Source organism: Stomoxys calcitrans, chromosome 2, assembly GCF_963082655.1.
Source record: "Stomoxys calcitrans chromosome 2, idStoCalc2.1, whole genome shotgun sequence".
Taxonomy (NCBI): Eukaryota; Metazoa; Arthropoda; class Insecta; order Diptera; family Muscidae; genus Stomoxys; species Stomoxys calcitrans.
Genome location: NC_081553.1, coordinates 69,432,244 through 69,576,422, shown reverse-complemented (window position 1 = coordinate 69,576,422; position 144,179 = coordinate 69,432,244). Strand labels below are relative to the sequence as shown.

Sequence of the window (144,179 nt, the reverse complement as noted above, 5' to 3'; positions counted from 1 at the left end):
CATATGAACAAGAGAGTTGTGAGTTCCAATCCTGAAAATAACAACATATGGAGTACATAGTAGAAAACTGAAATAATTTAATTTACAGGGTTTTAAAAATTGAGATAAATAGCTGAAACTTGGCACAGCTTCTTTTTTTGTCCATTGGCAGGTCAAGTTCGAGGATGGGCTATATCTGACTATATCTTGATATAGCCCCCATATGGACCGATCTGCTGATTTAGGATCATAGTCTCATTAGTGCCTCATTTATTATCCGATTTCGCTGAAATTCGGCATAATGTGTAGCATTGGAATTTATAATTTTGCAGATATCTTGAATATAAAAAAATGTTCTGAACAATTTATGATGATTTCGTATTCTTCGTATATAAACCTGACCTTCTGATCTCATAAAATTAGATTTTAGCTATATATCGACCGATCTCCAGACTTAAAGTCTTGAGGCAATAAATTGGTAATTTTTAACTGATTTGGATGGAATTTGGCACTGTGTGTTCTGGTAGACCTCTATCCATTTCTGTAAAGTGCGGTTCAGATCGGACTATATTTGTATATAGCTGCCCTATAGACCTACCACCCGATCTCCCGATGTAGGGTATTGAGGCCATAAAAGATCCATATATTACCGGAATTCGATGAAATTTGGCACAGTGTCTTCTGGTAGACCCCTACTCATTCCTGTCAAATGTGGTCCAGGTCGGACTATATTTGGATATATCTGCCATATAGGCCGACCACCCGATAAAGAGTATTGAGCCCAAAATGGAGCATTTTTAATCCGATTTCAATGAAATTTGGCACATCGAGTTCTGGTACCCCTCTAAACTCTTTTGTTGAATATCGTCTAGTTCGGACCATATTTGGATTTAGCTGCCATATAGATCGATCTCCCGAAATAGAGTATTGAGCCGATAACAGGAGCATTTTTCATCCGATTTTAATGAAGCTGGAAACAGTGAGTTTTGAAAGAACTCTACACGTGTTTGTTGAATATCGTCCAGATCGAAACATATTTGGATATAGCTGCCATATATACCGATCACCCGACATAGTGTAATGAGCCTTTAAAAGGAGGGTTTTCATTCTATTTCGATGAAATTTGGCACAGCGAGTTCCGGTACCCCTCTCAACCATTTTGATGAATATCGTCCAGATCGGACTACATTTGGATATAGTTGCTATATAAACCGATCTCCTGATATAGAGTATTGAGTCCATAAAAGAAGCATTTTTCATCATATATGATGAAATTTGATCTTGGACAGGAAACTTCATTGGATGTGTTACATTCAGTAGAGTACCAAGAAGGCTCTACAGGAGCGTGATTAGACCAACACTTACTTATGCCTCAGTAGTTTGGTGGACTGCGATGCAGAAAAAGTGCAACGTTAGGATAATACAACAGGTTCAGAGAACATGTTATTTGGCTTGGGAGACCGATTAGGACCTCGCCCACTAGGGCACTGGAAACTTGTCTAGTATCCGAGCCATAGACATACAGATTAAGTGTGAGGCAGCCATTGAGGCTATGAGACTCAAGGCGATGGGAGAATGGATAGATGATGGGAGTAGGTTATACCATCGCGGTATATTCAAGGCGACGATAGGAAACCTGGAAGGAAGCGATGAGGTTTCCGATCGAATACCTGAGACGACGTTTGAAGTTGATTCCAAGGCACTGCTGCCAGCGGCACAGCGAATAGATCGAAGCAGAGAACAGAGTGGGCCTGGGGGGTCTTCATTGAGAAACCAGGGACTTAGATTTGTTTTAGACTGCCTGACCAAAATACGGTGCTGCCAGCGGAGATCCGTGCGATCACGGAATGTGTGAGGTGGTATGGTGCTAACGCGAGGACATCAAGTGTGAACACTTTATGGACAGTAAACTGGTCATAAGGACAATAACAACCAGGACGGTAAAATCACGACAATCTTGGAATGTAAGAAGGAGATTAACGCCTTCTTTGAGAATTTCACGATGCGCATCGTTCGAGTGCCTGGCCATAACGATGTAAGGTGGAATGAACAATTTGATGATTTGGCAGTGAAGGCTCGAGGACTGCCGTCAATAAACCAGGTTAACTTGAAGTCTTTCGGGTCGATGCAGTCCGATTTAAGGCGTGGGCTACAAAAGCGCATCTAACCCTGTGGAATAGCGAAACGGTCGGCAGGACAACGAAAATCCTATGAGGAGATCCGGATTTTGAAAAGGCGAGGCTATTACTGAAAGGGGGTAAGAAGGAGGTCAGTATAACTATTGGTATCATAATCGGTGCGGTAGGTGAAAGCATGTGTAGGGCATGCGGAGAAGATGATGAGACGTTCGAGCATTTTCTTTGTCATTGCCCGGCTTCCGCGGCTAACAGACACCGGCACTTAGGTGGGGACACAATACCAGACATAAACAAACTAAGGAGCGTGGTTTGGAAAACAATTAGGGATTTTGTAAGTAGCAAGGAATTTCTAACTTAAATTTTCTTTTTCGAGGTTACTTTTTAGCATTAAGAGCGCACATTTTGTTGTATGTCCATAGTGGCATGGGGCGGATTAACATCCGCACCCTCTTTTCAACTTAACCTTAAGCTCTAGGATCCGAACAAAGATGATGGAGAAACCGGTTTACATGGGAGCTTTATAGGCCGATTTGGACCATATTTTGCACAGTTGTTAAAAGTCGTAGTACAACACTACGTGTCCAATTTCAGCCAAATCGGACAAAAATTGCGGCTTGTAAGGGCTCAAGAAGTTAAATCGAGAGATCGGTTTGTATGGGAGCTATATCAGGTTATAGACCGATTTGGACCGTACTTGGCGCAGTTGTTTAAAATCATAATACAACGCTACATGCAAAATTTGAGCCAAATTGGACATAAATTGCGGCTTCCAGGGGCTCAAGAATCCAAATCGGGAGATCGGTTTATATGGGAGCTATATCCAAATCTGAACCGATATAACTCATTTGCAATCCCCAATGAACTAAATGAATATTAGTATCTGTTCAAAATTTCAAGCAGCTAGCTTTACGCTTTCGACGGCTATCGTGATTTCGATAGACGGATGGTCGAACGGACATTGCTAGATCTACTCAGAACGTCGAGAAGATCAAGAATATATATACTTTATGAGTTCTATTCGATTATTTCGAGGTGTTACAAACGGAATGACTAGATTAGTATACCCCCATCCCATTGTGGTGGGTTTAAAAATGATAGTATGACGAATGGAGGCCACCGTAGCGCAGAGGTTAGCATGTCCGCCTAAGACGCTGAACGTTAGGGTTCGAATCCTGGCGAAACCATCATAAAATTTTTTGCGTTGGTTATCCCCTCCTAATGCTGGCAACATTTGTGAGGTACTACGCCATGTAAAAATTTCTCCTCAAAAGGGGTGACGCACTGCGGCACGCCGTTCGGACTCTGCTATAAAAATGAGGTCCTTTATCATTGAGCTAAAAAAAAAAACTTCAATCGAACTGCACTCATTGATATGTGAGAAGTTTGCCCCTGTTCCTTAATGGAATGTTCATGGGCAAATTTGCAATTTGCAAGTATGTCGAATGACAAAAATCATTAGACCAACAGACAAATGGCTGCCAGGTACAAGAAAGCAAAACAAAAATTTCTGAGGCACATACATTGTTAATATTTACACGATAAAGAAGTAAATGTGCGAAAATACATTGCAAGAATTAATCTCATTAATCAAAGAAACATGTATTGTACTTTCATCTTAAACAAAGTCTTACGTTTTACACAAAAGAAGTTTATTTGTCGAAAATTTCTTTTATGTGTAACAAATTATATTTTTTTTTTGTCGGTTGCCAAAATTTGGCCCGGCCAAAATGGAGAAATAAATTTAATTTGAGGAAATGGAGAAAATTTTAATTTGAGGAATTCAAGAAATTATAGTAGTAATAGTACATTTGAGAAACTACTCTTATTGTGCAATGACCCATATGATTCTTCACATGAAATGTGTGGCATGTGACGCGTGTCTATGAAATGATTGTTCAAAAGTAGGGTGGAAATTTCATATTTCCATTAATGCATCTATTAAATGGTTGGTTTTGTTGTTACTGTTGCGGCTGGCAGTTAGTTACAAATTTGAAGTTATTGAAAAAGCCCTTTTCAAAATATCGTATCGAAATACAAATATAGAGAGAGGAAAATCAAACAGTGAGGGTTGTTTGTTATTTAATATCATGACAATTATAGATTTTGTAGTTGCTCTTAGCTTCTTATACGAGGACTATTGATTGGGGATTTGCAGAAATGAAACATTGTGTAAGCTGTTTTATGAGGGTTGTTAGGTTACAGTTTTATATTTATATCAGTGACTACAGAGGTACACCTAGTACTAAGAATGCCGAGACTCAAAATTTGGCGACTACATTAAAACACTTTTTTCAGACCTGTTTATATCTCCCATAAAATGTTAGTTTAAATCCGGTCTATGATCGCTCAGCTCTAAGGAAGAGTTTATCTAGTTGTTTTTGATATTTTAGTACATTTTCTTAAAATTTGTTACGCAATTTAAATTAAAGTAAATATCCCTTAAAATTGGCAAGACTACAACCATTTTTACCATTTTACTAAAAATCTTTAATCTTAAGTACAAAAGGAGTTTCATTTTGTTCCAGGAAAGTGTGTGTTGTTAGTGACTTATCCATTGTATAGATTTTTTCAAACTTCCTTTAATCTATGACATTATGTTATAGCTTAAAATTAGTTATTTTCACAAAGAAAAGTCGATGAAATAAAAAAATTTCGAATAATAATCTAATAACCTGTATATTTCAGCACCAAAACACATTGCTTTTACATTGCGTAGGTCGACCATTTTTAACCACCACTATTATCGCTCGATATTATAGGAGCGATGACGTGAAAAGTGGTTCACAACATTGAAAATACATTTTGTTACGTGACAGAGTTATTGGCGGTGATGCCCTAAGTAGGATACAAACATTAAGGTGGTTAATGAAATTTGGAACTATATTTCTTTATTTTACTGTATTTTCACATAGGATTGGATTTTTAATTAAAACAAGTAAAAAGGCGGTTTACATATATACGTAAACACCCTTTCGTCACAATTCGGTTAAAATTGGATAACTTATGCACCCAAATTCGGCACGGATATTGAGTGGACTAATAAATATAAGTCACTTGTGAATTTTGTATTTCAAATTTCAACAAAATAGGGTAATAAATAAAGCTTAATGAACTTCAGACTCTTAATCGGAATATTGGTCAATATGGCAGCTATATTTAAATACAGTCCGATCTTTACCATATTTGGGTCAGATGGCGAGTGGCCCAAAACTACTACTACGGATAAAAAATTTAAAAATTCTCACTGTTTCAAATTTCAGCGAAATCGGGTAATAAATAAAGGTTTTATGGACTTCAGACCATTTATCGGCAGATCGGTCTATATGGCAGCTATATCTAAATATTGTCCGATCTGAACTATATTTAGGTCCAATGTTGGGAGGCCTAAAGCTACATACTGCTTAAAAATTCAGCGAAATAGGTAAACAAATAATGATTTTATGGGCTTTAGACCCTTTATTTGGAGATCGGTTTATGTGGCAGCTATATCTAACTATATTGCCGATTTAATCTATATTTTGGTCAGATGTCGAGAGGCCTAAAACTACTTACTGTTTCAAATCTCAGCGAAATTGATTAAAAAATAAAGCTTTTATGGGCTTCAGACCCTTAATCGGGAGATCGGTCTATATGGCAGCTATATCTAGATATAGTCCGATCTGAACCATATTTAGATCAGATATCGGGGGATTTAAATTAACCCACTGTTTCAAGTTTCAGCAAAATCGGGTAATAAATAAAGCTTTTATGGGCTTCAGACCCTTTATCGTCAGATCGGTCTATATAGCAGCTATATCTAAATATGGTCCGATTTGGCCCGTTCAAGAACTTAACCAGCATGCATTAAAAAGATGTATCTATGCCAAATTTCAGCTCAACATCTCAATTTTTGAAGGCTGTAGAGTGATTACAACAGACGGACGGACTGACGCACGGACATCGTTAAATCGTTTTAGAATTTCACGACGATCCAAAATATATATATACTTTGAAGGCTCGGAAATTGATATTTCGATGTGTTGCTAATGGAATGACTAAATGAATATACTTCCTATTCTACGGTGGTGGGTATAAAAATGAAAAATATTGTTTTCCTTAAGTTTTCACGACAAAAGAAAAGTAGTTTTAATTCCCATGACATTAATTCGTACCCGTAGTCGTCCAAAATAGTGGGTCTCTTAATAGTCTCTCGCAAGACTTCCATATACTTGTTGACAACTAGAAAATAGAGCTCTTGTCAAGCGCCAATAATCTAGGCAAACCAAATAAACGCCGTCGTTGGACAGACCTATTTAAAACTTAGTCCCTTATGGGTAACGCATTCTCATACTCCTCTAAACATTCGTTGTCTGTTGGCAAAAACTTACTTGGTGCCAGGTTTATTGTACGGTTGCGAATTGTCCCAGCAGGCCGCGTCGTTAAGACGTCTTAAAAGGTGGGTGCATGACCTTTTTAAATCGTTGAATACATATAGCCGACAGCCCATACAATTCGTTGATGACATTTTTCATATAGTTGTCGCTTAAATCATGCATGACATTTTAAGCGACATTTCGAACGAACATGTCATCAATGAATATATAGATGACAGAGTCCCTCATATATTCGTTAATGGCAATATTGCAAAATTTCTGCAAGTTTGTCTTCGATATCAAAAAAGCAAAATTTAAAAATCACATAAATTCAAATCCGCATAAAACGCGACCCAAGTGTATTTATAGTTCTGTACTGTCATTTATAAGACTTGTTGTGCAGAAGAAACAAAAAAATATAAATAAATTATGGCAATAACCATTATTTTTAACTATAGAAACCATCAAATGCTGAAAGGCACCAACATGTTTTTTAAAATATATCTCTCCCAAATATTTCCAGGACAATTATTGTCGGATTTTTTGGATCTTTGTAAAATTATGAATTTTTGGCAAGCAAAATTTTCATCAAAACATGACATAATATTGCCAGACAATTTTCATTAAAATATTCTTCTTAGTTTCTATTGGTATTCCTGCATATAGTGTATCGCATATTGTTTTTTCTATTAGGTCCACCCACTCTAATGTATATACACTAGCATTTGTTTGTTTATTTAGTATTCTACACAGCGAAATTGACAATGTACCATTAATGTAAAGAAGAAAAAAAGGTCTCTGAACACTTAGGAGTAGGTAGAAGATAACCAGATATCATTTTCAAACAAACGTGGGTTTCTTGTAGATCTGTCAGATCGTTTTGTTAGATGGCTTTTGAATACTCGTATCTCTCGTTAGACTCTGTCTCTCTCAATGTAATGAGATTATACTTCTCTATTTGTTTTGGCTATTGTTTATGTTTTGACAATGGCCATTGCTCTCTTCTAATGTTTATGTTTGTATAAGAGACAAAAAACACAGGCAATGCTCCGCAAGGCCGTCTAATTCGTGTGTGCCTTGCGCTACATGTGGATGAGAATAAGTATGAAATATAAAATAGGGTTGCCTAAAGACGGAAAATGTTGTGAGAGCCTAAAGTGATCAAAAGATTAAAGAAACACAGTTTATTTTTGTATAGGGCGCTTAAACTGCCTTATTATAATTTTTCGCTTTTTGGGATGTGTAGCAGAGATAGACAAATCTGTACTATTGTACTTTTTCCATCCCAAGAGTAGAGTAGAACCCCCGCAATCGATTTAGTACTTTTTCGTGCACTAAGATTTTGTTTTCAGTTGTTTTTTTTTGTTTAGTTGTTAATTTAGGATATGCTTCACGATAAAATAGAGATATTTACTTGTTTGCCGATCGAATCATGTCCGTACGACTGTTGAATTTGCGGTATGCAGTTCGTTTTGAATTCTAATGGGGTAATAGTTGAAATTCAGATAAATAATCCTTAAAAATTTTTCCTACGAGAATCGTGTTCTACTCCTAAATACCTTTCATTTAGGCGCCATATTGTACCTATTGGTCTTTATGTCGGTTTGAGGGCTTTGGCTTGGGGCGTTTCCCCTAGGTACTTGACTCAAAATTTGAATATCTGATTTCCCATTTTCGGGTTACTATCAATGTACAATCAAAAATTCGAATAAATCGGTTCACCCAAAGCTGATGTATACCTCGGATATATCGCAAAAGATGGTAACCTTTCCTAATCGGTTAGGGTTTTTTGTACTATGTAGTCAGTAATCGTTAAGCAACAATTTTTATTTTTTTGCATTTTTTTATGTAAAAAACAAATAGGACTTTTGGTTAAAAAAGTAACTTTTAGTACTATTTAAAATTTTGTATTTTCCCATCTCGGATTTATAGTTCACCGTGTATAAATGTTGATCTAACGATAATGCACAATGTCGACTTTGGTACCTAGGCACGACCACGTTTCAGGGAACAAGAAATTGGACAAATATGCCAGGACAGGATAGGCTGGGTCTTGACGAGTGACAAGGTTCGCATTTTTCTTTTTTGTCGATATACTGAGTCTAGTACACGAGGTGTTTAGTGTGAAATGAGTTGATTTGTAAGACACCAGCTCATTGGTAGAGAGATAAAGCGACCTCATATTACATAAGATGCCTATAATAGGAAATTGAACATGAAGTGCCTGCTCTAAAGGAGCGTGACTACAACAATTACTTACGCTTCTGTAGTTGGTGGTCAGCGATGGAGAAAAACTGCAATCCAAGAACATTACAACAGGTTCTGAGAACATGTTGTCTTGGCTTAAGCGAGGTGATGAGTACCACGTCTACCAGGGCTCTGGAGATTATTTAAGATATCCGACCCATAGACTGACAAACCCCATTATGTATGAAACAGCCACTGCTAAGGCAATGGGAGTATGGATCGAGGATTGGAAGCCATACCATAGCAGAATTATCAAGGCGATGATAGGAAACCTGTATGGAATGAAAGGGGTTTCCAATCGAATACCTGATACAACATTTGAGGTCGAAAGCGAGGCATTTCTGCCAACCGCTACCTACGCCTCGATAGTTTGGTGGTCGGCGATGGAGAAAAAGTGCAACTGAAGGACATTATAATAGGTTCAGAGAACATGTTTTGTAGGCATAGATAAAGCGATGAGAACCACGCCCACTGGGGACTATGTTAGTATGAGGCAGCCACTATAGCTACGAGACTGAAGGCGGTGGGAGGCTAGAGAATGAGGGCAAGCCATACCATTGCGGTATAATCAGAACAACTATAAGAAATTAATGGAAGATGTTTCGGATCGGATATCTAAGACGACATTGGATTGGATTGGCGGAACTCCGATATTGTCATCTGAAAATTATGTATACACGGATGGATCATAGTTGGAGGACATAGTGGGCCTGGGGGTCAACATTGAGAACCCATTGACTGAGATCTGTTGACGACTGTCTGCCCATAATACCGTCCTGCAAGTTTAGATCCTCTTGAAGTGTCAGAAGGAGATTAACGCGGCAAGTGACAGCGTGTATTGGGCATTTGGAGAAGTGGATGGGACGTAGCTAGCAGACTACGGTACAATGCTGCGGACACGTAAACATTTAAATCAGCTTAGGCGCATGGAATGGTCAACGTCTAATGAATTTGTGAAAAGCAGCGAACTCTTGACACAGACATTTTTTCGAGGATATTTTTCGGATAAAGAGCGCAAATTTCAATTTTTCGTGCGCTGAATATTCAGCCAGTATTATTATAGTGAATATTCCATAGGCCAGTTCAGGTAAAAGGTTATCTCTCATTGGTTGCTTGACAAAATGTCTACCTAAATAGTCTGCGTTCTATATATATATCATTTAAAGTTATCCCCATTTCCTATGTCATTGCTCGGCTTTCGCGGCTAATAGACACCGTCACTTAGGTGGGAAAGAAAACCATACATGAACCAACATAGGGGCTTGGTAGAGAAAACAATAAGGATTTTGTAAGTAGCACGAAATTCCGAACATAGATTTTATTTTCGAAGTTACTTTTTAGTATTTTGAGCGCATAGCAAGGCGATTACCGGCTTAGGTTGTTGTTGTAGCAGCATGTTGTACACAGAGGCGGCAGCCATTGCCGATGAAGGACTCCATCGGGTCAATCCGGTACGTACAACCGGCTGCCGTGGGATTGACTGGCTTAGGTGTATGTCTATAGTGACATGGGGTGTATTAATATCCGCACCATCTCTTCAATCAAACCTAACCTAATGCCGACCACAGTTTGTTGGTGCCTGCGCCCATGTTGCAGCTTTCGATTACTCCAATAATTTTTTCATACTTCTGTTCACCGATCAAATGGCGAATCTCCTGGTTAAGTAGTTTTATCCACGTGCTGCCAGGACAGTTCAGCGAAGCTCATTACAATCATCTACTAATTTTACAGCTTCGTTTGGAAATTTGATCTCTTGAAAGGTACTCGAAGGCCTAGATGAACCGGGTGGCGGCTGCCGTGATGTTTGAGCGGAGAAACTTCTCTGCGCCGAGAATATCAGAAGGGGGTGGTTGTCATCGGAATGTGTTTACGATAAGGTTCCTATAGTTCAACCAGTACGCCTTTTTCTGGATTACGTACTTTTGGCGTTGAGAGACTATGAAGTCATGGGTCGATGGTATTTGAGGGATTTTCCTTTAGATGTATTGATGAGATGGATGTGTGGCGATCCTTTTGTCAGATTTTTAGCCACTTGTTGCTCGTTTTTGATACCATTTTAATGACATCGACCTATCCCAAGAGTTGTACCTGTCCCTCAAATTACTTGTCCGAGCGTTGTCCCCAACTATCGCCACATTAGTAGTCTTCCTGCTGTATCAAAAGTACGAACACTCATTATAAATGAGCAAACTTCAGAAAACATGTTGAACATTTGATTCACTAAGCGATGAAATTTTATTGATAATTTTTTTTTTTTGAAATTCAGGTTTTCTGTTGTCGCATTGGAGAACATGCACATTCCTATTGGGAAGAAGTAAATTTGTACACTACTCTTTTCCATTTACATAAATGATATTTTTGAAGGAATACGTTCTCTAAAAGGTCGTCTTTATGCCGATGATATACAATTGGTGGCTTCTGGTAGGGGAAGGACTGTAACAGCCTTCGTTAGTGATGTAAACGAGAAACTCGAGCGAATTAATGATTGGCGCCAAACCAATAGTATTGCAACTAATTCGACAAAGTCAAAGTCTCTTTTATTAAACGGCAATCTAGGTGGAGCGAATGGAGATGAACAGGAGTCTGTATGAAATCGGGAAATTCTACCAAAGAAGTAAACATGGCTTTGATGCAGGCAAATCCTCCTGCAGAGACAAAGAAGGAAACCTGGTAACTAACTAACAAATAGCATGCTGAGGATATGGAAAGAACACTTTACCCAACTGATAGTGCCCAACGATGACGGCGAATTGGATACCGCAGATCCAAACCCTGATGATGGTAAAGAATGATTACCTTCTAGTCCGAATGAGGTCCAAGTAGCAGTGACCCCACTGAAGAATAACAAAGCAGCAGAAGCCGATGGATTGCTCGCTGAACTATTAAAGATCGGAGGCACCACGCTAAAAAGGCGTATGCAGCAGCTTGTATGCGCAATTTGGTTAGAAAAACGCATACCCGATGATTGGAACATCAGCATGCTATGTACACAAGAAAGAAGACAAGACGGAATGTGCCAACTGCTGAGGAATAAGTATCCTCCCCATCCCTTACAAGATATTTTCAAGCGTACTGTGTGAAAGATTAAAACTTATCAATGAGATAATTGGTTTCTATCAATGCGGCTTTAGACCTGGTAAATCCACCCTAGACCAGATATTCACCCTGCGCCAAATCCTGGAAAAGACCCGAGAAGGACAAATCAACACCTGTCATCTATTTGTTGATTACAAGACCGCTTTCGATATTCCGATACGTTCAAAGATATTTCAAGCCATGTCTATATTTGGTATCCCTGCACAATGAATAAGGCTCTGCAGCATGACACTTGCTCATACACGTTCCTCGGTAAGAATAGGAAAGAATCTCTCGGAACCATTTAATACCAAACGAGGTTTCAGACAAGGAGGCAGCTTATCGTGTGATTTCTTTAATATCCTGCTGGAGAAGATAAAACGAGATGCAGAATTGAATAGATATGGCACACAACTCACAAGATAACAAATGTTACTCGCCTTTGCCGACGAAATCGTTATCATAGGTCGGTCACCGGAAGTAGTAACTGCAGGCTTTGAAAGAATCGAAAGGGAGTTGGTGAAAATTGGTCTGGCAGTAAATGGAGATAAGACGAAATGGATGGTTTCAAGCCCCAAAAAGCCTTGCACAACCGAGCAGATAAAGAATATGGAGAAAGTATGGAACAACAACTTTGAGACAGTCAGTAACTTTATCTACCTCGGCTCCGCCGTAACCGAAACGAATGACACCAGTTTTTAGATAAAGCAAAGAATAATACTGGCAAATAGATGCTACTTTGGACTAAGTAAGCAGTTTCGAAACAAGGCCACTTCTCGACAGACGAAAATTACACTATACAAGACACTGATACTACCCGTTCTTTACTTGTGAAAGCAGATGAAGCAGTGCTTGGAGTATTTGAGAGAAAGATTCTACGTAAAATTTGTGGACTAGTTTTCGATAATGGAGAATATAGGCGACGTATGAACCACGAGTTGTATGAGCTGTTTGACGACAATAGCTTAGTTACACATATCAAAATACAACGGCTGCGTTGGCTAGGCCATGTTGTCAGAATGGATGAAGAAGCTCCAGAAAAGAAGTCTTTTGAAGGCAAACACGGTGGTACACGCAAACCGGGAAGACCAAAAGCCCGATGGAAAGATCAAGTTGTGGGAGACACCTCGAAACTTGGTGTCAGAGATTTTAGAATGAGCGCAGAAGATGGAGGCGCTTGGTGGAACCATTATTCTGTCATAGCCAATTAAAGTAAGTAAAGTAAGAATATTCTGCACATCTCTAGAAAAATATCTTTCGATTGATGGCAATTTCATTAAAATCCATTCAGCCGTAATATGTACCACAAAATCGTCTTAATAAAACCTTGGCCGATGAATAATATATATAATTGTAATAATGTCTCATACAGATGAGCTATATAATCGAATTGGCCAATTTTATTTTGGCTTATAGATTATGAAATAAATTAAATGAAATGAGAATGGATGGAGATATTAGAATCCCATTTGGCCGAGCGCTATCATGATGGAAGATAATAGCCACCTGACTGGATATCAGCCACACATAATACAAAACATCCTTCTGATCTCACCAAATACAGAGCATTACCTTGGCACCTAGGATACGTGTTTTCGTTATTGAGTTGGTTGGTTAGCTCTGCTTAACAACCGGTTTCTTCAAACAGAGGAACATTTTTAGACCTCCCCGCAAAATTCGTTAAAAAAGTCGACATCAAAATTCAATATCATTATTAAGTCAAACAGACGTGCGCTACACTTTGGCCTCTATCGATGACTGAATTATAATGTTGGATGTATAGTATAGGATATATATAGATGTTTAGAAGGGTAAACATTGTATACACTCCAAAATAGCACATCTATTTATTATTATTGACATTAACCATATGTGATAGTTGTAACATATGTTGCCAAAAGCGCAATTATTAACTTCTCACTACAACCTTCCCTAACTGTAGATATTTCAATTGAGTAAACATATAAATTATTATTTCTATTAAAATTCATTAATAGTTAATATTTCGTCATAATAATAAGTGAATGGGTGGAAGCATGTAATAATTTGCTGGCATCGCAAGCTGATGAGGCCCCTGGTAAAGCCGAAATCACGATCCTTATAGACCGCCCCCAATACATTTAACACACCACAATTGCTGAGACTCTTTTAAGGGGTTTTGTTGTTTTGTTTTTCTATTCAAAATACGAGTAGAAGCAAGAAAAGCTGGTGTGATTCAACTACAAAAAGTTAACTTTTGCTTTAAGCCTATTCTTAATGAAAACTTTTTAGTTAATTATAAATTTAAATTTCATAAGTAAAACTATTGTATTTACTACTTTGCGTTCCCCTTTAACTAGTGTGAGATATATCTATATCATATCTATTTTCGCCCCACATTCCTATCTAGTAATTGAGACTGCCAAATCGAACGGATTTTCCAAGTTCAGCGAAAAAAACACGCATTCCCCCGATACAAACATGATTCAGCGGTGCCGAACAAACAAAAAACTGATGATGATGATGATGCTTTATCTTCTGCTGATGAGAATGCTGTTATGGTTGTTGTTTTTTGTTGCTGCAGTGGACAATTGTTATAAAGAATTTCTTAAGATCACAGTACTTACTATTTGATTTATTTGAACAGTGAGCGCTATGGTATGCTTGATGATATCGTATGTTTTTTTGTTGCGAATTGTTATTTTGTCTCTGGACCCTTGCCAATCTATATGTTTAACATTATATGTTGAAATATTTGCGATATCAAGCTTGAGCAATTTGTACCTTCTTGTCTGTCTTTTTTTAATTCGGACACGCATTTGATTTTTAATTCAATTGCGTTTCAAATTTGTTTTGATTACAAATAGTCGGTTCGATATAATTAGCAGATGACATACATTGATGGGAAGATCTTATTAGTCAAGTTTAATTGAAATTAAATTTTTAGAGACAATATATTTTCTGGGAATTTTTTTCTGCATAAAATGTTATGAAAACTCAATAAAAAATTTCAAATATCATATTTTTTATGAAAGTTTTATTTTCATAGAAATATTTTGTTTGCCATTTCCATTTAATACAGACGTAAGTAAGAAAAAAATAACCAAAGTAAAAAAGATACTAAAAGGAATTATATTAAAGCAATTTTTATATTAATGAATTGAATCTAGTAGTAGTAAGTAGTAGTAAGGTATCTTTATTCAGATAAATTCGAGAGCTTAATACAATTTACATTATTTTACATTTCTAAATTTTGTGAATATTAGTCTGAAAAAAGATTTTACGGCTGTGACAATGTTGTCGTGAGCCGGTGCTAGTAACATTACATAATTCATAATATTATCGATATTCATTTATTATAAGTTTACGATATTGAGTCGCAGACTTCAGGTATGAGATAAGTTTTGGCCAGTCATCTATTTGGTTTCCATCAAGTATTTCAATAATTTCGGTATGCGTTAGGAATGGTTTTCCAAACACTCGATCTCTGATTTCTCTCAGAATAGGACAGTTTCCAAGGAAGTGATTTAGGTTTTCCAGCTCCCGGAGATTGCAGAGTGTGCATAGTGCGTTTTCTTCAGTAGCTCCGTTTGTACTGCCGTTTAAATAAATCAAATCGCATCTCGCTTTTAAAATCCATGTTATCTCCGATTGAGTATAGCAGCCATTCATGTACGATAGGCAGCGTGTATAATCTAGATATTTGTATATCCTAGTGTCACTTTCTCTTGCCCTTTCAATATTACTGAGTTTACTTGCTTTCTTCAGTTTTAAAGTAAGGCGCATAAAGGTTGATAGCCAGGTGTGTTCCGGTGTGTCGTTGGTAATTGGAGTTTCCTCCATTTCCACCAATTGATCGTTAATTGACTTTGCCCAAAATATATTTTTTGATAATATTAATTTGGTTAGAAAATTTGGTAAACGATTACTATCGTATTTAAACATCGTGCTATATATATAGTTAAGATGCAATTGTAAGGTATACATATGGCCGCTTTCCACGTTCGTTTCAATGTCTATTGCATAATTTGGGGTGCTTTCTGGTAACTTCAGGATTCGCTTCAGGAAGTATCTTTGTAGCTTGTCCACTTCGTCAAAGCATCCAAATCCCCAAACTTGGGCTGCATATCCTTGAATTGACCGACAAACTGCTTGAAAAAGTTTCCATTTCATTTCAAGGTTTATATTATTTTTTTGAAGGAAGTTTTTCCACGTAGAATTTATCGCCGCTTTTGCTTGTGTAATTCGACTACTGACATGTCGCTTAAAGCTTAGTCTTGGGGTCAGTACAACTCCAAGGTATGTATATTCGGAGACAATCTCAATCTCTTGTCCTTTGTAGAACCATTTTTCCCTGTCTGACAATCGCCCTCCATTTCTGAAAACCATTATCTTTGACTTGGACATATTTAGTTCCATATTCCATAGTTTGCAGTATTCTTCCAGGTTGATGATCATGTTTTGAAGGGAATTTATGTCACCCGACAATATTACAATATCGTCCGCGTACATTAATACACGAACGTTTTTTCCTTCTACATCAATACCTCCTTCTAGATGTTCATGCAGGTCATTTAGGTATAAAGCAAAGAGAAGTGGCGAAAGAAGGCAGCCTTGTTTAACACCAGACACTGTTTCGAAATCCTGTGAGAGTTCTTCTCCGTTCCATATTGTGCATTTTGTGTTTTGGTAAATGGCTTCTATCATATTTATAAATTTGGATGAGACTCGGTTAAGATAAAGCTTGTATATCAATGATTTTCTGCAGACCTTGTCGAAAGCTGCTCGGAAGTCAACAAAAAATGCATAGACTTTCTTCTTTTCCGCTAATTTTAAACTTACTATTGCAACTATGTTGTACACATTGTCCGCTGTGCAGTAATTTTTCCGGAACCCTGCCTGATATTCTTCCATTATTTGGTTTTCTTCAACCCATGACGTGAGCCTATAATTCAGGATGCCCATCAGAATTTTTGCAGCTGTGTTCATAAACGATATAGCTCTATAATTACAAGGATCATTTATATTTCCTTTTTTATGAATTGGGTAAATTATAGATCTTATCAGCGACTCATCAATAATGCTGTTGTCATAGAAGTTTGTAAAAACTCGCGCCACTTCAACAAGGAATTGCTCTGATGCGTTCACATAGAACTCATATGGAATCCTGTCGTCACCAGGAGCTTTATGAGGTTTTACTCTACCTAAGACATGTTGTATATCTGTTACTGTGATTTCTCTATCTAGATATGCATCAAAAATTAGCGGTTTCGCGTACTGTATGTCTTGAGACATTTGAGTAGGATTCAGAAGGTCGCAGAAATAGTCTCTGAACATTTCTGGTGTTATAGCGTTTCCAATTCTATGTTCCTTGTTATTAATCTTTTTTGCTAAATTCCACCATTCCTTTGTGCAGTTTGTCCTTTGAATTTTGATAGACAAACGGTCATAATATGCATGCTTAGCCGATAGACAAACTTCTCTTAATTTTTTCTTAGCTTGTATATATTCATTTTTATGCTGTATTGTGTTTGACTTTCGGTATTTATTTAAGCATTTATATGCTTTTCTCTGGGCCCAATAACAACTAAGATTAAACCAAGGATTTTTTTTTAAGAGTGAATGCTTTGGGGGTTTTTTTTCTGATGACGCCTTGATAATGTTATTTAGGTCTTTGATACCAACCACAGTTTCTCGCTCATTAATTCTTTCCAAATTTGCGTTAAGCTTGTTTCGATATATGTTTTTGTTTTGCTGATTCCATATTAATTGCGGGAGTAGGCTTAGCTTGCAATAATTGTGTTGTAAGGAATGTATTTTTAGCTGTAGGGCGATAGGTAAGTGATCTGACCACGGCATTTCCTCTACTCGAAAACTATCAACATTTTCCAAAATGGCGCTGGAGACCGCACAGAGATCAATGACCGAAGAGCCTACCGAATTTATAAATGTGAAATTTCCTTGTTCATCGCCTTCAGTTCGCCCATTCAGAAGAAACAAACCAATGTCATTGCAGTACTCAATGTACGCCTTCCCTTTCCAATCAGCTAATTTGTCTTTAGATTTCCGGATTTCTTTCCCAGCTGAAAACCCGCTTTCGATCTCCATATGGTTGCTTTGCTGCAATTCTCCGATTCTGGCATTGATATCTCCAATTACGATTAGATTAGTATCTTCGAGTTCATGTATATATTTTTTTAAGTTTGCAAATTCATTTGCCCAATTCGCCCCTCTGAGGTAAACTGGAATAAGAGTGATTTCTTCTTGATACCAGCTGATTTTAATAGTTAGTAGTTCATCTTGGCGGTTAAAGGAATATTTCATGCCTTTCTGGATAATTGTCCTCTTAACTCCCAACATTAGACCCCCTATTGCTCGACCAAATCTGGTACATCTTTTTGCATATAACCAACTTATATCATATCCTGGGAAAAATTTTTCGGCATTTTTTGATTTTTCCTCTATGAGGTGTGTTTCTTGGAGCAAAATAACTTCAAAAGACATCAGGTAATTGAAAAATGTTGGATACAAATATTTATTTTCAAAACCGTGTATATTATAAGAAACTATTTTCAAATTATTTAAACAATTTATTTCTGCAGCTTCTTGTACTGTCCCAGAAGCTGGCGGACTTAGTTTTTTGATCTAGCTTGGTTTAGCATTTGCTCTATGATAGTGGTATTTATTTCATCTGCATAAAGATCAATTAGTATAGCTTCTGCGGGCTTGTTCCCGCTTACAAGAACGTTTTGAGAGTTCCACGAGAACCATTTGTCCATTATTTTCAATTTATCGTCTCTCACGATAACCTTGTGTTTTTTGCTCGCTTGTAATATTTGCTTCTTGAGAGCTAGCATTTTCATTTTGTTTCTGCGCCGACTGGGGTTTAAGTCTCTATAAACCGATACATCTGTGCCTATCAAGTTTCTAGTTGCTCCCAATACTTGCGCGACAGTCATATCCGAATCAAATTCTGCAATAATAGTTTGTTTGCCTTTATATTGGGCAACAGTATGCGCCGTAAGTATTTTTGGTGTTATATGTAGTTTTTCCGTACAGATCTTCAGAACAGAATCAATTGCCGTTTTTTCAAATGTTATACCTTTGAATAGCAATTTGGTGTTTTTAATTTGGTATTCCAGCCACCGTATTGTATTTGCATCTTCTTCTCTGCTGTTCCTTAACTCTTCTATTTCCTGTTTCAGTATGCTGTTTTCAGCTCTAAGGTCTGCCAATTCCGCGTTTGTTGAAGCTATGCCTGATTTGATATCTTCGATATCCTTTTTTGTTGGAAGACTTTCTAATTTTTCCTCTAACAAAGTATTCATGGTTGTTTTCATAATATACATTAGCTCTTCAACATCCATGTTACCTACGGGTTTCTTTGCCATTGTTTCAAATTCAGGAGATGTCTCAGCTAATTTTCTCTTTGTCTGTGGTGTCGAGTTTGCTGTGTATTTATTTTGCATACTCTTTTAAAGGAATAAGTTTAATCCGGCTTTTTCAAAAAACGATCACGTCTGGTAACGCCAATTTATTATTCACAATAATTAATTATCGTGGACATAAACCATAACCTATCTGTCATATAATGAATGCACAGGGTGGCAACACTTTGTTAAGATGACAGATGTCATTCGTTTGTATTGATTTGGTATTTGTTTACTTACTGCCTCGGATAATGTTGTGAAACGGTTAACATTAACAAAAAAAAAAAAAAAACAATATTTTACCACTTTCCAGGCAATTTGTGAAAAAAGATATGAATTTCGACTTTTAATTTGTGAAAAAAAACGGTCGTCGCTGGCTATACACACTCCGCACTTTCTCCAACAAGTTCCAGGATCGTAAGTGTTTCTATTGGTAGGATTCTCAGCCTTCAATTTTCCATGTGGACACCAATAATTGATGTAATACAGGAGCTGCCGCAAAACGTGTATGTACTATTTAACAGTGCGTTTCAAAGTACAAAATAGAGAATTTGAAGTACATATTTATAAAAGAAAGAAGAACAAGTAAAAACGTGCTAAGTTCGGTCGAGTCGAATCTTGGAAACCCATCATCATTGATTCTACTTAGAGCTGGCAAACTATCGATAATCGCAAAATTCGATATTTTCGAATATCTAATAATACATGTCGATAGTATCGATACTATTGTCAATTTCCCATTACCTATATTTCAAACTAAAATGAGAAGTTAAAATCAGGAGATCGATTTATATAGAAGCAAAATCAATGCACAGGCCGAATAAAACCAAATTTAATAAATGATTTCTTAAATGATACATTAAGTGTCGGATTGCTTATATTTGTTCAATTTTGCAAAACATTGGACTTTGCCGAAAATATCTATAACTATCGATATACAGACAAAAAATAAAATATCGACAGTGCCATCGATATTTTGCCAGCTCTAATTCTACTAGAAATTTGCACAAATGAACTTAGTTGAAGGGCATATGAGGGGATTTGAACCGTTTTTGGCATGATTGTTGGAAATCTTAACAGAACATTGTGTGCAATTTGCAACTCAATCGGAAGACAATTGCGGCTTCATGGGGCTGAAGAAGTCAAATAGAAGGACCAATTTATATACTCAGAAAAATGCTTATCATAAATGTGAGTTTACTACATAATACACTTTAGCTCATCATATTTAACCACGATCAGTTAAAAATTCTTAAAGAATTGGAAAATTAACTTGTGCAAGTAAAACCAACTTATCATGAGTAAAGATGAAATAGCTTAAAACTCAGGTAAAGTTGGAAGTTTGGGATAAGCAAATACTAAATATACTAAACATGTGTTAAAGAAAGAACCACTGAAGAATTTTGAAGTTTAAATTCAATTATACTAAATGTTTGATTCCATTTGTTTATTTCACAATAATATGCCCAGAATTAAGAACAATTTATTAACTGTTAGTTAGTTTTGAACTAAATTTAATTTAAGTATTAGGAGCATCCACTAAATAGTGGCATGGGGCGTATTAATATCCGCATCCTCTTTTCAACCTATCCTACACTCAACGAAATTAGGTCTAAAATGAATGGGAGCAGCAGTTTTTTTTAAGTTTCTTGGACATGAGATGTCACATAGGCTTATGTATGTGTATAGCGTTTTTCCGACGTTATTTAGGATCATGGAGGCCCTAAAGACGATGTCGCTGAAGAGCTGTTGTGTGATCTACCACTTGTTATATACAGCGGGCATCAAAATAAAGTGTACAAAAGCATTTGTTTTGAAAAGTTTTCAATTCACCCGTTAAATTGTCAATTTATGCAAAATACGACAATAAAGAAATTTTTCTCTGGAACAACCTTTTGCTTAGCGATGAAAGTACATTTGAGGTATTTGGTTAGAAAAAAACTGTAAAAGTGTGGCTTTTGTACAATGTATACTTTATCTTGATACTCACTGTGTGTGAACCACCTATCGGCGCTGAAGTCTGTGTGGGCGTAGTCGAGACTGGTTAGAAGATGCAGATTTGAACCATGGCAAGGCTATCAGGTGCTGGGTCCAGTCTTTAGCCTTTAAGTTGTGCCTGACGGCACAACAGAAATGAATCAAGAAGAAATGATTCAATGAAGAGCGCCTATATGGTGCTACTGCTTCAGTGATCCCACCCTTGTGCAAGTTTCTTGGTAGGGAGGACGCTTACTACAATAACCGCACAAACCTAGTGTCGCGCTGAAAGAAGATGACCTTGAACTGCTATTAGGAGGCCACCGTAGCGCAAAGGTTAGCATGTCCGCCTATGACGCTGAACGCCTGAGTTCGAATCCTGGCGAGACCATCAGAAAAAATTTTCAGCGGCGGTTTTCCCCTCCTAATGCTGGCAACATTTGTGAGGTACTATGCCATGTAAAACTTTTCTCCAAAAAGGCGGCACGCCGTTCGGACTCGGTTATAAAAAGGAGGCCCCTTATCATTGAGCTTAAACTAGAATCGGATTGCACTCATTGATATGTGAGAAGTTTGCCCCTGTTGCTTTGTGGAATGTTCATGGGCAAAATTTGCATTTTTTGCTATTAGGATTTCTGACTGGTGAAAGAAACGTCAGGACTTTTGGAGCGACTTTGGTGACGAACACCAATTAAGCTATGTCCGTCTGTCTATGTAATCTTGTAATCGGGATACCGGTAGCATTTATGATCTAGTTATGATTAAATTTTACTCATGTCACTTTTTTGCCCTTATTTGCCGCAATTGTTTGAAGCCAGAATAAAACACTACCTGCGGAACTCGAAAACTAATTACGCCACGCCCTCCAAGGAAGTCAAATTCGAAAATCAATTGATATGAGAGCTAGACCTATATACATGTGAACCGATTTGGCTAGTTACAATCCCAACCAAGCAAGCTAAACTCATTCAGATGAGAGCATGCTTTCGGCAGACTCCCCATTCCATAGCGTAGGGTAAAAAAGGAGAAATGTGCTAAGTTTGGCCGGAAAGAGTCATGGGAAGCCACCACCATGGATTTTTTTAAAAAAGTATTAAAAAAAAACTAAGTTGAATGGAATATGTGTATTTTACGTACAAAATTTCGCGAAATTGAAGCTTCTAGGAGCCGTTAAAGGCTAATTGGGAGATATGTTTATATGGGAGCTATATCAGGTTATAGACTGATTTGGAAAGTACTTCGGAAGAAATCGTCGGTTTATATGGACGCGAAATAAGGTTATAGACCGATTTGGACCGTATCATAACAAAACACTAAGTGCAAAATGTCAACCAAATCGGACAAAAATTTTAGCAGCTGGCCCAAGAAATGAAATCAATAGAACGCTTTATACGGGGTCTATATTCAAATCTGAGCCGATGGCCATTTGCAATCGCCAAGGACCCACATCAATCAGAAGTAAAGGTTTCCAATAGAGACTTGACAACTTTGAATTTAAATTGTGAACGCACTCTTAAGTTTCTATACGGCAACATCATGATTGTACTCATCGTGTGTACGAGTTGATTAGAGCTTTTGCCAGAAACGGTACGTCGATTGTTTTCTTTTCTTTAACTTTCCATACTTTTCTTCTCTTTTTATAACTTTATTTTGGACAGAACGTACTTTTCAATATCTGTCATATAATGATACAGATTTCTATGTAAACTTTGACCTTAAGCTGGTCACATGGCGGAATTAAGCTTGATTTATGGCGATGAGGAGAAGGAGTCGTAGACGGTTGAACACCTATTGTGAAACTGCCCTGAAATTGCGAGAGTAGGTGCAGGATTATGACTACACAAAAACCTATTTTCATGTAATAGTCCTTTTGCCATTTTGGACTACATTAGCTTTAAATTGCATATTGAAGGAATCTTCTGCAGATCTCCATACCGCCGAGGCCGTTTTGTCACCCATGTTGGCTCCTAATCTTCTTAATTTTAATGTCTGGCATTGTACTCGCGTAAATTTTATCAGTGTTTTCTACGCTTTTTGAATCTTTCAGGGGCGACACAATAGACCTAAGTTCCCTAAATGAAACTGATAGTGAATCAGGTTACTAGACGTATGCCATTATATACCCTAAGTTTAAAAACATAATTTATAAACTATTTATTTTGAAGTTTATATTTTTTTACGGCGAATTCAAAAATGAGTTGACATATCAAATTCTTGACATATGAACTATTTGCCACTAATTACAAATGAGTAAAGCTTTCTAAATACTTGTATATTTTCCTTGTTTTAATTAAAATTTAAGCAAATTACATTAAAGGTGGCTAACTTATTTGGAATAAGTGTTTTACTTTATTTTATGCGCATCATTTTTCTGAGTGTAGGAACTCTTTCTAAAAATTAGTAATAATATACATTTGCGCGAAAATTTATTTCTTCGAAAATGTTTTCCTCATTTTTTGACTCTTACTGCAATGAAAATGTCGTCGTAATTTATTCTTCATAGAACCCTATGTCGCATTTGGTACTTAGAATTTTGCTACGCAATTTAAATTAAGCAATTTTAAATATAGTTTAAAAAAAATTACGACTTATGAACTATATGACAATTTTTATAACTACCATTTCTAAAATAAAATTGTGTTACTATATACTTTATATTGGCAACCCTAAACTCATGTAAATCAATGAGAGACAAATTACTGTTTATGCTAGAGCTAAACATTACAATGAGAGCTAGAATGTTGTAATCAAATAGGGTGAGCACGAGAGAGAGAGCAAAATAAACAGAGAAAAAATGTGTCAGCAAAAAACGTAGAAAAGATATAAACACAACGAGGGTGAGTGGCATTCATGCTTGAATGCTCTCTGCTCTAATGGTTGTGGGACCATTCACAAAACATAGGCGAATAAACATAGATGTGCGTTCGTACAAATCGCACCGCAACCAACGGAACCGCCGTCGTTTAGCTTTCGTAAAGTACGTAGTGGTTAAGTGAGTGTGCTTCTGTATCCGCTAGAATCAACATCATAGCCATAGTCGGTCCGTCGCTAGGTAATAGATAAGTTGTAACCCAGAGCTCGTGTGCGTGAACGTAAAAACGTTGTAAGCAGCAACAACAACAACATCAACCAGAGCAGCAGCAAAAACAACATTGCTTGGAGTATTATGGTGTTCTTATTTACAATGAATATTATTGCGCAGGTTGTTGTTTTGCCATAGAGACGTAGAAAAAATCCCATAACAACGTCTCCCTATCGTCTTACAACAAACAATACATACCAACTTCCATGTGAATGGAAAGAAAAAAAGCAGTGAAAATATGAAAATAAAAATAAAATAAAAATATTCAAAAGAAAATCCTCATAAAAATTAAAAGCCTTCGCGCTAAAGTTCTTAGAATTTCAAAGTGAAAAAAAAGTTTTGGAAAATTAAAATTCTATGAATAAAATTTGAATAAAAAATTAAAAAAAACAACAGCCTAATTAAGAATTCAAATGGAATAAAAAGTAAATAGTCATAAAAACCCATCAAAACAGTGGAGGGAATGTCTAAAAGCCCTTTAGTGGGAAGTGAAAAATCAAAGCCACTACATTAAATTTATAAAAAAAAATAATTTGATTAAAGTTCCGTGTAGTTAAATAGAACAAGAAGCACCAGTGAGTTTGTTAACATCACCACTTCAACGTAATAGCCACAAAACGAAAAGATATCGAGACGGACGTCACAACGACATTGTATCAAAGGAGGAGGAGTAGTAGCAGTAGCAGTAACAAAGCCATCATCATGGATGTAAGAACAACAAACCGGGTTTACAAAGGGCCCAGAAACAAGCAGGTAAATAAGTGTGTGGAATAACCAGGAAACTATTGTTTTGTACCATCATGCCATGGTATAAATCAAATGTGTCAAAGCCAGAAAAAAGTAAGAACCTATTGTGTAAAGTGTAGAATTTGAAAAAGTGGGTTTTGTATGTATCTAAGGTCTAGCATGTGTTAATGTCTACTATGGTGTATCTGATATCTATGGGTCTTTCTCAGAAAAGTTGTTGTTTAACTTGTAACAAATGTGTTTGTTTAACTTGTTAAAGCTTTCAAAACAACATCTCCCTTTAATTAACACTCAGTACATAAAGAACCAAAACAAATGTATCACCCATCCCCCCATTCCATTATCATCCAAGGGGATACTCTTTGCGTACATAGGAATTGTTTTACACACAACCGACCGTTGCCCCAATGTTCTCAATGTTTTTACATTGGCAATGAATTCTGCTCAAAATTTTCTGTGTCTCTCAGCTGTAAACAACAACAACAAAAACACACAAGGCCAAAATGTACATAAACTCTGTAAAGTCTTTAGCACATTGCGAAAAGTGTTGTCAATATTTAAAAAAATATAGCGAAACGTTGAACATAATGTTTTTAACATTTACTGGAGAAATATCACTTATTTGTTTCTCGGCATCGTAGAAAGCCGGTATTAATTCTTATAAATCAAATTTTCCAGTTAAGATGTAGGTAAATAATTACTTCCAGAAAAAAGTATATAACAGAAGATTAACAAGTAAATATATATAAAGAAGAGTTATAGATTTATATGTTGATTTAAATGTGATGAGGATACTGGAACAGGCAGGATACAAGAGCAGATAGTACAAGAGCGAACAGAATATAGAAACACGGTGGGTACTTACTTTACTTTAATTGGCTACGACAGAACATTTGTTCCACTAGTCGAACGAAGAATAACGTCCCAAGCGCCTCGATCTTCTGCGCTCATTCTAAAATCTCCGACACAAAGTTTCGAAGTATCTTCCACCACTTGATCATTTCATAGGGCTTTTGGTCTTCCTGGTTTGCGAGTACCACCGTGTTTGCCTTTAAAACACTTCTTTGCTGGAGCTTCATCATCCATTCTGATAACATGACCTAGCCCACGCAGCCGTTGTATTTTGATACATGTAACTATGTTAGCGTCGTCATACAGCTCGTGGTTCATAGAACGCCTATATTCTCCATTAACGCACACTGATCCATATATTTTACGAAGAATCTTTCTCTCAAATACTCCAAGCACTGCCTCATCTACTTTCACAAGTACCCATGCCTCAGAACCATATAACAACACGGGTAGTATCAGTGCCTTGTTTAGTGCAATCTTCGTCTATCGAGAGGTGGCCTTGTTTCTAAACTGCTTACTGAATCCAAAGTAGCATCTCTTTTCCAGTATTATTCTTCGCTTTATCCCAAAACTGGTGTCATTCGTTTCGGTTACTGCGGTGCCGAGGTAGATAAAGTTACTGACTATCTTAAAGTTGTGGTTCCCAACTTTCTCCATTTCCTTTATCTGATCGGTTGTACAAGGCGTTTGGGGTGTTGAAACCATCCATTTCGTCTTATCTCCATTTATTGCCAGACCCATTTTCACTGACTCGATTCTTTCAAAGGCAGCAGTTATTACTTCCGGTGACCGACCTATGATGTCGAAGTCGTCGGCGTAGGCGAGTAGCATGTGTTCTCTTGTGAATAGTATGCCATATCTATTGATATCTGCTTCTCGTATAATCTTCTTCAGCATAATATCAAAGAGATCACATGATAGGCTGTCTCTTTGTCTGAAACCTCGTTAGGTATTAAATGGTTCCGAGAGATTCTTTCCTATTCTTACTGAGGAACGCGTATCAGCAAGTGTCAGGTTCGTATTAATTTTGCAGGGATACCAAACTCAGACATGGCTTGAAATACCTTTGACCGTAAAGATGTATCGAAAGCGGCTTTGTAGTCAACAAAAAGATGGTACTTGTGGATTTGTCCTTCTCGCGTCTTTTTTCAGGATTTGGCGCAGTGTGAATATCTGGTCTAGGGTTGATTTATCAGGTCTAAAGCCGCATTGATAGGGCCCAATTATCTCATTGACTTTAGGTTTTAATCTTTCACACAGTACGCTCGAGAGAATCTTGTATGCAAAGGGGAGGAGACTTATTCCTCTGTAGTTGGCACATTCTGTCTTGTCTCATTTCTTGTGTACGGGACGTAGTATGCTGAGGTCGCAATCATTGAGTATTCGTTCTTTTAAACAGATTGCGCAGACAAGCTGATGCATACGCCATATCAGTGTGTCACCTCCGGTCTTAAATAGCGGGTAACTCTCGGATCCTGCTGCCTTGTTGTTCTTCAGTCGAGTCACTGCTACTTGGACCTATTTCTAACTAGGAGGCAAACATTCTAAGCTATCATTAGGGATTGGTTCTTCGCCGCCGTCATCGGACACTAGCAGTTGGGTAAAATGTTATATCCATATCCTTAACATGCTATCTGTATCAGTTACCAGATTTCTTCCTTTGTCTCCGCAGGAGGATGTGCCTGCACCAAAGCCATCGGTTTGATGTTCAATTTTTTGGTAAAAGTTCCAGACTTCATTCTGATTCCTGTACATCTCAATTCGCTTACACTCACGTCTTTCCATTTCCCTTTTCTTTCTGCGGAACAGACGTTTCTCCTCTTTCCCTTTCTCCCGATACCTCTCCTTCATCTGGTACGTTGCAACTGATTGCCAAAGATATCTTCCTTCCCTATCTTAGCATTATTCTCTCTCTAGGCGCTTGTGGAAAATATCCTTGTTCTGCTCGTCCTTGTCTTCAATGGGCACAAATAAGGCTGATGTTCAAGAATTTGGGTTTTACGCGGATTGTGTCTAGCCTCTCATCCACCGAAGTAAAGCTTGAGACAAGATGTGTCAGTCTCCGACTAACCAAAAATCCACAGTCAAAATCATGACTCGTGTTGCCAAACGGTGCCGAACTATACTATAGCTGCCATATAGTATAGTTTGTCACCGTTTGTCGGACTTCCTGTAAGGCGGTAATATCTGCCATGTACTTCTTCAATACATCCGCCATCGCGTATACTGCACCTTTTCTATAGAGAGTGCGGACATTCCAGATGAAAATCCGTAAATCATGGTCCTTTTTTCGTTTGCGTGGATTTTCAACGTTTGGGGGGGGGAGGGTCCGTTTTGCTATTTCTTTGTTTCTCATAGTGATTCTTTTAGTTTTCCGGGGGTGGGTTACTGGCCCAGCGTCCCAACTGCTTGGGGTTTGTTATTTCTTTGTTTCTCATTGTGATTCTTTTAGTTTTCCGGGGGTGGGTTACTGGCCCAGCATCCCAACCGTATGGGGTTTGTGGGTTCGCACATGTGGCCTCGTTTTGGCGAGCCGCTAGCTCCAAGATCTGACGCTCGCCTCCAGCCTCCCTTAACCTGCGAACAGAAGCTGATGTTGGCCATTGGTTATTTGTAGGAGCCAATAACTCGCCTTGTAATCACGTGTATTATTGGCACCCATTCTTTAATTAAGAGCCATTTCGACGAAATGTGATATATATACGTATATCCGAAGGGGGGTCGCCTAAGTTCAGGCCGGACGAATTTAACGCCTTTTTACTTTTTTCATCTTCACAATTTTCTAATTATTTATTTTGTATTGTATATTTTGTTTCATTATTCTTAAATTTAAAATGGTGGTAATTACGTTGATGAGCATAGCAACAGATGAGCGCCATGTCGCGTGACGCTAAATTCCATGCCGGAACCACAGCACATTGGCATCACCCAGCACCATTGTGCGATAAATATTCAATACTGTTCTGGTTTTGAGATATGAAAAAATGTGGTCTTACTTACGTTGCGGTGCGTATGGCTGTTTTATGTACGCACACTCATTTCAATCTAAATGTTCGCAACAGCGACATGCAAACATATATTTAGGCATGTACATTTGATTAGATGATGTCATGTGTTTCGCATTTTTGTACTCACCACCATAGAGTGGAGATATATTAATCTAGTCATTCCGTTTGTAACACCTCGAAATATCTGTCGAAATCCCGATAGCGTTCGAACGCGTAAAGCTAGCAGCTTGAAATTTTGCTCAGATACTAACCATTAATGTAGGTCATTGGGGATTGCAAATTCGCTATATCGGTTCAGATTTGGATATAGCTCCCATATAAACCGATCTCCCGATTTGACAACTTGAGCCCCTGGAAGCTGCAATTTTTGTCCGATTTGGCTAAAATTTTGCATGCCATGTTCTGCTACGACTGTCAACAACTGTACTAAGTAAAGTCCAAATCGATCTACAACCTGATATAGCTCCCATATTAACCGATTTCCCGATATGACATCTTTAGACCCTGGAGCCGATTTAGCCTAAATTTTGCACATAGTGTTCTGTTATAACTTCCAATAACTGTGCCAAGTACGTTTCAAATCGGTTTATAACCTGATATAGCTCCCATATAAACCGATCTCCCCATGTGAATCCTTGAGCCCTTACAAGCTGCAATTTTTATCCGATTTGGCTACCCTTTTGCATGTAGTGTTCTGTTACAACTTCGAACAACTGTACTAAGTAAAGTCCAAATCGGTTTGTAACATGATATAGCACCCATATAAACCGATCTGCCGATTAGACTTCTTGAGTCCTTACAAGCCGCAATTTTGTCCGATTTGGCTTAAATTTTGCATGCGGTCTTCTGTTACAACTATCAAATACGGTCCAAATCGGCCGAGAACCTGATATAGCTTCCTTCTTCTAAATTTAGTTTGTATAAATTTTTAGTAGAATCCATGGTGTTGGGTTCTCAAGATTCGGCCCGGACGAACATAGCACACTTTTACTTGTTTACAACTGCCCAATACGTACAATACAATTTCTGTCTGTCCGCATTCTTCTGGTGCTAATTCCATTCAATAAAAAATAATTTAAAAATATTTTTTATGGGTTCGTATGTAAATTTAAAGTCGTTTTTTTTTTAAATTTTCTTTAAAATAGTTTATGGGCAATTTGCCTTTGGAAATTTATGATTGACAATGAGAAAATTGAAAAGCTTGTATGTGGATACACATACAAGCATTCCCACATAGACCAGATACAACCAATGTTATCAACATAAAATTCTTTGTCTCTAGTTTTTTACACTTTCTTGGTACAACAATTAAAAAAATGTAAACTATGCTAAAAATTAAATTTTTATAACATTTCTAAGAAAAAATAGATTAGGCAATTTTTTTATGAAAATCAAGTTTCTATCCATATTAAAAACAAATTTCATACAAAAAAATTTCGAAAAATTAAACAAACATTTTTGTGTGTGAAAGTCAAATTTTATCCTCATATTTTCTCAAAAATATTTTCACCAGTGGCAGCATTGTTTAGTTACACCTACACTTGAATGACACTTTTGTTATTATTATCGTTACTATTAATAATAACCTTGGCGCATAAATGCGGCATTTAACAAAAGCATACAGATAATACAATAGCAACAACTACAGCAATCACACAACAATAAGCAAAACGAGAATAAGAGCAGAAAATGCCGCCAGTTTTCATTTTTAAATTAATTGTTAGGGTCACTGCCTTGAGTGCCAGTGTCAGGTGTAAGTCGGCAGCAGACCATTTGCATTCCTCGTTTTTCTTGGCAGTGACCGATATGGAATGAATCGGCGATTGCGAATGAAATTTATTTCAATTGGGGTGAACGTCAGCAGTAGCCGCAGCGAAAGCGGCCGCTTACCAAATTATTATTTCCTTGTTTATTATCAGCTGTTTAACGGTTTCACCTCCTCTCTACGCTCTTAGCTGGTTGTCATGCGTAACATACTCAATGGCATGCCTGCAATGAGTTTAATCACTAACGCACCATGTTCGTGACCTATCCGAAATATATATAAGCCGTTTGACGCAGGGTGGTTGTTGTGGGTATCATTTTGAAAATGGACAATGGCATGAACGGTCATAATAAATTAATCACTACAACCGAAACAAAAACTGGGTTTGTTATATTGACTGCTCAATAATACTATGGGGGATCTCTCAATGACAAAGGTTTAACTACCCCCTGGTATTGATATTTCATGCTAGGTGATGGAAACGCAACTGCACTTTTTTACTATTAACCTATTAACGACGAATGGGTGGAAAAATATGCAAGAATAGAGCTGCCTAGAAAAATTCTAGCTCGAGTTAGGAAAGAAGTATCCTAGTGAAATTTGGATTGGCGTTAAGTAGACGAATGGAACTTGTTAAAAATTTTTTCCCGTCGTATTCGGTCATGTTTTGGTTGAAAATTGGCTTATCGAAAGTAGGCAATTTTTTATATCCAAAATAAAATCAAACAAAAAATGTTTCCAAAATTCTTACACTCAAAGAAAAAAGTTAGCTGAAAATAGCAAACACTGTCTGCTGAATATTAGTAGTTAATTTTGCTGCTGTAGTACTGCAAATTCAGAGTAGCAGGGTTACTGCTGAAAAGTCTGTTGTTTGCAGAAAATTACCGCTACTTAATTATGAATGGATGTTAGACGAAAAAATAGAACACATATGTAAATGTGAGCCTCAGTGTTTGGCTAAAATCACCACATAATGTATAATTTCCATAAACTTTTTTCTTTAAATTTAGATACAAAATATGAGAGCTAGCTCAGGACGGATTTGGTAACTTCTTTACAGTTATTTTCCACAAATTAAAATCGTCTCTTCCAACTAAATTTCTAAAAAAATCAAAGAAAATGCCTGATGTAATCAAAACATGCAACAGACCAACCTTAAAAGTAGCATAAAAATTTTTTTCAGCCGACTTGTGTACTCAAGACAGCAGATTTTGTTAGTCGAAATAGCAGTACGAAATGTTTGCTAATACAGCAGAACTATGTTTGCTGAAACAGCAGTAATGTCTGCTTCCCCATTTTCAGCAGACAAAAACTGCTGTTTTAGCAAATATTTTTGCTGTTTTGAATAACAAATTTGGAAATGGAAAGACGTGAGTGTGACCGAATAGAGTCAGAATGAAGTCCGGAAATTTTACCAAAGAATTGAACATTAAACCGATGGCTTTGGTGCAGGCACATCTTCCTGCAGAGACTAAGAAGGAAATGTGATAACTGACACAGATAGCATACTGAAGATATGGAAAAAACATTTTACCCAACTGCTAGTTCCTACGTTGGCTGCAAAGAGGATACGACGATTACTTATAATCCTTTCTTTTATACCCTCCACCATAGCATGGGGTATACTAATTTCGTTTTTAACACCTCGAAATATTCGTGTGAGACCCCATAAGGTACATATATTCTTGATCATCATGATCATCAATCTAGCCATGTCCGTCCGTCCATCCGTTCGTCCGTTTGTCTGTCGAAAGCATGCTAACTTTCGAAGGAGTAAAGCTACCCGCTTAAAATTTTGCACGAATACTTGTTATTAGTGTAAGTCGGTTGGGATTGTAAATGGGGCAAATCGGTCCATGTCATAAAAGCAGATATCGGATCCTGATTTCTTAAGCCTCTAGAGAGCTCAATTCTTATGCGATTTGGCGGAAATTTTGCATGACATATTTTGTTTAAACTCCCAGCAACTGTGTTAAGTATGGTTCAAATCGGTCTATTACCTGATATAGCTACCATTTAAACCAAACTTGGATCTTGACTTCTTGAGTCACTAGAAGGCGTAATTCCCATCCGATATGGATGAAATTATTCATGAAGTGTTTTGTTATGACTCCCAAAAACAGTGTAATGACAAGAAAGAAGCCATCAGAAGTTTGGTCTTTTTTTCTAATAGCCAAGTATGGAAAAAGCGCTAAATGCCGTATGTGTTCAAATATATATAAAACTAGTGGCAATACATCAAATCTGTATGACCATCTGAAAAGGTCTCACCCATCATTCTGGAATAATCTAAGGTGAGCCAAATGCGATAGACCCACTTCATAACCTTTGAAAAGTAAACAATTTAAGGTCTTTTTTTCCAGTATGCTTCCATACATGTAACTTTATAACACTCTAGTAAGCAAATGTCTGGAACAAATGTGAAAAGAGGCGTCCTGATGGTAGCTCATCAAGGCTGGTTCAACTGCAATTGCAAAAGGCATTAAAATATTATTGCGGACTCGTGTACTTGCGTGGACTTGCATGTAACCGAAGTCTTTCCTTGAGCGCAAGGGTTTTGAACACTCTTGCAAGCAAATTCATTGATCCTCTTTTGGGCCGATGTTATGAGGTACTTTAGGTCAACTTCCTGGCGATAGCAGTTGCCGCAAAAATCACGGCGTACCAGCAGTATGCATGAATTTGTGCCTAGTAAAGTTTGATTTGCCTCTGAGTTCCTTAAGGCAGACGGCCCACTTATAACTTTTCCTAGGACGCTTGCTTGGCGGTTCATCTGTTAACTTGTCTATATTTTTTCTAACTCCTTTTTTTTTGTTTTATTTTGCAAAAACTAGGAACTTGAGACAGAAATGTATTTATTTTTTGCTTTAAAGTTACTGAAATCAACGATAGTATCGATAGTTATCGATATTTTTTGAAAAATATCGATAGTTTGCCAGCTCTGCTATATGGGGGCTATACAAGATATAGTCCGATAAAGAGATTCTGCCTACGGACAAAAAAAATCTGTAGAAAAATGCAGCTCAATATCTTTACTTTTAAAGAATGTAGTGCAATTTCAACAGACAGACGGACATACATGGCTTGATCATCTGAAGGTAGGTTCAGATTAGTCAAATATTTGACCCAACTTGTTTTATAATTTTTGCCCAAAATATGTTAAATTCGAACATTCTTAATTTTGTACTCACATTAGACACATTTTTTTGACATATTTTATTTGTCAAAAAAAAAAAAAACTCAAACAGCGTTAAACATTAGATCGAAATAGGCAATTTATTTGCCCTACATTAGATAGCATATAAAATTTTTTCTTGTACAAATTTTTGAAGGTGTGTCAGTATTGCAAAGTTTGAATGCTTTTTTAGTATCAAATTTTAGATAAATAAGGCAATCATTAAGACTTCTATAAGTTCAGGAAGTCAAACTGGGAGATTGCTTTACAAAGGAGCTGTATCCGAATTAAAACATCAATAACAAGTATTTTCTCATAAGTTAAAGCGTATAGCTTTCATTCTTTTTAAAGCTGTATTTAATTCCACAGACAGACGGCTAGATCAGTTGAGAATGTCAAGACGACCAAGAACGTTATATAGGGCTGCAGATATAGTTGTGATTAGTATTTAGACACACGTGCACAAAAAATTTCTTAAAAGAGCAAATTTCTTCTGGCAAGCTTCCAACCTATGGACAGCCTCTCAAAATTTATGGTTATAGTCCATCGAAGTAATAATTATTTATTGACAGTTTGATCAACTGTGAACATAGAGCTAATAGTATGATGCCATAACAATAGTTGACACTATTAGACAGGTGCATTAGCGGATCTCTCAAATAAATTTGCGTACATAGTATCAACACAAAATCAATATAACATTAAAATTTTCAGCTGGATATAAATTTAGTGAAAACATAATCGTCTGTCATTTCCAAACATTACAGAGTGGCGCGATTTGAGTTTTTTCGTTGCAAAAATCATATCTTTTGAAGCGAATAAGATAATTGAATGATTTAAGCGGTATATGACAGATAAGTATTCAGCCTATAAAGTCAATGTTTGAAAAGGGTGCTGCGAGTTCAAGGTGCTTAGTTATGGCTTAACAAAGTCAAAATTTGTGGAAAAATTTTAGCTAAGTGGAGTAAAAATATTTTCTTTAATTTTTCTTCTTTTTTTAAAGCCTGAATATTATAAAATTATCAACCAAAACTTAATTTTATTTTTTAAATTTTCCGTAAAATTTTCATCTTTAATTGTAATTAAATTTTTTTTTTCGGATATTTTAGGTTGGGAAACGCATAATTTTTTTATAGGAAGGGGCAATCTTTATCAATTTTTAGTATTCGGAAAATTTTGTAACCTTTCCAATGGTATAATCATATAATGCAACTGGTAAAGAAATAGTGCCACAATTCCAAAAATACTGACGATAATAATTCCAATATCCAATAAAAGGTTATAGATATTCCAGTCATCTATGCATGAAGGATGTAGGATTTTCATCTTTTGCCTATAAATGCCTATTTGACAGCACTTCAAAATTTGAAATGCTAGAGGTGACCTACTAGGGTCACCAAACTCTGCATAGTTATTGGATACCATCTCCACATTCACTATGCAAAGTTTTGTGTAGATATTATTATACGTTCAAATGTTATAGAATTATTTCAAGAAATTTTCGACTGTGGGATGTGTTCTCCAAACACTTCTTGAAACATGTCTTTTTTAATTTTCTTTTTTGGAATTTGGCATAAAGGGAATTCGAAGAGCGTATTTTGAAAATATGGCGAGGATTATTTTGGGTATATATATTTTTTTAATTTCCATCAAAGTTGAAAAATAGTGAAATATGAGTACCTCTTAAATTGTGATTTACCCTCAGAAGCTTAAAGAAATAGAGGTGGCAAAATATCGATTGTACTGTCTACATTTAATTATTTGGCTAAATATCGATTGTTATTTATTTTCTATCAATATTTTGACAAAGATCGCCATTTGCAATATTAAAAAAAAAAAAACAAGTAAAGGCGTGCAAGTTCAGCCGGGGGAATCTTATAAAACCACCGCCATGGATTATGCTAAAAATGTATACAAAATAAATTTTGTTGAAGGGCATACTTTTATTCTACATACCAAACTTCTGTCAAACCAACAAAAATTAAAGCTTCTAGGAAACGAACAAGGATCATCGAGAAACCGGTTTACAGGGGAGCTATATCAGGTTATAGACCGATTGTGACCGTATTTGGCACTCCGAACACTATCTGTCAAATCTGAAAAAAATTGCGGCTTGTAAGGGCTCAGAAAGTCAAATCGAGAGATCACTTTATATGGGAGTTATATCATGTTATAGACCGATTTGAACCGTACTTGGCATATTTGTTAGAAGTCTTAACAGAACACTATGAGCAATATTTAAGCCAAATCGGAGAAGAATTGCGGCTAGTAAGGGCTTAAGAAGTCAAAACGGGAGATTGGTTTGTATGGGAGCTATATCAGGTTATAGACCGATTTAGACCGTAATAGACACAGTTGTTGGAAGCCATAAAAGTCAAATGGGGACAAGGGTTTTGGATACTCTTCTGAAGCAAACTCATTGATCCTCTTTTGGGCCAATGTTAGTATGTATGAACTTTTGTCTGGTAAAGTTTGATTTGCCTCTGAGTTCCTTCAGGCAGACGCCCCACTTATAACTTTATAACTTTACCTAGGACGCTTGCTTGGCGGTTCGTCGGTCAATTTGTCTATATTCCTTCGAACTCTTTTTCGTTTCTTGTTTTGAAAATTTGAAAATTTTTCCCATGAACATTCCACTAAGGAACAGGGGCAAACTTCTGACATATCAATGAGTGCAGTTCGATTCAAGCTTAAACTCAATGATAAGGGGCCTCCTTTTTATAGCCGAGTCCGAACGGCGTGCCGCAGTGCGACACCTCTTTGGAGAGAAGTTTTACATGGCATAGTACCTCACAAATGTTGCCAGCATTAGGAGGGGAAAACCACAGCTGAAATATTTTTCTGATGGTCTCGCCAGGATTCCAACCCACACGTTCAGCGTCATAAGCGGACATGCTAACCTCTGCGCTACGGTGGCCTTCTCGTTTTATTTTGCAAAAACTAGGAACTTGAGACTGAAATGTATTTTTTTTTTTGCTTTAAATTGACTGAAGTTAATTGAAAAAGATCAACTTTGAACGGCCGTATCAAAATAAAAATTGCAAATTTTGCCCATTAACATTCCACTAAGGAACAGGGGCCAACTTCTCAAATATCAATGAGTGCAGTCCAATTCAAGTTTAAGCTCAATGATAAGGGGTCTCCTTTTTATAACCGAATCCGAACGGCGTGCCGCAGTGCGACACCTCTTTGGAGAGAAGTTTTACATGCCATAGTACCTCACAAATGTTACCAGCATTACGTTACTGTCCGTAAAGATGTTCACACTCGTCGTCCTCGCGTTACCACCACACCACCTCCTGCATTCCGTGATCGCCCGGATCTCCACCTGCTGAGGTGCTTCCATCCCCAATCCATTCTCCCATTGCCTTAAATCTCATAGCCGCAATTGCTGCCTTACACTTAATCTGTATGTCAATGGGTCGGATATCTAGAATAGTCTCCAGTGCCCTAGTGGGCGTAGTCCTCATCGCTCCGCCTATTCCAAGACAACATGATTCTTATGTTGCACTTTGTCTTCATAGCAGTCAACCAAACTACTTGGGGTAAGTAAGTATTGCTTTAATCACGCTCCTGTAGAGCCAGTGGGCTATCCTCGGATTCAGGCCTCATTTCGAGCCTACGGCCCATTTATATAGTGCCCAACATCTGTGAATGTGACACTTCCAATTAAGTTTCCTATCCAAGATCACTTCTAAGTATATGATCTTGTCAGATATCGAAATCGTTTTATTGAGGAAACGTGGTGCGTCTAATTGACCCACCTTCGTTTTCCTCGTGAACAGGCATAATTCAGTCTTCTCTGGGTTAACATTGAGACCGCTGGGTGTAGCCCAGTTATATGGCATATGCAAGACCCTTTCGGCCCTTCTGCATAGATGGTTCGGATCCTTACCCCTAAGAAGTATTATAGCGTCGTCTGCATAGCAGACGGGTTCAAATCTGTTCTCAGTCAGCATCCGCAATAGCTTATTGATGGTGGTCAACCAAAGTAGTGGCGATAAAATACCCCACCTGTGCCACTTTCTCCCTTATATTTATGTAATGGGACCCGCAATTTATCCACCTGTTCCTTAGCATATGGTTTATCCAGTCTCTAAGGACTTAGTCCACCCGGTATTGGATTGGAGGATTGGATCAATGTGCCGGTCCGCACTTTGTTAAACGCCCCCTCGATGTCAATGCAATCCGCCGATGTGTACGTCTTGACATCGAAGGATTCTTCTATGATTTTTCTAAGCGCTTATGAAAATTTCGATTTTTGCCACCTGATTCTGTTTCCACTGGTTGCGCCATAGGTATTGGTTGATTTTCTTTATAGATGTTGTGAGTATGGTGCAACTAAGAAGAATATTTTTGTGGAATATTTTAATTTTTAACTCAAGCATTCCATTGAAGGCATCATCTTGTTCCTTTTTTCAATAAAGAGATAATTACTTCATTAAAAGTAGAATGCAGCATGTCCCAAAATATTCTTTGGACCTGACACAATAGGATTTTATGGAGTTTATAACCCTTGGGGAAGAAAGGGCGCCAACAATACCCCTTCAATGGGTTATTTGAGGTTTAAAATGTTCCACAAAATTATTTCTACCAGTGTTATCAGTAACAACAATTTAAGACAAAAATAAATTTCAAATTGTGAATTTGCCCCACACCCCTTTTACGTTATCTCATGCTGTAAACTTTTAAAAGGCTGATACACGTTTATCTATTTTTACCTTCTCTTTCATAATCCATTTAATTTTTCTTGTAATTGTGGGTTGTCTTCAAGAGTATTATTTTCATTTTCAATTTGCTAATGGCTTATGTTGCGGGACAAATATTTCGAAAATGCTTCCGTCTTACATGTCACTTAAGTAAGATATTTGCAAAGCATATGAGAACAATCAAAGTCTAATCATCATTTTCACATAAGCGCACATACTTTTCAAATAAGCGCACATACAACAAATAATGATATTTTTAACCAAAATGATTGTCGCATACCAAGACTGATGATGAGTCAGTCAGCCAGTCCATCCATCCATCCATCAGATGGCATTTGATTTTGACCACCGTTCTTGTACCATTAGACAATATTCGACAGCTGTCACTGATGTAGGCGTTTCATCTCAATATTTAAAATATGTATTTGCACATACACACCGTTGCGGAAAACAAAAACAATATGTAAAACACAATCAATTTTGTCTGATTAATTTGAAAATTCATATCACAACTGCTCTGTGAAAAAAGGGTTGTAATTAAAATTCTTATTTGGGCATAGAAATAAAAACATAATGTTCGAGAGCATATGAATCAATCACCAAAACAGATAAGATTCAAATTTCTGCTTGTAAAGCGGATGCAGGTGTTGTTTACTAACCAAAATAACATGATTGCAATAATTATACTGTACATGTTATAAATGAATTCTAATGAATAGTACATTCTAAATTTAACATGCTCTAATTGGAATGAAATTTAACAATTTATTATGTAATTAAAATAGGGAGCAATTTTAACTTTCTTTCACTTTAACTGACTATAGCCTAGTACTGGCTTGGACTTTTCGGTCGAACATTTGTCAAAACGCATTATAAACCAAGTAAGGACAGGCTAAAGTCGGGACAAGGTGACCTTTTGTTACCCTACATAGGGTATACTAAAAAAAATTAATCACAAATGAATGTGTTTACTTGTTGTACCCACCACCGTAGGATTGGGGGTATATTCATTTAGTCATTCTGTTTGCAACACATCGAAATATCAATTTCCGGATGATCGTAAAATTCTAAGACGATTTTACGATGTCCGTGTGTCTGTCCGTCTGTTGTAATCACTCTACAGCCTTCAAAAATTGAGATATTGAGCTGAAATTTGGCACAGATACGTCCTTTTGATGCACACTAGTTAAGTTTTTCAACGGGCCATATTTGGATATAGCTGCCATGTAAACCGATCTGCCGGTAAAGAGTCTGAAGTCCATAAAAGCTTTATTTACTCCCCGATTTCGCTGAAATTTGAAACAGTGAGTAGTTTAAAGCCGACATCTGACATAAATATTGTTCAGATCGGACTATATTTATATATAGACCGATTATTTCTTATACGATTCCACTAAAATTTGAAACAGTGAGTAGTTCTAGGCCTCCCATTATCCGACCTTAATTTGGTTCAGATCGGACTATATTTAGATATAGCCGCCATATAGACCGATCTGCCGATAAGGGGTCTGAAGCCCATAAAAGCTTTTCTTATTACCCGATTTTGTTGAAATTTGAAACAGAGGGTTATTTTAGCCTCCCGACATCTGACCTACATATGGATTACATCGGACTATATTTAGATATAGCCGCCATATAGACCGATCTGACGATAAGGGGTCTGAAGACCATAAAAGCTTTTCTTATTACCCGATTTCGATAAAATTTGAAACATTGAGTCGCTTTGAGCCTCCCAACATAGGACTTAAATGTGGTTCAGATCAGACTATATTTAGATATAGCTGTCATATAGACCGATCTGCCTATAAAGGGTCTGAAGCCCATAACAGTTTTGTTTGAAACAGAGGGTTATTTTAAGCCTCCCGACATCTGACCTACATATGGATTACATCGGACTATATTAAGACATAGCCGCCATATAGACCGTTCTGAAGATAAGGGGTCTAAAGCCCATAAAAGCTTTTCTTATTACCCGATTTCGATGAAATTTGAAACATTGAGTTGCTTTGAGCCTCCCAACATAGGACTTAAATATGGTTCAGATCAGACTATATTTAGATATAGCTGCCATATAGACCGATCTGCCGATAAAGGGTCTGAAGCGCATAAGAGCTTTATTTATCACCCGATTTCGCTAAAATTTGAAACAGAGGGTTTTTTAAGCCTCCCGACATCTGACCCACATATGGATTACATCGGACTATATTTAGATATATCTGCCATATAGACCGATCTCCCGTTAAAGGGTCTGAAGCCTATAAAAGCTTTATTTATTATCCGATTTCGCCTCCCGACATCTGACCTTAATATGGTTAAAATCGGTCTATATTTAGATATAGCTGCCATATGCACCGATCTGTCGATAAGGGGTCTGAAGCCCATAAAACCTTTCTTTATTTCCCGATTTCGCTGAAATTTGAAACAGTGAGTTGCTTTAAGCCTCCCGACATCTGACCTTAATATGTTTCAGATCGGACTATATTTAGATATAGCTGCCATATAGACCGATCTTCCAATTTAGATCATAATCCCATAAAATGTAGATTTATTGTCTGAAAATGTTACTGGTATATGTTACTCGGCTCCTAAATAAAATATGATAGAGACCAGCCACTATTAAGATATAACTACGGATATAGTAGTGGAGTTGATTATTATATCCTTGTTTAATTTGGTCCAGATCGGTCCAGATTCGGTTATAGGTGCCATATGGAACGATCTCTCGATTTAAAGTCTTGGCCCTATAAAAAGCGCATTTATTATCCGATTTCGTTGAAATTTGACGCAGTGAATTATGTTAGGCTTTTCGATATCCGTGTCCTATATAGTTCAGATCGGTATATTTTTGGATATAGCTGCCAAAAAGACCAATATTTTGTTCCAAAAAATCGAACAGTGACTTATATTTATTAGACCACTCAATGTACGTGCCGAATTTGGGTGCTTAAGTTATCTAAGTTACACCGGATTGTAACGGTTTACATAAATAACCGAGGTGGTGTGTATCCAAATTTCGGCCCGGCCGAACTTAATGCCTTTTTACTTGTTTTGTTTTATTTTAAATTAGCTGTGTCAGTGCGTCCCGTTACACCCTAAACCCCATTTTTGTATCCTCCACCATAGGATGGAGATATACTAATTTCGTCACACCGTTTGTAGCACATCGTAATATTGATCTGCAACCCAAAAAGTGCATATATTCTTGATTGTCTTGGCATTCCAAGTAGATTAAGCCTTGTCCTTTCGTTTATCGAAAACACGCTACCTTTTGAAGCAATAAAGCTAGGCACTTGAAAATTAGCACAAATACTTCCTTTTAGTATAGTTTGGTTGGGATTGTAAATGCGCCATATCAGTCCCTGTTTTAATAAAGCTGCCCTATAAACCGATCTCGGATCTTGACTTGAGGTTTTTCTTTGACTTCCAAACACTATGCCAAATATGGCTTAAATCAATTATTTGCCTGATATAGCCCCCATGTAAACCGATCCCCCCATTATACTTCATGAGCTTCTAGAGAGCGCAATTTTTGGCTAACATTTTGTACAGCGACTTCTCCTATGATCTAACGTGCTAAATATGGTCGGTTTAAAACCAGATATAGCTTCCATATAAACCGATCCCCCGACTTTACTTCGTAAGACCTTTTATGGTGCAATTCTTATCCGATTTGGTTAAAAATTTTCGCAATGACTTCTACTAGGAACTCCAACACCCAAGACCAAGTATGGTTCGAATCGGTGCATATTCTGATATAACTCCAATAGCATAGCAATTCTTAACCATTACCTTTTATTTGCCTGTAAAGAGGTACCGGGTAAATATCTTATACACCCCCTTCATTGTGGAGGATTTTCCTTAAAGCCTTTTAAGAGGGTTATCAAGACATTTAGGGCTTTGGGTGAATTTCAGATCCACACAAATTGATTTCAAATACAACATTTTCAAATCTATTCTATTATCAACGACTTTCTAACTTGCTTTCCAAACGGTCTTAATTCCCCTTTTTGGGGTACAATATAGTCCCGGTCGGTCTACATAATAGTTTGGTATTGTTCACCCAACATCTCGACCCAAGTGTATACTCCACTGTCAAAGACCTTTTATTTTAGTCCTTTATTGTTGCTATTTACATGTCCTATTGAAATACTTGAATCCTTATTCAAATTCGTACTCTACAGTCATAGACGTTTCATTTAAGTCCCATAGTGTGCCGATCAACCTATATATCCTATTGAGGGGTATTTAGTGGATGGGATAGTCTTCTCCCAAAGACATTTTGTTTAATAACCATTTTGTTTCGAGGGACAAGCATTTCCGTTTTGGGGATTTTTGGGGATGTGGAGTTCTCATAGGCACCTTGAACTTAATTTTTATATCAGGTATATTCTCTAAATCTAAATACCTTTCATTTGATAACCATATTGTCCCAATCGGAAAATTTTTCCTGTTGGGAGGTTTTCGGAGGTGGGGATCAGATATGTACTCTACTTTCAAATACCTTTCATTTGATTCCCATAATGTCTCGATCAGTAAATATGTATTTCTGGGTAGGTATTTGGGAGCCACCCGAGCGCAGAGGTTAGCATGTCCGCCTATGACGCTGAACACCTGGTTTCAAATCCTGGCGTGACCATCATAAAATTTTCAGCCGTGGTTATCCCCTTCTAATACTGGCCACATTTGTGAGGTACTATGCCATGTAAAAACTTCTCCCCAAAGAGGTGTCGCACTGCGGCACGCCGTCCGGACGAGCTTAAACTTGAATCGGACTGTGGACTGTGTGTGATTTGTGAGAAGTTTGCCCCTGTTCCTTAATGGAATGTTCACGGGCAAATTTTCATTTGCATTTGGGGGTGGGCCGTGCCCCCATACACTTGGGGCCAAGTTGTTATATCAAATTCGTACTCCACTCTTGAATACCTTTCATTTTACAACCCTTTTTCCGCAAACGATAAACATGTCCATTTTGGGTGGGTTTTGGGATGGGGCGTCCTAGGCTAGGCTATTTAATCCCAAAGTTTTGTACCAATTTTGAGTTTTTGGCCTTTAATAAGGTATAAAATATTTCGTTACAATAGGTGCACCCATCTACGAGATCTGGCGTTTTTGAAAATTAGGGTAAGGGGAGATCTGCCCTACTTCGGATATCAGACTATAAAGGACCCTGTGCTGCAATGGACTAAAATGTCTAAGTGAGTCTGATTGCAAACTTCACCCAAACCTCATCTTCGTTTAGTTCAATTGCCAATGTAATTTGGACAGTGGGATGGATGAACAGGCTCAACTAGATCAACTTTAAACGTCAAGACGATCAAGAATATAAAGGGTGATTTTTAAGAGCTATGGGAAAGTTTTTCAAAAAAAAAACTAAATTCAGAAAAATTAAATTTTTTTTGAATCGATAGTACGGTTCATATAATTTAGCGTTTGAAGATTATTTCATGCAAATGTTGACCGTGACTGTCCTCAAATGGTCCATCCGCTAAGCCCAATTTTGGCATACCCTTTCCAACATTTCGGCCGGTATCTCACAAATAAATGCATTATTGTTGTCTTCCAATGCGTCAATTGAAGCGAGCTTGTCTGTATAGACATGAACTTTAGCACTGCCCCACAAAAATAGTCTAAGGCATTAAATCACACGATCTAGGCGGACAATTGACCGGTCCCGAACGTGAAATAAAATGTTCAACGAAATCGCCTCTCAATAAGTCCATTGTTACGCGTGCTGTGTGGCATGTGGCACCGTCTTATTGAAACCACATGTCATGCAAGTCAAACTCTTGCATTTTGGGCAAAAAAAAGTTGGATATCATCTCACGGTAGCTCTCACCATTCACAGTTACGTTACGATTCGCATCATCTTTGAAGAAGTATGGTCCAATGATGCCACCAGCCCATAAACCGCACCAAACTGTCACTTTTTCCGCATGCATTGTTAGCTCTTGCACTGCTACTGGCTGATCTTCACTCCAAAATCTACAATTCTGCTTATTTACGTACCCATTGAGAAAAATGAGATTCGTCGCTGAAGAAGAAGAAGCATGCAATGAACTTTCTTAACAGAGCGCGCATTTTGATAACAAAATTCAATAATTTACAAGCGTTGTTCGTTTGAAAGACGATTCATGGTTAAATTATAGACCAAATTAAAGATGGTTGTTAGTAAAAAAACATGAAACGTGCGTGAGATGTTTAAACTACTGTTGCCAAAAAAGATAATAGCTAAAAAATCACCCTTTATATAAGTTTTACGCAACCCAATGTTTCAAGGTTTTACTAGCAAATGGACGAAGTTTTTACCTTTCACCCTAAAATGGTGGGAATACAAATAAATTAAAATTTTAACTGCCTCATTAAAGGAATTTTTTTAATTTTTAATACGCAGACAAATAAAAAGTAGTCTTAGAAAATGATTTTGAGTGGAAACTTTTGGGTTCATAAATTAGGTCACTAGACTTTTCATTGAATAACAATATTTTTTAACCCATGGTTTCTTTTTTACTTTTCAAAGAACATACCGCAATTGATATTAAATGTAGTTCCTATAACTCCAGCAAAATTACATAGATTTTCATTCATATAAATCGAAAAGGGTGACGCCTTAAGCATGGACAGATGCAATCAATCAAGCTTAAACACAAGACCTACCAAGTGATAGCGCTTACGGGGAATTTGTTTGGGGTAGATAAACACACATTGTCAGAGATATGGTCATATAAGAATAACCAGGCAACCAATTAAAACACTAACTACCTACCGGCTCTATTAAAAATACAAAAAACCTATAGACGAAAAATAGATGTAAGTCACTTCCGGACGGGCAGTAAGCCATATAAGACGAATTAACATAGTTGAGTGGTAAAATAGGTTTGGCTTAGATGGCACATTTGATTGTTTATAAAGATTTCAAAAATAATTTAATTAGAATTTATTTAAAATATTGCTTTTTTTCTTGTTCTTTTTTCAGCTAACTAATATGGAGAGTATGTTGAACCTAGCCAATTCCCTGGATGCTTATAATGACTGTGATGTTGCTAACGAATCTAGTCCCTGTTGGAATGATTTACCCAATGAGCTGTTAATACACATTTTCAAATATTTGCCCCATGGAGATTTACAACAGGTGCGCATGATTTGCCGGCGTTGGCATGACTTGATGCAATTGCCTGAATTTATGGATAAAACCAAGATAGTGGTAAATCAAGAGAATATGGCAATTTTAATCGACTCCCTTCGTCAGGATGCTGATTTGGCTCAGCGCCTAACATATGACACCTTGGAATTACATGGCCTAGAACTGAGCAATGAAGTCAGTGAAATCCTACAACATTTGGGTACCAAAGTACACAAATTGCGCCTTTACAAGTCACCCGTATTTGCCTTGCTGAATGATCACCTGCCCGAGTTAGAAGAGCTCATAGTCACTCACATACCCACAGTGCAAAGTGATAATAATTTTTCCTTGAATTTGGGTAAATTTCCTAAATTCAAAGCCTTAGATATAGCCTGCAGTAATGTGACTACCTACATTAAGACGCACATGATTCTAAATTTGACGCGGGAGGTCTCAGTGAAAATGGAAAAACTTTGCATAGAAATCAATAGAGATCATGAGGATCTCTTGATCTATACTTTGCAGTGCCATGCCAGCTCTCTGAAACATTTGGAAATAATTTTACGTTCGACTCCTTTGATGATTGTAAAATGGAAGCAGGTCTTTGTTTTGCTGGAATGTTTGGAGACTTTGAAAATTACAGGCATTTCCTGTTACTTATGGCTGAAGCATGTCTTTGAATGCCTGCCCCAAGAGGCTCCTTTGAAACATTTAGATTTGAGTGGAGGCCTACAGGTGGATGATCCTTTGCTCAAATTGATTGTGGACAAATGGCCCAATAGCTTAGAGACCATGGAATTAATGTTCTGTAGCTGTCTAACTGATGAGGGTGTAAAAAGTTTGGGAAAACTTAAAAAATCTCTAAGAACCCTTAATATATCCCATTGTTCTAAGATTTCTTCAAAGGGCCTGCTGCAGGGTTTGGTGGAGGAAACAAATCCCATACTCACCAGCCTGGTATTGAATGACATTACCGACTCAGAGTCCGAGGGCATGTGTTTAGTGGCCCAACGTTTACCCAATTTGACTTACCTTAGTTTGGAGTCATGCCGAGATGCTGTCACTGATGCCACGTTGGAGAATATCTTCAGACATCAACGAAAATTGCAACATTTGATACTAGATGACTGTATGCGTATAAGTGATGAGGGTCTCTTGGGCAATGGTGGTGATAACCCCTCGACCATACGTAACCTTAAGGGTCTGCAGAGCCTCTCTCTTAGAGGTTGTCGTAATCTTTCCAATCGTGCCTTGGCTAAAGGCCTTAAGTTCCGTGAGCTGCGTAAATTAGTTTTAGGCTATTGCCACAAAATATCCTCTATGGGTATAGAGGAATTGGTGGAGAATTGCCGTTGCCTAGAGGATTTGACCATTTCCAGTTGCCTTATGATTGATGACGATGCTATGTTGCATATAGCCCAGGGCTTGCCTCGTTTGCGGCGACTGAATGTAAGCAACTGTATTAATTTGACTGGCCGATCTATTGATTATGTCGTGGAGTTGTGTAAATCCTTGAAGGAGTTGTCAATGTGTGGCATAGACTCGTTGGAAATTGAAGAGGTACAAGATAAGTTCCTGCAAATGAAACCACAAATACTGGAGTTGAATTTATAAGCGATAAAGGGTACAAAAACTACATTATAGAAATCTATAAAAATATCTCTTTTTGGGGATATACCAAGAATACAAGGATCATTAAAATGTTATGGTAAAGTGTAATTTTTCCTTCAGGTCTTTTAAAATAGTCAGATAAAACGATTAAAAACATTGTGGAATATAATTTAAAGCTATAGAATTGTTTAAGAACGTTCAACAACCAAGAAAAAACTGTTATACTCCTATATTGTTAAAAATCTCAAAGTGTTATACTCAGATAATGTACCACAAACAAGAAATTGTGTTCTTTGGGGTCTATATAAATAACTCTAATTAAAGTAAAACTATTTTAAAGATTTCATTAATTAAAATGTTATACTTGTATAATGAGGTGCAGTTTTCTTAAAGTCAAATTACACATTCTCTGTATATTGTTTAAGAGCAATTTTAGTTCGATTCACAACCAAGGACAAAGTGTTATACTGTCAAACAGTTTTACTGGTCTTATGCATTTTCTACCAAACCAACAATTTGTGTATTCTCGGGAGTCTATAAATTATTTCAGTGCTGATATCTGTGCAGTGAAACAGTTATACAACTACAAAAAAAAAAAACGGTTTAACATCTTTGACAGCCAAATCTCATTTCTTTTTTTTATTTTTTTACTAGGAATCGTTCGAAAATATTCAACTACCAAAGCAAAAGTGTTATACTGCCAAAGTGTTAAACCGTAATTCTCGAACAGTGCACAATTGGCTTTCAAAACAAAACAGATTCCATAAATGATTTTAACAAGAAAAACTGTGAAAGGACCGAAACTGTTATACTTCTATGCCTAAATTCTGTTTTTCTTAATGCACAAATTTTTGTAAAATTGTCGAGAGTATGAGTCGTTTTCGTACATTCTATAATCATGGAAAATATGGTATACTATCAAACTGTTCTACACTCCAAAGTGTTAGACTGGCCAAAGTTTTATATTGGGATAGAGTAGCATTGTAATGACTTTTGGGCTTTTTCTGAAGTGTTTTAAGGATTTTATTATGTGAATTTCAGTATTGGAAACTTTTATGAGCTATACCATTAAACTGTTATACACCTCTAAGCGCTATATTGGCCAAAGTTCTATAATCGGATAGTGTATCATTGCATTGGCTATTAAAACAAACATGTATGTAAAACCTGGAGTCTATAACTGGTTTCAGTAAGGGAAACTACTAAAACAATGAAACTGTTATACTCCTGTACCAATATTGGCCAAAGTTTTATAATCGGATAATGTATCGTTAGATTGGCTATTAAAACAAACATGTGTGTAAAACCTAGAGTCTATAAATGATTTTAGTAAGGGAAATTATTAAAGCAATGAAACTGTTATATTCCTATACCAAAATGCTTCTTCTTTATAATGCACTTTTACTCATAATATAATTATGAGTAGAAGTCATTGTAGTACGTTCAATCTTCAAGGAAAAAGTTTTATGCTACTAAAGGGTGACACACTCGAAAGTGTCATACTGGCCTTAGTGTTACATTTGGCTAGCCAGTGCAACAAATCGGATATTAAAACAAAATTACATGTATTGTCAGAAGTCTATGAATGATTTCAGCCCCAAAACTGTTATATACCTATAATGAAGTGCTTTTTGTAGAGCTTTTCAGCCAAATGACATATTATGTTTATTTTATATTTCCAAAGTGTTATATAATCCTCAGTGTTATATTGGCCAAAATTCTACAATACAACAACGTGTAATTTTCGGTTTCAAAATGGTCAATGAAAACTGTAAAAGCTCTGAAGATTTCTAAGATTGTGTTCCTTGTTTTCCAACTGAAAACCATTTGTAGACACCAGCATAACCATAGATGTTTTTTCTCTCAACAAACCAGAACAATAATTAACCGACATTTTTATTCACGTGTTTTAATGCAATGTTAGTTTAAGTTTAGTTAGCACAAACCATATTTCCATAATATTTATTTTTTATATACCATGATGCAGTATATGAGTATAACACTTTCCTCAATTTAACTATTAAAGTATAGCAATATGGCCTGGGTTGTGGTACATTCTAAGACATGACTCTGTTATTCTATGAAATCAAATGAAATGTCCATTTGATTTTAAAGAAAATAAAGAATAAAATGAAAGGAAACTTTCAAACAAAATTTACGAAAATAAATTATAAATTTTTTTTTGAATATTACAAATTTTTTATTCATTCTATTAAATGTTTAAGTTAAAATTAGAAAAATTAAAATTTTTTAAGTATATATATTTGTAATATCTAAAAATAATTTAATTACAATTTTTGTGATAAAAATTATCAGAAATTAACCATAACATGATATATATTTTCTCTCTATTTTAAGAAAATATTGTAAAGGAACTTGTATGAAATTTTGTTTAATTTTTTTTTTGTCTAAGCGAAAAGCTGTGTTTTATTTAAAAAATATAATTTTAGAATGTTAATAAATTCAAAGTTTTCAAAAATTTAATTATATAAAATATTTTTAAACCTTGAATTAAATATCCGAAAATCCAATGTTAAAATAATAATTGAATTGCTCTCTTGAGCTACAATATTAAAATTAACTTAAAGTGTAACTGAAATTATTATAAAATTAGTTTTAAATAATAACGAGTCAAAATTACAATCAAATCCATTTCTATGAAATGTCGAAAATTAAAAAAAAAAAAAAAATATTTCCAAAAAAATAAAAATTGTATTTAATATTTCTATTGAATATAAACAAAATATTTAAATTTTAATTTATTTTTCTAACATACCGAATAATGTTTCTTTTAGTTATCTTTGTTTTACGTTATTTGTGCAATAAAGCTTATATATGTCTTATATAACTTCTGTATCTTATGAACTTTTTTGGTTTCATACAAAAAAAAAACAATATATTCTTAATTTTGTAATAGAAATAGCAATAAATCGTATTTTTAACATTTATAAATTTATAATATTAGTACTTTTTTCAATAAAATTAATAAAAAATTGTTGTAATTATAAACAAATTTGTTGTTATTTCATATTTGTGACGCAAAAGTTAGATTAAGTAAGGTTAGGTTGAAAAGAGGGTGCGGATATTAATCCGCCCTATGCCACTACGGACATATACCTAAGCCAGAAATCAGGTTGTTGTGCGCTTTAAAAATCTTAAGTCAGAAATTCCGTGCTACTTACAAAGTCCTTAATTATTTACCATACCACTCCCTTAAGTTGGTTCATGTTTAGTATCGTCTCCCGATGGCACAGAAAATGCTGCAACGTCTTCCTCATCTACCCTACATGCCCTACACATGCTATCACTTTCCGCACCGATTTTGCATAAGTGAGCTCTTGATTCTATGTGTCCCGTTATGATACCGAAAGCTATACTGACCTCCTTCTTACTTCCTTTCAGTAATAGCCTCGTCCTCTCACGATCCGGATCACCCCAATCCTAGGATTCCGTCAGTCCAAGACTGTACCGCTGGCAGCAGTGCCTCGCACTCGACCTCAAGTGTAGTCTCAGGTATCCGATCGGAAACCGCTTTCATTCCTTCATCACCACGACTATATTACGATGGTATGAACTGCTTGTATCCTCTATCCATTCTCTCATCGCTTAAGCCTTGAGTAGTGGCTGCGTCATATTTAATCTGTATGTCTATGTGTCATGAAGCTAAAGAAGTCCCCAACTAATTTTATGAGGCCCCTCGACATTCGCACCGTATGGTCAAGATCGGGTTATATTTAGATATAGCTGTCATATAGACCGATCTTCCGATTTAAGGTCTTGGGCCCATATTAGGCATATTTATTATACGATTATGCTGAAATTTGGTACAGTGAGCTATCATATGCTTTTCAACATCCGTGTTGTGGTCACATCGGTCTCTATTTGAATATAGCTACCGTATACATATCTTCAGATTAAACTTTTTGGTTCATAAAAGGTGAATTTTTTAACCGATTTCTCAGAAATTTCTTACAACGACTTACATATCCTTCCAGAATATGGCGGATATCGGACTGTAGGTAGATACAGCTGTCATATAGACCAATATTCTGTTTTACCATCTCAAAACAGCGATTGTATTAGACGATTCGATCTCCATGCCGAGTTTGGTCCAAATCGGAACAATATTTCGATGTAGCTGCTTTTTCACTTGTTTAGTTTCTGTTTATAATGAGAAACCAAGCAAACAAATTAAGGTATGCGGTCAATGGTGCATGGTATATAAGATTCGGCCCGACCGTTTTTACTTGTTTTTATTGTTCAAATATAAATATTTTTATATCACTTTAACCATTGAACTTTTTTGAAATCAATTTTAGTATTGACCGTTTATTGTTTTTATTATTCAAATATAAATTTAAATAATTTTATATCACTTTAACCATTGAACTTTTTTGAAATCAAATTTAGTATTGGCCGTTTATTTCAAAATGTGCAACACTTTCGACGAGATTATTAAGTTTTATGTTAAAACTTGTATGTTAGTAAATATTTCTGTTAAATTAAGTTCAGAAATAAGCTTTTTATAAAACTTTTCCTTACACGAAAGCTTTCAGATATTTTTTTCACAACAAGATAAAAGTTTTTGTATTTTCCAACTATTTTCACCGCTTTTTGTTTTTTGTTGTCATTTAATCGGCAACAACTTAAGCAAGCACAACAAAATGAAAAATGCATTCACATTATGGGGGGGGATCTCAAAACCAAAACAAAAACCGAGTCCCAAGTGATGGGATGAAAATAAAGTTGCCGGCAAAATAAGATGGGTGGATGGATGTGTGGGCGAAATCAAGAAAGGAGGGCCTGCGAACTCATGGAAATGAAAACAAAAACAAGCATATTTGCACACCAGGCCACAGCGACGACTACGACAACAACGAAAAGAAAACACAATGAAATTAGCAAAACAATTACATTTTGGAAAAACGAAAATTAAGTGAAAAACAAGCAGGGGCAAAGCCCCAATGTGTATTTCAGCGGAAAACTTATGCGAACGACCAGATAAATTTCAGCTTCGGACGAAAGAGGACCTTTTCGGCGGGAAATCGTTTGCGAAAAAATAATAAAATACCAAAAGTAATCTCAAAGTGCAGTTAATGATTTTGTAATAGATATTCTGTTTGAATGTTCAAAAAAGGTGATAGAAAAAAAGGGAATTATAATAGTTGTTCGATTGTTTTTTTAATTTTTGGAGATTTTAAAGTTTAAAACTATTTTGAATTAAAACCAACCAAATTTATGGAAACAAATCTTATATTGCGTGTTTTTGATGTATCTCAAAGTGATAGTTTTTAAATTAGCTGTGCGTGTATTCTCCCAAGATTAAACGATTCATAATCGTTTTCTTATTTTATTTTTTTTCTGGACCTACCCCATGCCATTGTTGCCGAATTAAAGTGTGTGTATGTTTTTATGTGGGTGTCATGTGGAGATAATTCATATGTTATTATGATGCAAAATTGTCATGTCAAGTTTACCTAATTTTGTTGAAAATTTTAAATTGAGTTAATTGTCCAATCGTTGGCAAAATTTCAAATACTATGGTTTCAGAAACAAATAAATAATTTTTATAATGGCCTAAAAAATAAACATGAGTTATAAAAAGTGTATATACTCAAATAAAATTAAACTATCACTTTAAATGTCTTTAAAAAAATGTTCAACAAGTGGTATATGAAAAACCTAATAAACATAATTTCTATCATGGATCGTGATTTGCAAACCCAATAATATACCAAATGAAATGCTCAAACTCTAGTCTAATATTACTCAAATTCGGAGGAACATAGTCTAAGTGGGAGCTATATCTAAATCTCAACAGTTTTTCTACCCATAGTGAAAGTCATAAGTCATTCTGCAAAATTTGGGGAAGATCGGTTAATGAATGCCCTCAGATGTAAAAGTTCGCCTCTTTAAGTTTTTTCAAAGGCATCAACAGTCAACAGAAATAATATAAAACCAGCGGAAGCTAAAAACAATATGCGGATATATTATCAAAACTTGTCAGGAATGCGTACTAAATCATTGGATATATTCTTTGCAACTGCACAATGTGAATATTACGTTATTGTTCTTGTAGAGACCTGGTTGAATGCTGATTTTCTTCAAGGAATTTTTCAAAACGCGTATCTTTCGCGTATTTCGGAAAGATCCCGATTTCTACAAATTAAACTGCTCAAGAGGTGGTGGAGTTATTATTGCTGTTCGCCGTCAATTCCATGCTGTCTATATAAATCTGACTAATTCCGACAGCTTACTTGATCAATTATGTATACAGATAAATAAAAATCCTTCATTGCTTATTATACCCACCACCGTAGGATAGGGGGTATATTCATTTAGTCATTCCGTTTGCAACACATCGAAAACTCATTTTCCGACCCTACAAAGTATATATATTTCCGATCGTCGTAAAATTTTAACACAATTTAACGATATCCGTATGTTTGTCCGTTCTAATCACTCTACAGCTTTCAAAAATTGAGATATTGAGCTGAAATTTGGCACAGGTACGTCTTTTTGACGCACACTGCTTAAGTTTTTATATAGCTGCTCTATAGACCGATCTGCCGATAAAGGGTCTAATGCCCATGAATGCTTTAATTTTTTCAATTTCGCTAAAATTTGAAACAATGAGTAGTTTTAGGCCTCCCGACATCTGACATAAATATGGTTCAGATCGGACTATATTTAGATAAAGCTGCCGATAAAGGGTCTGATGCCCATAAAAGCTTTATTTATTATCCGATTTCGCTCAAATTTGAAACAGAGAGTTATTTCAAGCCTCCCGATATGGTTTAGACCGGACTATCAAAATATATAGCTGTCATATAGACCTATATCCCGATAAGGGCTCTAATGCCAATGAATGCTTTATTTTTTATCCGATTTCGCTGAAATTTGAAACAGTGAGTAACTTTAGGCCTCCCGACCCAATTGTGGTTCAGATCGGACCATATTTAGATATAGCTGCCATATAGACCGATCTGTCGATAAAGGGTCTGATACCCAAAAATGCTTTATTTATTTTATTATTATTATTATTACTCTATTTCGCTCAAATTTTAAACAGAGAGTTATTTTAAGCCTCCCGACACCTGGCCTAAATATGGTTAAGTTCGGACTATATTTGGATGTAGCTGCCATATAGACCGATCTCCCGATAAAGGGTCTGAAGCCCAAAAAAGCTTTATGTTTTATCCAATCTCGCTGAAATTTGAAACAGTGGATTTTTTTTAAGCCTTTCGACATCCGACCTAAATATTGTTTAGATCAATCTATATTCAGATATAGCTGTCATATAGATTAATCTGCCGATAAAGGGTCCGAAACCTATAAAAGCTTTATTCATTACCCGATTTCGGTGAGATTTGAAGCACCGAGTTGTTTTGAGGCTTCCGACATCCGACCTTAATATGGTTCAGATCGGACTATATTAAGATATAGCTGTCACATAGACCGATCAGTCGATAAAGGGTCTGAAGCCCATAAAATATTTATTTTTTATCCGACTTTGCTGAAATTTGAATCAGTGAATTGTTTTTAGTCTCCCGACATTCACCCCAAATATGGGTCAGATCAGACTACTTAGATACAGCTGTCATATAGACCGATCTTCCAATTTAGGTTCTTAATCCCATAAAAACGGATTTATTATCTGAAAATGTTACTTGTATATGAGTTATCGGGACCTGAAAAAAATATGATCGAGACCAGCCCCTATTAAGATATAACTACGGTTAAAGTATTGGAGTTACAATGAAATAGGTTGATTATTATATCCCTGTTTAATTTGGGAAGGGGCTATATAGAAATAACTCTCGATTTAAAGTATTGGCCTTATAAAAAGCGCATTTTAATATCGTTAAAATTTGACGCAGTGACTTATGTTAGGTTTTTTGACATCCGTGGCCTTTATGGTTCAGATCGCTTTATATTTGGACATAGCTGTCAAAAAGACAAATAGTTTGTTCTAAAAAATTCAACAGTGACTTATATTTATAAGACCACTCAATGTCCGTGCCAAATTTGGGTGCATAAGTTATCCAACATTCTACGGATTGCGACGAAAGGGGGTTTACATATATACCCGATGTGCTGGGTATACAACGTTTTGAGCTTCCAGAGGGCGCAATTCTTATCTGATTTGGTGAAATTTTGCACGTAGTATTTCGGTATCACTTCCGCCAACTGTGCCAAGTATAGTCATAATCGGTTGTTAACCTGACAAAGCTGCCATATAAACTGACCTTGGGTTTTGACTTCTAGACCTTCTAGAGGGCGCAATTCTTATCCGATTTGGCTGAAATTGTTGTGCACGTGGTGTTTCGTTATGACTTTCAGCTACTATTCCAGGAATGATTTAAATCCTTTTATATAGCTCCCTTATAAAATGATCTCCCGATTTCAATCTTAAGCCTCTAAAGGCAGAATTCAATTGCTATGACTTTCAACAACTGTGCTAGTATGTCTCAAATCGGTAATCGAAATCGATAGTCCATAATCTAAAAGATAATCCCTTTAAATCCAATTATGCAATTTGACTTCTTGAGCTTTAAATGGGCGCAATTATTATCCGATTTGCCTGAAATTTTGAAAGTGGTTTTTTTTATGACTTTTAACAGCAATGTCATGTGCTGTCCATATCGGTTCGTTACTTGATACAGCTCTTATATTTTTGAAAAATTCATTCAAGCATCTTATCACATTCTATCCATGGTGGTAAATAAGATTCAGCCTGGCCGAACTTAACGTGCTTTTACTTGTTTGCTTTCAAATGTAGTGTAAGATGCGTATGGTGGTCCCCGTGGCGCAGAGGTCACCATGTCCGCCTATGACGCCGTGTTCGCCTGGGTTGGAATACTGGCGGAAACATCTGAAAAAGTTTTCTACGGTGGTTATCCCTCCTAATGCTAGCGACATTTGTGAGGTTCTGTGCCATTTAAAAAATGGTATAGCAGCCATGGCTACAAAAAAGAAGTCCCTTGTCATTGAGCTTAAACTTGAATTGAGGAGCACAAATTGAGTTTTGAAAAGTTTGCTCCTAAGCCCCTGTTCCTTAATGACATGTTAGTGGGCAATTTTGCACCGGGAGTTTCATCGACGTGGGACATTGCCTCAGCTACTAAACCCCAAGTACGTATAGCGAAAGGTATTTTATTTTATTTTTGCCAGGGTACCAACAAAATTTTGCTTAAATCGGTTTATCCATCTGCCAGATAATCTGAAAAAGTTTTCTACGGTGGTTATCTCTCCAAATGCTGGCGACATTTGCGAGGTGTGCAGTTATGTAAAAATTTCTGCCGAAAAGAGGTGTCGCACTGCGGCACGCTATTAGAACTTCGCTATAAAAAAGAAGTCCCTTCTCATTGAGGTTAAACTTGAATCGGGCAGAACTAATTGATTTATGAGAAGATTGCTCCTGAGTACCATTTATTGACTCAGGAGCAGTACCATTTACTGAGTAAATTTTGAGTCGCCTTCCGAAGTCTCTTCAACGTGGCGCATTCCCCCAGTTACTAACCCCCGAGTACATATATCAAATGGTGTTTTTTTTTTATTTCTGCAAGGTTGCCAACAAAATTTTGCTTAAATCGGTTTATCCATCTGTCAGATAATGGAATATTGCATATGAGGAATTGAGTGAATCGGCTTTTTACTATTCTTCTAATTGACATAATCGGTTGAAACTTGGTTTAGGGCATAAACATGCATGTGAAAGAAGGTTTTAAAGTTTCGTAAAAAAGTAAAATTTATAAAAAAAAATAATTTGACTTGACATGAATTTTTCCATTATTAAAAGAAACAAAATTGAAAACTTATTACAACAACATATTCAGCACGTTATTAAATGTAAACAGTGGCAACTTTAAAAACACAGTTATATATATTGGAAAAGTATCCCAGAACGATTTTAACGAATATGGAAACCTCAACATTTATAGAAATGATAAATTCAACAGATGCTGCGGCAAATACCTTGCAAAGGATGGCAAGCAGCGGATCTTCCTATGAACAAACTACCAGTCCACAGCAATCAGAGTCAAATCAAGAAATGGAGCCTAAACGTGATTCCCTGCAAGTTGTTATACCCCTGACCATAATCTATACACTGATCTTCATAACCGGAGTCATTGGCAACATTATCACCTGTATTGTGATCAAAAAGAATCGCTCTATGCATACAGCCACCAATTATTATCTCTTCAGTTTGGCCATTTCCGATTTTCTTCTCTTGATCTCTGGAGTACCGCAGGAAATCTATTTAACCTGGTCCAAATATCCCTACGTGTTTGGTGAAACATTTTGCATAGGTCGTGGCATTTTGGCCGAAATGTCAGGCAATGCTACTGTTTTAACTATAACCGCCTTTACGGTGGAACGGTATGTGGCCATTTGTCACCCTTTCTTGGGCCAAGCCATATCGAAACTGAGTCGTGCCATACGCATCATTATTCTCATTTGGATTCTATCCATACTCACAGCTGTACCGCAGGCTTTACAATTTGGCATCATACCCATCCATGGAGTGGAGAAATGTGTTGTGGTCCGCATTATCATACAACATTCGTTTCAATTGTCCACCTACATTTTCTTTTTCGCCCCCATGTCCATAATATTTGTTCTCTATCTATTGATTGGCATACATCTGCACCGAGCCGATGTAATCGCAGGAGGTGGGGCAATAGCATCAGCCGGTACTTTAGAAGCCGCTAATGAACATTGTCAGCATGGCAAAAATATGATGATGACCCGTTTTCGTCGTGACATTTCTGGAGATTTAAATGATCGAATGACACGGGGTCAACAAGGACGACAAGGCATGAAAAGTGTCCAGAGTGATACGATTTTGTATCGTTATTCGGGTGGTGGACAAGTTAATGCAGTACGCGGAAGAATGAATCAAATCGGCACTAAGAGGGTGTTGAAAATGTTGGGTAAGTTAATGCGTGTGTGTTTGAATTTCTTTAATTGTGTATGTAGTTGTATTTATGATGCTTCCTTATGAACTAATCAAAAGTTTCGACAACGTAAGATGGAAGAACTCTCAGTGCTACCACACTCAGTAGAAAATATTTACAAAAATAAGGATGTATACGCTAGAACTATGGGTGATTTGAGCAGTTCGCATAAAATCATCATTGCGTCACCTGGTGTGTTGAGTGATATGTACTGGCCACCCTTTTTTCATAGGGATTTTATAATTAGAACCATAGACCGACCATACTTCTAACAACTCAAAGAAGTAGGGAAAGCAAAACTCGTGTGGCTTCGACTGTATAAAATAAATGTAGATGTACATCACCTAAAAGTGGAAAGTGAGCGCTATATCTAATTCTGGACCGGATGTGGTAGAGTTCGGTTATAAAAGAATCCGCATTGAGTTTCGAGCAAATGTGTTCAAAATTGTAATGACTACGGCTCTATATGTGCACATAGAGCGATGTATATGGAAGTTATATATAAATCTGATCCGATTTTGATAAATTTTAACAAAAATGTCATAGTGGGCTCACATCACTGTGATCAAAATCACTCCCATACATTGTATGGCAAATTGTAGTCGTTACTGGGAATGGGGCCATCGACGGTGACATTTTATCACAAAATTGCTTGTCAAAACACTATTTATAGGCCGATTAGATCTTTCTGAGCGAATATGTTAGTTTTATAGTTAGACTAGCTAAACCGGGCCCGCTCCGCTGCGCCTTCTGCTACTTTATATGGAACAAAATTAGCCTTTGATTGATATTTATTTTCGACAATTAAAGAGCTGTTAGTAAGAAACCATGATACGAAAATAGTATATGTGTATCGCTTGACTAATAGTATAACAATATAAATGCCTTTATCTGAATCCCATATGATCTTTATTGGTCTACAAATTGGCTCGACGGTTTAAGGGTCATCTACGTTTGGATGTTAGATGTACGCCATTCTTAAAAGACTTTATTTTAGTCCGATATTCTCATGGCAATTTTAGGAATGGGAAGGCCCCCAAGGTGGTAATTGGTGGGTTAAGGGGGTGGTGTGGACCCCCAGAAACGTGGTCCTGAAAGTGGGTATGAATTTCGTGCTCTACTCCCAAATAAGTTTCATTTGAGCCCCCTATTGTCTTGATGGGTAAGTACGTATGTCCGATTTAGGGGTGTTTTCGGGGGTGAGGTGGTCCCCCAGACACTTAGCCCTGAAAAAATATCGGCATCGTGCTCTACTCTTAAATACCACTAATTTAAAATCCATCTTGCCATTGGTTTAAGGGTAGGCGTCCCCCAATACCTAAAATTGGTTATCAAATTCGATTTCTAATCTCAAATACCTTTCATTTGACCCACATATTGCCATAGTTGGTAAATTTGCGATTTGGGAAAGGGGCTGTGCCCCAAATACATGATACCACATTTGAATATCAGATTCGTATTCTACTCCCAAATACCTTTAATTGATCCCTATATTGCGATGGTCAGTAAATAATTGCTGTTTGTGGGATGTTTTGGGGATTTCGTGCTCTACTCCCCAATACCTTTCATTTGAGCTCAGCATTGACCTGGTCGGTATATATGTCCGATTTAGGGGTGTTTTGAGGAGTGGGGTTGTCCCAAACAGTTATCCCTGAAAATAAATCAGCATTGTGCTCTAATCTCAAATATCATATTTAAACCCCATATTGCAATTGGCCTCAAAATTGGATATCAAATCCATTTTCTAATCTCAAATACCTTTCATTTAAACCTCTTATTCCAAATGTCAGTTTGGGGTATGGGTCCTAAAAACTATGGGGTTGTTATGGCGGGGGGACGTCCTCTAGACCGTCGGTCCGTGGTCTACTCCCAAATAACTTTCATAATTCCATAGCCGGCAACCATGTCCGGTTTGGAGGGTGTTTTGGAGGATGGTTCGGCCACTCAGTGACTTGGCCCTGAAAATATATATCAGATTCGTGTTCTACTCTAAAATACCTCTTATTTGAGCCCTATATTGCAATGGTCCGCAAATACGTCCTATTTGGGTGTTGTTATGACACTTTTTCCCAAATATTGATATCAGATTCGACTTTACTCCCAAAGATCTTTCATTTGAGACCCATATTGCTATGGTCGAAACTTTGTCCTCTTTGGGGGTGTTTTTGGGGAGGGGCGGCACCCCAAATACTTGGTCCCACATTTGGATATCAGATTCGTATTCTACACTGAAATACCTTTTATTTGAGCCCCACATTGCGATGGTCAGTAAATAAGTCCTGTTTGTAGGTGTTTTGGGGAAGGAATTGATCGCCAGAAACTTGGTCCCACATTTAGGTATCAGATTCGAATACTACTCGCAAATACCTATAATTTGAGTACCAAATTGTCTTGATTGGTCTATATACATATCTGGTAGGTCTTAAAGATGGGCGGCTCTAGATGCCACATCCGGGTTACTATAAGAGAACACACCCATCTCCGAGATCTGGCGTTTCTGAAAATTAGGGTAAGTGGGAGGGTCCGCCCCCTTTTTGATATTAAAAAAATTTAGAACCATATTTTCACCACGGGATCATTATGCACCATCTATGAAAATTTCAAGACAATCGATTCAGACGTTTTTGAGTCTATACGGAACATACGAACAAACAAACCGACAAACACAAATTCATTTTCATATAAAGGGTGATTTTTAGCTATTATATTTTTGGCAACACTGGTTTCGTGGTTTGTTTCACTGTCAAACATCTTCAGTTTATCTATAATTTTACCATGAATTGTCTTACAAACGAACAACGCTTGCAAATTATTGAATTTTATTATCAAAATGCGTGCTCTGTTAGGAAAGTTCATCGGGCGCTTCTTCCTTTTCGTGGACGAAGCTCATTTTTGGCTTAATGGGTACGTAAATAAGCAGAATTGTCGATTTTGGAGTGAAGATCAACCAGAAGCAATGCAAGAGCTTCCAATGCATCCAGAAAAAGTCACAGTTTGGTGCGTTTTATGGGCTGGTGGCATCATTGGACCATACTTCTTCAAATATGATGCGAATCGTTACGTAACTGTGAATGGTGAGAGCTACCGTGAGATGATATCCAACTGTTTTTTGCCCAAAATGCAAGAGCTTGACTTGCATAACATGTGGTTTCAACAAGACGGCGCCACATGCCACACAGCACTCGTTACAATGGACTTATTGAGAGGCGGGTTCGGTGAACATTTTATTTCCCGTTCGGAACCGGTCAATTGGCCGCCTAGATCGTGCGATTTAATGCCTCTAGATTATTTTTTTGTGAGGCTCATGTCTATACAGACAAGACCGCTCCAATTGGCGCATCGAAGCACATATTCTGGCGAAATGTTGGAAAGAGTATGCCAAAATTGGACTTGCCGGATGGACCATTTGAGGCGAAGTCACGATCAACATTAAATATTGAGCCTTTAGAGGATGCCATTCTTTATCGATTTGGCTAAAATTTTTCAGTCCATGTTTTGATGTAGCTGCCATATAAACCGATCTTGGATCTTGACTTCTTGAGCCTCTAGATGACACAATTCTTAACCGATTTAGGTTTTTTTTTTAACGTGGCGTTTTGTTATAACAACTTTGCTAGGTATGGTCAAAATTGGTTCATAACCTGATATAGCTCCCATTAAACCTATCTCCCGATTATTCTTCTTTAGCCTCTAGAGAGAGCAATTATTATCCGATTTGGCTGACATTTTTAACGAAGTGTCTTGTTTTAATATTTTACATTCAACAACGAAGTATGGTCTGAATCTGTCCATAATCTGATATAGCTTCCATTTAAACCGATCCACCGATTTGACTTCTTGAGCCCCTATAGGGCATAATTCTTATCCAATTGGGTTGAAAACAATGTCTTTTACTATGTTCTCCAACTTTCAAACCAAGTATGGTCCGAATCGGTCCAAAATGTGATGTAGATCCATTAGCATATGAATTATTATCCATTATCCTTTGTTGTTCTAAAAATAGACACCGGGCAAAGACCTTGACAAATGCGATCCATGGTGTAGGGTACATAGGATTTGGCCCGGCCAAACTTAGCATCCTTTTACTTGTATGGTGGTTTGTAAACAATGGAATATCTGTCTATAAAACAAATATTGGGTTGCCCAAAAAGTAATTGCGGATTTTTCATATAGTCGGCGTTGACAAATTTTTTCACAGCTTATGACTCCGTAATTGCATTCTTTCTTCTGTCAGTTATCAGCTGTTACTTTAAGCTTAATTTAGAAAAAAAGTGTAAAAAAAGTATATTTGATTAAAGTTCATTCAAAGTTTTATTAAAAATGCATTTACTTTTTTTTAAAAAATCCGCAATTACTTTTTGGGCAACCCAATATCATTTAGATATAATTTCTAGTGTGGCAGATATACCAGTGTGAACTTGGTAACACTTCGCGTTCGCTAACCTGTTAATCTATCACGCAACGGAAACGACTTTCATCTAGTATAACGTGATTAATGTGATCTCTAACTTCTTGATCGGGGACAACCTTGTAAATTTTACGATCTCTCTAACTCACTCCTCCAAAATTGAGCACAATTGGCTTATCGGTAGATTAGTCAATATGGAAGTATCCCATCTTTGACCTTTATTTCCATGATAAAAATCATGTGTACGAAATTTCACCTCATGTCCGACTATGACGCTAAATGTTTAGAAAACAATTTTTGTGCGTGTTATTCTATCCCCTTTCCCTTGTTATTCTATATGAGGTAACCTGACATGAAAAGACTTCCCTACATTAGTGGTGTCATTACATTACATTAGTGGTGTCACTCTGCGCCACACAGTTCATATTCGGCAATAAAATGCAGGACCTTTATCATTGAGCTAAAATCATGAATCGGACAGCATTCAGAAAAGTATACCCACTTTCCTTAAATAGTAGTTTTGTGGGCAAATTTTAAATCATTATGTTTAAAGTCTGTAGCGTAAATTCAAAAGACAGACAGACAGACGCATTGCCATGGCTAGATACCTTAAATTTTTACAACGTTCAAGAGTTCATACTATGAGCTTCAAAAGTGAATCAACACCCATTGAAATTTTGTTTATTGTAAGATTGCCGTAAGAGTGTTGAAGGGATATATTTTTATACCCTCCACCATAGGATGGGGGTATACTAATTTCGTCATTCTGTTTAATATTCCTCTGACATCCCAAAAAGTATATATCATCATGATATTTTAAGTCGATCTAGCCATGCCCGTCTATTTGTCGAAAACACGCTAACTTTCGAAGAAGTGAAGCTATCCGCATTAAATTTTACACGAATACATCTTATTAGTCTAGGTCAGTTGGGATTGTAAATGGGCCATATCGGTCCATGTTTTGATATAGCTGCCATATAAACCGATCTTGGATCTTGACTCTTGAGTCACTAGAGGGCGCAATTCTTACCCGGGTGGGCTGAAATTTTGGACAGTAACTTCTCTTATGACCTTCAACATACGTGTCCAATATGGTCTGAATCGGTCTAAAGCCTGGTACAGCTCCCATATAAACCGATCCCCCTATTTTATTAGAATGGGCTAAAATTTTACTCAATGACTTCGACTTTGGTCTCCAACTTCAATTATGGTCCAAATTCGACCATAACTTGATATAGCTCCAATAACATAGCAATTCTTTTCTTTCATCATATGTTTGCCTAAGAAGAGATACCGGGAAAAGAACTAGACAAATGCGATCCATGGTGGACGGTATATACGATTCGGGCCGGCCGAACTTAGCACGCTTTTACTTGTTTCTTTCTACTTAGGAAAATATGTATTTTCAATATTCTTACAAATTTATAATATTTTACAAAAATGCTGTCCTATGTAAGTTGCTCAAAAAGTAATTGCGGATTTTTCATATAGTCGGCGTTGACAAATTTTTTCAACGGCTTGTGACTCTGTAATTGCATTCTTTCTTCTGTCAGTTATCAGCTGTTACTTTTACCTTGCTTTAGAAAAAAGTGCGTGGAATTTTGTTTACATTTGTATATGGCGTCAATTTTAATATGGAGCCCACAAAGGAGTATTTTCGTCATATTTTACTTTATTATTTCCGTAAAGGAAAACACGCGGAGCAGGTTGCTAAAAAGTTACGAGATGTGTATGGGGATAAAGCCTTAAAAGGAAGACAGTGTCAAAATTGGTTTCGCAAATTCCGTTCTGGAGATTTTTCACTTAAAGATGAGCCACGTTCAGGTCGGCCAAATGAAGTTGATGATGACCAAATCAAAACATTAATCGAATTGGATCGTCATGTAACTGAGCGTGAGATAGGAGAGAAGTTAAATATACCGAAATCAACCGTTCATTATCACATAAAAAGTCTTGGACTGGTGAAAAAGCTTGATATTTTGGTACCACATGTATTGAAAGAAATTCATTTAACAAACCGCTTGTGATATGCACCTTAAACGCAATGAATTCGATCCGTTTTTAAAACGAATCATAACTGGAGATAAAAAATGGATTGTTTACAACAACATTAGTCGAAAACGATCATGGTCCAAGCATGGTAAACCAGCTCAAACCACTTCAAAGGCTGATATCCACCAAAAGAAGGTTATGCTGTCTGTTTGGTGGGATTGGAAGGGTGTGGTATATTTTGAGCTGCTTCCAAGGAACCAAACGATTAATTCGGATGTTTACTGTCAACAATTGGACAAATTGAATACAGCCATCAAGGAGAAGCGACCAGAATTGGTCAATCGTAAAGGTGTCATATTCCACCAGGACAACGCTAAACCGCACACATCTTTGGTCACTCGCCAAAAACTGAGTGAGCTTGGCTGGGAACTTTTGATGCATCCAACATATAGCCCTGACCTTGCACCATCAGACTACCATTTATTTCGATCTTTGCGGAACTCCTTAAATGGTAAAACTTTCGGCAATGATGAGGCTATAAAATCGCACTTGGTTCAGTTTTTTGCAGATAAAGGCCAGAAGTTCTATGAGCGTGGAATACTAAATTTGCCAGGAAGATGGCAAAAGGTTATCGAACAAAATGGCAATTATATATTTGATTAAAGTTCATTCTAAGTTTTATTAAAAATGCATTTACTTTCTTTTAAAAAATCCGCAATTACCTTTTGGGCAACCAATATATTCATGCAATAACCTTACAAAACCAAAAATTTCGCAGATATTGACACACTTTTTCGACGCTCACTGTATATATATCTGGTAGGATGGGAGAAGAATACTTCGATGTGTTGCAAACGGAATAACAAAAATAGTAAAGCCCCATTCAATGGTGGTGGGAATAAAAATTGTCTAGCAAACTAAAATTCCTAACTAAAACCTTCTATAAATTAAAATTCCTTTTTAGTTTTCCTTCCTAAAATTTTGCCATTTTTGATTTTGAAGAAACAATTTGCAATTGCTTTATCTTTTGCCTCGAATTTTATATTGAAAACGTGTAAAAGTAATAATATACAACGGATGGTGGCCATAAAAGTATTTAGACCTGTTGATAACTGTCGATATTTACACACTCAATGTAATTGACCCCATTCTGGTTGGCTTCTGATTTGGCTATCTCTCAACTAATTACTATAAATCTGTTTACTTATTCTGCTGGAATTTTTGTACTATTTTTCCATAAGCAATGCCGTTGTTTATGATGATCATCAACAGTACAGAGAGAGAGACTATTCATCAAATAGCTGCAACACGTGTGTTGCATTTTGTTGATTTTGCCATATGCCCAGCCAGAGGCTTGCAATTGGCAACATTGAGTAGACAGGCAGCTAGAATAGCTTCAACGTCAGAGTTCAGCAGGCGTTTTATGACTGTACCACAGGGCATGGGGTGTTATATCTTTGTAAACTAATATGAATCGGTAAGGAAATTAAAAGAAAGGTAGAAAAAGTTTACAAAAGATGTGGAAAACAATTTAGCAAAACTTTAAATTCTACAGTGCAAAAATTTAATATTAATTATATTTTACTCATTGTAAATTTGTGAAAAAATGTAATATAATTGAAGCCTTAACAGAATTTGCTTAAAATTGAACAAAAGTTATTGAAAAGTGCCAAAAATAACCGAAATCCCCTTAATCATGTTCCTCTTCCATTGCCTATTATCTCTTCTTCGTCATTATCACTTACATTGTGTAGGGCACTTTATGGAACGGTATCAAACGTTAGTTTTACATGTTATTTATGTCATTACCAGTTAATAAATATCACTTACAAGTCCATGATAAATGATATATTTAACATATGTCATTATGGTCATATCTACAACACCACACACGAGCTGAATGAGTGCTCCTTCTATTCTGTCTGCTTTTCTACTGCCTCTCGGCTGGTCGGCCGGCCCGCCGTTTACAGTCCTTATCTATACTGGAGGGCTTCTCAATGCCGATCCCTACTTCTCATCCCAACTAACGAGCCTTTTTTTGCCATTCATTCATTCCAATAGGTTCTCGATTTGCCAAACATCACCAACACCGCAACCATTTCTAATTTGGTTGCTTTATAGGCGGCCAATATTATTAGCAATACAAATGGGAATGAATGGGACAGTTTAATTACAAAACAATCGTGTTGATATGGTGAAAGAATAGTGAAGATGATTATTGCGAGCCGTTGCTAAAGAGCTAAAGAGGAACAGTGTTTATAAGTAATGAGGTAAAATATACTTTGTTGCAAGTGGCAAAAAAAAACACTTGCTCGATTGAGCCAATAATGAAGAATATTTCCTAAGAGCTATTTAAAAAAAAAAAATGAAAAATGCAAGCTTGATAAGCTCCATGGACGTATATGTCATTCAAAGAATGTCGAAATGCAATTTAGACCCTATTGGGCAAGTCAATCGAAGAATCCAAAACAGTTGAATGCTCTTAATTTCGTTGAAACAGAGTGATAAATTAAATTTAATACGCCCAAGACCTTTACTCAAGAGGCGGTATGAAGATTGGCCACAGGAGATATATTAAGAACAACAACACCAAAACTTTTAGGTCGCACTTTCGTTTTATTTTGGTGTCTTTTTATACCCACCACCATTGGAGCCCTTACAAGCAGAAATTTTTGTCCAATTTGGCTGAAATTTTGCACGTAGTATTCTGTTAAGACAAAAGTTCAACAACTGTGCCAAGTATGGTCCGAATCCGTCTATAACCAGATATAGCTCTCAAATAAACCAATCTCCCGATTGGACTTCTTAAGCCGCTGGAACCAGCAATTTTTTTTCGATTTGGCTGAAAATTTGCGCATAGTGTTCTGTTATGACTTCCAATAACTACGTCAAATGCGGTCTAAATCAGTCCATAACCTAATATAGCTCCCATATAAGACGATCTCACGATCTGACTTGTTTAGCCGCTGGATGCCGCAATTTTCGTCCGATTTGGCTGAAATTCTGCATGTGATGTTCAGTTATGACGTCCAACAACAGGGTCGAGTACGGTATGAATCGGTCTATAACCTGATATGGCTTCCATATAAACCGATATCCCGATTTGACTTCTTGAGCCTTTGGAAGCCGATCTCCCGATTTGACTGTGTTCTGTTATGACTTTGACTTCTTGAGCCCATGGAAGTCGCATTTTTTCCGATTTGCCTGAAATTTTGCATGTAGTGTTCTGTTATGACTTTGAAATGTTTTCGCAACACTGTGCATTAAAAATTTGTTTATTATTGCACATTTACCCATTGATATGTACGAAATTTTGTGTATCACAGAATACATGCTGATTTCTTTTATGGCACAACGATTAGTGTATAAAAGCAAAATATTTGACAATTTTTTTTGGAGGACAGAGATGTCCAAACTTTATTAAACGCCTAAACAAATCTATTCTTTTGTAAAAATATGTTTGGTTTGTAAATACCTTTGGAGGTCACCGTGGCGCAGAGGTTAGCATATCCGCCTATGACGCCGAATACCTGGATTCAAATTCCGGCGTGAAGATCAGAAAAATTTTCAGCGGTGGTTTTCCCTTTACTAATGCTGCCTACATTTGTGAGGTATCGTGCCATGTTAAAACTTATCTTCCATGTGGTGTTGCTATGCAGCACGCCGTGCGAACTCGGGAATAAAAGGAAGCCCCCTATCATTGAGCTTAAAAATTAATCGGACTGCACTTATTGATATGAGAGAAGTATTTACGTTCCTTAATGGAATGTTCATGGGAAATTGAGTAGCTGTAAATACTTTAATAGTTGAACATATTTCAAACAAAAATGTATATCTCAACTCTTGTAAGCATAAATATTTTTATACCCTCCACCATAGGATGGGGGTATATTAATTTCGTCATTCTGTTTGTAACACTTCCAAATATGCGTCTAAGACCCCATAAAGTATATATATTCTTGATCGTCATGTCATTTTAAGTCGATCTAGACACGTCCGTCCGTCTGTCTGTCGAAAGCACGCTAACTTTCGAAGGAGTAAAGCTAGCCGCTTGACATTTTGCATAAATTCTTTTTATTAGTGTAGGTCGAATGGGATTGTAAATGGGCCAAACCGGTCCATGTTTTGATATAGCTGCCATATAAACCGATCTTCGATCTTGATTTCTTGAGCCTCTAGAGGGCGCAACTCCTATCCGATTTAACTGAAATTTTGCACGTAGTGTTTTGGTATTACTTTCAACAACTGTGCTAAGAATAATTCAAATCGGTTCATTATCTGGTATAGCTGTCATATAAACCGATCTTGGATCTTGACTTCTTGAGCCAATAGAGGGCGCAATTCTCATCCGATTTGGCTGAAATTTTGCATGAGGTGTTTTGTTATGACTTCCAATAACTGTGCTAAGTATGGCGTAAATCATAATAGAACCTGATATAGCTGACATATAAACCGATCTGGGATCTTGACTTCGTCAATCTCTAGAGAGCGCAATTCTCATTCGATTTGGCTGAAATTTTGTAAAACGGCTTCTCTCATGACTATCAACATAAGTGTCTAATATAGTCTGAATCGATCAATAGCTTGATACAGCTCACATATAAACCTATCTCCCGATTTTGCTTCTTGAGCCCCTACAAGGCGCAATTCTTATCCGAATGAACTGAAATATTACACAATGACTTATGGGCCGAATCGGACTATAACTTCATATAGCCCCAATAGCATAACAGTTCTTATTCAATATTCTATGTTTGTCTAAAAAGAGATACCGCGCATAGAACTCGACAAATGCGATCAATGGTGGAGTGTATATAAGATTCGGCCTGGCCGAACTTAGCTCGCTCTTACTTGTTTATTTTTTTGCAATTGGATAACCATGCTCTAATATTACGGTGTAGCATGTAATACGGATAGCACTTAAAATTTTGTTTGCTTTCAATATATTGGATATTTGGAAATGAGAATGGTGCTTCCTGTTGCAACAATGTTTTCTAAAACTATCTTACGAAAAGACTTTTAATATTTAATTTTTTATGGCTGTCAATTTCTAACACTTACAGTAGTCATTCAGAAGTATTTGCAAAATATTGCAAAATACAATAAAAAAACATGCCTCCAAATATTTTATCGTTGCATTTCTAATTTTTAGTGTGGATGTACAAATACCATTTCAATTACACTTAGAAAATTATTTTTTTTGAATCTTATGTATATAGAAATAAATGTTAAAAATTTTAAAAATAGGATCTAAAGATTTCTTTTTAATTTTTCGTACACAACTAAATCTTTATATATTGTTTGTATATTTTACTACTGATAGTTTTCTAAAAAACCTTTTAAGAAAAACAATAAAAAAATTTCAGTATATGAAAAATGTAAAAAGTAGAATTTTTAAATGTGTACCAACTTTTTGAAGATTCATATTCTTTGATTGAATCCATGTTTATATATTTTGAATTGGATTTTTGTTTTTCCATAGGATGGAGGAATACTAATTTCGCTACTCCGTTTGTTACACCTCGAAATATTGATCTAAGACCCCATAAAGTATATATATTCTTAATGGACTTAATGGACATTTAAGTCGATCTAGCCATATTCGTCCTCTGTCTGTCTGTGGAAAACACACTAATTTTTGAAGGGGTAAAGCTAGGTGCTTGAAATTTTGCACAAATACTTCCTATTAGTATAGGTCGGTTGGAATTAAAAATGGGTCATATCGGTCTATATTCATATATACCTCCCATATAAACCAATATTCAGATTTTACTTCTTGAGTATTACTCTAGAAGGCGTAATTCTTATCCGATTTTGCTGAAATTTTACACAATGACTTTTCCAATTACCTCCTTATCTGCCAAGTATTGTTCAAATCGGCCCAAAACCTGATATAGCTCCCATATAAACCGACCTCCCGATTTGACTTCTTGAGCTTCTAGAGAGCGCAATTCTTATTGGATTAAGTACTATGACATCTTCTATGACATTCCCGAATTTTACTTCTTGAGCCTCTAGAGGGCGTAATACTTATCCCATTTTGCTGAACTTTGGCACAGTCACTGCATCTACGACCTCTAACAAACGTGCTAAATATGGTCTGAATCGTTCTATATATTGGTATATCTCCCATATGAACCGATCTACCGATTTTACTTCTTGAGTATCTAGAGAGCGTAATTCATATCCGATTTAGCTAAAATTTGCACTTCTTCTATGCTCTTTAATATACGTGCCAAATATGGTCTGAGTCGGTCCACAACCTGATATAACTTCCATGCAAACCGATCTCCCCATTTTACTTAAGTCGCAATTTTTATCAAACTTGGGATCTACTATCGTCTTTAACATCCAATCCAAGCATGGCCCGAATCGGTTTATAACCTGATATAGCTTCAATAGCATAGCAATTCTTAACCATTATCCTTTGTTTGCCTATAAAGAGATACTGGACAAATCACTTGACAAATGCGATCCATGGTGAAGGGTATACAAGATTTACTTCTATAGTTCTATAGGATTTAATTTGATTTATTTAAATTTAACGATGCTTTTAATTACGTCTCTGTGTCCTTACTTTTTATTACACCTTTTCTTACTACATACATGTACATTTAATACCCTCCACCATAGGTTGGGGGTATACTAATGTTGTCATTCCGTTTGTACCACATCGAAATATTTGTCTTAGACCATGACTTTCTAACTCGTTCTAGCCATGTCCGTTCATTTGGCTGTGGAAAGCCACTAACTTTTGAAGAAGTAGAGATTTGACTGAAATTGTGTACTATGGCCTTATACGCCGATTTCCCGATTATACTTCTTGCGCCTCTAGATCCTATTTGGCTGAAATTGTGCATAGTGATTTTCTGTATGACTTCTAACATACGTGGCAAGTATGGCTTGCATCTCTCGCGATCTCCAGATAATACTTCTTTAACCCCTAGAGCCCGCAGTTATAGTTTAAAAGGGCTGACATTTTGCACAACGCCTTCGGCTACAATCGTCTATATACGTGCCAAAACGAGCGCAGTTCTTATCCGATTTTTTTTTCACACATGGCATCTAAGCCTAGAGGCGCGGGGGGTTTAGGGTTTGATTTTCGATCCATGGTTTATTCGGAGAATTTTCTTTGCATTTTATGCATTTCGTTTTTGCTATACGACTTTTAACTTTTTTTCATCCATACAAAACAACCCGCCCTATATATATACTTTGTTGGGTCTCAGATCAATACTTACAAATGAAGAAATTAGTATACCCCCATCCAATGGTGGAGGGTACAACAAAACTCTTAATTGTTCTCCACGCCCGTATGTCGGTTAGCGTCTGGTAATGTGGACTCACTTAAGTGCCGATACTGTTAAACGTAAAAGCCAGACATAGGCAATGCTCTAGCAAATCATTAACTTCCCCATATGTTATCACTTGCTTCATCTATACTGCATAAGTGCGCTCATAGTCCAATGTGTCCCGTTATGGTACCTAAAGCTATACTAATTTCCCACTTACTTCCCCTCAGTAAAAGCCTCGTCTAGTCACGATCCATATTACCCAAGGGCATTTTCGATGTCCCAACGATAATTTCCCTATTCCATAGAGTTACATGCGTTGCGTGTGTCGCCTACGGCCTTAACTTGGACTACATCGCTCGGAAAGGCGTCGAATTAACCAAGTTTATTGACGATAGTCCTCTGGCCTTCACTGTCAAATCGTCTACTCCTCCTTCCAAACGATGCGTATCGTGCCACTCTCAGAAAAAGCGTTTATATCCTTATTCTATTCCCAGACCGTCCGTGACATCGCCATCCTAGACATCGGCATCCCCGACTTAATACCATACTACCTAGCCCACCCTGTGATAACCCGGATCTCCGCCTTCAGGACCGTCAGGCAGTCGGAAACAGACCTTAGTCCCTGAGTTCTTTTATATAGAACATCCAGGTAAACTCTACTTTGGTCCTCTAGCATTGATCCATCCATGTGGCATGAACTTACAGATGACAATACCAGATTTCCTTTAATCCATGACCGTTTCCTAGATTTCCTATCGTCCCCTCGATTGTCCCGCTATGATATGGCCTACATCTTTCCTCTATGCATTCTTCCATCACCATAATCTGTATGTCTATGTGCCGGACATCCGGAATAGTCTCCAGCGGCCTAGTACTCAACTTCCCACTAATTTCTCATGAACGTTTAATTAAAGAACAGGGGATAATTCTGTCATATCAATGAGTGCAGTCCGATTAAAGTTTAAGCTCAATGATAAGGGGCCTCCTTTTTATGTTCAGTCCGAACGGCATACCGCGTAGTGACTCCACTTGGAACACCAAAAGAAAAATGTATACCGTATGCTATCAATGGTATTGATAGTAAAGCAACACCGCGAATTAATACCAAAACAATACCGTATTGTTTCTATAACGCTTTACATCATACATATCATACGGTATTGTTTTGGTATTAATTCACTATCAATACCATGTTATCAATTTTTCGTTCGGTGTAGTAAAGTTTTAACTCGGCAGAATACCTCACAAATTTAATTAGCATTAATAAGGGGATAACCACCACTGAAAATTTTTCATATGCTCACACCTATGGTATTAGAAAGAAGAGAGATTGACCTAATGATAAATATACCGATCGACTCATAATCACTTTCTAATTCGATCTAGCTATGTTCGTCTGTCAGTCTATCCATCTATTTTTATCCGATCATCTTGAAATTTTTTCTCCTAAGTATGCTATTAATGCTAGTGAATTTCATAGAAATCGGTTCAAATTTAGATATAGACCTTTTCAGCACGTTTGGTAACAATTTTTCTATGACAGTATGGAGGCGCTCATGAACTTGGATTTGAAGGTTTGAGGTGGAAGTGGTTGGATTGTGGATTGTTTGGAGTCATTGGGTTCCCTGATATGCGTTCTCACACGAAGGGATTCTAGGAAATAAAGGGGTGGACGAATGCACCAGTAGGGGTTCGTCTGCACAGTAGATGAGATGGCCAGCGAGGCGTCGATGCCGAGATGTGACTGGCCTGCCATCGACAGCAAAAGGACTAAGGAGGGGTCATAACTGGAATATCGTACAATGACTTCTGCAGGAGTTGTCTTGATCAGGAGGAGACTATCGAGTCATGGCCTCATTTCTGGGAAGGCGGTTCTTCTGCGATCTGGGCGATCTTTCGAACGTACCTCTGGGAGGTCTCCTGAGATTTGTTGTGGCCGGGATGGTTCAGACGGAGGGTGCGATAAGGTCCGGCGAAAGCACATACGTGCTATTGTGAGGGATAGGCGTTTCACCCCCTTCTCTGGTTCTCCATTCCTCCTGTTTTTTTTACACGCGTATAACATATTCTTCTCGTTCTTTCCAGGGTATCACAATGGGCCAAACTGGCCTCAGAGTGAACTCATCTATGATGGGCAACCCATTCAACCCAACGAATTTTTCTATCAGTGTAGGGGTTGTCCTCATCGACCGGAGGAATGTGACACCTTCAGTTCAGCTTCCTGTCCAAGATAACCCCAAGAATTGAACTTTGCCGGATATCGTAATTGTTCTGTTGAGGAAACTTCCCAGCGGGAAAGGTGGCCTGCTATCATCCTTGTTTTGCTTCTGCATGACCTTGTCTCCAAATGCCATGTTTATATCTTTAAGTGACATTGCCACGTTAATACTTGCCTTTCACGGTAAATACATGGCCTTAAGAACGACACAATAACAGCTTAAAAACATCAGAAGTTCAATAGGCACTTACATGTGTCCCGTATATTTTATGGGGTACTTCAGAAGGAATACGTAAGGACGGTAAAGGTATCCCTTGTCAAACTTTTAGAAGTTCCAAGATAGCCCTCTTGGAAGCTTAATTTTCGAAGGCATACGATCCTTCCTGAAGAAGGCTTTAAAGCGCTGTTAGTAGGCCTGATATTAGCAGGCCTTACTAGTGTTTCCACTGCGTTAGGATCTCAAATTGGCCAATCTTCGACTTCCCCATAAACAGGCAGATCTCTTCGGTTTACATTCAGATCCCTAGGACGGGCCAAGCGTATACCAACTCCAAGAGCCGTTTGGCCCTTCTGCATACCTGATTCGGACAACTACCCATAAGAAATATTCGGCCCATCCGCATAGCTGAAGTGCTATAACATTTCTGCGCAGCAGACGGGTTTAAAACCAAAGACTATAAATTATGATGGTCACCCGTAGGAGTGGCTATAAATGAACCCACTGTGGCATGCCATGGGCCACATTTTCCCTTTACTCATGTAATGGGACCCATAATTTGTACATCAATTCCTCAGCATGCGGTTTATATAGCGCCTATGGACCCTGTCCAACCTGTACTGGTCTAAGAATTGGATAAGTGTGTCGATCCGTAACATAGTTAGAAGCCTCTTCGAAGTGAATGCATACAAATTTATTACAAATTTATTACAAATTTTAAAATACTATTTATAAAAAAGCATTTTTTATATTAAAATTATATTTTAATACATTAAAAATAAAATGAAAATTTTTTATATTTTTTCCTTCGAAAATATAAAGTGGCGGTGGTGATTTGTTTCTTCTTGTGCTGGGCCCCATTTCATGCACAACGTCTCATTGCCGTCTATGGTTGGGTGGGCGTGCAATCCGATGGTCCCAGTAATGATCTCGAAGAAGGTGTTGTCACCGAGGCCATCAATAATGCGGGATCTTTTACTATAACCCTAAACGAGGACGCAAGCACAACAGGTGTCGAGAATGATCAGAATACGGCCAACAACAATCATCACGAAGTCGTCTATACTGTAATGACTTACATTTCGGGTGTTCTCTATTACCTGTCGACATGCATCAACCCATTGCTGTACAATTTAATGAGTAATAAATTTCGACAAGCATTTAAGGTAAGAAATCAATGAATGAAGCATCCCACCATCATCCATTTGTCTGAAATGTTTACAAACTAATTATCGTAATGAATGAATTGATAAAAGCGTTTGGCGCTTGCATTTGTAATAATTCTTTCCCTTGCCTTCAATTCGGCATTATTTACAGTCCATACTGTTTGGAAAGAAATCAACAAATCAACGCAGATCTCAGAATTCCCATCGCAGTATTGGACGTAAAGTCACCTTGACTTCTACCACGACCACAACGAGAGATTCCATAGATTCGGAACTACAGACGAAGGTGTCATTAATGCAGGTGTGTAAAAATATTTTCAGAAAAAATTAAAAAGATGAAAAGATTTCGCTCTTTGTTTTGCAAATATTAAAGCGAGTGTTTCTGTTTTTCTTTTTCTCTTAACAATTTAATTTGCAGACCTGTTTGAATGAACGAAAAATGAATTCCGAAATGATTCCATAATAATTTATCTATTCCCCTATCTTGGCCATATGAGTTCAAATAATGTTAATTGTTTTTTGTATTTTGTTTTGATTTTCTCTCAAGTTTTTCATTATAAATGAAATTGTTGGTACTTGCCTAAAATTCCAAGATGTAATTTTAAGAATTTTTTTATATATAAATGTGTTTTTATGTATTTTTTGTATACTCGTACAAGCTTTATGGTATTCCTATAGAAATGTAATTGAGAAACAGTTTTGGGGCATTCCACAAAAAATCTAGGAAGATGAAAAGTTTTTAAAACTATATTTATCTTTGAAAAAAATTATATATTAAATATTTAAAACCTTAATTTAAAATTAAAAAAAATGTCCTTTAGACTACTATTAATTTTTTTGTTTTGAAATTTAAAATTTTAAATTTCATAACCACTGAGCTGCCTACAACTAAACTCTCTAAAATAGAAAACATTATTTTTATATAGTTCTATATCGAAATTTAAAACTTTTGCAGTGGAATGTCCCATATGTATATTTTAGTACAATGCTACTATGTGTTGTAGTGTTTATTTTTTTTTGGTTATTTATTCTTTCGAATGTATTTATACAAACAAAAAACTAGGCTATAAGACTACAAAATGTGTACTTATCTATATATATATGTTTTTAATATCTGCCAATAATTAAATATTGATTTTTAATCATTACCCCTGGAAGTTTTTTTTCTTTATAGTGCAATTAAGCTTATGTCGTAAGTGTAATAAATTATTTTAATTGATTTTTTTTTCTTTATGTTTTTGAAAACATAAAAAGTAAATGGCAAACGGGTCATGTAAACGATTTAAAAGAATATCATAGATATATTACAAATATATTTTATTTTGTTTAACTTTTATATTTATACAAGCTGACTCGATGTAATTCGCTACATACATTCCTTCCCATCCCGGGAAGGAATGGAAGAAGTTTCCGATCGGATACCTGAGACTGCACTTGAGGTCCAGTGCGATCCACTGCTTCCAGCGGCACAGCCTTGGTTTGACGAAACCCTAGTACAAAACCTAGTTACACGGATGGATCTAAGGTAGAGGAGAGAGTGGGCCTGGGGGTCTACATTGAGAACCAGAGACTGAAATCTGTTTTAGACTGCCTGTCCATAATACGGTCCTGCAGGCAGAGATCCGGGTGTTCACGGATTGCGTTGCTAACGCGAGGACGTCGAGTATGAACATCTTTACGGACAGTAAACAACCAGGAAGGTAAGATCACGGAAAGTCTTGGAATGTAGGAAGGATATTAATGCCTTCTCTGAGGGCGTTTGAGTGCCGGGCCATAGCGGAGTAACTGGGAATGAGAAAGCAGACGATTTGGCAGTGAAGGCCAGAGAACTGCCGTCAATAAACTTGGTTATTCCGAAGCCTTTCGGGTCGACGAAACAGTCGGTAGGATGGCGAAAATCCTATGGGTAGATTCAGATCGTAAGAAAACGAGGCTGAGGGGAAGTAAGAAGGAGTTTAGTACAGCTTCGGTATCATAACGATAGATACACATAGGACTAAGAGATCACTTATGTAAAATCGGTGCGGCAAGTGTAGGGCATGCGGAGAAGATGATGACACGTTGGAGCATTTCCTATATCGTTGCCCGGCTTTCGCGGTTAATAGATACCGGCAGTTAGGTTGGGACACAATACCATTCATGAGCTAACATAGGTGCGTGGCATGGAAAACAATTAAGGATTTTGTAAGTAGCAGGGATACATTACTAAACATTTTTTTTCGAGGTTAGGTTAGGTTAGTTTAGGTTGAAAAAGAGGGTGCGGATATTAATCCGCCCCATGTCACTATGGACATACACCTAAGCCATGTGGCAATGCAAGTCAAGCTCTTGCATTTTTGGCAAAAAAGTTGGCATTTTGGGCAAAAAAAAGTTACGTTACGATTCGCATCATCTTTGAAAAAGTACAGTCCAATGGTGCCACCTGCCCATAAACCGCACCAAACAGTGACCTTTTCTGGATGCATTGGTAGCTCTTGCAATGGTTCTGGCTGATCTTCACTCCAAAATCGACAATTCTACTTTCTACTTATTTCCGTACTCATTGGCCAAAAATGAGCTTTGTCGCTGAACACAAATTTTCGATAAAAAAGTGGATCTAACTTTCCAAGAGCCCATTCACCAAAAATTCTGCGTTGCGGTGGGTCATTCGGCTTCAATTCTTGCACCAGCTGTATTTTGAAAGCCTTCACACCTAAATCATTCCGCAAAATTGTCCACGTAGTTGAGTTACTAAGGCGAACGGCGACGAATCCATAATTGAAGGTCATCATTAACACTGGCCAATACAGCTGCAATATTTTCTTCAGTTCGCACTCTACCATTGTTAATTTGGTGCGAAATTTAGTCACAATAGCTTGAATAGCCGCTTCAGTGAGTCAATTAAACTTACCATTTGATAATAAAATTCAATAATGTGCAAGCGTTGTTCGTTTGTAAGACGATTCATGGTTAAATTATAGACCAAACTGAAGATGTTTGACAGTGAAATAAAAAACACGAAACGTGCGTGAGCTGTTTAAACCAGTGTTGCCAAAAATATAATAGCTAAAAAATCACCCTTTATATAAGAGGAGAAAATCTTAAGTCCAGCCGAAGGCCGCTTGATTTCTCCCTCTTTGGAATGCAATGCTCTTATCTAGTACAGAAATTTATAACAAAAATTTACGACAAGCAAAATATCACGAAGATTTGCTTTTATTATAACCGTGCAACGTCTCACTTCAACATATCAAACGTTAGCCATAAACGTTGTATTATTGAGCGTAACTAACTTTGTTTGTTGTAAAACCTAGAGCTGCATCGCCTACGGTAAAAGAGCATTTCTTTTTTGTAAAACCTAAAAACACTGATAAAACTGTTTCGATAGCCGCAAACAAATATTCGTTATGCGGACCAACAAATATTCTCTTTTGTCTCTCCTACTAGAGAAAAAGGGTGAGTAATTGGTAGACCATTAATTGGCAAAAATACTCACACTTTTGCACATAACGTACATAAGAAAATAGTCCCAAGCAGGCCCATGGGCTTGCAGATAATTTCAAATGTTTGCTCATCACTGGAATAGACAGATTTTCACACACAACATTTTGTTCCTATTTTTTGATTGACCAAAGAGCAGTCAGTATGTTAAGCAGTCCTGCCAAGTGCGGATGATAAACTCGGAAAGTGACAATTTTTTAAGTCTCGCCTGAGGTACAAAAATGCCGAGCCTCCGTCTGACCTACATAGTGCCCAAAATTTGTGTTCATTTGTAAAGTCACTTACATACTTACCTTAAATACTTCCACTATATTGCTTTCAATATTAGCTATATTTACAACATTTATATTCATCCCACAAATCAATGTGGCTACAGGTCTAAAAAAATTTGCCAAAAACCTAAAAAACCATCTATTTTGTCGCTTCATTTCACTTAACATACATATAAACGCCTTGCCACACATACATATTAACACTTTTTTTTAAATATCCATAACCATCACAATTTATTGACTAAAATATTGATGAGAACGCAAATCTATCTGTGGGGGCGGAATTATTCAAAATTATTACCACTTACCCCCCAAAATTGCTCTCTTAAACTTGTGATTGAATGGGTTTGCCATATAAATGAGAATTTAATTTGCTTTTATGTACCGACCAAAATGTCTGAAGACTAAATGGAAAGATGCAAAAACAAAAACAAAAATATATTTTTTTCGGCACTTTATTGTATTGTCCAAAATTGAAACAGAAATAGAATAAATGACCTTATTTTGTTTTTCTAAGGTTTCCCAGTTAAGTTTATTCATTTCCTTTACACATTTCTTTGGCCATTTATCATGGCTAATAGAGATGGTGATGTGCAGTTTTCCTTAAAATACATATAATGAATTTGTTGTACCATGGGATGACAAAGGAAAGACTGAACATCCATTTGAAGATTTAGAGATGCACTTTCTATGAAATGGTATTCATTCACCGTTTTTGCAAAAGTGTACATGTATGTAACTAAAAGTCTGCTCCATTTGTTAAATTGATTTTTAAGAAAAACCTTTGCAAATCCTTGCTGTTATACCCACTACCATTGGATGGGGATATACTAATCTAGTCATTCCGTTTGTAGCACCTGGAAATATTAGTCTAAGGCGCCAAAAAGTGTATATATTCTTGATCGTCTCAATGCTGTGAGTCGATCTAGCCATGTCCGTCCGTCCGTCTGTCGAAATCACGATAGCGGTCGAACGCGTAAAGTAAGCCGCTTGAAATTTTGCACAGCTTCCAACTATTGATGGAGGCCATCGTACCACAGAGGTATGTGGTACGATGGCCTCCATGTCCGCCTATAACAGCCTATAACGCTGAACGCCTGGGTTCGAATCCTGGCAGGAACATCAGAAAAATTTTCAGCGGTGGTTATCACCTCATAGTGCTGGCGACATTTGTGAGGTACTTTGCCATATAAAAACTTTTTCCCAAAGAGGTGTCGCTCTGCGGTACGCCGTTCGGAGGTCTCTTATCATTGAGATTAATATCGAATCGGACAGTACTCATTGATTTGTGAGAAATTTGCCCCAGTTTCTAAGTGGAATATCCATGGACAAGTTTGCAGTTTTACTAACTATTGAAGTAGGTCGTTGGAGATTGCAAATGGGCCATATCGGTTCAGATTTGGATATAGCTCCCATATAAACTGATCTCACGATTAGACTTCTTGAGCCTCTGGAAGCCGCACTTTTTATCCGATTTGTCTGAAATTTTGTATGTGGTGTTCTGTTATAACTTCTAACAATTGTGCTCAGTACGGTCTAAATCGGTCTATAACCTGATATAGCTCCCATTTAAACCGATCTTCCGATTTAACTTCTGAGTCCTTACAAGCCGAAAAATTTTTCCGATTTGATTGAAATTTTGCATGTTGTATTCCATTATGACTTCAAACAACTGTGCCATGTATGGACCAAATCGGTCTATAACCTGATATAGCTCCCATTTAAACCGATCTTCCGATTTAACTTCTTGAGTCCTTACAAGCCGCAAACTGATCTCACGATTAGACTTCTTGAGCCTCTGAAAGCCGCACTTTTTATCCGATTTGTCTGAATTTTTGTATGTGGTGTTCTGTTATAAATTCTAATAACTGTGCTCAATACGGTCTAAATCGGCCTATAACCTGATATAGCTCCCATTTAAACCGATCTTCCGATTTAACTTCTTGAGTCCTTACAAGCCGCAAATTTTTATCCGATTTGGCTGAAATTTTACATGTGGTATTCCGCTATGACTTCCAACAACAGTGCCAGGGGGTCTAAATCGGTCTATAACCTGATATAGCTCCCATATAAACCTATCTCCAGATTTGACTTCTTGAACCAAATCGGTCTGTAACCTGATGTAGCTTCCAGATCTCCCGATTTTACTTCTTGAACCCTTACAGGCGGCGATTTGTCCGATTTGGCTAAAATTTTGCATGCGGGGTTCTATTACGACTTCCAACAACTGTGCCAATTACAATCCAAATCAGTCTATAACCTGAAATAACTCCAATATATACCGGTCTCTCGACCAGCCTTGTTCGGTTCCTAGAAGCTTTAATTTTTGCTGGTTTGACAGAAGGTTGGTATGTAGAATAAAATTATGCCCTTCAACTAAATTTATTTTGTAAACATTTTTAGCAGAATCCATGGTGGTGGGTTCCCAAGATTCGGCTCGGCCGAACTTAGCACGCTTTTACTTGTTTTTCTGTTTATTTCGTATACGGTAAAGAATGGACGAAATACATCGTTGTATTGTAAAATAGCACATTGGGAAGAAGTAGTGCGGTGAAAACTTCTCATGGTTTTAATATCGGAACAATTATTTTTGTAGTTTAGCAAAGTTGTCTAAAAGTTAGTCTATTTTTAGATCTTTATCACCAATACTTAGGTTTGATATGGGAAAACTAAAATCTAATTTTGTATAATTTGTTAAAAAAATGTCGTTTTGCATTTTCTTTGTAAATTTTTTTACTTTGCTATAATTTTGTCGAAACTGTTTGCCCTTGTTATCATGCTAATACCTTAAAAGACACTATGAAAGCAGAGAACCTCTACGATATTAAAAAGAACACACAGTTCACACAAGTAATAATAGTCTTATACTGGATAATGGCGAAAGCTGAGTTTTTATTTCGTTATGTGGACACCAGCATATTAGATATCCTTGTGTAATCCTTTTCAACAAATATGTGTTCTCTGCATTCTTCTTATTCACTCACTTACACTTGCATATGTAGAGTAAATGATTTTATTTTGCATTGCTTGGCATCACTTCACTTCTTGTGGGAAGCAAATAGCAGCAGGGTATCATTTACATGCTGCTGTGAGAAATAATTTGCAAATTGCACGAGATATGATCACTATGCACGCACCATTTAGAATATAATTATATTGCACTGACTACCTTTACCTTAGGATTTTTAGCTGTGGTTTTTACGGAAAGTCTTATTATTCTTTCACGTGCACTTTGCACATGTCCTCCCGTATACTCTCATTGCATACATCCAATTTGGTTTGGCGTCAGCGAACTGGAATAATTACTATTTGCATAATAATGGAGGAATGTTTTTTTTTTGAATAAAAATAAATAAAAATCCCAAAAGTGAAAAATAGTTTAATGTAATGTAATAGTTTAATGTATGTGGTAGGTATTTAAGCTTTTGAGGTAAGTTTGTAATGTGATAAGAGAGTGAGTGGCAAATGGTAATAATTTGCCATATAAATTTCAAGTGCAGAGTGTCTGTTTTTAGGGCATACACCTTTTTAAATCCCAGTTACCTAGAGCGGCAAAATGTCAATAGTCTACGCTTGATGCACAGACCAGTCTGAGAACAGCGTTATATGTGTGTTATCCACACAGCTGGAAAATCTGGCATTGGGTAAAAAGAGTTGCGGAAAATGTTAGACTAAGTGTCAAGCTCCCCTTGAAGAACCGGCAGCTAACTTTCTTTCGGCCTTGTAATAAAATAGAAAATTAAGAAGTAAAAACGCATTAAGTTTGGCTGTACTCAACTTTGGATACCCACCGCTAAATGGTGGATTTTTAGCTTATATTTTTGGCAATACTGGTTTTAACAGCTCACTCACGTTTTGTGTTTTGTTTTACGGTCACACATCTTCAGTTTAGTCTATAACCATAAATCGTCTTTCGAACAGCGCTTGCAAATTATTGAATTTAACGAAAGTCTTAATGCGTGCTCTGTTATGACAGTTCATTGCGCACCTCTTCACTTTTTACGACAAAGCTCATTTTGGGCTCAATAGGTATGTAAATAAGTAGAATTGTCGATTTTGGAGTGAAGATCAGCCAGAAGCATTGCAAGAGCTTCCAATCCAGAAAAAGTCACAATTTGGTTTATGGGCTGGTGGGATCATTGGACCGTACTTCTTCAAATATAATGCGAATCGTTACGTAACTGTTCTTTGCCCAAAATGCAAGAGCATCACTTGCATGACATGTGGTTTCAACAAGACGGTGCCACATACCACACAGCACGCGTAACAATGGCCTTATTGAGAAGCGAGTTCGGTGAATATTTTATTTCACGTTCGGGATCGGTCAATTGGCAGCCTAGACCGTGTGATTCAACGCTTTTAGACAATTTTTTTGGGGGGCTATGTAAAAGCTCATGTCTATACAGACAAGTCCGCTTTAATTGACGCATTGAAAGACGACATTGAAGCAATTAATCGCGAGATGCCGTCCGTAATGTTGGCAAGAGTATGCCAAAATTGGACTAAGCGGAGGGACCACTAAAGGCGCAGTCACGGTCAACATTTGCATGAACTAATCTTCAAACATTAAATTACAATATATGGATCTTACTATCGATTAAAATAAAGATTTCATGCTTTTTACTGATTTTTTTTTTTTTGAAGTTTCCTATAGCCTTAAAAAAAATCACCCTTTACTATATCCTTTGTAATATATAAATATGGGTCGATCTGGATCATACTTATTTTAGGTATAGAAGAGCCTTACACAAGCGAAATTGGTAAATAACTCCAATTTTTAATGGATTAAGTTAGGTCAAGAAGAGGGTGCGGATATTAATCCGCCTCATGTCACTAAGGAAATACACCTAATCGAGTAATCGGGCTGTTGTGCGCTCTGAATACTAATAAAGTAACCTCGAAACTGAAAATCTGCGTTAGGAATTCCGAGCTACTTACAAAAATCTTAATTGTTTCTATGCCACGCCCTATGCCACAATGACATAGGAAATGCTCCAACGTCTCACCATGCCCTACACCATAGAACAGCAGCAAGCCACCTTATAAATAAGTGCACATGGTAGACATGCAGCGAATACAAGCTCACATCTTATACTAAATAGCAATCGTTGTTGATGCTTACGACTCTCAACGACCAAAATATTGTATAAAATACTCCTTTAAATTCGTTGAGCTATTGTAAGTGTTTTTGTTGATGATCATAAAATGATTGCTGGCCGTATTTTATATTTTGAGCAATACTCACGAGGGCTCACATTGACCGTAACTGAATAGAAGATACATACACCTAACTACCGTTCTAAGTTATGAGAGCTGAAATTTATTTGCTTGCTTTGTAATGGCTTGGGTTAAGAAAAAAGTGGAAGGGAGTTTGTCATTTTTGAACAAACGGAGATAGGCAGCAAGTACATCAATGATAAAAGCAATTCTGATTCCATAAATAAAAAAGCAAGCCCTAAAAACAAAAGACGTATACCTATGCCACTCAACAAAACTTGATGTCTCATTCCTCTGCTTGCTTTGGCTCTCATCTGAGTGCAAACAACACGAGACATCCGTCGACTAAATTGAAAATCACATCCACTGAATGATTACTAATTCGTTCGCGCATTTATCACTCTATTGTATTTGTGCGTGTGTTTCTAGCTAACTTTGTTTTAATGTGGCATGCGATACAGACAATTGCTTTGGCCAAAGTGGTTAGTGAGTGGCAAATTTTGAGTCTCATGCAGTTCTATGCCCTACACCGATTTGGCATAAGTGAGCTCGTAGTCCTATGTGTCACTTTTTCTTCCTTTCAGTAATAGCCTCATATTCTCACGATCTTTATCTCCCCATCGGATTTTCACCATCCTACCCACCGTTTCGCTGTTCCACAGGGTTACATGCGCATTCGTCGCCCAGACCTTTATCTCGGACTGAGTCAATCCGAAAGCCTTTGGGTTAACCAAATTTATTGACTGCAATTCTCTGACCTTCACTGCCAAATCGTCTGCTTTCTCATTCCCAGTTACTCCGCTATGGCCCGGCACCCAAACGATGCGGATCGTGCCATACTTAGAGAAGGCGTTCATCTCATTTTTACATTCCAAGACTGTTCGTGATTCGTGATTAACCGTCCGTTTGTTATTGCCCTTATGGCCTGTTTACTATCCGTATAGATGTTCATACTCGACACCACACCACCTCACGCAATTTGTGATCGCCCGGATCTCCACATGCAGGACCATATTATGGTAAGCCAGTCTAAAACAGATCTCAGTCCCTGGGTCCTCATCGCTCCGCCTATGACAAGACAACGTGTTCTCTGAACGTATTGAATTATCCTTACGTTGCACTTATTCTCCATCGCCGTCAACCAAACTATTGAGACGTATGTAAGTATTGATCTTTTCACGTTCCTGGAAAACCAGTAGATTATCCTCCATTACGTGCCTACGGTCCGTCAACATAGTGCTCAACATATCTGAGCCTTCCCGGTACGCTCCTGAATGCGACACTTCCAATTAAGTTTCCTGTCCAAGATCACAACTAAGTATTTGACCTTGTCAGATATCGAAATCGTCCTATTGAGGAAACGTGGTGCGTCAAATTGGCCCGCCTTTGTCTTCCTCGTGAACAAGCAGATTTCAGTCTTCTCTGGGTTAACATCTAGCCCAGTCGTGTGCCATCTGCAAGACCATTTCGGCCCTTCTGCATAGCTGTTTCGGTTCCTTACCCCTTATAAATATTATAACATCGTCTCGCAGCAGACGAGTTCCAATCCCTCCTGAGGACCCGTAATAAGTCATTTATGGTGCCCACCCATAGGAGTGACGATAAAATGTCCCACTGTGCCACTTTCTCCTTTATTTTTTTTTGTCATTGTCACAATATATCCACCTGTTCCTTATTGTTTATCCAGTCTCTGAGGACCGGGTCCACTCAATACTGGTCTAAGGATTGAATCAGTGTGTCGGTGCGCACATTGATTCATGCCAGGCTTTCGGAGCATATGCAAAATATTGGTCAGGTGGGCAGTCACGTCGAAAATATTCCATCAGGTCCGGGTGTGGTCCCTATCCTATGGCGGTGGGTATAAAAATGACTTCAACGGGGTCATATGGGCCGCATGCTGCTGGCAGGATGCTGGAATGCTTTGTATATTTCACGAGTGGGTCTATCGCCGTATGTCAGGCTCCATTGGTATCAATGGTAATGGCCAAAAACACACCATGTGGCACAGCGGGGGATGAGAACCCCCTACGAGGCGCTTTCGCATTACTTCGAGGTGTGCCCCATATCTGGTGATTACGATTTCATCTTCATTGTATCTGCGTCCAGATCTCCGTCTGTGTTTCCGGGTCAATCTTATTCCAACTCAGTACTCGTTCGGCGCATCTAATAAACGCCTCCCACGTTTCCTCGTTCTCCAACATCGTCTGGACTTTTGTCTCAAACGGAGTCTCCAACAACTGTGTCCAACTTTCTGCGTTTTTCGAACCAACGTTCGCAGTGGAAGAAGGTGAGCTCCATATAATCTGAACCTTCATGAATGGAAGAAGCGCTATGAAATTTCTTAAAAGAGCACGCATTTTAATAACAAAATTCAATAATTTGCAAGCGTTGTTCGTTTGTTATACGATTCATGGTTAAATTATAGACAAAACTAAAGATGTTTGACAGTGAAACAAAACACGAAACGTGTTCAACCTGTTTAAACCAGTGTTGCCGAAAATATAATAGCAAAAAAATCACCCTTTATATGGGAGTTTTATATAAATCTGAACCGATTTTGTTCAAAATCAATAGCATTTGTCCTTGGACCAAAAAAGTAATTTGTGCAAAATTTTACGAAAATCTGTGTCATATCCAAATAGGGTCCGATGTAGACCATCATATTTGGCATGGATGTCGAATGCAACTCTCTGTACCAAATTTCACTGAGATCGTGTGTTTTATGCGCTTAATACCTTAAATCGACCGATCGGTTTTTACGGGGTCCAATATAGCCCATCTTCGTACTTAATCTGCCCTTGGTAAAAAAGAATTATCTGTTCAATGTTTCAGCTAAATATCTTTATTTTTAAAGACTGTAGCGTGATTCCAACAGACGAACGAACATGGCTTGATTGTACTAGAATTTTACGGGGATCAAGAATATGTATGATTTATAGGACTATAGGACCACCGAGGTTGGTCCTCATTCTCTGGTTGCAATTATCGCCTCGGCAAGAGTATTCTTTTTGTTAATAGAAATTGCTTTTCCGTGTATATGCTTATTATATCGACAGCCAAAGCCGCCCCTGGATGGAGAATCCATCAACGCCACTAAAGGCATTGGCGGAAATCTGTTGAGTTATTATTTATTTGTTTTTTTTTTTTTTAAATAAATAAATGAGTTATCCGTGGCACAAACTACTTTGTATAAAATGATATATTTTTGTGTTCAGAGGGCACTATAGCCATTTACAAACTGAACATAGCTATGCTAGTTGCTTATAACTATGAAAAAAAAAAACTTACCATGCTCCGATTGTTTCCGTAGCTGCATTTATGACTTGGCATTAAATCCACAATTACATATGAAATGCTTAATTTATATACAGGAAAGCATAATTGAACGCTTCATTCTTCCACTACATATTTCAATGAGGCTTAAATAACACAGAATTTATCATCAAATATAAACAAAATGACTTGGCTTATTCACAAAACCCATAAAACACAACACACACACTGTTAATATACGAGCACTAACGGGATCATCGGACAAAATTTTATAAACGCACACACACACATAAGATATTGCAACCATTTCATTGACTATTGAGATATGTGTTACACATTAAAATGGAAGTTTTTCTATTAAATTTGCAAACAATTTCACACCACTTTCTTGATTTTTTACATCTTTGCCGAAATGATATTTTCTTCTTCTTATTTTTTCTTCTTTAATTCTTTGTTACCACCGCGAATCGAACCGAACCGACCGCTACCAATGAAACCGAGCAACTAACTGGGGATGAGCAACGTGATTGTGATTGAAGCAAAAAGTGATGTTGTTGAGAGTACAAAAGCAACACATGTCAAATGTTGGCCATTAAGGAAAGTTAATGATCAAAAACAGGGTTACCATTTTTATTAAAAATGCTTTTAAATAGGATATGTTCCAAAAAACACTTTTAAGAAGGAGTTTGCACAAAAATTGCGACAAAGCGAAAGTTAACGGTGCAGACTTCGATGGTGAAATGGAGGATGATATTTTTGAACCTAAAAGTGATTTACCATTTACAGCAGATAAATTAAAATCAACGGAAAATTTTAAAATATTCTGAACTCATAATGGTATTGAATAAGAATAAGGTTCTTAGTTATTAGACAATATAAACATATGTAAATGTAAAATTTTTTTGGGCGTCGGAATAAAATTTGAAAACACATTAATTTGTTTTGTCGAAAGGAAAGGAAAATTTTGCATACTTCTTCCAAATTTTTAGAGATGGATTTTTACCGGGTAAATACCCAAGGCTTGGGTATATATTGGTATTTATAATTTTGCGGAGATCTTGTGTATAAAAACATTTTCCAAACAATTGATGATTCCAAACAATATATAGAGCGATCTCCAGACTTAAAGTCTTGAGGCCATAAATTGGTAATTTTTCATCCGATTTCTGATGAAATTTGGCAGAGTGAGTTCTGGTAGACCCCTACCCATTTCCGTGATGTGGGTTTCAGATGGGGTTATATATGGATATAGCTAGCCTATAGAGTGACCACCCAATTTTCCGATATAGGGTATTAAGGCTAAAAAAGATCCGTTTATTACCCAAAATCGATGAATTTGGGCACATATATACCGATCTCCCCATATAATATAATGAGCCTATAAAAGGAGCATTTTTGATCCTATTTCGATGAAATTTGTTACGGTACCCTTCAAAACCTTTTTGTTAAATATCGTCTAGATCGGACCATATTTGGATATCCATATAGACCTTAATTTGGGAAGTATTTAACATCCTATGGCGCTTAAGAATAATATGCTCGTTGAGAGTTCAACAATTTTTTTATAGCTACGAAATTGTCTATACATAGTATTAGTCCACTTTTAACTTCCCACAGGTAAAATATGAACTAAAGAGCATTGAAAATGAGAGATAAAATTATTAAAAAATATCGCTTTTTCCGAACACTCCGGAGCATCCAATTGGTCACCTCTTAACTACTCAACCCATTTATTTCCGCCTGTCTCCAATCTCCAGGCTATCAAATGCTCAGCTTTTGTGAAGAATACCAATTTAATATGAAATATTGCAATTATAAATTAAATAAAACTTTACATTTTGTCCCAGCCGAGTATTGAACCAAGAACCTTCTGTTTGCAATGCAGGCGCTCTACGCATTCAAGGACATCAGTATTGTTAGAGTCTTCAACTATTTTCCCATTTCAATCTTTACTAACAACTTAATTTCGAGTATGTATAAGTGAATTCATGAAGTGGAAATGAGAAGTACGTTTAAGTTACATATATTGAACTAAAAATCTTTATTTATTTAAGTAGTTCATTCAGTAATAAATTTCAGAAAATGTATTGTTAACGATGATATGCTTTTGCCAATGTTTAGTAAAATTCTCACTTATTTCAAAAATAATCGTTTAGGAAAATTACTCCACCTGAGTTGCAAGCTTTTTTATCTATACTCACGCGTTGTTAGTTTTATTCCTACAACGCTTATTTGCTCACTTTTTAGGAATTTTGAACTAATCGTGGATAAATATCAAGGACTAACGAGTATTATGTAATTAACTCCTATTTACGATAAGCATTCTTCTGAGTGTGCCGGTATGCATTGACAACGACCGGTGGGCCGGTATCTTAGAGACTGAATAAACTATATGCTAAGAAACAGGTGGATAACAAGGCGCATTTCATCACCATTCCTATAGGTTACCACCATAAATAACCTATTACAGATGCTTAGTAGGTAGGGATATGAACCCGATGCTGAGTAGGGAAGGATTTGAACCCCCCCGACCAGGGATCCGGAGAGGGCATGTTTTTTCCGCTCCGCCAAAAAATTTTCCACTCCGCCCCTGTATTTTTTTCGCTCCGATCCTCTCCCAATCCCTTATATATTAATTGACTATTTATTTTTAAATTTTCTTATACACACCGTGCCCTATGAAGTGATATATTAATTTTGTCATTACGTTTACAATATCAAGCAATATTCAACTCCGATTGTATGTATCCTTGATCGCCGTCTATACCTTATAAAGCCTCCATGTAAACCGATCCCCTGAATTGATTTTTTGAGCCTTAGAGGAAGCAATCCTTATTTGATTTGCCGAAATTTATGAACTCCAACATTTTTTAAAGTAAAATCTCAATCGGTCCATAACCATTTATATTCCCCATATAAACCGATCTCCTGATTGTACTTCTTGAACCTCTAGAGGGTGCAATTCTTGTCCAACTTGGTTGAAACGTTGCATAATTTCTCCTAACACCTCCAATAATCCGACCGCTTACTCTTTAAGCGTCTAGAGGGCCCAATTATTATATGATTTGACCGAAATTCTGCACAGTGCCTACTCTTATAACCTTCAACATCCATGCCAAGTATGGTCTGAATCCGTGTCTATTGCTCCTATATAAACAGACTAGCATCCCGGTGGTCCGCCCCGTTTTCGATACCCTCTTTTTAGTGTAGAACTTCCAAAAACCTAGGCAGTCACTCTGTTTATAAGATTATGAAGTTTTGTAACAATTGCGTATAAAATTTCAGAAATCTGTCCCCTTATGTAAAGAAAGTACCAAATTGTGCCAAGAATAGCAACACATCGGAAAAATCAAAATTGCCGCATTTGGAGTGAAGCGCAACCAGAAGCCGTTCAAGAACTGCCCATGCATCCCGAAAAATGCACTGTTTGGTGTGGTTTGTACGCTGGTGGAATCATTGGACCGTATTTTTTTAAAGATGCTGTTGGACGCAACGTTACGGTGAATGAACACATTTCGAACCGAACACTGATTTTGGTAATAAAATTCAATGATTTGCAAGCGTTGCTCGTTAGTAAGTCTATTCATGATGAAATGTCAAAGCATACTGAGCATCTTTCTCTTTGACACCATGTCTGAAATCCCACGTGATCTGTCAAATACTAATGCATGAAAATCCTAACCTCAAAAAAATCACCCTTTATAAATAAATCCCAACTTTGAGCGCTTTAGCTCAATTCGTAAAGAATACGATTTTAAAAATAAATAAATCTCCTGGTCGCCCAAAATTTGTAGTCAACGAATAAAAAAAATATCTTCAAATTGCCCAATATATTTTTTTCAAGGTACCAATTACACCACAACTAGTACGTTTTCTTTCCCATGTCGTATTTTTGTCAACACTGTGATGTTTCCTTAATTTTAGAAGTTCTCGTTTGCTGTAGGCGAAGATAAGCTGTTTAACTTTTTGGTATCAAAATGTACGAATTTTGAATGGATCATTTAGTCACCCATTATTTATTCGTCTGTGAACAAAGTTCTAAATGGTAAAAATTTTTGTGCCAAAATGTACGAATTTTGAATAGATCTTTAGTCACCTACCCACAAATTTTAGATCTCTAGCTCTATCTGTAAAGAAAGTACCAAATGGTACCAATAGCGAAACTGAACGTAAGTTCTCTCCCGTTGCCAGTACTATTTTTCCATTTTTCCTTTTCACCCTCATGCTTTTGCACCAGATGTCTTTTAAGTCAAATTTCAATTTCATTTCTACCTCCATCCACCCGCGCTGTATAAAGTTCAAACATTTCGTAGCTTTTTGGTACATTTTTGTTATCAAAATGTACTAATATCCAAAAATTCGTAATTTATATTCTTACTTTAGCCGTTTTGGCTGGGCGATGATCAGTCAGTCAGCAATCTCTCAGTCACGCAACTTTGTTATATATTGGGTTGCCCAAAAAGTAATTGCGGATTTTTCATGTAGCCGGCGTTGACAAATTTTTCCACAGCTTGTGACTCTGTAATTGCATTCTTTCTTCCGTCCGTTATCAGCTGTTACTTTTAGCTTGCTTTAGAAAAAAAGTGTAAAAAAGGATATTTGATTAAAGTTCATTCTAAGTTTTATTAAAAATGAATATACTTTCTTTTAAAAAATCCGCAATTACTTTTTGGGTAACCCAATATATAGATCATCCGACTTTATTTCTTAAGCATATATCGGAAGCATTTCCTTACCTTAAAAAAAAAAAACAAATATAAACGCATTAAGTTCTGGCGTGCCGAACTTTGGATACCCAGTATATAGGATATTATCATATCAATGTTTAAGTATGGGCCGATTTGGATCATTGAATATGTGAATATTCGGTTCGGGTACCAAGAGGTGTTTAAAAGTCACACTTTAAATCTTCAAGGAAATCAGTTTATAAATGAAGATTTTATGGCTTAAGATCTCAGATCTGCAAATCGGTCCATATGTCAGCTATATCCAAACATGGACTGATATGGACCATACGCAGTTCGGGTATCGGGTGGCCTAGTGCAATTCCATATTTCGAATTTATATCAACTTATGGTTCGTTCTGAACCAAATTGAACTGAACTGGAAAAATATCTTTCGATTGATGGCGATTTCATTAAAATCCATTCAGTCGTTCGGCCGTAATATGAACCACAATATTGTCCCTATAAAACCCTAGGCCGGCTAATAATATATAAATGTATAAATAAACAACTTACAATTACTTTCGTAAGAAATTTCCTTCAAATTGATTAAACAGTTAATTTTAATTATTAATACTCATCAGATTACTTACATGCGCTAGACCATCTCTATTTATTTAAAAAAAATTTTTTTTTTTTACAAAAACGTCCTTAAATAATAATTTAAATTGAACATTTTTATTCATCTTATTGCCGTTTCAGTGCAATCCACACTTAAATGCATTTGTTAACAAAACGGTAACTCTGATTTTAAATTATTTCCCTTTCCCTATTGTCCTCTTTTGTGTTTGCTTTTATGCTCTCCACAACAAAACATCGGCTCCAATCTTACGTTCGTTGTATATCCCCAGTTAGTTGTTCGGTGACAGTCTAATCGTTCGGTTCGGTGCGCGACGTGCTCATTTAATTAAAATAAAAATAATTAATAGTGAAAGGCCAATAGAATAGTGAAAAGCCAATAGAATAGTGTGAAAAAAATTTTATATTTATTGCATAAAAAGCATTTAAATTAATATATATATGAAATTCATTTTCAAATTATTAAAAAAAATATTCTTTTATTTTATATGTGTGTGTGTCTATAACACTTTATCTGGTGATCTATACCGTTAGCCGTTCGTATGTATCGTGTTGTGTTGTTGTATTCTGAACCAAATTTGGTTCGGACAATGAGAAACCTAGTCCAACTCACTTTTATAAATTTCAGCGAAATAGGGAAATGCAGGTTTTTATGGGCTAAACATTTGTGGTGTTTCTGCTCTATTGAAAATTAAGCCCTAATTTTCATGGATTTTCTTTTCGGAAAATTAATTTTCATATTTATTTTGCACATCACTGGAAAAATATCTTTCGATTGATGGCGATTTCATTAAAATCCATTCAGTCGTTCGGCCGTAATATGAACCACAAAATTGCCTTTATAAAACCCTTGGTCGGTTAATAATATATATTGGGTTGCCCAAAAAGTAATTGCGGATTTTTCATATAGTCGGCGTTGACAAATTTTTTCACAGCTTGTGACTCTGTAATTGCATTCTTTCTTCTGTCAGTTATCAGCTGTTACTTTTAGCTTGCTTTAGAAAAAAAGTAGATTTGATTAAAGTTCATTCTAAGTTTTATTAAAAATGCATTTACTTTCTTTTAAAAAATCCGCAATTACTCTTTGGGCAACCCAATAGATGTATAAATAAACAACTTACAATTGCTTTCGTAAGAAATTTCCTTCAAATTGATAAAACAGTTAATTTTAATTATTAATACTCATCAAATTATTTACATGCGCTAGACCATCTCAATTTATTTAAAAAATTATTTTTTTTACAAAAACGTCCTTAAATAATGATTTAAATTGAACATTCTTATTCATCTTATTGCCGTTTCAGTGCAATCCACACTTAAATGCATTTGTTAACAAAACGGTAACTCTGATTTTAAAGTATTTCCCTTTCCCTATTGTCCTCTTTTGTGTTTGCTTTTATGCTCTCCACAACAAAACATCGGCTCCAATCTTACGTTCGTTGCATATCCCCAGTTAGTTGTTCGGTGACAGTCTTATCGTTCGGTTCGGTGCGCGACGTGCTCATTTAATTAAAATAAAAATAATGAATAGTGAAAGGCCAATAGAATAGTGAAAAGCCAATAGAATAGTGTGAAAAAAAATTGCATCAAGAGCACTTAAATTTATATATATATATATGAAATTCATTTTCAAATTATTAAAAAAAATATTATTTTATCTTATATGTGTGTGTGTCTATAACACTTTGCCTGGTGATCTATCCCGTTAGCCGTTCGTATGTATCGTGTTGTGTTGTTGTATTCGCTTTATTTAGAAAAGGCGAAGTTCTTTGGTTTATGTTTTGCATGATAGCTATGGAGTAATTAAAATTAAAATAAGTGTTAAAGTGCAACGAATTTATTTAGTTTTGCTATGTAAGCAAATAAAAGTGATATACTTTGCATTGTTAATCCTCAACATACAATTGCAGCAATGGCTACAACAGCAGTGTGAGAAGGGTAAGTTTTTTTACTTTGTATTAAATAAACTACCTGCTTGAGGAGTGTTGGTTTTTTGAGGGGTTTTCCTTCTGCGAGGAGGGAAATTGCAATGATCCAATACATGGGAACTATATGCAAGGCGCCATCTGCAGTCGCCAAGTAAATACACACTCGACCACAATACTAAATGGTTCGTGTCATGGATTATCGTTAATATGGTATATTGGGATAAGTTTATCCTCATTATCCACAAACAAGCTATGTTCAGTATGTAAATAAATTCAACGCCCTCTGACAACTGTTACGGTTTGATGTATTTGAAATAGGTTTGTGGCACAACTTATCTCATAATGAATTCGATAACAGACATTCGTTGAGTTTTTTTCACATCAGGGTTGCATTTAACATGTGGTTAATGTTTGGGTGGTTTCATATTAAGTAAATTTAAATTTCAATTAAATGGCTTTCTTAAGGGTGTGTTTTGTATTATCCAAAAATTTCAACATTTGAAAATTTAGTCTTTAGCCGCTTGAAATCAAAATAAATACACCAAAGTCGGCAATTAAATTTTGTTGATGACGGTCTTGGGGGACTTCGGTCTCTAGTTGTCAGTCAAATGCTTTAACAAATAGCACGCATTTGTATCTTAATGGCCCTTACCTTAATGGTCTAAAGCTGGACAATATCCTGCATAGAATTCCAAAAAAAAAAAAATAAGACAAAAAAAAAATAACGTCAAATTTTTCATACAACGAAATATTTCCGAAATTTTTTATACATATGACATTTGAAGAATATTTTGTAGAAATATTCGCTATGTGCAACAACCTCCAATGAAATAAGTCTGAACCTAATGAACTAGATTCTAAGAAAAAATTAATCCCAAATTAAAAAATGAAATAACACCAAATAAAGTTAAATAATTTCAAAGGCAAAACTTAAGTATATGCCGAAATTTGGGACTGATTTTTGATTTTTTAGTGTCAAAAATGTAATAAGTCCCGGAAAATATGAAACTATTCCCAAAAATTTTGGACTTATTTCATTTACTTACTTCAATAAGTCTAAAGGTGTATGGACTTATTTTGGGGCTTATTTCACTTTTTCGTATAGTGGAGTACGCACCTTAAACGAAATTTTCGGTTACTGCCAAGTCATTTATGTCTCCACTAGAAACAAGTTGTGCAGACTACAAGATGGCGACAAACATCAATGTACCATTTTGACCGATTTTTAATCATTATACCCACCAACAAAGGATGGGGCATATTTATGTCATTTATTGTCATTTCGTTTGCAACACATCGAAACACCATTTCCGGCACTATAAAGTATATATATTCTTGATCGTCGTAAAAATCTAAGTCCGTCCGACTGTCTGTTGAAATCACGCTACAGTCTTTAAAAATATAGATATTGAGCTAAAACTTTGCACAGATTGTTTTTTTTGTCCATAAGCACATTTATTATAAGATTGTGCTGAAATTTGGGATAGTGTGTTGTGTTAGGCCAGTCGACATTCTTCATCAATTTGGCCCTGATCGGTCCAGATTTAAATATAGCTACCATATAGACCGATCTCTTGATTTAAGGTTTGGGCCCAAAAAATTCATATGTATTTGCAAGAAAAAAATTTGCAATGCCTTTCATGTCACCCTGTTACGTAAAGGAATTTTCATTTGAGTTGTGTAACTGCAAACGAAATATTCGGTAACGGTATCGGTAACGAAAATTTTGCTTAAGATATGTCAATGCATACCTTATGGCAACTAAAATTTCGCCAGAGGTGCATACTGCCCTTATAACCGAAATATTAGGTTAAGCTGAGTATGGACCTCTAGCCAAGACATTTATGTCGCCACTGAAAAATAGTTGTGTAGAATACAAGATGGCGACAAAAATCGATTTATAATTTTGGCCGAATTTTAATCATATTTGGCTAATAAAGTACATATGTGCGGTAATGAACCGTTTTTATTTGCAAATAATTTTATTTCATGTTCCATGAAGCTATTAAATCATCCATTTTCATTTGTGGTTATAAGAAAAAATTCACCAATGTCTTTTGTGTCACCCTGTTATGCAAAGAACTGTAATCGAAAATTTCAGTAACGGTAACAAAAATTTCGCTTAGGATATGTCAATGCATTTCTTAAGGTTAGAAAAAAAGAAAAGAACGTTTAGATATTAATCAGCCCTGTGCCACTACGTGCATTGGACATACGTCGAAACCAGCGATAGGCTGGCTTTACGCTAAAAATACAAAAGAGTAATCACAAAAAACCAGTCTATGTCAGTAAGTCCGTGCTACTTACCTTAATTGTTATCCATTCCAGGCCCCCTCGTATTATGTGTGTAAAATAGTTCTTTGGAAAATCGAACAAAATTTCTTTCATAAAAATATTTTTGAAAATCTAACTATCACTAAATTACAAATTAGTCACTTATTGCCACAAACCAAACCTCGATAACATTTCATTGAAAATCAAATTTTAACAACTACAATGAATATAAAACTTAAAAAAAAAATCTAATAAAACCAAGCTATTGTAAATCGAAATCTTCTTCCTCGACATCCTCACAGCTTCTGCGAAGTCTTTACTTGCAACCTTCTTTCCGTCAGCAAATTTCCGGATCAGACAGTGGCATGTCATGACGGACACAATAACAGAGATCTCTGTTCTAACCAGCAACAGCTGAGCGGTAGACCTCTTCAAGTCTAGATTAGAGGTTGATCCACATAGAGGTTGATCCACATAATTTTGGATCAACCTCTAAAGAGTCTTCAGCATGAAGGATGACAGACCAGTAGTGCAAAAATCTTTCGTGGTAGGGTTTTCCTGCTTTCGGAATGAAAATGACCTTTGTGTCTCTCCATCCTATAGGTATATATGACATGCTGATACAAGCAGAGTATATCTCCCGAAACCAAGGAACTATTGGGTTGCCCAAAGAGTAATTGCGGATTTTTTAAAAGAAAGTAAATGCATTTTTAATAAAACTTAGAATGAACTTAAGTAAAATATACTTTTTTACACTTTTTTTCTAAAGCAAGCTAAAAGTAATAGCTGATAACTGACAGAAGAAAGAATGCAATTACAGAGTCACAAGCTGTGAAAAAATTTGTCAAAGCCGACTATATGAAAAATCCGCAATTACTTTTTGGGCAACCCAATATTTTATTAGACACAGCTTGTCAATCATCCGGTAATACAACATCAGGACCTGGCGACTTAAAGTTGTCGGAACTTCTCATCGCCCAAAGGATTTTCGACTCAGACACAATTTTCCCAATAACCTCCGACGAATGCATTTAAGTACCTCTTTTGGTGCCACGTTGTCCGTAGGAGAGTTTCCCGGGAAATGTGTGTTAACGAGTAGTTCTCTTGTTTGCTCCTTAGACATTGTCCATAAATTTTTTTACTTCTGAATATATCCTACCATAATAGGTCTCTAGATCTTCCTTAGCTCACTCAGATGTATCCTCCACAGAACAGCAAAATCCCCGAAATTTTCTCAAAATTATTTTTTTTAAAAAATTTTGTCAATAAATATTTTAATGCCGCCTTTTTCTTTAATTTTATTTATTTATTTAATTTTAACCACCACCTCTTAGGCTATCATGTCTGTTCGTTTGTCTGTTAAAATCATGATAATAGGCACTACGGGCACTGCGCGATACATTTAAATCCAACTGATGTTAACTGCAGAAAATGTCTTTGTGATGGTGGAGGGAAGACGATTGCTTTGTTCATATCATATTCTACTTATTGCGGTCATGTTGGAACACACTGAGTAGAAACTTTCCCAAAAATTTGTTTCTGCATTAACGCACCTATTTATCCTATTCTTAGACAAATATACTGTACAAACTTCTTGGGTTTATTTTTCATTTTATATCTGCGTCATTCACTTTTTTCATAACCTTCATTTGTAACAAATTTGCAAAACGAAAAGGGAAGAATGGTCAAAAAATGCGCTGCAGTAGGTCTGGGAGTGAAAATCGGGTCATATATATATATATGAACGCTATATCTAAATCTGAACCGATTTCTATGAAAGTCACCAACAATATCGAGAGTCATAAGAAAATTCTTCGTGCCAAATTTCGAGAGAATCGGTTAACAAATGACGATTTTATTGCTGTATTACTGGAAATCGGACGAACATATATATGGGAGCTATATCCAACTATGAACCAATTTTTATGAAATTCTCCAGTCATATTAAGAGTCATAAGAAAATCCTTCCTGCCAAATTTCGAGAGAATCGGTAAACAAATGACCATTTTATAGCTATATTACTGCAAATCGGACGAACATATATGGGAGCTGTATCCAAATCTGAAACGATTTTTATGAAATTCACCAGTAATATTGAATGTCATAAGAAAATCCTTCGTGCCAAATTTCGAGGGAATCGTTTAACATATGACCATTTTATTACTGTATTACTGCAAATCGGACGAACATATATATGGGAGCTGTATCCAAATCTGAACCGATTGATATGAAATTCACTAGTTATATCGAGAGTCATAAGAAAATCCTTCCTGTCGAGTTTCGAGAGAATCGGTTAACAAATGACAAGTTTATTGGTGTATTACTGGAAATCGGACGAACATATAAAGGGTGATTTTTTTGAGGTTAGGATTTTCATGCATTAGTATTTGACAGATCACGTGGGATTTCAGACATGGTGTCAAAGAGAAAGATGCTCAGTATGCTTTGACATTTTATCATGAATAGACTTACTAACGAGCAACACTTGCAAATCATTGAATTTTATTACCAAAATCAGTGTTCGGTTCGAAATGTGTTCAAATTTTGACAAATTTTGTTCAGCGATGAGGCTCATTTCTGGTTGAATGGCTACGTAAATAAGCAAAATTGCCGCATTTGGAGTGAAGAGCAACCAGAAGCCGTTCAAGAACTGCCCATGCATCCCGAAAAATGCACTGTTTGGTGTGGTTTGTACGCTGGTGGAATCATTGGACCGTATTTTTTCAAAGATGCTGTTGGACGCAACGTTACGGTGAATGAACACATTTCGAACCGAACACTGATTTTGGTAATAAAATTCAATGATTTGCAAGCGTTGCTCGTTAGTAAGTCTATTCATGATGAAATGTCAAAGCATACTGAGCATCTTTCTCTTTGACACCATGTCTGAAATCCCACGTGATCTGTCAAATACTAATGCATGAAAATCCTAACCTCAAAAAAATCACCCTTTATATGGGAGCTATATCCAACTATGAACCGATTTTTATGAAATTCACCAGTCATATTGAGAGTCATAAGAAAATCCTTCCTGCCAAATTTCGAGAGAATCGGTAAACAAATGACCATTTTATAGCTAAATTACTCCAAATCGGACGAACATATATATGGGAGCTATATCCAACTATGAACCGATTTTTATGAAATTCACCAATAATAGTAGTAGTAGTAGTAGTAGTAGTATCTTTATTCATTTCATTTTAAAAAATAAATCGTACTTCGAATATTAGATTATGAAATAAGATATACGGCTTTGACTTAGTGTCGTCAGCCGGTAAATTTAATACAAACATTTGAGATTTGGTAAAGAGAACATTATGTTTAAATTTCATGTGAATTCAGTGATTATTAATTTTCTATACTTCAGTGCATTTTTTAAATATTTCACTAAGTTTATCCAATCCAAGGCTCCTCTGCCATCTAGAATATCTATGATTTCTCTGTCAGTTAAACTAATTTTGCCAAAAAATTGCATCCGGTATCCTCGCAGTATTGGGCATATTCCTAAGAAATGCTGAATGTTTTCTTTTGCTCGCATATTACATAATGTGCATTCGGTAATTTCATTAGAATTGGCAGTGTATTGGCTTCCATTGAGGTATATCAAATCGCATCTTGCCTTTAGTATCCAAGTTATATCATCTTCAGTGTAGCGATCGGATATATATTCAGAACCCCTAGTGTAGTCTAGGTGTTTATAAATTCTTTCGTTGCTTTGTGTTGCCTTCTGTTCATATTTTGTACGACTGCACGCATTTAGATGGTTAGTGAGCGATGTTATTATTCCATTCCAGGTAGTTTCATTGATGCTTGCATCGATTACGTGGATGTCAAACTCATTTAATTCTTTAACCCAGAACAGTTGTTTGTTCAGTAGAATTTTAGATAGCTGATGCGGTAGTCGATCTCGATTATATTTAAACATAGTTCTGCCCACGTATTTCATATGCAGTTGTAGCGTATATATATGACTATTTTCTATGCAGGTTTCAAGAGCGATAGCATAATTTGGGGTGTTTTCGGGTAGCTTCAGAACTCGTTTCAGAAAAAAACGCTGTAGCTTATCTACTTCTTCAAAATTTCCAAATCCCCAGACTTGTGCGGAGTAGGACTGTATGGATCTGCTAACCGCCAGATATAAATTCCATTTTTGGCTCAAGGAAATATCTTTCTTTTGACGAAATGCTTTCCAAGTCATGTTTATTGCACTTTTTGCTTGAGCATTACGACTTTTAACATGCTTTTGGAATTTCATTTGCGGTGTAATTATAACACCAAGATAATTATACTCAGAAACAATTTCTATCGCTTCTCCGTGAAAATACCATTTTTCGTGGTCAGATATTCGTCCGCCGTTTCGAAAAATAATTATTTTGGATTTGTCCATGTTAACCTCCAGATTCCATTTTGCGCAATAGTATTCTAAGTTGGATATCATGTTTTGTAGTACCGTCTTGTCGTCGGCCAGAATTACAATGTCGTCCGCATATAGTAATACTCTTATGTTCAGCCATTCTATATTCAAGCCTCCTCCCAGACTATCATGTAGGTCGTTGACGTAAAGTACAAACAGCAGTGGAGATAAAAGGCAGCCTTGTTTTACTCCCGAGATGGTATGAAAATAATCCGATAATTCTTCTCCTGTCCATATAGCTGATTGGGTGTTTTGATAGATATTTTCTATTATTGTAACAAATTTATTTGATATGCCCATTTCGTGCAATTTGTAGATAAGTAGGCTTCGGGATATCTTGTCAAATGCGGCTTTGAAGTCCACAAAAAATGCGTATACTTTTTCTTTTTTTGCCAGCTTAATGTGAACTATTGACGCTAGGTTGTATATGTTATCTGTAGTTGAGTACTTTTTTCGGAAGCCTGCCTGATATTCGACTAAAATATTTCTTTCCTCTATCCACAATTGCAGCCTTTCGTTAAGAACTCCCATGAATATTTTTGCTACAGAGTTCATGAATGATATTCCACGATAATTTTTCGTCTCATTTACATTGCCCTTTTTGTGAATTGGGAAAATTACCGTTTTGATAAAAGACTCATCCACTATTCCATTAGTATACATTGTGTTGTACACCTGTACTAGTTCCGAAATAAACTCGTCTGTAGCATTAACAAAAAATTCATAAGGAATCCTGTCCTCTCCTGGAGCTTTGTTTAGTTTAACCTTTTGTAACATTCTCTTTACTTCTTCGACCGTTATTTCCTTGTCTAATAAATGAACTGTGATAAATGAGGGAGCGTACAGAATATTCGACGTTGTCTGATCTGTATTGAGTAGCTTCATGAAGTAGTCTCTAAAAGATGACGCAGATATATTCGGGCCTATATGAAAGTGGTTATTATTAATCTCCCGTACTAATTTCCACCATTCTTTACTGTTTTTAATATTGTTGATTTGTTCGCTAATCATGCTGTAATAAGCCTTTTTGCTCGTTACGCATATCATTTTATATATACGTTGTGCTTGCAGGTATTGTTGTTTATTACATTCATTGCTACTTTTCTTAAATTTCCTCAAGCTTTTAAAGACTTTTTTCCTCGCCCAATGACATCTTTCAGTATACCACTTCTCCTTTGGCTTGTAGCTATGATTATCTGTGGTTACAGATGATTTTACTATGATGTCTGTCAGATCCTTAAGGTTGTGAACTTCGTGGGTATTCAAGACATTTTGAAGATTTATGTTCAGCATTGTTTGGTAGTTGTTTTTGTCGTTGTCTTTCCAAGAGAGTTTTGGTAAGAGCTTTAGTCTGTTTGTAACAGTTCCGTTTATATTAAATTTCATTTTCAAAGAAATGGGGAGATGGTCAGACCAAATGTTTTCTTCGACAGCAAAATTGTCCACATATTGTAGTAAACTGGAAGACATAGCACATATGTCATTAACCGACTCGCCAACCGTACTCACAAAAGTAAAGTTGCCATCTTCATCTCCTTTTGTCTGGCCATTTAGTATTACTAAGTTGTTGTCATTGCAGAACTCCAGATATGTGCGCCCTTTGCTATTAATTTCCTTATCCATCGATTTTCTTATCTTCATGCCTGCAGAGAAAGATTCTCTAAATAGCGAAACTATTTCTTGTTGACTGCTTCCAATGCGGATATTCATATCACCTATCATTATCACATCTTTGCATGGGTCTTCTTCAATTATTCGTTTCACTGCAGTAAAATCGTTGGTCCAATTTACACTGCGTAAATACAATGGTAGCATCCAGAATTTAAGTTGGCCTAGCTTTAAATATAATGCTTTTATTCCAGAAAACATAACGAATTCATATTGTAGATAGTTTCCCTTGATTGACCGTTTGATAGCTATCATTACCCCACCAATTGCTCTTCCATATCTACTTGCCCTTGTTGCATATACCCAGTCAATATCGTGATTTGGAAAATATTTCTCTGCTTGTTTAGTGTTTTCGATTGTGAGATGTGTTTCCAATAGAATAATTATATCAAAATCATTTAAAAAAGTGAAGAATATTGGGAACATATATTTGTTTGCCAAACCATTTATATTGTAAGATATTATTTTTAGCTCTAAATTACAATTTTTCTGCTCGACAGTTTGGCTAATCTGATTAGAATTTAATCTTAGTAGTTTTTTGACTGAATCTCATCAAAAATTGTGTCAAAGTTGGTTCTGGATAATTCTTCGCCATAGAGTTCTTTGAGAACTATTTCAGCATTCCTTTTTCCACACGTTAAAATGTTGTTGTTGTTCCATGTGAACCAATAATCTTTTATTTTCATTTTATCATCCCTTACTATTATTTTATGTTTTTTAGATTCCTGGAGAATATCCTTCCGTACTAAAAGCATTGCAACCTTGTTTCGCTGTCTTCTTGGACATAGATCTCGATCTACATAGATTGAAGTTCCGGATAAAAATCTTGTTTTTTGAAGTACTTCTGATGCAACAGTTTCATTATCGAATTCTACTACCACCGTTTGCACATTTCCTCGTTCAAATATAGTTTTAGCTGATTTTATGGCTGGTGTTATTTGCAGTTTTTCAGTGCACAGCTTAACAACCGGGTTTATTGCGGGTTTTTCGTTCACAATTCCCTTAAAAACAAGTTTTGTATTGCTGACCTGATTCTCTAACCATCTTATGCTACGGTCGTTATTCTCAATTTTATTTTTCAGAAGCTCTAATTCCATTTTCAATTTTGCATTTTCTGCCTTGAGATCTGAAATCTCTGATGTTGCCCATGATATGCCCGCCTTGACCTCCTCAATATCTTGTTTTGTTGGTAGATTTTGCAGTTTGTCTTCAAGCAATTCGCTCATTGTGCATTTCATCAGCTCGACTAAGTCGCTCACTTCCATATTGCCAACGGGTTTCTTCGACATATTTTGATATTCTGGCGATGTTTCCTGGAGTTTTCTTTTTGTTTGTTGGGTTGTCTGTAACAAAGTTTTCTGATTTTCTGACATTCCTTAATGACCAATAATTTGGTGGTTACTACTTTCTTGGTGATAAGATGTTATCAAAGCTATAGTCGGTTTTTATAATTTTCTGTAGTATACTTTTAGGGTTGTATATTTAATCTAATGCTGTGGTAGCAGCAATAATATTGAAAGTCATAAGAAAGTCCTTCCTGTCAAATTCCGAGAGAATCGGTTAACAAATGACCATTTTATCGCTGTATTGCTGGAAATCGGACGAACATATATATGAGAGCTATATCCAAATCTGAACCGATTTCTATGAAATTCACCAGCAATTTCGAGAGCTATACGAAAATCCTTCCTGTCGAATTTCGAGAGAATCGTTTAACAAATGCCAATTTTATTGCTGTATTACTGCAAATCGGACGAACATATATATGGGAGCTGTATCCAAATCTGAACTGATTTCTATGAAATTCACCAGTAATATCGAGAGTCATAAGAAAATTCTTCCTACCAAATTTTACGAGAATCGTTTAACAGATGACCATTTTATTGCTGTATTACTGGAAATCGGACGAACATATATATGGGAGCTGTTTCCAAATCTGAACTGATTTCTATGAAATTCACAAGTTATATCAGGAGTCATAAGAGAATCCTTCCTGTCAAATTCCGAGAGAATCGGTTAACAAATAACCATTTTATTGCTGTATTACTGCAAATCGGACGAACATATATATGGAAGCTACATCCAAATCTGAATGGATTTTTTCCAATTTCAATAGGCTTCGTCTCTAGGCCGAAAAACATGCCCATATTGAATTTGAAGACGATCGGATGAAAATTGCGTTCTGTAGTTTGTACACAAATTAACATGGACAGACGGACAGACAGGTAGACGAACATAGCTAAATCGAATCAGAAAGTGATTCTGAGTTGATCGGTATACTTATCAATGGGTCTATCTCCCTTCCTTTTGGGTATTACAAACAAATGCACTAAGTTATAATACCCTGTACCACAGTAGTGGTGTAGGGTATAAAAAGTTGGTACTGTTCACTAAATAAACGACTCTTGTCAAATATAAATCCGCATATGAGGTCATTTTGGGGATTTTGATCTATTTTTTGGCATTCGAATATTGCAGTTTTTGTACCAGTGTTTTCAGTTTTTTATTTATTCAAGTATTATGGAGCAAGGTTAGATTAGGTTAGAGTGGCAAGCAAGCCAATTTTGACCAATGTGTTTTTGCAACTTTACAGGAACAACCAGTAAGGAAAGGCAAAAGTCGGGCGGAGCCGACTATATAATATCCCACACCAACTGATGTACATAATACTTTTTATATGTAGAAATTATCTCGAAATCTAGTCAGACTTTAATTTGGATACCCATTGATATATCAAATAGAACCTTGTGAGATCTTCTTACGATAGGACAACAAATTTGTATTACCGCATCCTTAAAGGGCATATCGGATAACAGATTATATGGAGTTATATCGAAACCTGTGCCAATTTTATTGACATATACTGGGACGTCAAATAGAACATCTCACGCCTTTTATTGTAGAGATGTAACCAAAATTGTGGCTTTTACTGCATTAAAAGTCCATATCGGGTAAAATATATACATTAAGCTATATCTAAATCAGATCTGATTTTACAAAAAAATTGTCGCAAGTATTGGATCGCCAAATAAAACATTTCATGCTAAATCGGACGAAAATTGTGGTTTCTAAAGTGGCTAAAGTCTATTTCAGATGAAAGATATATCGGGGATCTATATCTAAATCTAAACCGAAGTTTATGAAATTTTGCAAACGTATAAAGACATCAAATAAAATACCTCGTTCTACACCTTTTTAATATCGGGCTAAAATAGTAGCTTCTGCAGCCTTTAAAGACCATATCGGACAAAAAATAAAAAAATGGGAGCTATGCCCTAATCTAGACCGATTTCTATGAAATTTTGCACTCGCATTGGGACTTTAAATAAAACAACTCACGCTAAATTTTTTAGAAATCGGGCCAAAATTGTGCCTACTACAGCCTTTAAAGTCAAAATCGGATGAAATATATATATGGGAGGTATATCTAAATCTGAACCGATTTTTATGAAATTTTGCACACATGTGAAGACGTCAAATATTGTAACTCACCCCGTGCCTAATTTGGTAAAGATTGGACTAAAATTGTGGCTGCTACAGCCTTAAAACTCCATATAGGATAAAAGATATATATGATATATATATATATAGCTAAATTTGAACTGATTTTTATGAAATTCAGACGTATTGGAACTTCAAAGAAAACACTTCGTGCAGAATTTTGTAAAGATCCGACCTAAACTGTGGCTGCTATAGCCATAAAATTCCACATCGGACGATAGTAATATATGGGAGCTATATCTAAATATGAACCGATTTTTATGAAACTTAGCACATATATGAGAACGTTGAATAAAACACCCCATGTCAAATTTTGTAAAGATCGGGCCAAAACTGTGGCTTCTACAGCCTTAAAAGGCCATATCGGATGAAAGATATATATGGGAGCTATATCTAAATCTGAACCGATTTCGTTCAATATCAATAGCGTTCGTCCTTGGGCCAAAAGAGAAACTTTTGCAAAATTTCAGGGCAATCGGACAATAAATGCGACCTGTAACTTGATCACAATGGACATGGACATGGACATGGACAGACCGGCGGACCGACGGACATAGGTAAATCGAATCGGGAAGTGATTCTAAGCCGATCGGTACACTTATCAATGGGTCTAGCTCTTCTTCTGTACGTTGCAAACAAATGCACAAAGTTACAATACCCTGTAGCACAGTGGTGGTGTAGGGTATAAAATGGACTGACTAGATGTCAGAAAATAACCAGGAAACATTTCTTTCTTGAGCAGAGTCACCATTCCAAATTTCCTTATTTCCTTATTCTAAAATGGTGACCTAAATTCATTGCAAACTTAAATAATCATTACTTTTCATCTTCGAATCCAACAAGCCTCAAATATAAAGAAAACCAACCCCTTTTCTATTATTGATAACAAAAGCATGGTTTTATACGTTTTTTTCCCTTGCCTTTGGAATATACGCGATCTTCCGTTTATCATCATGTAGCTTTTGATGTCTACCGAGGAGTATTTTTGTTGGCAATTTTCTTGCACATTGAACATTTGCAACCATAAACCTGTCAGACAGTATGACGAAAACTGTTCATGGTGACGTTTATGTATGGGCAGAGACGTTATGATGATGATTTTGCCTTTAACACCTTCATTTTTGTCATTTCCATTTGCACCAATGGAAACATCAAACAATAAAAGATTAACATTTGTACAAGTTTTACAATCCGGTTTTATGACGTTGGTACTGTGGCTCAGCAAATGCGACTGTGGGTGTGGGTGTGTGTGTTATTACTGCGTATTAATATAAAGTATACGCACTCATACCGCTGTGTAATGCGAAATGCGTGCAAAATGGTTGGCTGGCTGACTGGTTGCTTGGATGGCCAACAGGTGTTTGGATTGCAACAATACAACAAAGGAAGGGATATATCAAAAGCAGCAGCAGTAGAAGCGGTGGGGGCATCATAAAAATAATGGAAAATCCAAAAAGGTTTTCCATATCCACGTAATGGAAATGAATCGCGCAGATAACTGCAAAGACACGAGGGTAGTGACAATAAAACCAGTAGTATGCATTTTGTGTGGGATAATGCGACCTTCGCATACCCTTGGATATGTTCTGCTATGTAAGTAGTAAAATAAAGACAAAATTTGCATGATTTTCATTAAATTTCTCTGATGATAAAATTTTTATAAAATGTTCGCTAAATAAAAATTTGATACAATTTTCTGTTAAGGTTTCGATGAACTTTCTCCAAAAAAAATTCTTTGAAAATTCCCCTTAACAGAAAATTTCCATAAGATTTTCTTCGAAGACCAAACTTTTTATATAATTTAATAAAAAAAAATTGCCAAATTATCTTAAAGCTAAGTTTCCATAAAATTGCCTCTATACCAAATTTCTATGCAATTTTCACCAAAACAAAATTCCATGAAATTTTTTCTTCTTATTAAATTTTTCATGAAATTTTCTCTAAACTTTAAATAAAAAAAGCGTGCTAAGTTCGTCCGGGGCGAATTTTGGGAACCCACTACCAAGGATTCTGCTAAAAATGTATTCAAAATAAATTTAGATGAAGAACATAAGTTTTATTCGACATATCGAACTTCAGTCAAACCATCAGTATTTAAGCTTCTAGGAACCGAACAGGGATAATCGTGAGACCGGTTTATATGGAGGTTATATCAGTTTATAGACCGATTTAGACCATACTTGGCACAGCTGTTGGAACCCATAACAGAAGAATATGTACAAAATTTTAGCTGATCGGACAAAAAATGCGGCTTCCAGGGGCTAAAGATGTCAAATCACGAGATCGGTTTATATGGGAGCTATATTAGGTTGTAGACCGATTTAGACCTTACTTGACACAGTTGGTGGAAGTAGTAACAGAACACTACATGCAAAACTACAACCAAATCGGACAAAAATTGCGGTTTGTAAGGTCAAATCGGGAAATCGGTTTATATAAGAGCGTTATCAGGTTATACACCGATTTGTACCGCACTAAGCACAGTAGTTGGAATGCATAATTGAACATATTGTTAAATGTTTTTGCTAAATCGGACAAAATTTGCTGCTTTAAATCGCGAGATCGTTTTATATGAGAGCTATATCAGGTTATAGAAAGATTTAGACAATTGTTGTATGTCATAACAGAACACTGTGTACAAAATTTAGCTAAATCGGACAAAAATTACGGCATCCAGGGGTTAAAGATGTCAAATCACGAGATCGGTTTATATGGGAGCTATATCAGGTTATAGACCGATTTGGACCGCACCTGGCACAGTTGTTGAAAGTCATAACAGACCACTATGTCAAATTTTTTAGTTAAATGGGACAAAATTTGCGTCGTCTAGGAGCTCAAGAAGTCAAATCGGGAGATCGGTTTATATGGGAGCTATATCAGGTTATAGGCCGATTTGGGCCGTACTTGGCGCAGTTGTTAAAAGTCATACCAGAACCCCACATACAAAATTTCAGCAAAATAGGACAAAAATTGTGGCTTCCAGGGGCTCAAGAAATAAAATCGGGAGATCGGTTTATATGGGAGCTATATCTAAATCTAAACCGATATAGCGCAATTGCAATCCCCAACGACCTACATCAATATTAGTATCTCTGCGTTCGACCGCTATCGTGATTTCGACAGCGGACGGACGGACATGCCTAGATCGGGCTCAGGGCGTCGAAACGATCAAGAATATATATACTTTATGGGGTCTTAGACCAATATTTGGAGGTGTTACAAACGGAATGACTAGATTAATATACCCCCATCCTATGGTGGTGGATATACAAATTTCATCAAAATACCGAAGCTGACTAGCCGAAACTTTCACTATAAAATCCAGATATTCGCAAAGACAACCACACTTTTAAGGCTTTAAATGATTAGAAGCGGCCTATAAATAGTATGTTGGCAATCAGTAAAAAATTAAGCTCTGACTTTATGACCAAAACGTCCCATCCTATGTTGGTGGGAATAAAAATATTATGGGAGTTTTGCCAATTTCCATAAAATTTTTTCTAAGGACAAAGTTTTCATGAAATTTCTCTAACGACAAATTTTCTCTAAAGACAAAATTTCCATGAAGTTTTCTTAAAGACAAAATTTCCATAAAAATTTTTTTTTTAAAAAAATTTTCCCTCGAAATTTTTTCACAAAAAAAATGTCTATGAAATTTTCTCAAAACAAATTTCCCATAAAATTTTCTCAAAAAAAATTTCCCTTAAAATTTTCTCTAATAACAAAACTTCCATAGAATTTTCTCTAATTACAAAACTTTCATGAAAATTTCTCTAAAGAAAAAAAATTTATAAAATTTTCTCTCAAGACAAAATTTCTACGAAATTTTCTCAAAAAACAAAATGTCCATGCAATTTTCTCTCATGAAAAATTTTCCATAAAATTTTCTTTAAAACCAAAATTTTTATGAAGTTTTGTTTAAAGACAAAATTTCCATGAAATTTTCTCTTTAGATAAAATTTTCATGAAATTTTCTCTTTAGATAAAATTTTTATAAAGACAAATTTTTCATAATATTTTCCCAAAAGACAAATTTTTCTTAAATTTTCTACATACACAAATATTCCATAAAATTTTCTCAAAAGACAAAATTTTCATGCAATTTTCTCCAAAGACAAAATTCCCATAAAAATTTCTCTAAAAACAAAATGTCCATGATATTTTTATTTTCTTTTATGAAATTATCTCTAGAAACAAAATTTTCTCTACAGACAAACTTTTCTTTAAGTTTTCTAAAAAATCAAAATTTCCATGAAATTTTCAATGAAAACAAAATTCCACAAAATTTTCCTTTTAAGAAAAATTTTCCACAAAATTTTGTGGTAAGACAAAATTTTCATTACATTTTTTTTAAAGACAAATTTCCATGAAATTTTTTCTAAACCCAACATCCTACGAAGTTTTCTGTTATGACAAAATTTCCTTGAAATTTTCTCTAAAAACGAAATTTCCACAGAATTTTCTTTCAAGTGAAAATGTCTATGAAATATTTTCTAAAACCAAAATCTTCATTAAATGTTCTTTTAAGACAAAATTTTCTCTTAAAACAAAATTCCCATGAAATTTCCCCAAAAACTAAATTTCAACAAAATTTTCCCTGAGAATAAAATTTTCGGACAAAATTTCCTGTGAATCATTAAATTTTCTCTCTCTCATTCGATAATTTTTTCAAGGAATGCAAAATATCTAAATCAGTTTGAAATTAACCCTATTGACGTAGGCTGTAACAAAATGAATATACCAACGCCTTCAATTTGCATGTGAGTGAAGTCCTAATCATAATCACTTTTCTAAGAAAGCGAAAGCGTTTGGCGAAGTGCAGCGGAAGTGATGAAATGCCTGCGTGTAAGTGAACGTGTGAACTTTGGGGGCGTGGATGTTATTAAGCTAATGCAGTGCTCTCAACACATGGCCATACCAAGAAACAAACACAAGCACATAGAGATTGGGAACACCCATACTATCACATCAAATATGCCTTATACAAGACATACCACGAGTATGCAAGGTGACCAAGTGTTGTGTTGAAGCTTTCTTTTGTTGTCTAGTTGAGTGTTAAATAAAAGCTTTTAAACTACCACATGCGCATAATTCAAATTCTGTTTCGCCGTTATTAACATATAAAAAAAAGTTTCTAAGTTATTGCCTTTAAATTTCGTGGGTGCGACTACTACCTGTTGATTCAATTTTGCGGCTTTTTTATTTTGAGAATGACTGATGTAATTGTTAATATTTCTAGGCCTATTTTGTTTCATACTTGTTCCAATGCTTTTAGCATCCTGTGTTTATGAGAACCAGAGAGCCCACAAAAAAAAGTTTCATTGTCTTAGCCGTATGGCTATCACCATTTCTTACGCTGTGGTTGTAGCCCTCTCCTAGCTTAACATGAGGTGAATGAATATGGATGGTTGCTTCTGCGTTATGCTCTAAACTTTGAGAATTGATAAAAAGTCATATCATGGCTTTCGTTGTTTTTTTTGTCGTATATCTTATCACACAGGGTGCACAGTATTACGAATCAACTGTGGGGGAAAATTAGAGAATTGTTCGTGAATTTCTATCCTGCGACAATTTATATATACAATAGCCAAATATAGTCCAAATCAGTCCAGATTTTGATGTAGATATCAAATGGACCCATAGGCTTATTTTTAACCCTACTATGAAGAAATTATTTTGTCAATTTGTTTGTATGTTTGCTGAAGTGTATCGTATCGGCTCAAAAAACTATTTGTCCAGTAGTGAAAATAGGGTACTTTACTCTTCGAAATCAAAAGTTGAGCGAAAGCTCCATATCCACCAAGTTTCAAAGCGAATTAAGTGAATTTTTGTTTGAATCCTTATTGTTAATCAAACGCACAAAGCTGGAAACAGTTGTTAAGGTTAGTAGTCTGGGGGCCTGCCTCACAAGACCTCTTATACGAATATAAAACCAACACCATATGGGGTTCAAAAGAAATTTATTAATGAGAAACACATGTATTTGGGGAACACGTATGACCTGTAATGTTGGTTTTTTAAGCAGATACCTGGCATCACGGCCCTAACCTGTAATGTCCAAGGATTAATACAACGCCAACATATGCAGTAACCTGCATATGAGTACCAATCTGAAACCCATTTATTCGGACGCGTTTTCCTCCTTGGGTAGGTACTATTTAAAAAGCTTTCCGATGTATAGAAAGCCGGTGGAAAACGCAAATTCAGCTCGAGTCCACCTCTACCTGCGATTTGGTTACAAGCCACAGCCACCACATTGTTCCCAACCCGTAGCGTGGTATTTTACTTAAAGTCTGTGTTCGAAAATAACCAAAAGACTACTAGCAGTTGTATTTCAAATTGACCCGGATTGGTCACCCATGAAAAGTAAAAAAACGTCTTAAACCTGCCTACCACGAACATACAAAATATGCTCAAAAAGGAAGGTACAGAAAAACGTCATACAAAATACAACACCTTTCCCGGCAGCTTTCACGAGCTACGTAATAAAAAAAGGATCTAATAGACCAACAGCATTAGGTAACAGAGAACAACCTAAGAACAAAACAGAGCAGCAACACTATGGGTATGTCATGCCACATTACTACACTGCCCCTCTAATCGCCATTGCGACTCTATCCCTAATGTCAGCATACTTCGAACATTGTGTCAATAGATGCCTCCTGTCCTCATGTCCCTCACAGTCGCACAAATTTGTTGTTAGCTGCTTTTTCTGATAGAAGAATGCATAAAAGGACTCATACCCGATTTGTGTCACGAACAAAATAGTAAGTCATCCGACCGTTTTTGCAGTATGTGTACCTGTTATCACCTATCATCAAGATGCTCCAAAAGAGACACCTTGAGCAGTAAGCGCAAACTCAGAAGCAGAGAGATAATTCTGACTCACTAGTGGAATTCCCTTTTGCAGTAGTTTATCTGCAGACACAGTCCTACACACAAGCAACCACGACAGCATGGCCACGCTCTGATAAGAGAGAATGTTTTTCCTTCCCAGAACAGTCGGTGCTCAATAGTAGCGCAAGCAACAAATATAGCACCACACATGGCACGAATCGAACGTCGTTTAAGATACCAATAATTTCTTAAAATGCGCATGGCTATATCGGCGACCTCGGTCAATATGATATTCTCGTGATCAATATGTAGCAGAATACCATTCTCTCTAAATAGTCACTCCCAAATATTTGACGAGGGCTGCATTCTTGATACTGGCTCCGCCAGATCGCATAGTGGGTAGAAACTTTCGCTACAAAGTGACCTTGCTATCTTTAAATTTAATTTCCTATTTACTAACGGACATGACCATACGTATAAAATTTTGATCGCTTATTATACCTACCACCATACGATAGGAGTCGAAATATCCATTTCATCCATCGTCGTTGGTTGTTATTTCTAATTTTACTTCATAGATGATGTCCAATTATTATTTTTTGAAAAAAATAATTTTTTTAGACTTAGCATCCTAACCCTAAAAAAATAAACTTTAAGACGCTCCCATTTTGCGTTTCAATGTTCTCTTGTCCCACGTCCCTTCATTTTACATTTTTGTCTTTAATAAAAAGACGCCAAGTTAAGGATTTATTAACCTACCATTTAAAATAAAAAATCCCTAATAGCAAGGAAATATTCTTCACCAAAGGGAATGCGTCCTTAAAAGTAGCAAAATTGATCATCTTTAAATTAAGTTTTCTAATATTTGGCTCGAATCTTTAAAATTAGTACAACAATTTTTTCAGTGTAGTTTTCAGAGAAAGTCTGGGACCTCTTTTAAGTATTGTATGAGCAGGTAATGCGTATATACACTGATCTTAAAGCATTCAGCCAAACGCCTGAGCAATAAATCCATCATGAGGTTCCTTTTATTCATATGAACCAAATATAGATCCCTGAGGACAGTATCGCTCAACTTCCATCCAAGCCGTCAACTACCGAAGCTTACAGAAGTAACTACGACAGGGAGAAACTTCCCTAAATACTACAACGACTAGTAGTAAATGGACTTCTCCATGAAAGGTCATCGAATGAGCTGTTGAAATCGATAAATATATCAAGGACATAATTTGTGTTCGGCCCTCCCACACAGTCCTGCACTTGGATCCAGTCATGCACAGTTCTCTTTTCCTTTCGGAATGGTACGTTCCATTAAGGAATCGATGTAAACTTCTCGCATATCAATGAGTTCTGTCCGATACAAGTTTAAGCACAATGATAAGGGACCTCCTACTAGTAACCGAGTCCGAAGGGCGTGCTGCAGTGCGATAGCTCTTTGGGGGATAAAGTTTTGCATGCCATAGTACCCCACAAATGCCAGCATTAGAAGGGGATAACCACCGCTGAGAATTTTTTCTGATGGTTGCAGGCGTTCAGCGTTATAGGCGGACATGCTAACCTCTGCGCTACGATGGCCTCCAGTACGAGTCAATAGATTACTCCGACAATTTTCTATAGTACAAGCCAGTAAGGTTACACACATTTTTCAAGAGTAGCACCCCGAGTTCTATACAAATTTTATACTTTCACTTTTTTGAAAACACTTTAAGAGTCATAAATTTTCTGTATACATTGGAATTCTAAAAACAGGGATTTTGAAGCAGGCACAGTTCATCAAGTTTTCTATGTGTTAAAAAACAAACGTTTCGTTTTTCAGATTTTGCCTTGCTGCATTAATAAGTAGTGCTATTGTAATGTACTACTATTTTTATTATTGACAATAAAAACAAGATAGACTTTAACAGAGAGATATGAAATATTAGGTTAAAAATTCACTCAAGGTAAGTAGCAATTTGTAGTTTAGATAACAAATATGAAAGAAAAACGTTGTTTCGTATATTGAATGAAGATTCTGCTTGTTTTGAATATTAAATGCACTACAGACTTCTCTGACTGAACTTCTTCAGAAATAGGTTTATTTGAAGATTTGAAATAGATCGCCACAGGAACAGGTTGGCCATTGGTTATTTAAAGGCGCCAATAACACACCTTGTTATATCGAGCATAATAGGCACTCAGTATTTGTACAAGAGGCGGTGCCGCCCGCCCTCGCACTGAGATTCCCCGCTCGATACCGCTGATTGTCCGCGACTGCCGTTGCAGCTACTCCGTATGGAGCATTCCACAATCCGCAACCTATGGAGCTCGCAGCTAAGCTTCTCTTGACAGCACTGAACACCACACCGATCGAACCTCATTATTCCAGCCTGTGTAGTGCTCACAACTATCCCGTGCTGGGAAAAAAGGCCGATAATATTTGAAAGTTGTTAGGGATCCATCTAGTCGCATATTTATACCCTACACCACTACTGTGTTACAGGATATTATAACTTAGTACATTTGTTTGTAACACCCAGAAGGAAGAGAGATATACCCATTGATAAGAATCACTTTCTGATTCGATTTAGCTATGTCTGTCTGTCCGTCCGTTTGTCTATCTGCCTGTCCATGTTAATTTGTGTAAATTGGAAAAAATCGGTTCAGATTTGGATATAGCTCCCATATATATATATTCGACCGATTTACAGTAATAATGCAATAAAATGGTCATTTGTTAACCGATTCTCTCGAAATTTAGCAGGAAAGATTTTCTTTTGACTCTCGAAATAACTGGTCAATTTCATGTTTCCGATTTAGATATAGCTCTCATATATATATTGGGTTGCCTAAAAAGTAATTGCGGATTTTTTAAAAGAAAGTAAATGCATTTTTAATAAAGCTTAGAATGAACTTTAATCAAATATATAATTGCCATTTTGTTCGATAACCTTTTGCCATCTTCCTGGCAAATTTAGTATTCCATGCTCATAGAACTTCTGGCCTTTATCTGCAAAAAACTGAACCAAGTGCTATTTTATGGCCTCATCGTTGCCGAAAGTTTTACCATTTAAGGAGTTCTGCAAAGATCGAAATAAATGGTAGTCTGATGGTGCAAGGTCAGGGCTATATGGTGGATGCATCAAAAGTTCCCAGCCAAGCTCACTCAGTTTTTGGCGAGTGACCAAAGATGTGTGCGGTCTAGCGTTGTCCTGGTGGAATATGACACCTTTACGATTGACCAATTCTGGTCGCTTCTCCTTGACGGCTGTATTCAATTTGTCCAATTGTTGACAGTAAACATCCGAATTAACCGTTTGGTTCCTTGGAAGCAGCTCAAAATATACCAAACCCTTCCAATCCCACCAAACAGACAGCATAACCTTCTTTTGGTGGATATCAGCCTTTGAAGTGGTTTGAGCTGGTTCACCATGCTTGGACCATGATCTTTTTCGACTAACGTTGTTGTAAACAATCCATTTTTCATCTCCAGTTATGATTCGTTTTAAAAACGGATCGAATTCATTGCGTTTAAGGTGCATATCACAAGCGTTGATTCGGTTTGTTAAATGAATTTCTTTCAATATTCTGGAATACCTTGGTATTGCATGTGAATGTCAACCCGTATATTTGGGTGCCCAAGGTCTTTCAAATTACTTCACCAATCTACAATGTATGGCCATTTTTAAAAATTGGTATACGAGTATGAATTTCCTTTATTTTTTTGGAGTTAAATTACTGTGCATTTGACTCTCTTCCATTATTTTTTCTTGCAAACATTGTCATGTATTGGTAGACATACACAACAAAAACTCCGCTATGCCTTTATGCCCATGTGTGGGTGAATGTGTTTATGTGTGTTGGCAGCTATTTCTAAGGTAATATCTGATTTTTTGGTATAAAAACACCGTGTAAACCATGATTTAGTCAACAGTTTAAATTGTGCTACAAACTCTAACGGAAAACGGTCTTCCGGTCGAAAGCAGGAAAATAACTGAATTAATCAAAGAAATAAAATAACTAAATTAAAAAAAAATTCTTTCCAAAGAAGTAAATAAATTTCATTTTTTGCAATCGAGAAAATTGTTATTTTTTTAAGTGTGATTTTAAACAAAATTATTGACGCTTTTACAAACAAAGAAAGAATTTAGCATAATCTCCTTAAAAAATATGGCATTTAAAACTTTTTACTGTGTCGTTCTGTTGTTTTTCTTAACATTTACAATGGTTAAAGGTAATTGATATGTGTGTGACATTGATAATTATTTCTCATGTTTAGTCCCCTGTTGCATCAAATTGAGTGATACAAAAACTATATGGCGATATTTATTTATCAAATGAAAGTTAAATGGGTAAATGACTTAAGAATGTATTGAACAAAAAAAAGTTTTTTCACGCTGGTCTTGTTTTTTAATGTTGTTTTTATTTGAAAATCTTTTAATTATTCAAAGGCTTTTTGTTCACTATTAATAATCATCTCTAATTAATTTCGTCTATAAATCTTAATTAAAATCTTTCAGAGTTTCCACGTTGTTGAGTCCGTATATATTTATTAAACCTTAAAAAATTTCTTTAAAAAATTAGTCAAATTAAATTTACAAGGAAAGTATTGAAAATTTAAGCTTAAAAAAATTTTAAAGTTTATGTAAAATAAGTTTTTTCCAAGCTTTTTTTTAGTTGAAATTGGATACTTTTTGATTTAAAGTCTAATCTTTCCTGAATCGTTTTAAAATCTTGGAATTTTGGAAAATTTTGGAAAAAATTATATTTGAAATTTACATTTCGAAAAAAAATCTAAAAACTCTATTTTATTAAAAATTCCTATAAAAATTTTCTTTTAAAAAATTGATGTGTAGCGTTCGTAAAAAAGCCAATATTTTCAAATCAGTTATTCGAAAATTAGTTTTTCATAAAATAAACAAGTAAAAAGGCACTAAATTCGGCCGGGCCGAACTTTGGATACCCACCACCTCGGGTATACATAAAAACCCCCTTTCGACACAATCCGGTAAAAATTGGATAACTTATGCACCCAAATTCGACACCGATATTGGGCTAATAAATAGAAGTCACTGTTGAATTTTGTATTTCGAATTTTAACAAAATCGGGTAATAAAAAAAAAGCTTTTATGAGCTTTAGAACCTTAATTAATATGACAGCCATATCTAAATACAGTCCGATCTTTACCATATCTGGGTCGGATAGCTGGTGGCCTAAAACTACTTACTATTTCAAACTTCAGCGAAATCGGATAAAAAATTAAGCTTTTATTCGCTTCAGACCCTTTATCCGGATATCGGTCTGTATGGCAGCTAAATATCTAAATGTAGTCCGATCCGAACCATATTTGGGACGGATGTCGGGAGAACTAAGACTACCCACTGTTTCAAATTTCAGTGAAATCGGGTAATAAATAAAGATGGGTCTATATGACAGCTATATCTAAATATAGTCCGATTTAAAGCATATTCAGGTGCTATGTTAGGAGGCGAAAAACTACTCACTGTTTCAAATTTCAGCAAATCGGTTCAAAAATAAAGCTTTTATGGGCTTCAGACCCTTAATCGGGAGATCGGTTTATATTGCAGCTATATCTAAATATAGTCCGATATGGACCATATATAGGTCCTATGTTAGGAGGTGTAAAACTACTCACTGTTTAAAATTTCAGCGAAATCCGTTAAAAAATAAAGCTATACGTAAATATAGTCCGATTTGATGCATATTTAGGTCGGATATCAGGAGGCTTATGATGACCCTCTGTTTCAAATTTCAGCGAGATCGGGTAATAAATAAAGCTTTTATGGGCTTCAGACCCTTGATCGGCAGATCGGTATATATGGCAGCTATATATAAATATAGTCCGATATGAACCATATTTGGGTCAGATGTCGGGAGGCCTAAAATAACTCACTGTTTCAAATTTCAGCGAAATCGGATGTAAAATAAAGCATTTATGGGCATTAGACCCTTTATCGGAAAATCGGTATATATAGCAGCTATATCCAAATATGGTCCGATTTGGCCCGTTCAAGAACTTAACTAGCGTGCATCAAAAAGACGTATTTGTGCCAAATTTCAGCTCAATATCTCAATTTTTGAAGGCTGTATAATGATTACAACAGACAGACGGACAGACACACGGACATCGTTAAATCGTCTTAGAATTTAACGACGATCCGAAATATATATTCATTGTAGGATCGGAAATTGATATTTCGATGTCGATTCGATCCTACGGTGTAGGGTATAATAAATGGGACTTTTTTATGGATGGCTTTATTCAATTTGTAAAAAAAAACATTTTTAATAAAATTTTTTATTAAGAAAAAATTTCAATGAAATTTTCTCTAAAGACCAATTTTCAATGTAATTTTCACTCAAAGCAAAATTTCAATTAAATAAAAAAATAAAGGCGAAATTTGAGTGACAATTTGGAAAATGTGGACCAGGACCCCTCGAAATATTTTTTTAAAGACAAAATCTCAGTAATATTGTCCACCTCGAAACTTGGTGTCAGAGATTTTAGAATGAGCGCAGAAGATCGAGGCGCTTGTAACGCTCTTCTACGTTCGGCTAGTGGAACAAATATTTGTAGCCAATTAAAGTAAGTAAGTAAGAAAAAAGTTCATGGATTTTTTTTTGTCAAAATTCAATAGAAGAAGACATTTTAAAAAAATTTTTGTAAAGAGAAAATTTGAAAATTTCTCTACACAAAGCATATCAGTGAAAATTCTCTAAAGTTGAAATTTGGCCCAGGACAAAATTGCAATAGTTTTTTTTCCAAATCTCAATAACATTTTCCTAAAGACGAAATTTCAATAGAAATTGTCTAGAAACAGAGTTTTTCCCAGGCCTTGCAACTCCAATTTATTTTTCGAAAGAAATTTTTTTTAGGAAAAAATTTACCAGCCAACTTATATTTCATTTCATTTTGCTTATATTGTAATAATCAACCATCCCCACCCGGGCAATATATTGATCAACTAAAAATTTTCAAGTTCATTCCGAAAATGTTGACGAAATTATTCGAAAACTTCCTAAATAGAGAAATGTTTCAAACAGGTGAGATTTCTGTTACCCCCAAATTGTCAAAAGGTTAGTTCATGCAAAATGTGGGGCTTTCAAATACATGTTTGTTTAGTTAGAAAGAGGGTGAGGATATTAATCCACCGTTTGCCTAAGCCAGTGCGCTCAAAATAAATACTTAAAAGTTACTTCGAAAAAAACGTAGGCAAGAAATTCCGTACTACTAACAAAATCCCAAATTGTTCTCCATTCCACACCCCTAAGCCGGTTAAAGTCCGGTTTTGTGTCCCCACCTAAGTGCCGGTGTCTGCTAGAAACGAAAGCCGGGCAATGGCATGGGTAATGCTCCAACGTCTCATCATCTTCCTTATATACCCTTCACATGCTATCACTTGCCGCATCTATTCTTCATAAATGTGCTCGTAGTCCTATGTGTCCTTCAGTATTCACCTCGTCTTGATAACATACGGATCTCTCCATAGGATTTACATCCTTCTACCCACAGTTTCACTGCCCCACAGTGCTACATTCATCGCCCAATCCCTAAACTCGAACTTCGTCGGCTCGAAAGGATTTGGATTCATCAAATTTACTGATGGCAAACCTCTGGCTTTCCCCCGTACTCCTCTTTGGCCCGGGAACCTAACGATCCGTATCGTTCAATCCCCGTTAATCTCCTTCCTACACTTCAGGACTATTCATGATCTTGCCGTACTGATTGTTATTGTCCACTTGACGTCGTCGCGTTAACACCTAACCATCTCATGAATTCCGTGATCACCCGTATCTCTGCCTGGATCCTATTATGATCAGACAGGCAGAGAACAGATCTCAGCCCTGCTTTTTCAATGACGACCACCAGGGCCACTCTGCCTTCCAGCTTTGATCAATTTATGTAGCATGAACTACCAGATGGCAACACCAAAGTTACGCTGGGAGCAGTGCATTGCACTCGACCTCAAATGTCGTCTCAGATATCCGATCGGAAACTTTTTCCATTTCTTTTAGGTTTCCTATCATTGCCTCGATTATTCAAATTCTTTAACCAATTTCTCATTAAGACTTATAGCCGCAATGGCTGTCTCACTCTTAATTTGTATGTCTATTGGTCGGAAATCTAGAATAGTCCGCAGTGCCCTTGTAGGTGTGGTCCTCATCGCTCCGCCTGTGCCAACACAACATGTTCTCTGAACCTGTTGTATCATCCTTGCTTTGCACTTTTTCTCCATCTCAGTCCACTAAATTACTGGGGCGTAAGTAAGTATTGGTCTAATCACGCTCCGTAGAGCCAGTGGACTATCCTCGGATTTAGGCCCAATTTCGCCAAAATTCTGTTTCCTGTTCAAGATCACACTTCCTTAAGATATAATGGCACAAAATTTCTTTTCAAATAGGATCCCATACGAGGTGTTCTATTGGCTTTTTAGAAATTGGATCAAGAATATCACAGTGTCCGAATCTGCAGTTTGAGTCAAGAGATAGCTTGCACAACCTTATGGCAATAGTCGCAGCCTATTATAGAACATTATAGAGCTCTATGAAAATTGTCAGATGCCCAACTCCAAAGTATTCCTAATATGTCGTTTGCTTGTTACAGTGCATCATATGCTAGATTTGACTCTTAGAGTCGACAGTATTTTGCAAGGTTCTTCGCGGTTCTGTACATTCCCTTTCAGCGGCGTTACTTTTCTCATAGGTTTTTCTGTACCAAAAATCTGTACATCTCATCTTCCGTGTCCAGTTATGGTGTCAAGATCTTACCAATGTATTAATGTTAAATACCCAAATAGAGGATGGCAGATTGGCAAATAGAGTGAATGGCAGATTTTGAAGAGTCATAACCCCTTCAAGTGACTATCGCCTGAAAATGAGTACAAACATAAAGATAAGGCGGGAATTTTCCAAAGTATTACGTCACTGTACTATGACCCCTTTAATTCTAATTGCAGCTATTCATTGTGCTGAAGGGTGAACAATAAGCGAAAACCATTGCGATACGCTTAGCACCTACTCTCCCATTACGTCGTTTTTTGTTTGTTAAATTCCAATTATATGTTTGGGGTTTTTTTCGGAACATCTTGCACTTTTCTCATGAATAAGAGCAATGCAAAAGTTTCCACTTCAATGTCGGTGTGTTTGCTGAACTGCGATATCTCTCTTACCCTGTGTACTCGCGTCGTTTTCAGTTGGGGATTAATTTACGATGGCAATTAAAAAGATAGATTATTTGGCGCGTCCTCCATAGATGGATGCATTTGCGGCAAAAGACACTATAACCAATCATATACATAAAGGTGATGTTTTTCCAGTTGTAGACAACAAAACTAACAATTAAATAGCTCTTCATTAGATTACAATTGTCAGCCTTTGGCTTGTTGAATTCAGTTGCTGGGTTTGTTAGAACTCTATATTTATGACATCTTTATTTATTACATTGAACTCATTCCTCATTGATTTCAAGCTCAATCATTAGACGATAGGCAGTTAAACCGAAAAACAATTATCACAAATTCCATGTATTACTACTGGTCGTAGTCGTTTGGTCCTGGTGGTAAAAGGTCCATAATAAAATTTAACCAATTGTAGCAATGTTTCCGGCTTCTCGGAATGATTAGATAATTTCCCCCTCCATGTTATTCTAGCTTAGTTGGGGATGGGCTTTATTTGAAATGGCTACTTTGGCAAGGAAACTTGTTGATCGTTATTTACAGGGGGATATAAAGAAGCAATTTATTTGTCAACATTTTCCGCTAGTTCATTACTTGTTGTCTTATACCAAGTTTAAACCAACTTACTACTGCAATTGTTATCCGATTTGGCTGGATTTTTTTATTTTTATTCACTCCACCGTAGGATGAAGGTATACTATTTTCATCATTCCGGTTATAACACATTCAATACTGATCTGAGACCCACAATGTATTTAACTATTTTAACGCAAACTTTCGAAGTAGTAAATTTAGGTACTTGAAACTATGCAGAAATACTTCCTATTAGTGTAGGCAATTTTAGATTGTAAATATACTATATATGCCCATGTTTTAATATGGCTACTATATAAACCGATCTCTAATCTTGACTTCTTGCGCCTCCAGAGTGTGCAATTCTTATCGGATTTGGCTGAATTTTAGCATGAGTTGTTCTGTTCTGATTTCCAATAACTGTGCCAAGAATGATCCAAATCGGTCCATAACCTGATATAGCTGCTACATAAACCGATCTCGGATCTTGACTTCTTGAGCCTCTAGAGGGTGTCATTCATATCCGATTTGGCGGAAACGCTTGAGTTATTTTGTTTTAACTTCCAATAACCCTGCCAAGAATGGTTCTTTCCTATTCTTACTGAGGAACGTGTTAAAGCAATTGTCATCCTCTATCGAAACCGGCTTTGTATTCAACAAGAAGATGGTAGTTGTTGAATTGTCCTTCTCGGGTCTTTTCCAGGATGCAGGCAAATCCTCCTGCGGAAACAAAGAAGGAAATCTGGTAAGTGACACAGATAGCATGCTAAGGATATGGAGAGAACATTTTACAAAACTGGTGGTGTCCGACGTTGGCGGCGCAGAGCCAATATCCGATGATGGTGTAGAATATTTACCTCCTTGTTAGAATGAGGCCCAAGTAGCAGTGACCCTACTGAAAAACAACAAGGCAGCAGGAGCCGACCGGTTACCCGCTGAACTATTTAAGACCGGAGGCGGCATGCTAATAAGGCGTATGCATCAGCTGATCTACGCAATCTGTCTAAAAGAACGCATTCCCGATGATTGGAACCTCAGCATACTATGTCCCGTACACAAGAAAGGAGACAAGACGGAATTTGCCAACTACAGAGGAATAAGTCTCCTTTCCATCGCATACAAGATACTCTCGAGCGTACTGGGTGAAAGATTGTAACATAAAGTCAATGAGATAATTGAACCCTATCAATGCGGCTTTAGACCTGGTAAATCTGCATAGACCAGATATTCACACTGTGTCAAGTAAAGTAAAATTTCCGGATTCCATTTGGACTCTTGCACCAGAGAACTGCATAAAACCCTATGTTTGGCACTCAATAGAAACATTTATCTTCTCTTAGTTTCTCCCGATACCTCTCCTTCACTTGGCGTGTTGCTATTGATTGCAGGATTGCTCTCTATGAGGCTTTCTTGGCATCAGTAGCATTTCGACGCTCTTGGTCGTACCATGGGTTTTTTGGAGGAGGCTTCTGTTACCCAAGCACGGATTTCGCGGCATTTGCTATGGAGTGGGCAATGGATTGCCACTACGTCGTGTCATCATGGGGACAAGGAGTGCTTTCATCAAGTAGCTGGGTCAGTCGAGTAGAGTATGCCGTTGCCAGCTTTTGTGTTTGCAGCTTTTCAATGTCCAGCTTCAGTGCAGTGTCAGGTAGTACTTTTCTCGCCATACTCAAACGGGTGCGAATCTTTGCTGCAACAAAGTAATGATCCAAATCTATATTCGTTCCACGGATAGATCGTACATCTATCAAGCTGGATGAATGCCTTCCATCTAGTTTAATTTAGGATGGAAGAGGATGACGCCAAGATTTTTGTCTTAGCATCCGCGTAGGCCATCATGTGACCCATTGAGTTTTCTCATGAACTATTCCTCTTCTCTTAACATCATGACCTGTCTGGAAGATAGGTTTCCATGTACATTCTTCTAGCACTTTGCCGCTGCGATGAAGCTTGTATTTGACTGGGTTAACGCCTCTGAGTTCATCTAGTGTCGATTTAACCAAGTTTCTTCTTCCAACAATGGTGTTGAGAATGGTCTAAATCAGTCCATATCCTGATATACCTGACATATAAATCGATGTCCTGATTTGACTTCTTGAGTCCCAATTTGGCTGAAATTTTGCATATAACTTCCAACAACTGTGCCAAGTACGATCTATATCGGTTCATAACCTGATATAGCTGCCACATAAACCGATCAACCAATTTGACTTTCTGAGCCTCTTGAGGGTGCAATTGTTATTCAATTTGCCTAAAATTTTCGAGGAGATATTTTTCTGACTTGTACGGTATGACAAGTATGGTCCATATCGGTCAATAACTTCATATCGCTCATATATATTTGAAAAAGTAACTCAAAGAACTTGATAAATGCGGTCCATAGTGCAGGGCCTGTAAGATTCTGTAAGATACATGGTGGAGGGTCTTGTTTAATATTGAAATTTGGTGCTGTTTTCTACCTATAATCTAACATACATAGCTTACATTATAGGGTGATTTTTAGCTATTCTCTTTTTGGCAACACTGGTTTAAACAGCTCACGCACGTTTCGTGTTTTGTTTCATTGTCAACCATCTTCAGTATGGTCCATCGTCCAATCGTCTTACAAGCGAACAACGCTCGCAAATTATTGAATTTTATTAACAAAATGCGTGCTCTGTTAAGAAACTTGATCGTGTTCAAATTGTGTTCAGCGACGAAGCTCAATGGGTACGTATATAAGCAGAATTGTTGATTTTAGAGTGAACATCAGCCAGAAGCATTGCAATAGCTACCAATGCATCCGGAAAAGTCACAGTTTGATGCGGTTTATGGGCTAGTGGCATCATTGGACCGTACTTTTTCAAAGGTGATGCGAATCGTAACGTAACTGTGAATGATGAGCGCTACCGTTTTTTTGCCCACAATGCAAGAGCTTGTCTTAGATGACATGTGGTTTCAACATGCCACATGCCACACAGCACGCGTAACAATGCACTTATTGAGAGGCGTGTTGGGTATGTTTATGACCTCTAACAACCACGCAAATACAAATCGTTCTCCTGACTTACCTTCTTGAGCCCTTTTTAGTGTCATTTCTTCCTCATCTAGCTGAACTTGATATGTGTAATACATTAATGACCTTTAACACCCACACCAAATACATTCTCCAAAGAACTATAAATAGCTATAACCGCTTTAAAAACCGATGCTCTGATATGGCTTGTAGAGCCCGTAGCTTTGTTTTTTCTCTCCAACAACACATACATTTTTAATTACTCCGGAAATCTTTAATTTCAATATTAGGATTGTTCCACCAGATTGATGGTATATGGCATTTATTAGGTAAGGAAAGTCCCTGCATCACTTGAACCATTTCCATGTAATCGTTTAATGGGTATCTTGACTTAATTATAATGAGGGTTACCAAAGAAAAGCAGAAAAAAAGAAAAACAAAATGATTTTGATGAGTTTTATACGATGGACACAATAATCATACCTCCTCCTCTTAAAGGCTTTCATACCCCAAGTGGTAAATGGCATCAACAACCTGCATCATCATTTACACCAAATTGTAATGATTTAATCCATAAACTCTTTTTGCCACCAATGAACCAAAGGATCTAAAGTCAAAGCTCACATTCAAGCACATTACCACACAAGAGGTCCCCATACACATTTATCATCGCTAGCTGATTCGACAGCATGACGATGAGTAGATAAGGATAAACAGGATAATGTCGACATTTAACACACAACTTAACTCTTAACAATGCGACATAATCAAAGCCAATAAACTTGTTGAGTATAACGTGGGTAACATTCACCAAAGGACATTTGGCTATGGAGGGGTGAAGAACATTTTTTTTTAGATTTTGTTTGAGAAAGCCCTAGGCTTTAAGCAAATATTATTGGGAATATTGTAAATCGATAGAATATTTTTGGCAAAATAAATATGAGTTTTGACTTATTTTTTTGGGATGACTTTAAACCAAAAGGATATGGTTTAGAAAAAAAAAAAACAACCAATGTCGCATATTGTCATTTGCCTTTGCCAAGATTTTTCTTTTGATATTCACCTTTCTATTTTGTTCTATTTTGGTTGCATGAATAGTCGCCGTTGTTGTGTCCTTTAAAAAACATGATTAACGCATGCAAAAATTCACCTGTGGCTTGGTTATGATGTTTTATAGGAATTCATTTCTTCTTTCTGTATATAAAAGAAGGTATACACAGTGAGTGCTAAAGGAGAGTCAAATGTAAATTTGTCCATGAACATTCCATTAAGGAACAGACAAAGGGCTTGGGATAAACACCAGAAGTACTGAGCGGGTACTCTTTACCAGAAGGAGGATGATGGGTGTTTTCAAGGGACTTGTCCTGGCTGGGGTGGAGCTGCCGCTTTCTTTGGAGGCCTGCAATGTGGGCGTGGTTCTAGACCATAAACTAAGTTGGAAAACGTCGAAAATGGGTTCAAAAGGACGGCTATTGATTTAATGTTTACGGCGGCAGTTCTTATGTGGCATACGGCTCTAGACAAGGCATTGCATCTTTGTGGCCAGAATTAGTGCCCCAAGAGAGTCACTTAATACCCTTTTCGATCACATGAGTTTGCAACGCTAGGTTGGACGTCGTTATTCCGAAAAGGGATGGATCAAAATTGGATGCGAATACCGGGTTTCTTGATTCATTGAATTCCTTGGAACCACTAAATCTTATAGGCTTCTCTACGGGTGCAGCGTATTTCAAGCGGAGATCTTGCGGTCCTAAATTTACGGAAGACAACGTCGATAGTGGAGCGGATGCCCGATCAGGCTGTCACGATGTATATGGACAGTCAGACGTAGCTGAAGGCTCTGAAGTCGGAGTGACGTAAAAATTTCTTAGATACGAAGGACTTTTTCGAATAATGGGGAAGGCTGTCAGGCTATGCTGGGTCCCGAGCCATCTGGACGAGGAACGAAGTGGCCGATGAGTTGGCCAGCAATGGATTGTTATTTGCCGCAGATCTTTCTACGAAATCAGTGAGCCCTCCATTGTGTAGGGTAAAAGCCTTCAAGATGACCGCGCGAATGAGGCGTCGGCTGGTGCTGAAGGCTGCAGGGTCGTCAAGACTCGATGGCTGAATTTTTCCCTGAACAGAAAATTGCTTATCCTGGGGCTGTGAAAACATGATTTGGAGTGGCTTGGCTGGATGCAAAGGGAGGCACATTTCTGCAGGGTGTACGATGACGAAAAAGAGTTAAAGACGGTCGAGCACCTTTTGTTTCGTCACTACACAGCAATCGGGAGGAGAAGACACTTGCGTGAACACCAGAGAACTGCACGAGACCCCAAATTTGGCACTCAATAGCCACCTTGGCCAAAGCAATTGTCTGTTACGCATGCCACCTAAAAACAAAGTTGGCTAGAAACACACGCACATATACAATAGATTGAGATATGTCCCAACGTCTTAGTTATGGCTCAGTGATTGTGTTTTTCAAATTGGTCGAAGGACATCATGTGTGTTGCCTGAAAATGAGCACCACTCAGATGAGTGCCATATGAAGCCAAACAAGCAGAAGAATGAGATGTCAAGTTTTATTGAGCAGCTTCGATATACTTGTTTGTTTTTTTCCACTTGTTTCTTTTATTTTTGGATGAGAACTACTTTTGTCAGTGACGTACGTGCTGTCTGTCTCCGTCTATTCAAAACTGAGAGACTTTCCTATATTTTTTCTTTATTCAAGCCATTACAAAGCCCGCAAATGAGTTGCGGTTAATGTTAACTCATGTACGTATTGCTTAAAATGCAAAATATGATTGGCAATCATAGAAGCGAATTTTAAGGAGCATTTTACGTTTTGGTCTTTGGGAGTCCTAAGCGTCAACAACGATTGCTGGAATAAGGTGGCATTCGCTTCATGTCTATCGTGTGCACTTATTTTTAATGAGGCTTGCTGCTGTTCTCTCGTGAACCTCTTTCTATGCCTGGATTTCTTCTAAGCACTTGGTTCTCTTTTCTTTCTGGAGTTCTGTAGAAGACTGAAAACAGAATCATACTCTCGCCAGTGAGAGTTCTCATCTTGTGTTTTAGTGTAATTTTTATGTACTTTTTGCTGTCTTGCACCTAAGCCAGATTTAATCATTGGATCTGAGTTATATTCCATCCCTCTTTGCTTTTTCTTTATTGATTTCATCTAATGCATCGCTCTTTTGTGCAGCATTGTATTTTTGCTGCGCGAAATGACCCATAACTCTCTATACTCCTTACCCCTTTTGAACAAAGAAAAACCCCTAGTCAACCCTCAAAGATTTGTTATTAGCCCCACAGTGAGTGTAGTATCATCCAAGGATGTTGTCGCATTTGTTTCACAGCTAACATACATTATTTGTTTAGGTACGAGTACAGCATTTCCATTGACATCTTACCATTCTTGTTTGCTGTTGTTCCCTACCTCAGTTTGAAAGGTTAAAAAGTAATATTTTGCCACTCCATTTATTAAGATTTGCTGCTGCTCCTGTATCACTCTATTAACACCCCTGTTGTGGCTTGGGTTTTTACATATTGTTGGAAATAACATAAGCATAGTCTACAGCTCTACCTTTGACAAATGGACAAAGAATAGTTAAAGGCATAATTAGGAAATAGATTTTTGTTATATTTTCTTAAACTAATATAACTCGTAATGAATCATCATTTTTAAAATTATTCAGTTATTTTTTAAGAAAATGAAGATATATGGAACTTTATCCATAGAGATATGAAGAAAATTGTATCTCCCCAAAGTATGCAACATTTTGCAGTTGACTACTACCGCTATGCTATACTTTATGGATATATATTTGTTGTTAGTTACTCTTTTTCTATAATTCCTGGTTGTGCAACCGTTTAAAGAATAGTCTATAGATGCATTTTTTATTGAAACAAATTGTTAACGATTAATTTTAAATAAAGGAAATGGGGAAAAATTTACTTAACTACCAACTACGGCACAATTTAAGGAGTTAACACCGCTCTAATGCTCCACAGGTTGCCAATGCAGACAAGTCAGTGCGGCCAATGTTCTTGTCTAAAAGTTTCTTAAATTGTTATTTATGTGTCGGAATTCATTGTGAAAGTTTTAAAATTGTACCAAATGCTCTGTGGGAGTTTAAGTAAACTTTTGTAACATCACATGAAACCAAACATTCATATGAAGTATGGACAAGACTCAAAATTTAGTATAATAAAAAAGGAATTTTTACGCACTTTCATGTAGGCTTTTGTTAAAGACGAAAATAATACGAAACTTGTAAATCTCAACATTTTTAACCTGGGTTATAACCCACTGTCTACGTGCCTGATCCATCTTATAGCGGAAGGTATAAAATGATGGGAAGTAGTCTAGAATGACAAGAGTGTAAGGAGCCTAGAAGGAAACCTGTTTTTTTTTCTCCGTAATTGCTTGAAAATGGCAGAAAATGTGCTCGACCATCTACAACTCCTTTTCGTCAACAAAGAATCTCCGTAAGTTCACCTATCCGTACGTCTGATGCTACCTAACTATGTAACGAACTTTCAGGATTCTTATAGACAGGCCGTGGTCATGCTTTCTCACCCCAGAGTAAGTGACACTTCCTGTTCCGCGAAAGGCCACAAAGATTTGGCAGTTGGACGACGTCACTCCACGCCTCATTTGGACATTTATCGAAGAACCCATCTAACCTACCAAGAAGATTGGAAAAGGAAGGAGTTTACTGAATCAGTAGAATGATTGTCGTTCATCAGCGATCGATTACTTGTTAGCTCTTGGGAATCCTCCTTCCCTGCCACTCTCATTCTCAGGGATTCAGCAGAGTCTTATAGCTTTCCCCATGTTCGAGGAAACTTCCTAAAAGACGATAGAGGGCGAGGCTATTACTGAAAGGAAGTAAGAAGGAGGTCGGTATATCTTTTGGTGCCATAACGGGACACAGGACTACGAGCTAACTTATGCAAAATCGGGGCGGCAGGTGATAGCATGTGTAGGGCATATGGGGAAGATGAGGAAGACGTTGCACCGTTTCCTATATCGTTTCGCGGCAAAACAAAACCGGTACTAAGGACGAGACACAATACCACATATTCGGCATTCCTTTTAGAGGTAACTTCTTACTTTTTAGAGGGCACAACAAGCCGATTATTGGCTTAGGTGTAAGTCCATAGTGGCATGGGGCGTATTAATATCCGCACCCTCTTTTCGACCTAACTTAAAGCTTTTTAAGAAATACTTAGCATTTTCTATCTATATTGGATGTGGGCACCGGAACCGGAACATGTGGGCACCGGAACCGGAACCTGTAATGAGAGATGCTTAACGCATCTCTCATTACAGGCGGCCTCGGCCTTTTCTCGACATTCTTTCCTGATCAAGAATCACTCCCAAGTACTTGACCGTCGGAGTACGGTAACTCTACACTATCCAGGACAGGTTCCTTGTAATTGCCTCGATTTCGTTATCTGGTAATATGTACCAGATCAATATTTTTAGGAGTCTACATGAGACCTTGCCCATCCAGACAACTTTCTTAACCGCCCTCCGAAGGAGGTCTGACATGGGCAACGACCTTGACCTTTTTCACCTCGAAGAATTTGAGAGTAATAGCCACAAAAGAAGGAAAAATAAAACCCCTGTTTGCAGACAATCTTCCATATCGAGCCCTCCTTCAGTGGTGCCTTTATAATCCGCTCATTCTGTAAAGAGTAAAGATGGGATCCTCGTGTTCTTCAGAGAGTTATGTGTAGATAAACTTCATTCAACCTATAGATGTATGAATTTCCTGCAGATAGACTTTATATGTGAAAGAAGGCCGCCAAATTCAAGTCGCCTACCCCAAGGTACAGATGGTTAATAATGCCCTTCGATGTACCCAACCACATAATCAAGAGCACATGTAAACTAAGCCAGAGTTAGCATGCTTACAGCTGCATACTAGTGAAGACACGAAAAGGTTTCTAATGTACAAGTCAAGTTGTCTCTTCAGCGTCCATAAGAAGAATGATTGGAGACATATTAGTTGGCTTGTCTTTGGAGAGCTAGTGGCTAGGTTTCCCTGTTTCTGGGATGAAAATCACCCTAACTTAGGCCATACAATGTGTAGGTAGTCAAGCCAAGCGCAGTTCCTAAAAATCATTCCAATGGGACGTACGGCATACGATTCTGCCTTTACAACATAGCAGGCAGTATACCATCTGTTTCAGTCATCTTGTAGGTTTAGCTGAATTCTCCGCCCAAACTAATTTCCCCTCCTTACTATGTTCAGTCCATGTTAGTTCAATATAAATTGTTATTATACATAAAAAAAACAATTTTATTAAAAAACACAAGGGAATTCCAGAAAATTAGTTCATCAATTCAATCTTTTACTGCAATTTTAATGAATTATTATACCCTCCACTTCGTCATTCTGTTTGTAAAACCTCGAAATATGCGTCTGAGACCCCATAAAGTATATATATTCTTGATCGTCATGTCATTTTAAATCGATCTAGTCATGTCCGTCCGTCTGTCTGTCGAAAGCACACTAACTTTCGAAGGAGTAAAGCTAGCCGCTTGAAATTTTTTATTAGTGTAGGTCGGTTGGGATTTGTAAATGGGCAAAATCGATTCATGTTTTGATATAGCTGCCATATAAACCGATCTTGGGTCTTGACTTCTTGAGCCTCTAGAGGGCGCAATTCTCGTCCGATTTGACTGAAATTTTGCACGTAGTGTTTTGGTATCACTTCCAACAACTGCGCTAAGTATGGTTCAAATCGGTCCATGTTTTGATATATCTGCCATATAAACCGATTTTGGGTCTTGACTTCTTAAGCCTCTAGATTTTTTAATTAATTTTTTGTGATGATATTTTTAGTTATTATTTTTATTTTTAATTTTTTTATAAATATCAGCTGTTTTCCAAAATTTTCAAAATCGAACTTTGAGATACATTAGTGAATTACAATAATGGTGAACATGGTATTCTGCTGAATTTTTTTAAATTAAGATTTATACTTGCCAGAAACTCATCTTTGGTAAGGAAAATTAGTAAATTTTTCTACAAAAATTTTCTTCTTCACAATAGTAGAATAGTTTCAATATAAATGTTGTATGTAACGTTATTATTAAAACTAACACCATCTATCGCCACCTACAACTTATATCCTCAAAAGTTTTCAATTCGCATGGAGATGTATACAATAAAAGCTTTTCGCATTTTTGTTACTATAAATTCGAAAAAAGCTTTGTTAACTAAACTTTATTTGATGCAACATGTTATGGACACATTGCGTTGGCCAAAGTATTGTTTTTCACACTTCCGTTTCCCCTTATGGTTACTATGGTATTTTAGGTTCATGTTTGGAATATGGTCACTCTTGTTGGGGTGGTAAGTTTGGAATATATTTAAAAATTACATTTTATGTATTTAAATTTAAAATTTCCATAATTTACATTTTTCATCAAGCCCATGGCAAACGATCATCGGACACCAAAATTCACCGTGCCGATAAAAAGCCGCCTACGGAATTGGATTTTGCCGATCTGAATGCTGCAAAGGAGGTAAATTTTATAAAGCATACAAACATAAATGATTAAAAATAAGCAAAACAAAACACCAGTTTGAAAATGAAATGACCATGGCAGAACAAATAAGAAAAACTTAAGTTTTGAAAATTATGGTAGATTCTTTTAAAGGGTTTTGAGCTTGAAAATAAACTTAGTAGAAAATCGGCTTTCACGGTTTTCATGGTGGATGGGATGAAGAAAAGCTTAAACTTCTACAAACTTTTTAAGGTTTAATATGTTAATTGAAGTAAGCTCCTTTTCTTATTTGCCCCTCTGCGGCATCGCTTCATTAAGATGTTTTAGGGGATAAACACCTTTCATGTTCTAGCCAGAATTTGTTCAGCGGAAAAGATACTTATGCGCCACAGTGGCCTAAATGTGAACATAATAAAATAGGAAGCAAAATAAATAAAATGCAATAAATATGAAAAAGACACATTAACTTCGAATGGACTGCACTTTGACTACCCACCACCATGGATATATGAACATATATACATATGACGAAATGGGATGAAAAAATTACGTTTGGAGCTAAAAAATTCTGGAAGCCAAATAAAGGTATACCTAAACCAAATCGGCCGTAGGTGTCGGGGGTCCTAATCAACTCATTACATAATCGAAATTCTTCTCGGGAGTGTGGTTTTTATGATAGCTATATCCAAAAACGTCTCCCCAAAGAGATGTCGTACTGCGTCACGCCGTTCTTTCTCGGCTTTAAAAAGGAGGCCCCTTATCATTGAGCTTAACCTGAGCTTGAACTTGAATTGGGTAGCACGCATTGATAACTGAGAGGTTTGCCCCTGTTCCATATCCAATACGAAACTTTAAGGAAATTCTCACTAGCAAATGCCTTTCCAACGACATACAGGGATTCAGAGCAAATTTCAATTAGCACCATTACCTCCTCCCTCCCCTCCGATCTTTTCGGGGGTGCGTTTACATCCCCTGTGCGTTGCTTAATTACAACAAATACCAGAAAGGTAAGGCAAAAGTCGGGCGGTGCCGACTTTATCATATCCTACACCTACACTATAGCTACAAAGTGGAAGCTATATTTAATTTTGAACCAATTTTGATGGACCTCGGCGGATGTTTTTGGATGGGTTAATAAAAAATCAAATTTCGAGCAAATATGTTCAAACCGTAATAAAAACGGTGGACAGACGAAAATATTATAGCAAATTAGCCAAAATCTGACGAACATATATATGGGAGCTACATCCAAATCTGAACCCTAGAAAATGAGGCGAAATACATATGTGACAGCTAAATATAAATCTGAACCGATTTCTATGAAATTCACCAGCAATATTAAAAGACATAAGCAAATCCTTCCTTGCAAATTCTGAGAGCATAGGTTAACAAATGAGCACTTTATTGCAATATAAGTTTAAATCGGACGAACATATATATGTGGGAGCTTTATATGTAAATCAGACCCGATTTCTAGCAAACTTCTTAGATATTGTGTTCGTGAAAATCTCTCTACAAAATTTCGTCGGGAAAATCGCTGTACAAAATTTTGGGAAGATCGGACAATAAATGCGCTATATATATATATATATATATATATATATATAAATTTTTTTTATACCCTCCACCATAGGATTGGGGGTATACTAATTTCGTCATTCTGTTTGTAACTACTCGAAATATTCGTCGCAGACCCCATAAAGTATATATATTCTTGATCGTCGCGACATTTTATGTCGATCTAGCCATGTCCGTCTGTCCGTCCGTCTGTCCGTCCGTCTGTCTGTCCGTCCGTCTGTCCGTCCGTCTGTCCGTCCGTCTGTCCGTCCGTCTGTCCGTCCGTCCGTCTGTCCGTCTGTCCGTCCGTCTGTCTGTCTGTCCGTCCGTCCGTCCGTCTGTCTGTCCGTCCGTCTGTCGAAAGCACGCTAACTTCCGAAGCAGTAAAGCTAGCCGCTTGAAATTTTGCACAAATACTTCTGTTGGTATTGTAAATGGGCCATATCGGTCCATGTTTTGATATAGCTGTCATATAAACCGATCTTGGGTTTTGACTTCTTGAACCTATAGAGTGCGCAATTCTTATCCGATTTTAATGAAATTTTGCACGTAGTATTTTGTTATGATATCCAACAACTATGTAAAGTATGGTTCAAATCGGTTCATAACCTGATATAGCTGTCATATAAACAGATCTGGTGACTCGACTTCTTGACTAGAGGGCGCAATTCCTATCCGATTTGGCTGAAATTTTGCAAGACATATTTTATTCTTACTTTCAACAACTGTGTCAAATAAGGTTCAAATCGGTTCATAACCTGATATAGCTGCCATATAAACCGATCTCGGATCTTGACTTCTTGAGCCTCTAGAGTTCGCAATTATTATCCGATTTGCCTGACATTTTGTGCGACGGATTCTCTCATGACCATCAACAATAGGCTATGTCTCTAGGCCAAAAAACATGCTTGTACCAAGTTTTAAGATGATCGAATGAAAACTGCGATCTGTACTTTGACATAGCTAAATCGAATCTGAAAGTGATTCTGAGTCGATCGGTATACGTATCAATGGGTCTATCTCACTTCCTTCTGAGTGTTACAAACAAATGCACTAAGTTATAATACCCTGTACCACAGTGATGGTGTAGGTCTATATCATAACTTAAGACTTTATTCCAAATTTCAGTCAAATCAGATGAAAATTGAGGCTTCTAAGAGCTCAAGAAGCCAAATCCGGGGATCGATTTATGTGGGGGCTATATCTCTTTATAGACCGATTCAAATCATATTTGGCATGGGTATTGGAAGTCATAATTCAAGTCCTTATTCTAAATTTTAGCCAAATCGGATTGAGACTATGGGCTCAAGAAGTCAAATCGGGGGATCGGTTTATATGGGGGCTATATTTAAATATGAACCGATGTGGCCCATTTGCAATCCTCAACGTCCTACATCAATAAAAAGTATCTGCGGAAAATTTAGAGCGTCTAGCTTAACTCGTTCGAGCGCACTCGTGATTTGGACAGACACCCGGACGGAAATGTCGAGACGATTCAGAATATATACACTTATTTGTAATACAATAATAGAAAAAAAAATCATTATTATAATCTTGGTATTGATAAAAATGCCATTAAGAAACTGTGGGAAAAATTATCTCCTACCAATGAGTGCTGTCCGTTACAAGGTTAAGCTTAATAATATGAAACCTCTATTATATTGGCGAGTTCGAATGGCTTGCCGCAAAGCGACCCCACTTAGTAGCACTAGGAGGGAAATACTGTGGCGTTATTATTAAAAAAAATATATTTTTAATTTTTTCTAGCTCTCCACAAACCCATTGACTTTAAAAATCATTTTGCTAGTCCGAGATTCAAACTCGGGACCTTTGTATTGTAAATCTTCTGATGTACGCTCTGTGCCACAAAACTACTAAAATCACTCCCATGTGTTAGAATATTGGATCATAAAATAGAATATGTCAAACATAAACATAAAAGCATGGCTGTATTTGATGAAATAGAATTAAAATTTGCTAAGTATACCGATCGACTCAGAATTGCTTTCTTATTCGGTTTAGCTATGTCCGTCTGTCTGCTCGGCTGTCCATGTTAATTTGTGTACAAAGTACAGGTCGCAGTTTTCATCCTATCGTCTTCAAATTTGGCACAGGCATGTTTTTCGGCCTAGAAACAAAGAAACGAAACGAATTGGAAAATATCGGTTCAGATTTAGATATAGCTCCCATATATATGGTCGTCCGATTTCCAGTAATATTGCAATAAAATGGTATTTTGTTAACCGATTTTCTCGAAATTCGGCAGGAGGGATTTTCTCTTGACTCTTAAAATTACTGGTGAATTTCATGGAAATCGGTTAAGATTTAGATATAGATCTCATATATATATATATATCGCCCGATTTTAACTTCTAGAGTCACAGCAAGCGCATTTATTGATCCATCTTGCCATCCATCTTGATCCATTTTGCACAACGATTTCCTCGACGACTACCACATTATATGAGAAGTTTGCTCGGAATCGGTTCAGAATTAGATATACTTCCCATATATATGTTCGTCAGATTTTGGGTAATTTGATATAATGTTGTCATTGTCAACCGTTTTACAGTTTGAACATATGGGCTCGCCGAGGTCCATCAAAATTGGTTCAGAATTGGATATAGGTCCCATATTGTACTTATAGGGCACATGTAGGGTATTATACAGTCGGCACCGCCCGACTATTGCCCTTCCTTACTGGTTTTTAAATAAAAATCTATGTGGGAGATGTATTTTGACATTTAAAATCATGCGAAAATCAAAAAATAATGCATTAGACCGACTTAGTGAAATCTAATGTAGATGTTATTGTTACCTATGTTTAGAACCATAATGTTAATACTCTGTACTTGAGTACTGAAGTAGGTTTACATTTTGAGTAGCCTAAAAAATTACTATAATGTTGTATTGAAAATTTTTATTTTAACTAAAAAATATTTAATTGCCTTTTAGTCCAACTTTGAAAGTTCTGAGGACCATGTGAAACCGCCCTACGACACCATGTCCCAGCCAAACCATGATGTTGCCAAGACTGCCAACGATCTTAGCAATGAGATGAATAATGAAAAAGTATTAAAATTGGAAAATCTACTCTTAAAACAATTAAAGGCAAATGGCAAACATCATGCAACAGATGAGACAAGAAGTGAATCTCAACATTTTCTACAGCCAGGGCATAAATCAAATACAGCAGCGGACTCTTATTTAAATGAGAGATGGAGACGTTTGCCGCTATACAACTTTAGACGCTATCCGATGGCGAATGGTGACAAATGGCTAAACGATTTGGAAAGTGAACAAACTCGTAATATGGATGAGACAGCAGATTATATATAAAAAAAGATCGCACACAACACACAAAAACCAAACTAAGGCAACAAGAGACTCATTCAGATATTTCCCCTTTTATGCAAGATATAACAAAATTTCGTGAAAAAAACAACAAGTAAAACTTTATGTAAAACTAAACTAAAATATTTGCATGTTGCATGAAAAAATAACAACAAAAATATATATATATATATATTATTACTAAATTTGTAATTTTACTATACATATATATGTATATCTAGACATCCAAATAAACCGAACAAATATGTTAACATAAAGCCGTCAGTGAAATTCAACTTTACGTATAAATAATTTTAATAAATTTAAAAAATTATTTCACTTATTTTATAGATGTATGTGTATATATAATAATAATAAAAAGGTGTGAACCAATCTTAAGACTAAAACTAAATAATTATTTAAATTTTAAAATATCAATTAAAAAATATAATACCGTGACAAAATGTTATGACTATTAATGACCATGGCTGGAGGCATTAATATCTATAACAAACCATAAACAAATAAAATCTATAAAAAGTACGTGTTCATTGATGTGCATAAATCTATATATAAGGATTGAAAGGGAGGCCAAGAAATTATGAAATTATTTTTTTTAATTCATATGTTTGTTAGCAAAAATCAATCAATCCACTGCTATAGGGTTCTCATTGCCTATCACTTTTCCTCGACATTTTATATAAGTAAATTTAATCAATCTTGTTAATGTTATATATTGCTGAATGCATGCAATATACTGGTAGTAAGAAATATACTTGATGACATTGTGGGTGATTCTTCTTATTTTTTTTAATAAAACTCGTTTTATGTATGTTATCGCAAAAATCAGTGATCATGTTGAAGTACATAAATTTCCATATTATAATATGTGTATTTTATTTAAAAATTTGCGGGCCCAAGGCGGGCAACTCTTCTGTTCAAAGAGTGTGACAAGTAGAACTAAAATATTCCATTATAATCACTTACAATGTTTATTCGGCGGTGCCAAATAACACAAAATTGCTGACTTTCTTCTTGATATAGTGACCAACTTTTCCTTTTCCCGAGTTTACAAGATGTTTAGAGCGTTGTTTTGATAATCACTTTTTGTTTACATTTCAATGAAATAATTTATCACATACGCATATACGCAATGTACGATTTTACTTAGAAACTTGATCATTCTTCCTGTACTAGTATTGTTTAGTTAAAAACCGTTTCACTATTACTATTCCATGGCATTTGTCTATCATATTGCCATTAATTATTATCTTAACCAAGAAACTGACATATCGAGGCTTGCAAGTAAACTTGTGGAAAATTATTTGCATAGAAAACGAAAATAAAGTCCAATAGTAATTAATCTGCTATTTCCTAGCGAATCTTTCATAGTTGCTTATCGTTGTATATGGAGTATTAGCTGGACAGGGCCCGCTCCGCTACGCCTTTTTTACTTACCTATTGTATCTGATCCCTATATTGGCACGGTCAGAAAATAAGTCCTGTTTGGGGGTGCCGGTACGGCCTTCCAGATGTTTTGCCCCAATGTGGATATAATATTGGTGCTCCACTCCCAAAAACCTTACATTTAAGCCTTATATTGCTATGGTTGGTGGCCACCGTAGCGCAGAGGTTAGCATGTCCGCCTGTGACGCCGAACGCCTGGGTTCAAACCCCCTTACTAATGCTGTATACATTTGTGAGGTACTTTGCCATGTAAAAACTTCTCCACAAAGAGGTGTCGCACTGCGGCACGCTGTCCAGACTCGACTATAATCATTGAGCTTAAAAGAATCGGACAGTACTTATTGATATGTGAGAAGTTCGCCCTTGTTCCTTAGTAGAATGTCCATGGGCAAATTTGCATTTCATTGCAATTTGCATTGCTATGGTCGGTAATTATGTCCGGTATGGGGGTATTTTTGGGGGTGAGGTGGACGCAATCCCATATATAAGATTCGTGCTCTAGTCTTAAATACCTTTCATTTGAGACTCATATTGTCATTATTGGTTTATATTTCTTGTTTGTTTCTCTTTCGAGACGAGCTCAATGATCGGAGATGCAAATGGAAAAGGAAAGCCAAAGATAGCAACACACACCAACCACAATGGGACGCGTTTCGTCTTTGGCTAGAAGACTTTTCAAACATATTAGGTGTTTTGGCTTCAAGGGCCGTGCGTTGGTATGTTGTAATTGAATCGTATTAATAAAAAACGCATCTATGATGCAATTACCACATTAATCACGCTCGATAACCCTATCTATTAGCTGTACTTTTACCCAATGCATGTATTTTTGTGTAATGACAGACTTTCTTTCTGTGGCAAATTACACTTCTTACGTATTACACATGATTCTCTGAATCTGTTGGAAGTTGTGTTGATGGCTTCGAACGTTAGACAACAGCAACGGCTCTCGCAGTTGCTCCGCGTGCCAAGGTTCGAATCCCGGCTCTGCCGAATACTTTCATTTTTCAAGTTTTTTTTGTCGGATAGGTCGAAGATTATTAAATTTTACAATTTTTGGTTTGTTTCTCCTTCGAGACGAGCTCAATGATCGGAGATGAAAAAAGATGAAAGTCAAAGATAGCAACACACACCAAACACTATGGGACGCGTTTCGTCTTTGGTTGGAAGACTTTTCAACCATATTAGGTGTGATGGTTTCAAGGGCCGTGAGTTGGTATGTTGCATTTGAATCGTATTAATTGCGAAAACGCATCTATGCTACAATTACTACATTTCATTTGGCGGGCTTTCGAGGTGGAATGGTCCACCTAGATATCCAAATCTAGATAAGGATACCAAATTTCTGTTCTTGAGCTATAATAAACAAACTTAATTTCGCTTATATCGCCCAAAACCACATTTGACCTACATATTGCTAAAGTCGTTATATATGGGGCTTTAGAAGGAGCTTTGAGGTGAGGCGTCCCTGAAACACTTGGCCGTAAAAAAGATATCAAATTTGAGTCCCTTTTTGCCATAATCCACAAATATGTTCAGTTTGAGTGGTATGTAGGGTAGGGCGGCCACCCACGCACTAAGCCCTGAAAAATATCAGCATCGTGCTCTACTCTCAAATTTCATTTATTTGAGCCCCCATATGCCATTGGTGTAGGGGAAGTTTATGGGATGAGACATGGCGGGTTTGAAGGGAGTTTAGGGGGCAGACCCCTCAACACTTAGGGTGACATTTTAATGCCAAGTTCGTATTCTACTCCTAAACACCTTTCATTTCATATGATACCCATATTGTTCCAATCGGTAAACATGTCCGTTTGGGTGGGTTTTTGGATGGGGCGTCCCCCCGGGCTATTTGACTCAACATTTTTTACCAATTTCGTGTTTTTGGGGTACCATAAGGTGGCTTAGACCTTGAAAATGGGGGTATGTCTGGATGCATGTCGTCATAGAAAGAAATAAATATGATGATATGATAAATGAGAATCTAAAGTGGAATTCTTTCCGACTGCCAGTCATGTTCTAAAGTTTCTTCTTAGTCGACGTCTTCACAACTTCTGCAAAAGTCGTTACTGACAATCATCAGCATGTCTGTCTGTCAGCATGTCTTCCGCTCGGATAGTGACCAGTCATGACGGACACAATGACTGAGACGTCTGTTCTAGCCAGATGCAGAATTCTGCAAGTCTAGACCAGGCCACATATTTTTGGAGTGCCCACAACCATCCCTTTGTGACCATCTATCATCCCATACCCTTCGGACTTGATCCTGAAGACTTAGCCCGGCACCCAGAACAGGTGCATTTTGAACTGTTCAGCCATCTCGTTGAGAAATCTGCGACAGCTAAGGTGGTTACAACTTAGCCATTCCTTCCATCACTTCTTTAATTGTAAGGATCTCCGCTTGTTACACACTGCAGTTGTCGGGTAATCTTCTCGATATGACCAGTCCAAGTTCTTCAGAGTATCACGCCAAAGCTCATCTAGTCGTCTAGTTTGGAACGACCCGTATAGAAGTCTATATAACTTCTACTACTAGCGATATGGTAGTTCTAATGGGTCATATCAGGAATAGTGGTGCAGTACTTTTTTTTATCAAAAAGCGGCTCAGGCAATGCATAATCCACACTGTCGGGGTATCGGAAATTGTATCAAGGATAACACAGTGTTCGTAGCCGCCACATGATCAAAGAGAGAGCTATCTTAGTCTCACGGCAGTGCTCGCAGCATTTAGTCTAACCACAATGTTCAGAGGCTTTAGGTGTAGCATTAAACTCAGTGCACAAACAAGCCATCCTTTGGATCCGGCTGAATATTGAATAGAAAGCGGAATATTGAAGCGTCGTACACTAGACTACAACACCATAAAGCCTTGTAAGTTTGACAACTGCAGTTTATATCCAGTACATGTCAATCGTTTTAAACCCCCCAACTCTTGCCAATAGCTCTCTTGCAGATCTATAGAGCAAGAGATCCCTTTCCTGACATTTCCAAAATGTTGGATTTCAATTTCAATTTCCTGTCCAGCAAAACACCCAGGTATTTTGCGCCTTCAGTAAATTGAACATTCTCTCTTCCCGAGGAGACGGGTACCACTGTAGCTTGTGCCTGGCAGTCATTTGTCTATTGCTCTAATGATTTTTGTCATTGGACAAACCAGCAGTTTGTATACGTAGGGCTAAATTTGTCACTTGTCACTCCGAGTTAACCATCCGCACTTAACCGAGCTGTTCAACGTACTGATGGCTCTTTGCTCGGTCAAAGAAAACGACGATGAAAAAGTGGTGAAAACACAATTATAATTCTGTGCAAGCCCGTGGGCTTGCTTGGGATTACTTGCTAGTGTACTGACTGCTCTTTGCTTAGTCAAAGAAGACGGAAAAATTTTGTGTGTGAGAATGTATACCAGCGATGAGCACACTATTACAATTATGTGCAAGCCCGTGGGCTTTCTTGGGATTACACCGTAATGTGTCCATCACTGGTCTGTACTTTCAAATACTCAATGAATAATCGTTTGTGGTTATCGAAACACTTTAGAGTTTTTGTTTTTAAAGAGTTTTTGGTTTCACAACAAAAGAAAGATCCTTCCACCGTAGGCGAAGCTGCTAATGGGTTTATAAAAGGCAAAGTTAGTTACGCTACGTTTATGGCTAACATTTGATGTGTTGAAGTGAAACGTTTAACAGTTACAGTAAAAAAAAAACTTAGTAATAAAAGTAATTTGTTTATTGTTAAAATGTCTTAAGCGTTTAATTTTTTTGTGTGCGGTCAGGCGGACTTGGCTAATACGAACCAGAATGTAATTCTGAGTCGATACGCATACAATTTCAACGGGACAATCTCTTTCTCTTTCCGGTGTAACAAACAAATGAAATAATCAATTGCACCCTGTTG

At 36.7% G+C, this 144,179-nt stretch overlaps 4 protein-coding genes and 1 long non-coding RNA gene across 6 annotated transcripts; 3 read left to right on the top strand and 2 right to left on the bottom strand.

The window, feature by feature from the left end:
* The first annotated feature begins 24,034 nt into the window (after positions 1-24,034).
* On the top strand, positions 24,035-47,885 carry LOC106089937 (uncharacterized). Its single transcript, XM_013255932.2, has 2 exons — positions 24,035-25,012; positions 45,489-47,885. The coding sequence occupies exons 1-2, from the start codon at positions 24,962-24,964 to the stop codon at positions 47,247-47,249; spliced, it is 1,812 nt and encodes a 603-aa protein (XP_013111386.2). The 5' UTR covers positions 24,035-24,961; the 3' UTR covers positions 47,250-47,885.
* A 4,073-nt stretch (positions 47,886-51,958) lies between these two features.
* Positions 51,959-76,076, top strand: LOC106089928 (pyrokinin-1 receptor). Of its 2 annotated transcripts, none has more exons than XM_013255919.2 (5): positions 51,959-52,383; positions 57,191-58,183; positions 75,160-75,503; positions 75,655-75,804; positions 75,922-76,076. In XM_013255919.2, the coding sequence occupies exons 1-5, from the start codon at positions 52,371-52,373 to the stop codon at positions 75,964-75,966; spliced, it is 1,545 nt and encodes a 514-aa protein (XP_013111373.1). In that variant the 5' UTR covers positions 51,959-52,370; the 3' UTR covers positions 75,967-76,076. The 2 variants fall into 2 exon arrangements, with proteins under 2 accessions (XP_013111373.1, XP_013111372.1); XM_013255918.2 differs by having other exon boundaries at positions 57,086-58,183.
* A 21,072-nt stretch (positions 76,077-97,148) lies between these two features.
* LOC131994683 (uncharacterized) lies at positions 97,149-104,621 on the bottom strand. The gene is made up of 3 exons (XM_059361490.1): positions 104,175-104,621; positions 102,113-103,500; positions 97,149-97,221 (listed from the first exon to the last, which is right to left on the bottom strand). Exons 1-3 carry the CDS (start codon positions 104,619-104,621, stop codon positions 97,149-97,151), a joined length of 1,908 nt encoding a protein of 635 aa, XP_059217473.1.
* A 12,969-nt stretch (positions 104,622-117,590) lies between these two features.
* On the top strand, positions 117,591-139,361 carry LOC106089933 (uncharacterized). Its single transcript, XM_013255929.2, has 4 exons — positions 117,591-117,880; positions 133,738-133,773; positions 133,852-133,946; positions 138,441-139,361. The coding sequence occupies exons 1-4, from the start codon at positions 117,817-117,819 to the stop codon at positions 138,822-138,824; spliced, it is 579 nt and encodes a 192-aa protein (XP_013111383.2). The 5' UTR covers positions 117,591-117,816; the 3' UTR covers positions 138,825-139,361.
* Positions 123,733-127,334, bottom strand: LOC106089935 (uncharacterized). Its single transcript, XR_001221727.2, has 3 exons — positions 126,899-127,334; positions 126,667-126,800; positions 123,733-124,137 (listed from the first exon to the last, which is right to left on the bottom strand). It is a non-coding gene; the product is annotated as an uncharacterized LOC106089935 (long non-coding RNA).
* Positions 139,362-144,179: the final 4,818 nt, after the last annotated feature.

Coding starts and splice junctions, on each gene's coding strand:
- LOC106089928 (XM_013255918.2), top strand. CDS start 57,169: ATGGAAACCTCAACATTTATAGAAATGATAAATTCAACAGATGCTGCG. Junction 75,504..75,654: donor AATTTCGACAAGCATTTAAG/GTAAGAAATCAA, acceptor CATTATTTACAG/TCCATACTGTTTGGAAAGAA. Junction 75,805..75,921: donor CGAAGGTGTCATTAATGCAG/GTGTGTAAAAAT, acceptor TTTAATTTGCAG/ACCTGTTTGAATGAACGAAA.
- LOC106089937 (XM_013255932.2), top strand. CDS start 24,962: ATGGATGTAAGAACAACAAACCGGGTTTACAAAGGGCCCAGAAACAAG. Junction 25,013..45,488: donor AAGGGCCCAGAAACAAGCAG/GTAAATAAGTGT, acceptor TTCTTTTTTCAG/CTAACTAATATGGAGAGTAT.
- LOC106089933 (XM_013255929.2), top strand. CDS start 117,817: ATGGCATTTAAAACTTTTTACTGTGTCGTTCTGTTGTTTTTCTTAACA. Junction 117,881..133,737: donor AACATTTACAATGGTTAAAG/GTAATTGATATG, acceptor ATGGTATTTTAG/GTTCATGTTTGGAATATGGT. Junction 133,774..133,851: donor TGGTCACTCTTGTTGGGGTG/GTAAGTTTGGAA, acceptor TTTTTCATCAAG/CCCATGGCAAACGATCATCG.
- LOC131994683 (XM_059361490.1), bottom strand. CDS start 104,621: ATGTCGAAGAAACCCGTTGGCAATATGGAAGTGAGCGACTTAGTCGAG. Junction 103,501..104,174: donor ATGAAACTGTTGCATCAGAA/GTACTTCAAAAA, acceptor TTATATTTAAAG/CTAGGCCAACTTAAATTCTG. Junction 97,222..102,112: donor CAGGCAGGCTTCCGAAAAAA/GTACTCAACTAC, acceptor TTGTATTTTTAG/CGTAAAGCCAGCCTATCGCT.